The following is a 127,189-nucleotide window of genomic DNA, read 5'->3' on the forward strand; positions in this document are numbered from 1 at the left end:
AGGACATGGATTACAAGGATATTGACAAATAAGTGAGTGAACATAGATTTGTCAAATGGAGCATAAAGTTAAAAAATGTGAACTGGTCCATTGTGGCAGTAAGATTTTAAAAAGTATGTTGTATAAACAGACAGGATGGCAGTGCTCTGAGGTGCAAGTGTTTTTTTCATTCACAAACACTGGAGAAATTGTGGTGGTCCGGCTACATCTGCGTAGAAAGAAAGTTAACATTTCCAAGTCCAATGACTATTCTTCTGTAGTTCAGGTTGCTCTGCTACATGTGTTTTATCAGTGTGAATTGGCTATAACGTTATTAATGAGTTGTGGACATTGCTTGCAAAACAAACCTTTTGCTGAACAGCTACAGCAAGTTTTCCATAGCGCAATCTTTTATGGTGCGATTTCTATAGCACTTTTCCAAAGTGGGAGGTTGCAGAAGAACAACTGTCACATTATAGCTGAACGACGTGCACGAGATACTTGGCCTTGTAAAAAAGCACACCATGTACAAACAAAGAAAATCTTCCAAAGCCTTTACAAATCACTGTCTGGGATTCAGCTGCACTATTGTCATCATGAGGTTTTTCAGTTATGTGGAGAAATGAGAGAACTGGAGATTGTTCTCCACTGAGTAGAGAAAGTCAAGACTAATAATAGAGGTCATTCAAAATTATAAAGGAATTTAAATGGAGGAAACCTGAAGAATCTCCCCTTTGGCAATGATTTGGAGATGCCGGAGTTGGACTCCTTTGGCAATGAACTAGAAAACAGATTTTCAATACATTGCTAAAAGTACAGGGGCAGTGAGAAACATTTCACAAAGAATTATAGAACACATAAATAAGGACACCATTCAGCCCACTGTTGCTATGCAGGTTCGCCAATCAAAGTACCTGGATCTACTATCCTGTTCCCTTTTCCCCACATTTTTATGATTGTCTACTAGTTTAAAAGACCCAGATTGCATTGGTCTCCATCACACTTTCAGGCAGTAATTCTGATCCTATATAAGCCCTGTATTAAAAAAGGTTTGCTCCATGTTGTTGCTAGTTCTTTTGAAAATAAGTTAAATTGAGTCTCAAACTTCCAATAAGAGCAGGTGTGCAATGGAACATCATATTTCCCTCCAAGCCCCACACTCTTTAGGTTTGAACTATATTATGTTCGCTTTGGCGTTGCTGAGTTAAAATCTGGAACTCTCCTCAACATTGCCCGTGTCCTTACACCAAGACTACAGCCACCACTAACTTCTCTGCAGTAATTAGGGATCCTAGCCAGCAATGCCTAAATCCTACAAATTAACAAAAGAAAAAGCCAAAATAAAAGGTGCACGAAGACTCATGATTTCTCTCCCTGGTCCTGAATACAGCAATGTACAGTAGTCCTTGCCCCGTGATGTGCACATGGTCACAAGAAATGTTTTAACCAAATTGCGCAGGAATAAAAAGAAAGATCTATTTACAACTGCATTTTAAAAGGAGATAAAACTGAGGGCATACGCTCAAAGTCATTTAAAGCTTTATTTAAATAACAAACAGTTACAGCAAGAACCCAAGTCTTTTAAATTCAATTTTTGGATTTACAATAAGGCAACATTGTGTCCAAAACAGTTGTTAAATGTAACACTCTTCGTAGGCATTCTATAGTCACATTAAAAATTAGACTCTTCTCAAAGAGTTAATATTTACAATATACTCGCCCAACTCAAGATTACATGGCAAACTCAGCAGTACAAGATACTGTAATAAGACTAATCAAAGGGGGTCAACAGTAATACTTTCAAAGCTGAATGTCGAATGTTTAACAGCATAAAAAAAAACTTGGAAAAGGCTCCTGCTTCAAACATTCCAAAAGTTTGAATAATTGCCATAGTTCAAATCATACAATGACTTCTTTCTACCCCCACTACCCATTCACATCTCTGTAATAGTCCTGTGTATTGCAGCATGTAATCATGCATCAGGCCAAGAAGTAAAACACTAACTACCGAGTTTGAAATATATATATTACAATTAGGAAACTCAAATTGTGCCCATTCTATTTAATGTGTCCATTAAGAAAAAAAATTAAACATATAAATAGAAGAGGTAGGAATACTCAGCACAACAAAAAAACGTCTATTTAGTTCATAGAAGTGTAATTTTTCCCTGCATTTCCTTTCTTAATTAGCATGAGTGCATTATACGCATTTAGCTATATGTTTCATTTATACATCAAAACTAGGCACTGAATTTGAAGCAGAGTCTGAGATACTGTCACTAAAATTATGTCTCTAGCGATATGTACTACTTATCATTTCTGTAGCACTTTCTTTTGCATGGTCCCTTGAAAGCTCTTGGAATTCATCAGATAACCAAAACAGGCAAATAAATTATAATGTTTATTGTGAGCATTAAATTTTTCTCCAGTCTATTTATAAAATATGATCTAACCATATTTCACTGCTGTGGATCCTCTATCACTAACATACTGTGGTCACTAACAGCCCTGTTCCAGTAGATTGAAAATCTAAAAATTCCCAAAGAATTACATCTTGCTATGACCACTTAAAAGTTACAGCTAAAAGCCACATCATTCGTGGCTAGGTACCTGGTTGCAGAACTATCAACCTGTACTAGACAGTGTTAAATAGGGAACAAAAACAGAAATTGCTGGATAAGTTCAGCAGGTCTGGCAGAATCTGTGGAGATAAATCAGAGTTAACATTTCAGATCCAGTGACCCTTCTTCAGAATTGTTCTGACTGTTCTTCAGTACAGAGTCTTACTAGATTAAAGCACCTACTCTCACTTGAAAGCCAATAAAGATCATAATGAAAAATATTCCTGCACAAAGAAAATCTACTCCAATCTAAGATCACATTCAGGCCACACAGATGGAATGCTGAAAAGATCATACAAGTAGAGTTTGTGTTGACCTGATATAACTTACAAAAATATCATGCAAAAAGGGTAATTTTTTTTCCAATAACTGAATTTCATCCAAACTTTAAAACTTCATATATAACCAATGTTAATGGGAAAAAATTACAAATTGTACACCATCATTCATAATTTACTTCTGACAATAAATCATTTGTACATAAACTTTACTCATTATTACAGGCAATATTACTACAAAATAAACCTAAGTGATGTCTACAGAATTCAAATGCAAAAGATGTTTTGCTAAATTACATTGCTGACCTAAAGTTTACTGCGGAAAAAAATGTTAACTGGTCAGTGTCTTGGGAAATTTAGTCCACAAGGGCTATGCAGTAGTCCCTACCCTGGAATTGAATTTAAAAGAACTACAGCAAGTTTAAATCATTAACAGATCTGTACATAATTTACATCTCAATACAAAATTTGTTCAAATAAAACTCCTAAATACAAAACAACTAGATAATAGCCCATATTTGTTTTACACAAATTACAAAGGTAACAAATGGTGTGATACTGCACTAGAGTACGTAAAGGATGTGTGCGTAACAGTGAGGATGAAGGATTAGGATAAATTGAAAAAAAGATTTATCCAGGTCTAGTTACTTGCATCCAGTTTATTTCCTTTTTTAATGGTATTAAAAAAGGTACCTACTTTAAGCCTACCGCTGAATTTTCCAAACAGAAAGGGGCAATAGGAACATGGACAGTACATGTTAAAATACAAAAACAAAGTTTCCAAGTTGATGAAGTGCCTTATGAAGAAGTGATCTCATCTACCATAATGGCAAGTTAGAATGCTTTCATTTAATATCTTAAGGTTGCTACAATGCAAAATGTTTCAAACCAATTGTTGAAAGAATTAATCTAATAAAAATCTACATCTTTCTAAATGCTGTTCCTATGCCACCTGCTGAACTAGACTGGAACAGAAGAGTTCAGAATTTACACATTGTGGTTGAACATTATATGGATAGTAGAATCAGTGAGAATTAATATTTTATTTTTAAAAGTGCAATATCTTCAAACAAGCAAAGAAAGAAAAGTTCATACCTGTATTGTTATTTGAAATTATTTACCTATTACTCTTCCAATCAAATATCCATTTATTGATATCCATCTTTGCCACATTGTACCATTTGACACAATTTAGTTAAGTTGAATGTCGAATTTCTACCTTCTTACAATCTTATTCCTACTGGTTTAAAACAAAATGTACATACTTCTTCCAAAATAATTCCCGAATACACATTTATCTGAAATGTATATCGATTTCAGATATTCTATTCAGCCTCTAAATAAATACAATAAAATCAGCTTTAAAGTCTCAAGTCATGTAAGATTTAGGGCACGTAAAAGTGAATCTATGTGTAGCTACAGATGAATGAAGCTTCACCGGCATTTTGTTAGAAGGATAAGCAGGAGTGGATTTTCACATACCTAAGAAAATTCTCCAAATATTATTTTCAGAAAACAAAGCTCCCAATATTTGCTTCTGGCATGAAGCCTTGTCTGCTGGCAGCATATTAGAAAATTAAAGGCACAAACCCAGTGATTTAAAATTAAAGAACAGAAAATTACATGGTGTCAATGATCTTTTGATGTGTTCCCAGTAGGTGAGATAGATGCCTGCAATGTGCCTGAGTAAAATCTGTCCTAGTATGTCCCTATTAGTAAAGTATTCCAATCTGTTTCTTGTGTTATGAACTGACAAATTCTAAAAGCTCTGTTTTGAAGTAACATCTTTTACTATAATAAAGAGCAAATACTTGAACAGTAAGCATATACAACACACCTTCTGACATCTATTTACAACTTATCTCCCATAAAATTACCAGACATTGTATTTGGAACAGACAACCTTTGTAGCCTTGCTTTACTATGCACAGTACTTTGCACCGCACAGAAATTATGGCACAGCAACTTAAATAATTTCCAGAATTTAAGAAAAAGCAGTGGTTTTCAAAAAGGCTTCAACAAGGTTAGTTAATAGGTTTGTATCCATCACATACAATATGAATTTGAATTACTTTGATTGCTCTGAATGTGCTACTTTACAATTAGTTCTTATGACAAGGGGCTTTACTTAAACATTTACTTAAACTCAGTGCAAGGAAAATCCACAGACCAGAGAAACAGTTTTAATTATGGTAGTAATTTAACAAAATTTCCACCAGAGCAAGGTTTTTTCTGCCTTTCTGCAAGCTCTGCTATGGCTGTAAAAGCATTTGAGAATACAACAGACCATAAAAAAGGACCAAACTGAGAACCACAGGAAAATAATATCGTATATTTCACAAAACCCAAGATCAAACCAATTGACCAGATAGTGCATTATACTTGTTTGCTTTACTGTACAGTGATAAATATAGTCCACACAATTCTATATATGAAGTTAATCATTTCACTCATCCCAGAGAACTACATAGTAAACACTTTGCTCCTTTTCAAATCTTTCTTTACAGTGGGAGTCAATTTCTACGATCAGAGGAGAATGAGAAATGTGTTGTTTCTTTTCCTTTATCAGCCCATGATAAGTGCGAGGGGGAAAATGTGTGAAAGTAACAATTCAGATTTTTTTTAAAAAAGTGATAAAAATCATACTACAACTGCTCTCACCTTCTGTTACGTTAGTTCTATCAAAAACAAAATTAATTCAGTACAATATTTGTGATGGGTGCTATAAAAAAAAACAAAATCCAGACTTCTAAAACAATTTCTAAATATTGCAAATTTCTGCCTCAAAACAATTGACTCAACCTGCTCAATGTGGTAAAACAAACCTCAGGAAATGCCAACAACTACTCTAACATTTCAATACTTGAAACTAACACCTTTTCCATATTGGGCTCTGTTGCTATCAAATTGTATCAGCAGGGACAGGGCACCCAGTTTTCTCTAAATGCATTACACCCATCAGCTGTGCATATACAGCACATAGCATTGTGCCAAATATACAGCAAGTCATGAAGTGACAGTAGACCACCTTTAAATCAACTGGTATTTTTCAATGCAACAATGAGCAGAAGGGGAAAGAAATTAGAAGTATGACTTTTCAGTAGTTAGATTTCAAGTAGTTTGCTTCCTAGATATATTACATTGGAACTAATATGATCATCTAGCAGCAGGCACATACTTTGGTAATAACAGTAGGTAGCTACTCCATATTTTTTGCTGAAAGTGTTCTGTTAACATCATAAAATATGGCGACATGATTCTCCTGCAAGCAGACAAATAGGAACTTTCCAAATAGGCAATTTGCAGCAATGTCACCATTTTATGAATGCGTCTGAACTTCAAAAGGAACAACACGATTAAGTGCATCCTCTGCCAAAACTTTGAATGGTTCATGCAAGACCCAAACATAACACACAGCTAAATTTTTATATTAAGCTTATCAATTCTCAGGTCTGCAAGGTCTAATTACTGTGCATCTAATTATGTTGGAAAACACTAACGAACAGTGCAAATCTTCCTGATGTGGATCTAGTACCTTTCAGATTGAAATAGCAGAAATACTACTTTGAGATATTACAGATCTAAATTTGACAACTATTTGAATTAAGAAAATTTACTTCAGTAATGAGAGCAAAAATCAAGTAAAACTCAACCTTGCCATTAACTACCAATCTGATTGGCTCGGTGTAAACCATGTTTTTCTATATTATTGAACTGATGATTAGCAGTTTCTGATCACCACAAATACTTCTCCAAGTGTATGAGGAACTCTCTCCCATTCTGAATCAACAGGTCATCTTTGCCATTCCAAGCTCCAAGTTAACTAACATCGGCTCAGTTTTAGAGAAAGCAGCTTTGAGTTCTTTGCATTCATCTCCAGAAACGTTCCCATCTTCCGGTGTTCTAATGGAGTTATTTTTCATAGTTGTTTGCTGTTCTTCTTTACACATAATCTCAGATGCCTTGAGCATTTGTGACAATCGGCTAACTGGATGAAAAGGTTCCTTACTGTAGACCGCACATGGTTTTTGACCCAGTTTTATTATTTGCTGTAACAGAAAGACAAGGTTAACCACAGTTAATCCTAAATTAGCGGGTACGTATTATGACTAAATCAAAGATTAAGGTTATAGTTTACATTTTAAGATGAACTGTAATTAACATTTAGTTGAATTCTAACTTCTCAGGGACACCTTGGAATCTCAATTTAAATTTAATCTGGAGTCTGCTGCAAGAAAACTTGGAGTTAAATTTTTTTTGGAGAGCATTGAAAAAAAGCGTTCCCTGTTGTTTTAGTTTATTGCCTTTATTCATTTTCTTTAATTATATTGGAGGTGGAATGTAAAGGTTGTTTGACTGGGCAGGAGGATCATAGATATATTCAAGTTAGATATTCATCCTAACAGGAATATATCTAACTTGTTTGTAACAATGACACGTTGCCCATAATCAATACATGCTTTTGGGTTTTCACTCTAACAAACCTTATAGAATGTACTTCTAGTCCTAACTCACTGTAGTAGTATACTGGAAATTAAACTCCATTAACCCCAGAATTGTCAAAAATATAAAAGCGATTCAGTCAAAACGCCACAACTGACAAATACAGGTTAATACTTAAGAAACTGAACAAATTGTCTTCAAAACCAACAGCAATTAGGAAATTCGAATGGCTAACTATTGAATCTGAATATACTTACATAAATAACTCCAATGCTACCCCTTTAGAATTTTTGACCCTCAAACAGACATGCAAGACAGATATTAAACCGGAAGAAAACAGAAATCAAGGAAACTGTTCAATTGCACCAGTTTGGACTATGGGATTCAATTAGTTATTCCTTTCAGTTTCTTCCAATTTCTCTTAAGTTTGTGCAGTTGATGCAAGATTCTTTACACATTGATGCTTTTTTCCATTCACTTTGAGAACTCATCTTTTCACCGTCTTTTACTCCTCCTCAGAGGAGGATTATCAAAAAATAGAGTATAAGACAGCAAAAAACTATTGGAAAGTTTCCAGTACCTCCACACAAGGGAGAGACACCAAGATGATCTTTCTGCATGCCATATGGTTCCACACTGCACTATTACCACAGTAGCCACGATCACCTGGTCAGAAGCCAATCAACAACAAGTAATTTTCCCTTAGTACAGAACCTGTTGGCTTACTAGTGTCAGCTTCTGCCCGCTGTTCCAAGAAAATACAATATTGTATATACAATACACAATGTGCTCCAGTAAACATGATTTTTAAAACTTCAGTTCTCTTTGCACAATTTTGTTGATTTAAAGCAGTATCTTTTGCTCAATCCAAAAATAAAAGCAAATAAAATGTGTCTTTTGTAGTATTGTGTTTTTTGTTACATTGAATAAGTGACTACAAGATCTGTATTAATCATTCCTACATTATTGCCAATGATCAACTTCAGACCACTGGTATGAGGTCAAGATGATTCAAATTTACGATATTAGCCTCTGCTCCCCCAATGCTATGATGTGATTTAAACAGACCATGTGCAAAATCATAAAATACAGCCATTATCCCAGCATTATGATATTACACCAATGTCTGAGCCATCTTTCTGCAGCTGTTTTGAGTAAAAAGATCTTGCACTTAAAAGGTGTAATTTATAATCAATGGACATTCCAAAGTTCTTTACAGAAAATAAAGGACTTTCTGAAATGTATTAGTTATCATAGAGGAAATATGATACATAGCAAGCTTCCACAAGCAGTAGTATGATAGACGACAATTGTTTCTGACGTTGGTTGAAGGAAGAGTAACTGGCAAAGACACGAAGTCTTTTTCCTTAAACACGATAGGATCATTCCAAAGATGGCAGACAAGCCTCTGTATAATGTCTCGTCTGGAAGGTAGTACCCCTGACAGACCGGTGTTTCAAAGTTAAGCAGCAGAGAACCAGCCTGGACGATTGGGTTAAATCCTGGAAAGGGTTTTGATACTACAACCCTCTGGCACAGACAGACAATCATACTACCAACTGAACCATGACTGACTCAAAGATTGCAAACTTAGTCCAAGTTACAAAGTGAAACTAGCCTGTATTATGAAAAGCACTAAATGGAATATACTGCAAGTAAATTTCAAATCTATTTCATTTAAATTTTGTTCAACTCACCTCCTCCAGTTTTTTGACTTCCATCTCCAGTTGTTTATTCTGTTCAGTTAAAGATAAAATTCGGGTGAGTTGTGATTGCCTGGGATGTACTGTTATGTCAAACTGATGATACATACAGCGCCAAAATCTGAAGTCAAAATCAAAAGATTTGAAAATTAGAGAAGAATAAACTGCATACATGACAGGGAATTTTAAGAATAATTAAAACTTACTTGAAATTGAAAGAAACAGTATTTGGTTGAAGTACTTCACGAGCGCAAGGAAGATTACTGTCATAGAGTGGATTCAAATACTTGCGTTGATTTTCCAAAAGAAATGACCACAAGGAATGGGTTCTCTGTTGAATTCTGCGAAAAGTAGGTTTTATTAAAAATATTACATCTGCAAGAATGCTTGCATTAAAAGAGTTTCATACTAATAGATGGTCATTGACTTTCTCAAATTGAAAATTTCAGATATTTATTAAAATCAATGTGCTGTGATAGGAAACAACCTGCATGTCTCTCAAGCTTCTAAAGATGGAGAATCTCTTTTCAGAATTCATCTTTTACTTTATCAATCAAATTTACCATGCCAGTACAAAATAAATCTTACTTCATTTCCTCCCTTTCTTTTTGGCAGTTTCCAATGAAGTTTCCAAACTGGCAGGAATGGACATGTTCATGAATCTCAAGTAAGTAAGTTTCGTTGTACTCAAAAACGCGAGGAAACTGTTCAGTCAGGTGCCAAACACATTCGATGAACTGTGTAAACACAGGAGATATTTCTTTGGGGTCTCCATCAAGCTGGCCACATCTACATAACAGAAAAGGGGAGAAAAAAATAGTATTAGATTAAATTTTCTAATTCTTTTTGGATGCTCTTTATTTCTTCATCAAGAAAATAAAGCAGTACTCTTGGTGCAAGAACCTCTTGGGTTTGGTGGGAGGGGGTGGAGATAGAGAGGAGGTAAACTTTTTTTTTGGTCAAGACATTGAAACTTGTAAATACAGAAACTCCTTCCATTCTCCCTTCCTTCCCCAGGAGTACTATGCTCTTGCTATGTCCGATAGACCGAAGAGACCAAGACCGCATTGTTTCAAACACTTCAGATGCAAACCCGTAATCCATAAGTACAAGCCATCTACATTGATGGAGGAGTGGCTGAGTTAGTATGGCAGTTTAAGACAATACCTACTCTATTGTGTATATAAAAATCAAATAAAACAAAAGCTCAAATTATTCAGCAAGTAACGTACATTGCCCAAAGACATGCACGATAGGTGGATTGGCCATGCTACATTTTCCATAGTGTCCAGGGTTGTGCAGGCTAGGTAAGTCAGTTATGATAAAATGTGGGGTTATGGGATAAGGTGGATGACTGGGTCTGAGTGGGATGCTCTTTGGAGGATTGGTGCAGGCTCAATGGGCTGAATGGCTCTATCTGCGTTCTAGGGATTCTATTATTAGAAAAATATAAGGGAAACAATTAACTTAAAAAGGTTTCAAGAATATTACCAAAACTGAAGCTAACTAGGTTTTAGTAAATTGAATAAACTTTACTGTTTTGGATATTTTTAATCAATGCCTAGAGTACTGATGTATTGTAAAGAAATCAAATAATAGAAACAATGTTTTATGTAGAGAGAAACAAAGTTAATGCTAAAACAAACATGGAACTTCCTCCAAGTTGTACAATTTCAAAGTTTTAAGTTCCATTCCACTCCAGGGCTTGAGCTTCAAAGTTCCTGCTGATATCCACTGCAGTGCTGAAAGTGTTGGAGGTGCCATCTTTTGGACAAGATATTAAACCAAACTATCATCTGACTGCTTGGATAAATTTAAAACCTCCTGTGGTACTATTTCAGAAATGGTACCGGAGTTATCTCCAGTGTCTTAGTTAATAGCAATCAAATCAACATAGTAGAAAACAGATCAGTGTCACTGCATTGCACAAGTTAGTTGCCGCGTTTCCTACATCACAACAGTTCAAAATCTGCTTGGAGATATCTGGCAGTTGAAAACCAATACAAAAATGCAAGTTCATTTTAGTTAATAAAAAAATATAATTTCCTCCAAATTCTATTCACATTACCTATCCGCAAACTTGTGTCCAAATGTAATCCAGTCTTTTTCTATCAAAACCTTACAACAGGAAAAAAAAGTTAAATGCGATTTTAAAAAAATCTTAGAACATTCAACAATTTTGCATTTGAAAAAAACATTTTAGAAAAATAATTTACTCAATTAGGGCAGGATGTGTTTTGTTCTGTCATAGCATTAATGCCTGAAAATTAGAGTAGTACAGAGAAATTTCGATTTGGTAGCTTCAAACAAAAAAGTTCAGAGATGAGTTATGTTTAATTAATCAAGTTGCCCTCAAACAAGGTTTTATCAAACTTCTAAAACACAATGTTTATGAAGCCATGAGTTATGGATTCAAATTACTTAGTTATGCTATGAACACTTTGCCTTACTTCTACTTTACTGGTGTGTCTGCTGCCATTTTTGCTTAGACGTCTGTTTGACCTTTATTTGGGATCCAAATTCTACCTGTTTAAAATCACTGAGCATAATTTTATGGTCCTTCACCAGTTATTCTGCAGACATGTGGGGGTCAACAAATTCTCTATGGGGTGGGGGGTGTCTCACCTTTTGCACTATTTCAGACCCTCAAGTGGCCATTAATGACCATTTAAGGGCCATCGTCTACTTGGCCTCAGTTTTGAGGCTGGTGGGAACAGTTCAAAGGCAGGAACCTGCAAGTCAGCTTACTTAGACCTTGTGTAAGGAAAGCACAACCTTCAACTGCCTGTTCACCACATCAGGCTTGTGCACCCAAAGTTGTTATCCCATGGCCTTGCTGCCCTCAGAACACAAAAGCAAGCCATTCATGCTATCATGGAGTCAGAGATGTACAGCACGGAAACAGACCCTTTGGTCCAACTCGTCCATGCTGACCAGGTATCCCAACCCAATCTAGTCCCACCCTCCAGCACCTGGCCCAAATCTCTCCAAACCCTTCCTATTCATATACCCATCCAGATGCCTCTTAAATGTTCCAATTGAACAAGCCTCCACCACTTTCTCTAGCAGCTCATTCCATACACGTACAGCCACAACATGTCCTCCCAACTCCTGTACTCAATACTCTGACCAATAAAGGAAAGCATACCAAACGCCTTCTTCACTATCCTATCTACCTGCAACTCCACTTTCAAGGAACTATGAACATGCACTCCAAGGTCTCTGTTCAGCAACACTCCCCAATACCTTACCATTAAGCGTATAAGTCAAGTTCATGCTGTAAAATTATTACAGTTTCATTTAAAGTATTGACAATATGTATTAATAAGAATACGTCACTGCTGTACGGAGGCAATTCTGAAACATAGGAATGCAGAGAGAAACACCTACTGTTTACACTTCTGTCAACAACACACCAGAAATTAAAGGAGCCAAGCTAATTGGAGGCTCAAGATAGGAATCAGCAAAAGGTATACATAATTCAAGTGACAAAGTAAATATAGTCTTTTCACCGAGACTTGCAGAGACATAACAGCCGAAAATGTTGCCCATTTCAGCACCTGATTTTTTGCTTACAAGGAGTGGAAGAGTATCTCAGATATTACACTGTTAAAACAAATGCAGAAGTCATAATTAAAACCTATTCAGCCTCCTGTATCAGTGAAATTCTGACTAACATTGCAACATGCTATAATGAAACAAACAGGATTAATTCTCTCAAGTAATTAAACCTGCTCCACTACAGCTTCTCGCCAAAGGATGTGAACTTACTGTTAGAATATTCCTTTTCCTCCAAGTTTTCCACAGTGATAAAGACCCAAATGATTAATTTCCCATCTTTACATCTTTCACATTCTCCTCTCCTGAGGTAGAAGAGCCACTTGTGCATTGTCTTTTATAGAACATAGAACATACAGCACAGAACAGGCCCTTCGGCCCACAATGTTGTGCCGAACATTTGTCCTAGCTTAAGCACCTATCCATGTACCTATCCAATTGCCGCTTAAAGGAAATCCGTATAATCAAACAAAAACATTGGGAACATGTTCAACCAGGTTGAGGATGATTGTGGGGATTGGTTGCACCTACAGTTAAGGAAGATGTTCAGGACCTCTAAAATGTCTGGTCGGGAATACGGTTAGTGATGAGGATACTACTATTATTCTCCCTCCTCCCTCCTAGCAAGGGACTTGTTGGAGATGTGTTAGATTTAGCTTCCATGTCTTCCTGCACATATACATCTTGCTAATGCGCATTTTCTAGGCTCAAATTTGAAGTCATTGTTTGTGTGTGACATTAGAGCTGGTACTGTGTGTAAATGTACTCCATCATTTAAATCTCCATAAAGATTCACTTCTATGATTAATGGAAATGGGTTAAATTAATTAATAACTCCAGTTAAGTACAGCACTATACATGTTTACCAAATTGAACTTTATTAACAATAGTTGAAAAGAAATGCTGGAATTATGTTCAAAAAGAAAGCAAGCTTTTCTTACCATAAAGCCTTTTATTGTTCTATAGTACGGATCCAACAGCAGGGAACCCAAAGAACAGACTTGGGCCGTACGATCCCAACCATCAGAGCAATGGACTAAGACACTAGCACCTTCATGTCCTACTGCCTGTTCAAAACAGAAGACAGACAATGTTATTAAGCCATTCATGCAAATTTATTTCTTCAGCATAGTGAAATCCAGAGTTCTTAGAGTCAGATGTACAGCATGGAAACAGACCCTTCGGTCCAACCCATCCATGTCGACCAGATATCCCAACCCAATCTAGTCCCACCTGCCAGCATACAGCCCATATCCCTCCGAACCTTTCCTAATCATATACCCATCCAAATGCCTCTTAAATATTGCAATTGTACCAGCCTCCACCACATCCTCTGGCAACTCATTCCATACACGTACCACCCTCTGCGTAAAAAAGTTGCCCCTTAGGTCTCTTGTATATCCTTCTCCTCTCACCCTAAACCTATGCCCTCTAGTTCTGGACTCCCTCACCCCAGGGAAAAGACTTTGCCAATTTACCCTATCCATAATTTTGTAAACCTCGATAAGGTCACCCCTCAGTCTCCAACGCTCCAGGGAAAACAGCCCCAGCCTGTTCAGCCTCTCCCTATAGTTCAAATCCTCTAACCCTGGCAACGTCCTTGTAAATCATTTCTGAACCCTTTTAAGTTTCACAACATCTTCCCGATAGGAACGAGACCAGAATTGCACGCAATATTCCAACAAAGGCCTAACCAGCGTCCTGTACAGCCGCAACATGACCTCCCAACCCCTGTACTCAATACTCTGACCAATTAAGGAAAGCATACCAAACGCCTTCTTCACTATCCTATCTACCTGTAACTCCACTTTCAAGGAGCTATGAACCTGCACTCCAAGGTCTCTTTGTTCAGCAACACTCCCACAGACCTTACCATTAACTGTATAAGTCCTGCTAAGATTTGCTTTCCCAAAATGCAGCACCTCGCATTTATCGGAATTAAACTCCATCTGCCACTTCAGCCCATTGGTCAAGATCCTGTTGTAATCTGAGGTAACCCTCTTCGTTGTTCACTACACCTCCAATTTTGGTGTCATCAGCAAACTTACTATCTGTACCTCTTATGCCTGCATCCAAAGTTCTTAAATAAACTGTTTAAAACTTCTGATGGCTTTGGTGTCTGTAATTCAAGATCAAATACTGATAAGTATTTCTTCATTAAGTGAAGATGACTCCACATATTCTGTGGAAGCAGGTTTATTGTTTGATTTAAGCACTTATACACAAAAATTTATTCAGAGTTATGTTTTTAGCTGCAGTTGAACACATGCTTAATTCACAAAGCCTAGGAGATTAAAAAAATACAGCTCTATTTTCAAGTTCTTATCTTCAATACATGCTCATTCACTTAACTTGAATTCACACTTGTGACACTTTTGGACACTATGATTAAATGCTTTTGATGGAAGAGTTATGGTCAAAGAATCATTTTATTTCAGAAATTATAAGTATTTCATGCAAACTAGCAAGAAAACAATCTACTTCTGCATCTGCACGGAGGGTTGGCATCTATTTATAGTTAGTTAGGAAAGTGAAATCCCTTACAACTATATTAATTACTGATAAGGAATCGCCTGTCAAAGGAAAAATTTCTTTCCTTGTGGGATGGTTACTGACAGAGAGTCAGAATCAAGGCACAAAAGGTAATAAACTGAACATGCCAGAAATTTTAGAAAAGCAGCAGAAAACAAATATTCGACCTATCAAAAAGTATTTTTGAACAAAACACACAAATTAACAATGGAGGTAAAGGATTCATATCTTTTCCAAATTATGCTTACTCTGAACAAGTTCAGCATTTTCTGATTGCGCTCTATCATGCAAAATGTTTGTTTCAACACAGAATTGTTATTTATCAGATTTCAAAGTGAACAGCTGATATTATGGTTTAGGAATGTGAACGGCACGGTGGCTCACACCATTGCCTCATAGCATCAGGGACCTGGGTTTGATTCCAGCCTTGGGCAACTGTCTGTGGAGTTTGCACATTCTCCTCTAGTGTGTGGGTTTCCTCTGGGTGCTTCAGTTTCCTCCCAAAGTCCAAAGATGTGTAGATCAGGTGAATTGGCCATGCTAGATTGCCCTTAGTATTCAGGTAGGTTAGGAGCATTAGTCAGGGGAAATGTAGAGTAATAGGATAGAGATGCAGGTCTGGGTGGGATAACTCTTCAGAGGATTGGTGTGGACTTGTTGGGCCGAATGACCTGTTTCCTTACTGTAGGGATTCAATGAAATGACCATTTTTGCAAACATCTAATGCAACTATTTTACTACATTGTGGAAGTGTGCCATAAGAAATTATATTTAATCATATTAATATCTAATTTAAAATTACATCTGAACAGACTGGTATCAGTGGCTAGTTACTTTTTGTGGGACTTTTAATCTGATTTAAATACAAAGAGCTTTCATCAAGGCTAGTGGACCACAGTAGTTGTGTCTGAAAAAAAAATCATTTTGGATTTTATAATTGTTATTTTAAGATACTATTGCAGTTGATTATAATTTCCCCTCTAAGACAGATAAATAAAAGCTAATTAGTATTCCATCTGCATTATTCAATGTTTTATCTTGTTAATTTTAGTAAGATTTGGAGTCCATAAGAAATTAGCCCTTTGAGCCTGCCCTGCAATTCAATAGGATCATGGCTGATCTAAAACTCTTTGCATCCACTTCCCTGCCTTTCCCCTGTAACTATTTCCCTGATCAAGAATCTTAGCCTTAAATATACACAAAGACTGCCCCAACAGCTCTGTGGCAGTGAGTTCCAAAGACGCATGCCTCCAAGGGAAGAAATCCTTCCTCATCTCAGTCTTAAATTGGTATCCCTGCATTCAGAGTGTGCCTCTGGTTGTCCTTGACTCTCCAGCATAGAAACACCCTCAGTTTATTCTAACAAGCCCCTTAAAAATCCTATGTTTCAATTAAAATAACCTCCCATTCTTCTAAACTCCAGAGTGTTCCAACCTGTTTAACCTTGGCTCTTAGAAAATCCATCCATATCAAGGATCATCCAGTGAACCTTCTCTGAACTGCCTCCAATGAAGTGACATTTTCCTCAAATAAAAGTGGTCTTAGCAGTGCTCTGTACAGGTGTGGTAAGACTTCCCTACTCTTAATTGAATCCCCTTGAAATAAGGGCCATCATTCCATTAGCCTTGCTGAATATCAGCTGCACCGGTGTCTAACTTACTGCATTTTATGTACAAGTACCCCAAAGCTGTGTTGCAACTTTCTGCAATATTTTTTCCATTTAAAGAATATTGCATTTCTTTGGTCTCCTTACCTACATCATGCTCCATTTGCCTACATTTTGCCAACTTCACCTCTCAACATCTCTCTGTAAACTGCTTGCATCACTCATAACCTGCCTTTCCATTTATATTTGTCATTCGCAAGTGTGACTACAATATATTCACTTCCTTCCTCCAAGTCACTGATATGTGCCAAAAACAGTAGTGGTCCCACTGATCCCTGTGAAACTCCACTGATCACAGGCTGCCAAATGAAAAAAAAACCCTTAGCCCCACTTGCTTTTTCCTGCTCATTTGCGAATTTGTAATCCATGCTAATATACTACCTCCAGCCTCTCGGGCTCTCACCTTAAGACTTCAGCTTTGAGAGGTACCTTGGTGAACGCCTTCTCAAAGTCCAAACAACAACTTCTGGTTCACCTTGATCCACTGTGGTGGAGGATTCCTTAAAACACTAAAAATTTAGTCAGCCAAAATTTCCCTTTCATGAAGGGATGTGACTCTGGTCAATTAAATCAGGATTCTCCAAATGTTCGGCTATTACTTCTGTAATGATTATTGGCAAAGTATTGGAATAATAGCTGGTTGGCTAATTGAGCCATAGATACCTGCTTTTCCATTCCCCCCTTTTTCAATAGGTGGGGTGTCACAACAGCAGTTTCCCAATCCTCTGGTATTTCTCCAGAATCTATCTTTTGTTGGAAAATTATACCCAATGCATTCACTCTGTCACTACCTCTTCTAGAATCCTACGACGCATGTCATCAATCTGCCTTTACTCCTATTAGTTTATTTAATACTATGACTTTAATGACAATGGTGATTGATTCCTTAGTCCTTAGCTGCAAAAGTAATATGTTACAGTATATAAGCTCAGTATAAAAATTTTTCTTTTCCCATGTGTAAATCTTTTAATTCACATCAAATTAGCCAAAGTAAATATACATTTGCAGCATGAGCAAGGTACTACTTCAGAGTTTGAATAATTAGACTTTGTTCCATGTCTAACACATGGAGAAACAAAAAAAAATTGTACCACCTTTGGTGTCTGATCATTGAAGGATTAAATGTAACGGACAACAGTATGGTACCATGCCTTGACATAACTGACAATACAAACATGAAATCATGAAGTTTTCACAGCACTTTTTGTAGAAGATAGAAATGGTATCCTAAATCAGTTCTAAAACTTACCTTCAGCATGCTCTAAATAAAACAAAACTTTTGAAGTGGACTCTTAGTACCTCCAAAACATATGAAGTTAGATCGTAAAAGTGCTTTCTACTCAAAGGACAACCAATTAGGTAAATAAGAACCTTACAGAAGGTATAGGGATGAACCACCAGTCTGTCTGAGTCAGTTAATCTCACCCAAGGAAGAAAAAGAAAAACAAAACTAACATGTTGGCCTCATAGTTGGGATTGTGGAGGACATGATTTCTTCCTTCCGATTTGTATATTGCAGGAGGCAGGGAGACAGGCAGGGAGACAGGCAGGGAGACAGGCAGGGAGACAGGCAGGGAGACAGGCAGGGAGACAGGCAGGGAGACAGGCAGGGAGACAGGCAGGGAGACAGGCAGGGAGACAGGCAGGGAGACAGGCAGGGAGACAGGCAGGGAGACAGGCCCCCACAGCCTGGATCAAAGGAACGGCAAGACATTTACAAGCAAAACGTCAAAAAGCTTCAACTCTGTTGAAGGCTATTCCAGTTTTGTAATATACACCAAACATTGGCATTAACTGCTTACTTGTTCAGAAAGCTTTATCCATCCTCTATAAACTATTAGCTTGATATAATTTTTATATGTAAGAAGGAACTTCATACATGCTGTAAAATGAATTAATATGTACTTTAGCAAGAGATGTAGCAGCATCCAGCACAGCTTTAATGTGGCGAAGCCATCCAGAACTCTCCAAACCACTTAAGAAGTCACTCAGAGACAACTCTTTGGTTCCACACACTAAAAACAAGGAAATATATAATCAACATGAGTCAAATAATTTTAGCTTGTACACTTGGTAAGAACATATTTACTTATACAGTTTGGAACCAAGAAATATGTCTCATTCTGTGTGACAGATGAAAACGAAAAGGAATCTTTCTCAACATCTGTTTTATATCCTGTGCGAATTTTGTTATTGGATTCTCAAAAACATTCTGCCCAAAAGAAATGTAACAGATAAGGTTAACACTTCTGATTATTAACTCTGAAAAAACGGTTTAATTCCCATGTCAAATTGAAGAACTTCACTACAGTAGTTTCCTACCTCCAACACTACAGGGGAAATAACAAATGATTCTTTATATCCAAATGTTAAAAAGACTTGAAACAAAAAAAAATAAACAAGTGTTCAATGCACAAAAAAAAAAATTAGATAGCATCTGATTCTATTGACTAAACATGTGCTTCCATGATAGTGGCACCTCAGGAGAAGCCACTCAGACGGAGGGCAATTCTCAATAGGCAATAAATGCTGGCTTTACCTTGTACACTAACTGCTGATGAAAATTTAACTGAATCATTCATTTGAAACTTTAAGCAAAAAAAAACTGAAAAAGATTCACCCTGATCTTTTGCAACAAGGTGCTCAGCCTCATGGAGGATGGGCATATTTGCACTGTCCTCATCCCGTCAGTTGTTTAATTTTCTCCCACATTCATGACAGAGCAGGGCTGCAGGAATCATTTTCTTTGGTTGTGGACTTCGTTCATTGTTTGTAGAATGCTCTCCTGCATCTAATCATCCATTATATCCCAAATTGTATTTTCACAAGGGAATGCTTTTTTTGAGAATGTCATATGTTAGGCCAGACATGATCTCCTACACTCCTCATTTGAAACAGGTTTGGTGAATAGCCTGCGGTTAATGGGCAAGTGAAAGCTATGTCAGAGCATAAGGTTTCATTCTGTTTTGGCCGTCAGTACCTTTTGATGACCAACTCAGAGTTACTAGGTTTCTTCTGAATCTTTCCCATTTAGCAAAGTAGTAGTGGATGCTGGAGACTCAAGTCCAGAGTAAGTTCTGTGCTCTTATTACTCTCTGTACATCTTCCAAGTAGTGTGCAACATGGAGGAATACTAACTTATCAGTTGAAAGGAGGTGGTAGGTAGTCATGAGAAATTTCCTTTCCCATGTTTAACTCAACTGTGAAATTTCACAAGGTCAAATATTGCGAATGTGCAAGATTGCTCACTCCTGATTGCATACCATTGCACGGTCATCTCTGCTGTCCTCATAACACAGTATATGGTGTTGATGATGGAAAAAGCTGAGATAGTCGTGACCACAGCCTTTCAGCTGAATCATTGTCTTTTAGCCGTCAGGTTGTAATCCACACTGAGATGATGGCGGATTTTGTTCCCCAAAAAGATACTAGTGAACCAGATGGATTTTTAATGACAATTCAGTGACTTCAGTCACTATTACTGACTAAATCCACACCAATGTGCTCAATTTTCAATTTCCCTCTGAAATGGCCGAGGAAGCTACATGGTTGAATCAAAATGCTACAAGACAACTAAATAATCAGCACCTTGGTAAGGTGGTAAAGAACTTACTTCTAATAGAAATGTAGCTCAGTACATTTCGAAGAGAAATAAAGAGGACAGGAGGGATTATGGAGCCCTGAAAGATGTACATACCATACTTTAGGAACAGCAGATCAAAACACACCTTCATTGACTTTCTGCAAGCTCGCTCTCATGACATGTATATTTTCAATCCCAACAAACTTAAATCTAATATTGGAATAGTTGTCTTCATTCTCATATCCTTTGCCAGCAGCTCGATTTGCCATTGCATTTAGCTGAAAAATATAAAAATAAGCTTGTGATATTTCTTACAATTGCTATATTTAGTCAAAGATATCTAGTAAACTCTTAACATTTGTCTGTGTTGATTTATTGCTAAACAAGATTCACACTTACTTTTGGTCTTGTATCCATTACATACATGAAGTGGCTGTTGGGATTAGCTTTACTTATAGCTTGCAGCATATGCTCATCTTCGAGACACCTGGCACTAAAGCCAGATAATGGTTGGCTGCATCTACAAATGGCAGCCTGGTAAGAAAGAGATAGATAATGGTAAGTAAAACAACAATAAACAGCACAGCAGCAAGTAACTTCCACCTTTATTTCCTCAAATCAGAGGTACAGTCGTTATTTTACTGGGCACAGAACTGGCTTAATGATCAGCACCAGATTTAAGAAGAAATCTCAGCTGATATGCATAGCTTCTGTAACTGACTTTTTCAGTTTAAATCTTTGTTGTGCTGTCTGCCTTTGATTTTATTTTTAAATATTCTCCATAGTTCTCATTAGCATCTCTCTCCATTCTCCGCACATTCGTGTTTTTTCTAGTCTCATTTTTAATCTACTACATTCTAGCTCCCTCTACAAAGAAAAATATAACTTGAGACTGGTCAACTGGGTGCTTGTTGGTGACATGACAATAATGAACATTAATACAATACCTGCTTCTGGTAAAAAAAATAAGACAATGCAGGGAATCTTCCTTTGCTCCTGAACTTGGAACTCCCAACTATAATGGGCTTGCTGACACTTCTGGGAACATATACTTCTGTTGGGTATGTATCACAAACCTGTTGGTGGAAATGAACAAGCATATTCATAAAATTAAAAAACTCTACCAGCATAAAGAATATCCACAACTCCCAGGTGCCATTTATTATAAAAAAATTTTATAACAGTGGATACAGTCTACAGATACAATGAATGTCCAATGAGACCGAGGAGCTCAGGTCCAGAGATTTTTCAAATGTCACAAATAGGTGCAGAAATAATCAAAGTGGCCAGTGGAATGCTGGACTTGATATCGAGAAGAATAGAGTCAATATCGATAAGGACGCAGAAGTTGTGCTCCACCTAAACAAATGTAGACCCTACTTGGAGCACAGAACAGCTTTGGACACAACACCTTGCGGGGGGTTGGAATTCTCTTTCACAAAGGCAGTTGATACCACATCAGTTGTTAATTTTAAATCTGAATAAATAATTTTTCGTCAAGGTATTAATGGACATGGTGGACCAAGAGCAGGTATATAGAGTTAGTCCATATAACGGTCACGATCACACTGAATGGCAGAAAAAGGTTTAAGTGGATGAATGGCCTACTCCTGTATGTTTCCACATTACATTTGCGTTGTTTCAACAACAGAAATTTAATTTAATCAACTAATCAAGAGATAACAAAGCAAAGAAGTAGCATTATTACTTTATATTGACTTCTGCATGCAAAGTCATTTAAAATAACTCCCAGTATCAGATTTGATTAATCAGAAATGTTATTACAAAAGCAGTACAATGAATTTTTAATGATTTAGGTCTACCTCCCAAAAGGGGAAGTGACTAAGTATTTGAATTGAACAAGTATCAAATGCTTTAACAGTTTAATAGAACAGTTCAATTTTACTCTAAATTATTAGTTTAATGTCAATCTTTATTTTGATGACAAGATATTTTGGACCCAGTCTGCAAACCCGAAAGTACAACTTTGCAAAAAGACTAGGAAAAACAAAAGACAACTACACTGTCATGGTGAAGACAGGGTAGAATATAACAAAGAATAAACAGCTGCTACAACACAGTGTAAACCTCTGCTAATTTCAACCCACCACCTAGAAAAGCTCACCTTGTACCATAATCTGTTAAATTTGGTAAGGCAAAAGAATTATGCCAGAGGTCAACAAGTAAAATTAACACTTTTATTCTTTAAGTCCAACAGAGAACATTAAAACAACAGTTACTTACAACTCCTTTCTCTTAAACCCTATCTTTTACCTCCCACTGTACATTACTGGTCCGATAAATTCCCTCTTAAAATTTATGGCAAAATCAATTTCAAATCCAGGTACAATCTTCAGATGTCAAATTGTCTCCGCAGATTTCTCTTAGACAGAGTTTGATGTTCTACTGCACAAAATTTCTTATAGATAGGCACCTTTCAGAGAGCTGTTCTGCTAGCAGTCTGTTTGTTGGTGGCTTGGCAGTTCTCCCCCTAACTGTTCAAAATGTTTGGGTTTTTTAAACCCCAAAACATCAGATCATTTCATTGGTTTGATATCATCAAAAGCCTAAATTCAAATTCAATTGGAGTTTGGTACCTTGGGACATAATTTAAACTAATTGGACGAATTTGAATTTGTTGTGTACCATGGCAACTCAGCTGTACTGTTGGTTTCAGTCAAATGTTACACTTTAAATTCTTTCAGCATATTCTGTGCCTCTCTAATTCCGCGCCAGCTTCCAGTCTCTCAAAAGGTATACCTAAACCTTCATAACACAGCTCTTACAGCAAGATAATACAAAATAACTGCATGCGAGAAATAAGTTACGAGGAGCATCTTACCCAGTTATTGTGTGCATTATTGGACAGTGAGTTCAAGATCACCATTCCCAAAAAAACTGGCTATGTCTCACCAATGTGGCCTTCATCAGCAGACATGTGATGAAGAGGCTTTTGGAACCACAATTGGAACCAAAACAGAATCAAGTATGTGCACAAAACATTGTTTCAACCAAAGATTTCTTCACTTTGCTAAATACAAACATCAGTAAGACGACAGAAAACCGAGGAAAATCCAAGTAAATGTTATTCTTCATATTACCAGTTCCAAAAAAAATGACATACCCTATATTCTTGGCAACTCCGTCTTACCTTGTAACCTCGGTTTACATCAGTTAACTGCCAGATATCATTTGGAATTCTCATACGTTGATATTCATCATTTAAATTAATGACTTTCCAGCCCATTGTTCTCTCATATTCAGTCTTCTTAGGTGTATATGAAAATGCATAGAGGTCATCATACTTCACTGAAATACAGGAGTGTATTCAATTGTTCAGTAAGTCTACAAAACACTTGTGAGAAATAAAATGACAAAAATTACCCATAAATTCACACACTTGTTCCAAGCAATATCACTACTTTGTCAAACATAGAAGTACTTGTGGAGCAGTGGTAGGGTCCCCATCTCTAGACCAGAAGTTTACAGCCCAAGTCCCACATGCCTCTTACATTAAAAAAAAGAGGTTGACTGAAAATATCAAAGTAGTGATTTTGTTTAAAGACAATTACATCAAATTTGATTTGACTCCGTAGATACAATATTCAATGATAAAACTGCAATATGGCAGAAGCAAAATTCTAACTAGGAATCATGATTATAACAACACCAGGTTAGAGTCCAACAGGTTTAATTGGAAGCCCACTAGCTTTCAGAGCAACGCTCCTTCATCAGGTGGTACCTGATGGTCACACTAATGAAGTAGTGTCGCTCCGAAAGCTAGTGTGCTTCCAATTAAACCTGTTGGACTATAACCTGGTGTGTGATTTTTAGCTTTGTACACCCCAGTCCAACACCAGCATCTCCAAATCATGATTATAACAAGCATAGAATCACCCAAGAATTCCAGGAACCAGTGCCATCATCGACTACTGCTGTAAGATTTTTAAACGCATCAGATCCTTTCCTACATGGCAAGTTCAAGATAACCAGTTTTGGTATTGCACAAAGCAGAACTGAAACAGTTTTTAGTATCGAGAATTAGTAGAAAATCGGTCTAAAGCAATATTAGGCTGCTCGTGTACACCATCTAGTGGTTGGCTTCAGAGCAACATTGGTGGAAGAACAGGTGCGATTAACTCAGCTTGCTCTGAGGAAGGGTCACTCAACCCAAAATGTTACTAGATTAGTCTCCACCTGCTGAGCTTTTACAGCAATCCCTATTTTTGTTTGAGTTACAGTTCTTTCAGTTTTTAATTTGTTAACTGAGCTGACCATCCGATGAATCAGAAGAGCTGGTTATAACTTAACAGGATTGGGATGAATATCCTTGTGGGGAAAATTTGCAACTGCTGTTAATAATAGTGGCAGTGGGGAATGGGGATTCAACTGACTCGTCAAGGAATCAGGGATGCAAACAGATTTCAGATAAAAAAAACGAAAAAAAGCTTGTTATAGGAGGTGGAAAAACTGAGTGAAAATGGAAAACAAAAACAAGTTCTGGAATCAACCAGGTTAAATTTAGAGAATAATGCAAAAAAGGCAGAATTATAAACATATTCTGAAGGCACAGAGCATTCATAACAATATAGGTGAATCGAAGGCATTGAGAAGTAAAAGTGTACATAATTGCTATTATACAGGAGACATAGCTGAAGGGTGACCAAAATGGGGAACTAATATTAAAGGATATTCAAGCAAAAAAAAACAAAGGGGGGTGGGTTAGTGCTGACAATAAAAGGCAATAACAGGTTAACAAAGAAAGAGGATTGTCAATTGGAATAATAGATGTATATTTGCTTGAATGTAATTTTAAAAAGCAAGGGGCAGTAAACAGTGAAATAGTGGTGCATATAGCAAGGGAAATTCTATAATCGTGTGACTTCAACTTTAAATAGACTGGGTAAATCTATGAATAACAATATTATAGAGGAAGAACTCTCACATGTATTCAAGTCAGTTTTCCAAAGTAATATGTTGAAGACCAAAATCGAGCACATATTATTTAAGATTCACTTTTATTCAATGAGAAAAGCCTGAATAATAACTTTGTTGCAAGAAAATATTTCAGAAATAGTCACTATCTTATAAAAATGTAGAATACATCAGGAGTAGGCAATTCAGTCCTTGGAGTCTGATCCATCATTCAATATGATCATGGCCAATCATCCGACTCAGTACCCTGCTCCCACTTTTTTCACATGCCCTTTGATCCCCTTAGTTGTTAGATCTACATCTAACTCTTTCTAGAAAAGATTCAATGCTTTGGCCTCAACCACTTTCTGTGGTAAAGAATTCCACAGACTCACCACACTCAAAGACATTTCTCCTCATCTGTCTTAAATGGCTTACCTTATATCCTTAGACTGTGACCTCTGGTGCTGAACTTCTTGGTCACTGAAAACTTCCTTCCTGCATTTACCCTAACTAGTCTTGTTAGAACTTCATAGGTTTCTTTAACATCCTTTTTCTTGCAAACAACAGTAAATATAATCCTAACCAATCTAATCTCTCTTCATGCATCAGTCCTACTATCTCAGGAATGCTACTAGTAAGTTTTCATTGCACTCCCTCCATTATCAGAACATTCTTCCTTGGATAAGGAGACCAAAACTGCACACAATAGTCCAGGTCCGGTCTCACCAATGCCCTATACTATTGTAGCAAGCTATCCCTGCTCCCGTACTTGAATCCTGCCACTATGAAGGCCAATATGCCATTTGCCACCTTCACCACCTGTTGCACCAAGATTTGATAGAAGTTTTCACTAAAGTTTTGAAAATACATAGTTCAGTTGTAAAACAAGGATTTTAAATCCATCAAAAGCAATTATAAAAACTATGAAGAGGAAAATGGTTGTAATTAATTAAAAGCAAGCATTTAAAAAGGTTTGACACATAGAAAATGGCTGTCTAGTAAATAATGAATAGATTTTTCAAAAAAAAAGTGATGTTAAAGAAACCAGATAAGAGAAAATGATGGCTAGCCAATAAAGAAAATTAACAAAGAAGGCAGCTTATAAAGTTGCCAAGCAAGTTGGCTGCCTGAAGATTGGAGAAATATAACAAAGGAGGATCAAGAAATTGATGGAGAATAACATATGAACATAAAATGGCAAGAAATATAAAAATAGATGACAAAAACTTCTAGAGCCTTGTTAAAAGGAAAAGATGAGCAAATACCATTAGGCTTGAGAAACAAACTGACCATGTACATGTTTTTACAGTGGAAGACATAGCTGGTCTCCTAGAAATAATTAACATCCCAGCAAGAATGTGGAACTGAAAGAATTTCATATTGGCACAAAAGTAGTATTGGAGAAATTAACTGGACCAAAAATTGACATTTCCCCAGGACTCAGTCTTACAAAAGATGGCTACAGAAATACTGGATAGATTGTTTTTTAGAATTTTGAAGTGTGATTACCAATGAGCCTGCAGATTGGAAGGCTGCAAATGTAGCCTCCTTGTTCAAGAAAAGAGGGAGACAGCAAACAGGAAACAGGAAACTTAATCAGATATCAAGAGTAGGAAAACTACTAGATTTTAAAAAGGACATGATACCTTTAGGAAATGGTTGTTTAATTGGACATAGTCAACATGGATTTATAAAAGATAGGATCATGTTTGACAAACCCAATAGGTTTTTAAAGAAAAAAAATGTTTGTTTTAACAAACTTGAAACAGTGGATGTAGGTATTTAGATTTTCAAACTGGAGAATATGTTCTTAAAAAAGCATGAGAATGGAAGTAATATATTATCATGGATGAAGACTGGCAATAAGCAGAAAGCAGAAACTAATGAATCACTCAGGTCGGTAGGCTATGACCAATACCACAAGACCATAGATGTTTTCAATCTATATTAATGATTCAGATGCGGAGGCCAATTGTAATATGCCCGAGTTTATAGATAATATAAAAGCTAAATGGTGATGAAAGTTGAGGAGGATGCTTTGATAAGAGGAAGAAATGCAAATAATGTGAACTGAGATAAGAAAAGTACATCTTCACTCAGGTGGTGAATCTTCTGATTTTTTTTTACTGGAGTTGGCTATGAAAACTAAGTCATTAACAAGTTCAAAACAGAGACTGATAGCGTTCTAATTGCTAATGACATCAAGAAAATACAGGACAAGGCAGATATCTAGCCATGACCGAGAATGGCAAACTAGATGCAATTTGTTGAATGGCTTAATTTTAATGGACCTATGCTGTAACAACAAGATTACTCCCATTTTCTCTGGAAACTACTGGTACTGTTCAGAATTTTGAATGTTTCAGTGATATGGATGCAAAGTCTCTCCAAACTCAGTTGACACGACTCAAACTGGTATACATAGGACAATACCAACTTAAATTGGTGAGACCCGAATTAACTGACTGGTCCAAGATATGCAATGAAAATGAGTTAACCTACTTAATCACTCAACTTTAAGTGACACTTTGGTAGAGTTGTACAACACAACCAACTGCTTTTCACACCTAAAAACTACTTCACAGCATTGGCCAAAAGGTCACCTTCCTGCAATGTAAAGGTGCAGTCAAGTTGAAATTTTCATTGTACATCGAGTCATACAGCACATTAGCAGACCTTTCTTCAGTCCAACCAGTCTATGCCGAACATAATCCCAAACCAAACTAGCCCCACCTGCTTGGTCCTGGTCCATACCCCTCCAAACCTTTCCTATTCAAGTATCTATCCAAATGTCTTTTAGACGCTATAATCGTACCTACACTCACCACTTTCTCAGGAAAATCATTCCACACACGAACCATTGTGTTAAAACGTTGCCCCTCCACGTATTTTTTTTAAAAATCTTTCTCTTCTCATCTTAAAAAATGCCACCTAATCTTGAAACCCCTTACCCTAGGGAAAATACCTTGCCATTCATTTTATCTATACCCTTCAATCTTATAAGCCTCTATAAAGGTCGCCTCTCAACCTATGCTCCAGTAAAAATAAAAGACCCACCCTATCTGGCTTTTTTATAATTCAAATTTTCGATACCCAGCAATATCTTGGGAAATCTCTTCTGAACCCTCTCTAGCTCAATAATATCCTTCCTTTAACAAGGCAACCAGAACAGGACACTGTAATCTAGAAGAGGTCTCACCAAAGTCCAGTACAGCCTCAACATGACATCCCAATTCTGATACTGAAAGGACTGAGCAATAAAGGCAAGCTTGGTAAATGTCTATTTAATCACTGTCTATATATGATGCAAACTTCAAAGAATTATGTACATGCACCTCTAGGTCCCGCTGTTCTATGAAACTATATAAGGCTCTATGCCCCATTCACAAAGGACAAAGGAAAATTTTTTCAATATTTCTTGAAATAGACATTTTTGATATGGTTGTTGCAAATGTGATTCTGAATTTATTGTTGCCTACGGATTGAAACTTTTGCCTGGATCCTTTTTAAGCTTAACTACTCATTACTCACTTGATGCAAGTTGGCTATAAGACATTAAGAATAGTCACGTAAGATCGTGACTATATTTTAATTGAAATTTGTTTCAGGTCAAAGCTACGACTTTCCATAACTGTCCAGCTTAAAAGTAACAAGTAAATCTAACATTTGTAGTGCCATACTAAACAAAGTAAATTGAACAGATGAGTCAATAATTAACTTTTTTATAAGATATCTATCAACTAGCAAGAACTCAGCAAAATTAAATTCAATAACTTAATGTTTTGAGATCTTTATCAACATGCATACCTGGTCGTGAGAGCTTGAGCAGGGAGTTGAAAATGTCATGACAGTCCCTTTCTCTTGGAATGATGAAGTGAATGACACGAAAATTCTTGCACTGAATTACTAATGGACACCCAACTGCTGTCAGAGAAAGTTTTTCTACTACAGCAATGTGATGATGCATTATCTAAAAAACAACCATATAAACACATTTTAAAACATCAAATATGCAATTAATATTTGCTAAATTAAAAACTTAAGAACTTCAGATGCAGGCAAACAGATGAACAGAAATTGCTGGGAAAACTCAGCACGTCTGGCAGCATCTGTGGAGACAAGGCAGAATTAACATTTCAGGGCAAGTGATTCTTCTTCAAAACTGTCACTGCACACAACTCGGCTCTACTGCCTTACAAACAGGACTGCCTGGAGAGATCCTCTAGCCTCACAGAATACGTCCCTTCCTACCTCAACTATTTTCTCCCCTTGTCCCATCCCTTCCCACTTTATGCCAGTTTCACAAATTCCAGTTCTCTGGTTCCAGCCACCAACCATTTACAATGGATGTGCAATCTATCACACTCCAATTGGCTGAGCTTGTCCTCACTTTCAGCATCTCCTTTAATTCCTTCCACTTTCTTCAGATCAAAACGAGTGACATTCGCCCCAGTTATACCTGCCTCTGTGGTGTAAGTAGAACACTGTTTTTGTTCCAGTCCTACTCTGCCCCGCACCCACAATTCCAATACAATGACAGAGTTCTCAAGGAGGGTCACAGCACTAGAAATGTTAATTCTGCTTTCTCTCCACAGATGCAGCCAGACCTGCTGGAGTTTTCTAGCAATTTCTGTTTTTGCTAACTATCTGGGAGTGGAGAAGAAACAAAAAAATAAAAGTAGCTAAAGTGACCACTGTATAAATTAGATTTGTGTAGGAAAATATGCTAGGATGCAGATAAGTAAGATCATCATTGATGATTCCAGTTAAAGAATTAAAATATCATGGCCCTTAAACATTCTGCCATTAAATAACTTTATTGAAGTTTGTAAAAGACTAGGTCAGTAGGAAATACCCCTTGAGTGTTTGTGTTGTATTTAAATTCATGATTTCTGCAAACTAACACTAATCAATTTTCAAATATTCTCCAAAAATTTGATTCTTCCAAATTACTGCATCCTTAAGTATCTTTTTAAAGGAATTAAAAAGAAATTCCCAAACATTAAAAGGCAATGATGTACATATTTAAAGTATCTGCTAGAATTCATAAAATTTTATTCTAGAAAAATAAAAGCACCCCAAAACAACTTATACAGACACTTAACTGGCAAGCCCTCTAATATGACTATACTAACAGAACAGAAAAATCTAAATAAGACTTGGATTTTTGCGTCAAGGGAAATCTTATAATTCAAGATCTTCAGAACCTAAGCCAGTAAGGAACATAAGTACTCATAACATTGAAAACCACAAAAATTTAAAATCGAAAAATATAAATTGGAGAGGGATAGGACACTTAGAAATCTACTGACTGACAGGATATGACAAATGGTATTCCTCATGGACGTGGACATGCTTATCATTGATACATCAACTCTTCTCACCTTTATTTCAGTTGCAGAAATAGAATCTTGAGCATACAAGTTTACAAATTACATTAAGACAAAGGACAGACAGATGAAGTGAATGCACAAACTGTGGTAGAAAGAAAGAAGGTAATAAAACATAAGATCACCTACTTCAGTTCCAAGATAGAAAACAACATTTTAGCAGCAAAGACAAGAAGCTGCAAAAGGTTCAAAGCAATCTGGGTGTCCATGCACACAACTCATTAAATCAGCACACAAATGCAAAAATACATCAAAAGGGCTGAAGAAAAGTTGTCTTTTTATTTTCAAATCATTTGAAGTAAAATAGCAAAACATCAAGCACTACAAAATCTAGATGCAATCAGGGCTTAATCAGGAGAATGTGCAGCTTTAGACACCAAAAAAGAAGAAAGAATACAGTCTCAGAAACAGACCCTTCAGTCCAACTAGTCCATGCCTATTATGTTCCTAAACTAAATTAGTCCCAGCTGCCTGCATTTGGCCCACCTCCCTCCAAACTTTCCTGTTATTATGTACTTATCCAAATGGCTTCTAAACACCGTAAACCCTGTATCCACCACTTCTGCTGGCAGTTCATTCCACATACGAACCACAAATAAAAATGTCCCTCACCCTTTTTAAAATCTTTCTCCTATCACCTTAAAAATTCTTCCCTACTTTTAAGCCTCCTACCCTAGGGAAAAGGCCTTTGCTATTCACCTTATCTATACTCATGATTTTATAAGCCTTTATGAAGGTCACCCTTCAATCTTCTATGTTCAATCCCCAGTTAAAAACATCTCAGCCTAACTAATCTATTTTTATAACTCAAACCCTCTAATTTTTTCTAACTCTCTCCAGTTTAATAATACCCTTCCAAGAACACACACATTAACTTTGGAGAAGAAACAATGCAGACTCATCTTAACTTTATGCAGCTTAAAGAAGGTTGCAAAAACTTGTCAGTATTCACTTGAACCTAGATTTGGTAGAATTGTATAATTGGGGTGAGAAGATGGTGGCATTCAATTAATAAACTTGTCATATAAAAAGTTAGACACAAGGTGAGGGGGAAAAGTTTACAAAGGGACCCAAGATGCAACTTTTTCACAGAGTAACGAGAATATGGAATGAGCTGCCAGAGGAAGTGGTACAGGTTGATCCAATTACAAGATTTAAAAGGCATCTGCATGGGCACATGCATAGGAAGGGGTTGGATTGATAATGGGCCAAATGCTGGCAAATGGGACCAGATTAATTTAGGATATCTGGTCAACAGGGACAAGTTGGACTGAAGGGTCTGTTTCCATGCTGTACAACTCTCACTAAATGGTGACCGTGAAATTACCAACTGTTGGATAAACTCATTTGCTTCACTAAATTACCTCCAAAGTACGAAATCTGCCATTCATGCCTAGTCAATGTTATCCAGACCCACAGCAACATGGCTCTGAACTGTTCTGAAATCATCCTGGAAGTCACTCAGGACAAAGGCAATTAAGGATAGATAACAAATGCTGGTCTTGCCAGTAGTAGCGGATATTCTTAGATGGGATGCAGATTTTAAAAAAAAAATTGAAAAAAAGGGAATTGACTTAGTCGAGATAGAGAAGGGAATTCCTTGGCTGAAGGAACCCAAACAAAACAGAACAATGTTCAAATCAGAGCTAGAATGTAAGCGTAATCAGTAAATACTTTCTGATAGAAATGGGACGGGAAATTTGAACATTCCATTCAAGATGATAATGGCTGTGGGGGCAATTGAAATTTTTAAGACCAACAGTAAAAAAGAATTAGTAGCAATGATAGGTAAGCAGTACTCAAGTAGAAATCAATAGACACTGTAGAGGAAAATAGATTTGAAACTCTGAATAGTCTATTCTGGTTCTTAAGTTCCCAAATGAGCCAATAAATAAACCACAACCTCTGTACTTCAAAATTATATTAACAATACCTCAAATATGGGTAAAGTGCACACACAAAGGTGGAATTTTAACCTTATAGAAAGGAAGCAATGGCATACTGACAAATTTGCTAGATTAGTAATCCAGAACTTTAGTTGCATTTGAATCCCAACCATGGCAGATGGCATAATTTTAATTCCATTAAACAAATTGGAACAAAAAGCTACTGATAGTGGCCATGTAACCATTGTCTGTTTTCTTATGAAAACCCATCTGGTTCAATCATGTCCTTTATGGAAATCTCCCATCCTTACTGGTCTGACCTAAACTGACTGAACACCTCAATGTTGACTCTTAAGTGCCCTCAAGGTAAGTAGGTATAGCTTATAAAAATGCCAGAATAACGAAAGGATCTGCTGAACTCTATTTCAGTTAATCTACCCTGAGATTTGTTGAACCTTCAATATACCAGGATTTAGTTTAGAGACATGACAATTGTTACAAGTCAAGGAGGACCAGGAGGCCAAAGCATTGAATAGCAGGAGCTTTATCAAGGAAGTCACAATCAGATCAAGCATAATTTTATTTCATGTTGGAACTGGCTGAAGCAGCTGACTGGCTACTTGTAATAGTAATTCTTATATTCTCTGCTAAGACATGGTATTAATAATTATAACATTAAACACAATTAAACATGAGATTTTAAAAAGCTTTCTCTGCAAAACTGTAATCGTATTTGAGAAATTTAAAGGGGTGGGCACTAAATCAGATCTAGAAATAGATTCTTAAATATTTTGGCTTAGACTATGTTCAAACGTTGTCAGTGGAAAGGCAGCAGTGTAACTATGTATCCCGAATACACAATTTTCTGGCCTCTGCTAGCTAATCCAGCAGTTTAAAGTTAGTAGGATAGGGATATTAGGGAACTTGGTCTCTATGCCTATTACAATCCATCTGAAGTACTGTTGTAGATGATTTCTGTGCTGCCATGAAAGTCAAAAAGAATTTTTGTATTTTTAATTTTGTATCATCCCAAACCAGTCAGTTATTTAATCAATTTGATAGGCTTCTTGCCCATTGATAATTGAGTCTCACATTTTCCCAATGTTAGCTTAACGTATCATTGGGAAAAATGTTTGAACAGTTTTTCAAGGAGTGATGATACTTTAAATGTCCTGGTACAATCAGGCAAAGTCAACACAGTTTGGTGTTGGAAAAATAGGGTGAATAAAGGACAACCAGTAAACATAGCTTATTTGTATTTCCAAAGGCAGTTAATAAGGTGCCAATTTGAGATTTGAGTATGAAAGTGCTGTTTTCATCTAGAAATCACTGCATGAGCATGTATTCCAAACTTGCAGCATGCTCAGGTCATATGTTCTAGCATACACTTTTCACCCTTCTAAAATTGCAATCATTTAGCATATTTGTGAACGTACAAGTACATACCCAAATTTCTTTAGGACCACTAGTAGTTGACTCCCGATAAATTAGGTGGGTTGTAGTAAGATGCAAAGTTCCAGTAGTTGACTTGTTACTGCTAAACCGATCTAAACATTTTACCTGCTCCACCTGTAAGAATGATGTAAGAAACAATGAGAAATTGAGCAGGCAGTATGGTAACAGTGTTAAGCATCAGATGGTCACCTTAATTTAGTATAAATTGGACCACATTACTCAAATTGTTAACATGTATACTAAGTGGAATGGGTGGGAAATATGGCAGAAAGAAGAAATTATTAGTTACAAGAATCACAGAGTGGATGAGATCTAGGAAAAGGAAAGAGAACAGAAGGATGTACAAAACAACTCATGAGGGGTTTGGAGAGAGATAAATGAGATATCTTCTTCTGCACCTTCCAGATTTGAAAGTTTCCAGTGTTTTCCTTATTATGCTGAAAAGCCCCATTTTATTTCATTTCAAGACAAAACCAGTGTCATTTTAGTGAAAATGTCTTCAGTCATGTAATATTAAAATCCAATGCATGACATCCAGTTGTTTTTCCTTTCTTAAACATTTCAGACATGTCCAAGGAAAAGGTCGAGGACACTATCCTGAGGAACTCCTGTCAAGATGTACAAAATTAAACAGGCCGTATATAACAAAGTTGAGGCTTTCGTACACTGCGTAAATAGGAATGAGTACTTAAGAACAGAGCACTGCTTCCCTCACAGCTGGCAGAACTTGTGAGCAGAGATAACAGTACAAATACGTAAATGGCTATAATTAAAGAATGACACATAGGGCAAAAATATCACTAAAGAAAAAGAATCATGCTCTATTTCTGAAATGTAATTTGTTTTACAAAACTAAATTTCACTGTATATCTTAGTATGCAACAGCACAATCATAAATGAATTCTAAAATACTTTGCCAGAAAAATAGCACCATGTTAATAGGGTAACAATGAAATATCATGTATATTTTAGTAATTCTTGTGTAAAAATAGTTACATACAAATTCTCTTGCTTTAAGACTTTGAACTAAACGAGGCATTTTGCATTGCAAAAATGTGCAACTATCATACTCAAAAACTTATTCACTCATTTATTGATGTAGACACTGTTAGAACATGGAAAAGGACTGAGGAACTTATGAAATGCATTTATAGCACCCCTGGCCAGTATGTTCTCAGTCGAAGTGGACTAAGTGTCTGTGTGAACATTTGGATAAGGGTGATAGCTTATCCAGGACTTAGATTAACAATAGAGATACGCAATGAACAATTTGAAGTAGAACTTCTAAACAGAGGGGGCTCAATTAATTGTGATAAAGGGTTGAGAAAAATAAAATCCAGAAATTCTTGGAAAAACAAGTCTGACAGCATCCGTGGACTGAAGACAGTTAACATACTGGGTCCAATGACCCTTTCTCACAACCAAAAAAAAAATGAATGGTGAGTTAATGAAAGAGCCATCATAGATTTGTAAAAGGCAGACTTCGTCTAAGTAACCTGACTTGCAGAGGATTACAGCTCTTAGGACAGCTTTAAACACCGTGCTTACTCAAACGGCTAAAAGGGAAATATTATTTGCGAAACAAAGATTATATGAATATGGCGACAAACCGGGTAGATACTTAGCATTTCTTGCAAAGAAAAAGAAAGCCCCTCAAACTATTCCGACCATCAAGGAAAGTACAGGTACCCTGACTCATGATCATAAAAAGATCAATGCGACCTTTAAAGAATTTTATTCTGAACTATATAGATCGCAGGATTGTGAAGATAGGATTAGGAGGATGCAGTCATTTTTTAAAAATTTGACCTTCCCGGGCCTGACTCCAGAACAGGTGTCGGCCATAAATTCCCCTTTAACAGTCCAAGAAATACTTGAGGCAATTAGGCGACTTCAGAGCGGAAAAGCACCGGGCCCGGATGGTTTTCAAGCTGAATTCTATAAAGAATTTACAAGAATATTGGTTGACCCACTTATGGATATGTATAATTTTGCGCATAGTCAGGTCTGTCTCCCGCCCACGCTGAAAGAAGCAAATATTTCTCTTATCCTCAAAAAAGGAAAAGACCCAGAAGATTGTGCATCTTACAGACCAATATCCTTACTAAATGTAGACTTTAAAATTCTCTCAAAAATGTTAGCACTAAGACTAGAAAGGGTACTGCCATATATTATAAAGGAGGACCAGACTGGATTTATTAAGGGCCGCAGATCATCCAATAATATCAGAAGGGTCTTGAATATGATCCAAGCCTGTCATCAGGGAAAGATACCAGGAGTAGTAATTTCATTGGATGCGGAAAAGGCATTTGATAGGGTTGAATGGTCATATTTATTTTACACATTGGAAAGGTTTGGCATTGGACAGGTGTTTACCAAATGGGTTTCAACATTGTATAATGACCCCAAAGCAGCTGTTATTACTAATGGGTTAAGATCGGATAGCTTCAGTGTGGGTAGGGGCTGCCGTCAAGGATGTCCTCTCTCACCATTGTTGTTTACACTGATAATCGAACCATTAGCAGAAGCCATCCGGACTGATCCTAATATAACGGCCCCGAGGATTGGTACAGGTAAACACAAAATTACCCTCTATGCAGATGACGTTCTCTTATTCCTCAGTAATCCTTTAATGTCAGTGCCTCGTCTAATTCAAGTTATTAATACATTTAGTGCATTCTCAGGCTATAAAATTAATTTTTCAAAATCGGAAGCCATGCCAATGGGTGGTCTGGCTATGATACCCCACTTAATGGACGGATCCCCTTTTCCCTTCCGTTGGTCCCTGGAGGGCTTCTTATATTTAGGTATTTTTATCACGCCAGTATTTGATCAGCTGTATAGGGCTAATTTTGTACAATTAATGGAAAGGATAAGGCAGGACCTCCAACGATGGAGAGACCTTCCGACTTCCTGGCTAGGGAGAATAGCATTAATTAAAATGAATGTTCTGCCCCGTCTATTATATCCTATGAGAATGCTCCCGCTGATGCTGCCAAGGCTAGCCCTACATAAATTATATGGCTGGTTGGGCTCCTTTATTTGGAACCATAGACGGCCCCTTATTAAGCTGAAGAAGCTACAGCTTCCACAGGCAAGGGGAGGACTGGACTTCCCAGACTTTAGGAAATATCAGTTAAGCTCCCTACTAAGTTACATAGCTGATTGGGTTTCATCTGATCCACAATCAATTTGGCTGGATATCGAAGCCTCCCAAGTAAAATACCCACTTATTAACCTTTTATTTTCAGATAAGAGGAAAATCATTACAGACCACTGTAAAAATCCCATAATATTAAACACAATTAAGGCCTGGAATATAATGCGGCAAAATGTGGGTAACTCACATAAAACATCCCCCCATGCACCAATAGTAGGCGCATGGGGATTCCAACCGGGGATCTCCTTTAAACTCTGGAGATCCAGGGGCATCTCATGCTTAGGGGACCTATTTAAAGATGGGATCCTGATGTCCTTTGAGCAGCTGCGTCTGAAATTCGGAATACCTAATGGGGATCTCTTTCGATACTTCCAAGTTCGAGATTATATACAGAGGAAGACTACATTAATAGATAGTCTTTATAAATCAGATAGAGAACGTAATGTCTTACGACCAGCGGGGGCATCCTCCGTTAGTACTATATACCATTTGCTACATGATGGAGTCTCAGGAGACATGGATGACCTGCTTAAAACATGGGAGCAGGACTTGGGGCTAGAAATCTCTGAGGATATGTGGAATGACATTTGGGAAAATGCTAGAAGAATTGCTATCTGTAACAGAACTCAGGCTATCCAACTAAAGATACTTCATAGGGCCCATATAGCTCCGGCTCGACTGGCAAAATTTAAGGCAGGAGCATCTCCAATGTGTCCCAAATGCAAAATAGAGGTGGGTACTCTTGTACATTGTCTGTGGACTTGTCAGAAAATCCGCAGATACTGGACTAAAGTGGCAAATACCCTGACAGAAATTTTAGGAACGGAAATTAGGGTGGACCCTGTATCTCTCCTTTTGGGCTTTTCGAACCTCTCATCTCTGGGTATGCATGGGAAGAGACTATTTTCTATTCTCTCTTTCTGTGCAAGGAAAAATATTTTGGTGAACTGGGTGGCTGAGGGCCCCCCTGGACTTTCAAATTGGCACAGATTAATTGTGGAATATATCCCCCTTGACTTCCTCACAAATATGGTGCACCGAAAGACTGAATTATTTTATGAAATATGGCAGCCCTTTTTGAATTATATAAATGCAGATATTTCGGCTATCCTAACAAGGGCTTTTATTTAGTGAAGATTTCAGACCGGGCTGCTCCGGGGTCCCTTGGGAGAGGAATCCTGCGCGAATACGGGTTTTATTATATTTGATGTTTATACATTCCGAGCATGTAAGAGACTTAGGTATACACTCTGGTTAGTTATAGGTTAGATTAGTAGAAAGTTGAGTTTTTTTTTCCTTTCTTTTTTCGTTTCTTTTTTTTTCTTTTTGTTTTCTTTCTTTCTCTTTTCTTTGTTAAATTATGACTATTGTATATATGATTTAATTGTACATCAATGTTTGTATTTGAGAGTTTTGTTTATTTTTGTAAATTTGCAAAAATGTTAAATTTCAATAAAAATATCTACAAAAAAAAGTAACCTGATTTAATCTTTCAATGTAAGGACAGAATATAAAATGCCATTGACTGTATAGATTTTAAGAAAATATTTGATAGGTACCTTATAAAAGACTAACAGAATTATAGTTCATGAAATAGTTGGAGCTGCATCAACTTAGATATTAAAAAATTCAAGTACAGGAATCAGTAAATCATGACAAATGGGCTGTTTTTCAGACTAGGTGGTAGATAGTTGAGCTAACCATGGGATCAGTGATAGGACGAATAATATGTACATAAATGAGCTGAATATTGGAATAAAGAATCAAATTTCAATTTGCCCACAATACCAAATTTTGAAGTGTGGCAAACAATGGTGAAAGCCATCAACTGTATCAGAATATAAATAGGGTTAACAGAGTGAGTAGAGGAATTTAACATAAGAGTGAGATGCTGAACTTTAATAGAAGGAATGGGGGAGGCAGTTCTGACTTAATACAACCGTTCTAAAGTGTGTTCAGAAACATAGGGACATGCAAACACATATTCTTAGATCTTTGAAGTTAGCTAGGGCAAATAACCTGCAAATCATTAATATAGTTGTTGGGTGCCAAAGAAGAGTTGTTATGCTGAACCCTTACAAAACTCTGATAAGGCTACGACGAGAGTACTGCTTCTGGATGTGAAGGCTCTTGAGAAAGTGCAGAGGAAACTTCCTAGAATGGTTCCAATCTGAAGGAACTTAGCAATAAAGGTCTAGTTAGAGAAGCTGGGGTTGTTCTCCTTAGAGCAAAAGAGATTGAGGGAAACAGCATAAAAACATCCAAAATTATGATTGGTTTATTTAAAGTAGACAAAGAAACAGTTCCTATTAGCTGATTTTCTGGGATCAGGCATAAAAAAAAACACTTCTGGCAAGAGTTACAGGAAGGACGAGAGGAATGTAATGATCCCAAGTGGTGATAAAATTCTGGATAAGTCATATCCCAGAATGAAAAGTTGTGTACAGTCAGTCTCACAACATGGATAACAACCCCTCAGCCCACCATGTCTATACTGACTAACAAACACCAAACTACACCAATCCCATTTACCTGCACTTCGTTTGTAGGCTATTATGGCCCTGTTGTGAGAGAACTTGCCTCCACCAGCTTCTCAGGCAACACATTTCATATTTCTACCAAACAAAATGTTTTCTCAGTTCTCTAAAAACTTAGTCCTCACCTTACACATGTGCCCTTTGGTTTTAAGACACATCTGCTATATGGAAAAGATATATACACCCATTAAACATGTTTCTGTTACACCACATTGGTTTTCAATCACCTGCTTTCTGACAACTGGTTGAGGTCACTGTTCTGGAAGAACTCTGGCTTTTGTTTTTAAGGAAAACCATTCACAGAAGTAATCAAAGTCTATGTCTCAATTTTATACACCTCAAACAGATTCCCCTTTCAAGCTCCTCTGGTCCATGGAAAAAAAATCCAGCCTTTCCAACTTCTACTCATAACAGACATTTCACCCCAGGCAACATCCTGGTGAATCACCTTTGTACCATGTCCCCTGCAATCATGCTCTTCTGATAATGTGGCAATCAAAACTGCAAACAACCAATGTTTTATAAAGTTGCAACAAGACTTTCTTGCTTCTGTATTCTATGCCCTGAGTAAAAGGCAAGCATCTCATGTGCCTTCTTCACCACCATAACTACTTGCGTTGACACATTAAAAGCATTTACAGACTTGTGCACCAACTTCCTTTTGTTCAGAGATAGACCATTTCTATTTGTTTCATAAACGTGGTGCTAATCACTGAAACATACGTACGATGCTCCAGATTTTTATTTTATTACACAATAAAACAATAAAAAAGCTAAATGCGGAAGATAATTTAAACTATCTTAAACTGCACAGCAAAACAAAGTTTCAACTTGTTTCCTAACATTATTCCTCATAGGTACTCTGGGCCCAGAGAAATTACACTTGTATCTCAACTCTACATTTCAAATTAATTGTCTCTACAATTTCTTTGCTGTGCATTATGGAGATAATTTGACGAGTCCTTTCCAAGTTAACAATCTTTTCACAAATCGGAGATCCCATACTGGTTACCCTACAGTTCTAATAACCTGAAGATTTTTTTAACCAAAGTCTCCTGATATGGAAGTTTCATAAACTAATCCCTTCTGAGGTAAGAGTTCTCTGAACTGCTGTGAATTCTCTATCTGAGAGAAGCTAAACTTACTCCTGAACTCAACCCTGAATTCAATTTTAAAACCTTGCTCAGAGATTGTTCTGAACTGGAAACAAAGCTTATACCTTTAAAATGTTTACCTCACCTGTTATAACCCATATAAACATATTTCTGATATAACACATTGGTTTTCAATCTCCTGTTTTCTGACAACTGGCTTAGGTCACTGTTCTGGGAGGACTCTGGCTTTTATTTTTAGGAAAATCTTTCACAGAAGTAACCAAAATCCATTCACTTTTATTGTAAATTTTATAAGTTATACGCCTTCCATCACTGGAAGACATTTTCTGTTAAAATGTAGAAAGCAATAATGAACTGGAACACTCTACGATGAGGCTGATGGAAATGGAGATGATTAATAACTTCATTCTGAAATCTGATTGCACTGGAGGACCACAGGCATGGAGCGAAGAATGGGATTGACTGGATTACTTTCCAGACAGCCAGCATCTCTCAGATGGAATGGTTTCCTTCTGTGCTGTAATGTTTCCCTGATACTACATAGTTGAGACTGTGGCACTGGAAAAAGTACAGTAGGTCAGGCAGTACCCTGATAAAGGACTTATGCCCAAAACTTCAATTCTCCTGCTCCTTGGATGCTGCCTGACCTGTGCTTTCCAACACCACCCTCTGAACTCTGATTTCCAGCATCTGCAGTCCTCACCTACTGTAGTATCAGGTAGCAGCATTTTGACTGAAATAAAATGATAGGCATAAGAGCTGTATGCTGAGGGTCGAACCAAAGTAATAAGAAGTAATCCAAAACACGAAACTAATTAAGGTAGCAATCAAAATTTATCAAGGTGATAGTATCTAAGCACAGGTCAGTAAGGAAGATGTTATAGATACATAATTTGTAGCATGACATGAACAAGATCACTGTTGAGGTAGTCTTCACAGTTACGGAACTTGGCTATCAGCTTCTTCTCAGCGATTCTGCATTGTTGGGGAGAAGGCAAGGTAAATTTGACAGCAACAATGCAATTCAAGAAATATATTCAAAAATAATAAAGTAACTTTATATTAATATCCTGGAACTTTTTAAGTGCAACATGTTGCTGCTACTAGAGGGAGTAGCTTCTTTCCTATTGTTTCGCAGAGTAGACTGGTTCAACAGGTCCCTCAATTACAGAATCACAATGGTTACAATATAAAAGGCCACACCTCATCTCTCTACTGACTCCCCAAATGAGCAATTTACTTAACTCCACCCATTCACCTTCAAACCACCACGTTGCAAGTTCTTTTTCAGATAAATGTTTCAATCCCTTGTGAATGCTTCATTTAAATCTGCCTTCATACATTCAAGCAATGTATTTCAGATCCTAACCATTCACTGCATTAAGCTAATCCTCATGCCTAATTACTTTTACTGTCCCCATTTTCAAAGTGGCAACAAGTTACTACGCAACTCATGCATGTCACCTGTCCATCTTTAAAACAAAGTAGCAAAGCAACTTTTCAAAAGTGAAATACAATTTTGGAAATCTGGAATTTTAAAAAACGTACAGGAGAGAGGAAAGAAAGTGTTAACATTGAATCCAATATAACTCTTCCTCGGAAGAAGGCCATAAGAAATAGGAGTGAAAGCAAGGCCATTCAGCCCATCGAGTCCATTCTGCCATTCAATCATAGCTGATGGGCATTTCAACACCACTTACCTGCACTCTCCACGTATCCCTTAACTCTTCGCGAGATTAAAAATTTATCACTCTCTCCCTTGAAGACATTTAGATTAGATTAGATTACTTACAGTGTGGAAACAGGCCCTTCGGCCCAACAAGTCCACACCGACCCGCCGAAGCGCAACCCACCCATACCCCTACATATACCCCTTACCTAACACTACGGGCAATTTAGCACGGCCAATTCACCTGACCCGCACATCTTTGTGACTGTGGGAGGAAACCGGAGCACCCGGAGGAAACCCACGCAGACACGGGGAGAACGTGCAAACTCCACACAGTCAGTCGCCTGAGGCGGGAATTGAACCCAGGTGCCTGGCGCTGTGAGGCAGCAGTGCTAACCACTGTGCCACCGTGCCTCCCCAGCCTCCACTGCGCTCAGTGGCAGTGAATTCCACAGGCCCACCACACACTGGCTGAAGAAATGTCTCATTTCCATTCTAAATTGACCCCCTCTAATTCAAAGACTGTGCCCACGAGTCCACGTATCCCCACTGACGGAAACAGTTTCCCAGCGGCCACCCTTTCTAAGCCATGCATTATCTTGTGTGTTTCTATTAGGTCTCCCCTCAACCTTCTAAACTAATGAATACAATCCCAGGATCCTTAGCCATTCATTGTATGTTAAGCCTACTGTTCCAGGGATCAGCCATGTAAATCTCCAGTGGAGACACTCCAGTGCTAGTATCTCATTCCTGAGGTGTGGGGCCCAAAACTGGACACTATTCTAAATTGGGCCTAACCAGGGCATTATAAAGTCTCAGTAGCACCTCACTGTTTTTAATTCCAACCCTCTTGAAATAAGTGACATTACATTTGCTTTCTTAACCACAGCTCAAACTGCAAGTCAACCTTCAGAGAATCATGGACTAGCACTCCCAGAAGCCTTTGTACTTTGGCTGTATGAATTTTCTCACCAGAAAAAAAACAACTCTTGCCTGTATTCTTTTTTCCAATGTGCAAGACCTTGCATTTGTTCATTTTGAATTTCATCAGCCATTTCTTGGATCATTCTCCTAAACTGTCTACATCTTTCTGTAGCCTCCCCCCCACCTCAGAACTACCTGTCTGCCCACCTAACTTCGTATCATTGGTGACCTTCACCAGAATACCCCCAGTCTCTTCATCCAGATCAATAAGATATAAGAAGGTGAACAGCTGAGACCCCAACACCAAACCCTGCAGGACACCACTTGTCACCAGCTGCCATTCCAAAAAAGAACCTTTTATCCCAACTCTCTGCCTTCTGTCAGATAGCCAATCCTCAATCCATACCTCACCTTAATCAGCAGCCTCCCATGAGGCACCTTATCAAAGGTCTTTTGGAAGTCTAGGTAGATAACATCCACTGGGTTTTCCTGGTCTAATCTACTTGTTACCTCTTCAAAGAATACTAACAGGTTTGTCAGGCACAACCTCCCCTTACCAAATCCATATTGACTTGTTCTAATTCGACCCTGCACTTCCAAGAATTTAGAAACCTCATCCTTAATGATGGATTCTAGAATTTTACCTACAACTGAGATCAGGTAAAATCAGAGATGGAACAATGACAGATTTTACACTGTAGAAAAAAATACTGGGGGTGGCTGTATGCGCAACATGAGAGCAGAGAAAAATTGGAAGGTGCAGGAAATAAGAGATCACAGATGTCACAGATAAAAAGCAAAGAGAGCAATCACAGTTGTACAATGATTGGTTCTTAATAGAAGAATATCAGCCGACTCAGATAGGCTGGGAACAAGAGTTGAAACAAAGAGGATAGAGCTCATAGTCTGAAATTGTTGAATTGTCATATTCAGTCCTGAAAACTATAAAGTGCCTTAATTGTGCTGTTACTCCAACTGTGTTAACATTGCAGCACAGCTAAAACAAATAAGAGGATAAGAGCAAGGTGGCGTATTAAAATGCCAAGCAACTGGAGAGTTGGGATATGCTTGAAAACCCAAAGGTCTTTGCAAAGCAGTCACCAGTCTGTTAGGTCTCCACAACATAGAAAAATCACAGTGTAAACAAATTACAGTAGACTAGACTTAGACTTCCTTCAATCCCTTACTGTGTCACTTGCAAGAGTGCTTGGGGCACTGGGGACGATAAAGGAACATTTGTTACAGCTTCTGCGATGGTATGAGGGAGATGAGGAGTTGGGACAATAGAGAATCAGGGTATTGCTGTGGCCTTGCCCATTATGAAGGCAACATCACTAGAACAGATGTCCTCAAATCTTATGCAATTCACTCCTCCCATTTCTGCCTTCTCACATTCCTATTCTGCTCACAGCCACTATCGGCTTCCTCCATTCTCCCTTTTCACCCCCCCCCCCCCCAGCCTTAACATGCAAAGGATCATCTTCCATCATTTCTGCCACTGCCAACATGACACCACCATTAAACATTTTTCCCTCTTTCTTCAGCATCAGTATCTCTAGCACCGTATTCTAATCCTCCATCACTCCTTTCCTATGTAATTGTGGGAAACTTGTCCTTTCTCTTTCTTCCTCACCATCCAAGGTCATAAACTCTCCTAGGTGAAACAGCAATTTGTCTCTCTTTCAATCTGGTCTACCATTTTAGTTGATTAAATGCAGTCTCACTTGCCTCAGTCCACAAACACAACCCCAACCTTCAAGCTCTTTTTTTTTTAAAACCACCAACTTTCTTCCATGCTCACATTTTTGTCCTAAGTTTTCTACAAGTGTGGTCCAACACAAACTGAAGGAAATAGCATCTCATTTCAGTTAAAACACTTCACAGCCTTCTGGAGTCAACAAGGTCAGACTATGAATTCAAACTTCTTTGTTTCTTTCATCTTCTCCAGCGTCTGATTTTTCTCGATTTTGTTTTTAGTAAAAAAAACTTACCTATATTCCACTATTTACACCTATTTGTATCTCCCACTCCTTCACAATCATGGCAACTGTCTTTTGTTCCTTGAAACTCTAACCCCCAGTTTCCCCAGCCCTCAAACCTCACCTTTTTCTTCAATAGCACAAAATCCATACTTTTGAAGGTACTTCATTTGCAAAGAAATCACACCAAGCTTGAAGTGTTAACACACTCTCCACAGATATACCAGACTTATTAAATATTCTTCAGCATTTTTTGCAAACTTGTCAATCCTGGAGAAGCAGCCTGTCAACTCCTCAATATACAATACCCCCATCTCCCGTAATGTGTAACTATGGCTACGTTGGCTAGCAAAAACCTGGACACGATAATAGGCAACACAGAATGTGCACCCACATCATTTGAAGTAAAACTTCTCAGTATTGAATGTTTACAATACCATATGAAGCCGATATCAAAAGCAGAATCTCTTTAAATTATCTCCATGTTTCTTAATTGCCTCAAGATAGGTTTAATAACACTTCACAACGCGCACCATTACATCTCTGATTCAACAACTGCGACAGGGCCCCGAATAAACAATTTTTGAGGAGGGAAAAACAAACATTACTACAAAGCACCACATAATTTAAAAGCTACGTCAATCACCCACCTTCGGGGTCCTGATGTGCTCCATTTTAACGGAGGGTAAGGATAGACAGACAGATGCAAGTTGATATTTCCGCAGTTCCCCGAGACCCACCCCACTCACTGCGCCTGCGCAACACCGCTTGTGGGCGCGGACACGGACAAACAGCGCGCGTGCGCAACGCCATGTACAAGTGCATACACACACAAACCACACATGCGCAAAGCCATGTGCGGGCGTGTACACACACAAACCACGCCTGCGCAAAACCGCCTACCCACACGCGCTTGTTGGGCTGTAACACGTGCATTCACTTTTCGTGTTCCTTTTCAGTCGGTCTTTCTCCACTGCGCCCTCTTCAGTTGGGGCCGTGAGTAACTCGATGCTGTGTCTAAGGGCGGCAAGCTATCTGCAGGAACCTCCTGTTAGGGTAGCAGTCTCTGTAGACCTGTTTCCTCTTGAGGCTAGCAAGTTCTATGTTAGAATCTCCCCTCCGGGTTGGAAACTTGTCAGTTTTGAAGAAGAGTCACTGGACTTGAAATGTTTACTCTGTTTCTCTCTCTGTACAGATTCTGTCGGATCTGCTGAGTTTTTCCAGCACTTTTAGTTTTTGTTATATTGTCGCATCGTTCACAAAGACCTAGGAACTAATTGTTATGAGGATATGCATCTGGCATACCACATTTACTGCTGTACTGAAGTCAGGTCTATAGCAATAGCGTATCACTCCACCAGCTACATGGAAAGTTGCCAAGGTATCCTGAAATTTCAACATTCTAAATTTGAGAAGTATGAGATTTTAGGAACTGCATAATCTAACAACTATTTGAATATAACATAATGAAATTGTTGGAGAAACTCATCAGACTTAGCAGCAGTTGTGGAGAGAAAGGAGAGTTAATGTTTTGAGTGAAAAATCACACAATACCAGGTTTTGGTCCAACAGGTTTATTTTGAAGCACTGCCTTTCAAAGCGCTGCTTCATCATGTAGCATTCAGAACTTTAGACAATAGTCCAGCTGAGGTCTAACTATCCTATATACATTCATTAATACTTAATCAATGCCCATTTTATTAACTCTTAAAATTCAATATATCTTATTAACTCACTGTCTGTTCTGCCACTTTGAATGACTTCTGCATTTCACACCAAAGCCTCTCGACACACACATTTTTGAAAAGTATCATTTGCTTTATAAAGTCTCTCTATGTTCTCTGGATCAAAATGCATCACCACACTTTCCCACATTAAACACCATATGCAATTTCTATATTTCTGCGCTCAAGCGCTGGCATGCAGCTTGAACCCAAAGCCTTGAAGTCTAGAGGTAAGAACCAACTAACACATTGTGTTCTCCCATTGTGCCACAACTAGCCCTGCAATATGTTGTCTCCCAACAAGGTGGGCCAATGGGCTGAGAAGTGGCAGATGGAGTTTAATTCAGATAAATGTGAGGTGCTGCATTTTGGGAAAGCAAATCTTAGCAGGACTTATACACTTAATGGAAAGGTCCTAGGGAGTGTTGCTGAATAAAGAGACCTTGGAGTGCAGGTTCATAGCTCTTTGAAAGTGGAGTCACAGGTAGATAGGATAGTGAAGAAGGCGCTTGGTATGCTTTCCTTTATTGGTCAGAGTATTGAATGCAGGAGTTGGGAGGTCATGTTGCGGCTGTACAGGACATTGGTTAGGCCACCGTTGGAATATTGTGAGCAATTCTGGTCTTCCTATCGGAAAGATGTTATGAAACTTGAAAGGGTTCAGAAAAGATTTACAAGGATGTTGCCAGGGTTGGAGGATTTGAGCTATTGGGAGAGGCTGAACAGGCTGGGGCTGTTTTCCTGGGGCGTCAGAGGCTGAGGGATGATCTTATAGAGGTTTACAAAATCATGAGGGGCATGGATAGGATAAATAGACAAAGTCTTTTCCCTGGGGTCGGGGAGTCAGCATGGACAGGTTGGACCGAAGGGTCTGTTTCCATGCTGTACATCTCTATGACCTCGATTATGCTCTGCCACATCATTTTGAATAGAGTGCAGTAAGTGAGCGTACCCACACCACCTGGTCCTCCAGCGTCTTCACTTTCACTAGGTCATCCTCCAATTGGCCTGGTCCCACCCCCTCACAATGCCCTGTGACATGATCAACCCACCCTCAAAGTCTCTCTACACCAAGACATCCCCTCCTCCTCTCTCCCCCCCACCCCCAACACATCCCCCACCTGGATGACTGACTCCTCCCCCCCACAGTCCTCCAGTATCCCGACATGCCGTACATGGAAAGCGGGCAACTTCCTCTCATGAGCCGAGCTGCAGGAAACCCGCGGAATCGATGATTAATTTAAAAAGAGAGAGCGGAAACTTCTTTGACCTATTATTTTCTCCTTATTTAATGGCACTATCTATCTGGTAGTTAGTTTGCAGATTCTTTGTCTTTCAAACGGCCTTTTGTGTTTCCTCTGTGTGGAAGGGAGGCCTGTTGTAACCACGAGAAAGCGGCGCCTTCCGCAGCAGGGCCACGGTTCAGCTCCAGCTCGTCCAGAAATACAGGATGACAACCGGATTTGGTTTCGGTACTGCGGCCGGTAACACTGGCGGCTTCACCCTCGGAGCGTCCAGGTAACTAACTAACGGCGACGCATCTCTGGCTTTTGTTCTGTTTCATTTCAACCGGGAACTGATGGATCGAAGTCGTAAGCAAACTTGTGTCCGGGTCACTAAGTTACCTCACGCATGCATTCGACAAAATAATAGTCATCATGGAATCGTGCAGCGGCGAAGCAGACCCTTCGGTCCAACTGGTCCGTGCCTCGTCCTAACTGCATCCTAACCTAGTCCAATTTGGCTCATATCCTTCTAATTCCCCATTGGAAAGTTTAAGTTGTGTGTGATCAGTTTTAAAATCATTTCGTGAGTTCTCCAATTTAGTTTTTATCTGTAGAATTGCAAACTTTGAGAACTATTGCACCAGACTTCTTATTGTATATGTTAAACTTTATTCATGGTAATGTTTGGTGAACAGAAAAAGGTTATTCGACCCTTTGAGTCCGTACCTGTAACTGTTTAATTCATTCCCCATATTTTTTCAGATAGTTTTATTTTCCCCTTCAAATAATGTTCAGATTCCTCTTGAAAGTCACATTTGATTCTACTCCGCCATCGTCACAAAATATGCCCAGATCTGTCTGTTCTTTACCAAATCCCTTAGTTCTATGGCCCCTTCTTAATCCTTCAGCCAATGGAATTGTTTTGAAATCAAATCTGTCCACGTCCCTTCTGACAGAATCATCGAGTTGTACGGCATGGAAACAGACCCTTTTGTTCAACGTGTCTATGCTGACCAGACATCCAAATTTGACCCAGTCCCATTTTGCTAGCATTTGGCCCATATCCCTCTAAACCTTTATGTATTCATCCAGATGCCTTTTTTATTTGTTGTAATTGTGCTCATTTCCACTACTTTGCGTGGCACTCATCCCATACACTTCCACCCTCTGTATGAAAATGAGCTTTAGGTCATTTTAAATCTTTCCCCTCTTACCTTAAACTCACGCCCACTAGTTTTGGACTCCCCTGAGGAAAATGACCTTGATTGTTCATTCCATCCATGCCCTCATGATTTTATAAACCTCTATAAAGGCATCCCTCAGCCTCTGACAGTCCAAGGAATGATGCCTCTCCGTTTAACTCAAATTCTACAGTCCTGGCAACATCCTTGTAAATCTTTGCTGCACTTTCTCAAGTTTAACAACATCTTAAAAGGGTGACCAGAATTGTATGCAGTATTCTAAAAGTGGCCTCACCATGTCCTGTATAGCTGCAACATGACATTCCAACTCCTATACTCAGTGTTCTGACCAATAAGGCAAGCGTGCCAAGTGCAGCCTTCACCACTTTGTCCGACTGTGTTTCTATGTTCATCGTACAATGCACCTGCACCCCAGTCATTTTGTTTGTCTGCGCTTTCTAGGCATTAAACAATTCTGATCAAAACTCCTGTCAACCTTCACGTTTTTCAGGAAAACCCCAGCTTTACCATTCTGTCCATTAACTAAAGTCTCAGACTTGGGATCATGCTTATAAATCTTTTGTACACCCGTTGTAATGTTTCCCATCTTTCTTATATAGATTTGACCATCACATTTGATCACATGGAACTTCTGTGTATTTCCAAAGTTTTAGTTGCGTTCTGTTTTGAAACAAATGAAGCAATTAAATTTATCATGGCCTTTATCTGACTTGCTTGTTACCTCCTTTAAGAATTCTACTAATTTTATAAAACATGATGTTTCTCCTCGTGAAGCCATGCTGCCTGACTTTATGTATTTCTAAATGTTCTACCAAACATTCTTTATAACTCTGTATAACATTTCAGTTGTAGGTCAATATTCCTTGTCAAATCAAAGTCAGGAATTAAATCTGATACATTTTCAAGTTTTTTTTATTTATCATTTTTAGCTTTATTTCTCATGTTGCTTCCTTTGTTACTGAATCCTAGCCAGCTCAATCAGATTGGCTTACCTTTTCCTTTCTCAAGGTTCAAATATTGATCAAATATTATAAAATATTTTTAGAGCTTAATTTTAAACATCTTTCCAATTTTTCTACCATGAGTCTTTAAATCAACCTTTGTTAACCATTGCAAGAAACTCCCAAGAACAGTTACTTTTTTTTTTAATGAAACTTTAAGATTGAAAAGTTAAAATGGTTGCATTCAGTAACATGAATGAAAACTGGATAAATCAAAGTTTCGGACAGTTTGTGCAATGGCGTGTTTACCTTGTGATTTTGTGAGACTCTATTGTGCTCAATTATTGCTTATAAAAAATTGAGCAACCTTTTAGAAAAGGTCTTGTTCTCGCGCTGTCTCTTGATGTAAGACGATGCTTATTCTGAAAGTTGAACAGCGTGCTTACTAAAAGATCTGGCAGATTTGCCCCATAGCTGATATATTAGAGTCATAAGAGCAGAGAAAAATCATTCCACTCATTCTGCCATTGTGCATTGGACTTCTGGTACAGAAGATTTTCTTCTGTGGCAGGTTTTGAGAAGATTTGTAGCTCAGGTTGAGGTTCTGGTTGTAGATTTGCTCACTGAGCTGGCAGGTTTATTTTCAGACGTTTTGTCACCATAGAACCTTACAGCGCAGTTTAAGCCCTTTGGCCCTTGTTGTTGCGCTGACCTGTGAAATTAATCTGCCCATCTAACCTATCCCATTCCATTATTATCCCTATGTATGTCCGATACCCATTTTAAATGTCCTTAATATCAGCGAGTCAACTACTGTTGCAGGCAGGCCATTCCATGCTCTACTACTCTGAGTAAAGAAACTACCCTTGATATCTGTCCTAAATCTAAAGCTATGTCCCTTCGTGTTAGCCTTCACCATCCGAGGAAACTGACTCAACCATATTAGGTAACAGCTTCAGTGAGCCTCCGAATGATGCACTGGTGACATGGCCTGCTTTTTATTTGTGTGTTTAGGTTTCCTTGGGTAGGTCATGTCATTTCCTGTGGTCCTGTTCTTTTTATCATGGGGTGATCGATGGGATCCAAGTCAACATATTTGATAGATTTCCGGTTGGAATGCCATGCTTCTAGGAATTCTCGTGCGTGTCTCTGTTTGGCTTGTCCTAGGATGGATATGTTGTCCCAGTCGAAGTGGTGTCCTTCCTCAACCATATGTAAGGGTACTAGTGAGAGTGGGTCATGTCTTTTTGTGGCTAGTTGATGTTCATGAGATTCACTGATAATGTTACCTAGTATGGTGATGAAACATTTGAAAGCGAACCTTCCAGCTCAGCGAGCAAACCTACATTCACTTTCTTTGCTAATTTTTTTTTCACAACCTGTATAACATTGCAGAGCTGTATTTCCTACATCAATGTGTCTGTTTAGGTTCAGTCGTATCCGCTACCCTTTTCTAAGTGGACATTCAATTCCTCTAGAATTTGTCCAAAGTGATTCTTGGTTCCTGAGGTTTTATTTCTGGTCTTTAATTGCCTGTCACTTTTAAGTCAAATGGTCCTTCACTGTGAGTATTAGTAGAGTCCTTCCCTTTCCCGTAAGCTGGGTAAATCTTCCAGCATGTTTTGACTTTTAAAATTTGGTCCTTTCAATCCAAGTGCAAGATTCTAGCCACATTCTGGCATGGTGCACCATCCATGCATTTGGCCTCTAGCTGCTACTTCTCTTTCCCAAGTGCCGGCAAATTAACCTCCTATGAGAGTTTCTGGGGTATCTAACAAAGCCTAGCTCTCTCAAAGCCTGTCTTCAAGATAGCATAATTAACTTGGGCCTTGCACTCAGGTAAATTACTGAAAAACAATGCTTGATATAGCAAATTCCCAGTTTTCTTATATTGGGAGTGAATGAGCAGTTTACAGTTTGCTGCCAGTGAGACTTCAGAACAGAGCACACTATCTCCTTCATTTTAGCTTAATGACTGTTAGGTTTTGGAATTAATCCTTATAATTGTAACGTGCATAATCTGACGTCATACAATGCTTTTAGCATTATGCTAGATTAATGTAACTTGAACAAAAGTAAAACAAAGTTTTGAAACCAGGTTTGAAATAGAAATTTAAGTTATTCATGCCCAGCTCGGTTGTTGTGAAGTTGAGGGCATGTACTGTGCCTTTAGGAGATAGTGAAGGCTGTTTTGGCAGTCATGTGACTGACTAGCAGTATGAGTGTATTGGAAAATTGAAAATGTTTAACATTAAGCTGTAAACAAGATACCTCAATTGTTTTGACCACCATTTGAATTCAACCAATCAATTTAAATTATGCCCCAGGATAGTAAAACCCAATTGCATTTGAATTTTACTGTTTTGACATCAAACCAATGAGATGATCTGATGTTTGGAGTATAAATAAGCTGGCAGTTTGAGAGTTAGCCAGAGGGAGAGAGAGCACCAACTGCCAGAAAAACATCTCTATCAAAGAGTTGTTTATTTTTCACTTTTTTCATATGAAACGTCTTTGCAGTAGAAGACCAAAGATGACCCAGGGAGATCTACAAACAGAGGAAGACAGACACTAGAGAAGACAGCGGCTGTCTGGTTTTGAAAATTGAGTTGCTGTAAATTTAATAGAGGCTTTTATTAGATCAGGATGTTATTATAGAGTGGGAGGTAGATAACAAAGCTTTAAGCGAAAGGAGGTGTAGAGTTGTAAATAGTTGTGGTTTAATGTTCATTTTTAGAGTTCAAGAATAAAATTGTAACTTTTCCTTTTAAATAGTGGAATTTGAGGAGTTCTCTGTCACTCATACTCTAACAGATTATGAGGCGAGGTGAGCTTTTCTGTCTGTTTGGTTTAATTAGCAGAAGGGTTTACCACTGTGTTGTAACACGGCTTTTATAGGTTACATAAGCAGATGTCTGTGTAGAGTTAGGCCAATTTTGGATTATGGAGACAAGTTGATTTTTTTTTACAAGTTGAAATGTGACCACTGGATTAATATTAGTAATGTATACAAATGGAAATTATAGACATTGGAAGTACCAATGCTTTTTACCTAAATTTGTCGTATCCCCAATTTTAAAATTAAGAGAAATAGATCCTTTCATTTGGACTAATTTTACTAGCCAATAATGAACATGTGATCATTTTGAACTTTACCCTTCCTTCTAGCTAACAGTGGTGTGCAGTGATTTATACTGTGATGTTGGTAACATTTTTAACCTGCATTGTTGGTCAGTATGCATCATGTTGCTTTGTTTTTTTTTTAAGCAATCTCACTTGGCTCCAGATAAGAATTGAATCTGGTATGTGTTCACTGAACAGGAGTCTGGGTTAGTGCAAATAAATATAATTTGTCAGCTGTGTTTTTGTATGGTCATAATAGTTGACTTCTTAGCTTTTCATATTTTGTTTGCCTTAATTTTCTCCATTTTGTATGTTTGGTCATCTCCCAGTTTTCAAGGCTCTTGCTAATCATGTCCCGCATTTTTTGGTTCCATTTTGTCATTCCTGTTCTCTTATTCAAACTAGTCTCTGATTTGCTCTTTTGTCAATGTGTTGATCTGGCTGTTCAATGTAAGCATCTGGTCAAAGATAATCTCCAGGATAGCGTAGTGCTGGTTGAGATGGGGAAGTCTGGGGTTTAGGCCAATTTTGAAAGTCATAGCATGGTGGCTGGCTATTTGCCGTTTGAGATGGACTTCCATTTGTTGGGTGCCCGCTCTAGCTTGGATATTGACCAGGTCCTGTTTAATGGCTGCTTCATTATTGGAATTGTATGTGGAGTTGAATACTGTAGCATCATCGTCCAACACCTCAAATCTTGACCTGGTTTTGAAGGGAATGTTGCAGGTAGAGCAATTGAAGATGATTGAACTGAGGATTTTTTAAATAAAGTCCTCCAGCATGGTTTGCACTGAAGTGATTGGTCTCTTTTAGCAATGACTATTGTTCTGCTGTCTGTGACTGTGTAGAACAGGAGCCCTGATGAAGGGCTTATGCCCGAAACGTCGAATTTCCTATTCCTTGGATGCTGCCTGACCTGCTGTGCTTTAACCAGCAACACATTTTCAGCTGTGATCTCCAGCATCTGCAGACCTCATTTTTTTACCCGAACATTTCACTATTAACCCCATTTGACCTCCATTTTCTTTTGTAGGGTTCTCCAGTGCCATGCTCTGCTTAATATTAGGAGCAAGTGAGGACTGCAGATGCTAGAGATTAGAATCAAGATTGTGGGGCTGGAAAAGCAAAGTAAAAGCATCCGAGGAGCAGGGGGTGTCCAAACCGTCGATTCTCCTGCTCCTTGGATGCTGCCTGAACTGCTTTGCTTTTCCAGCACCACACTCTCGATTTTGCTAAATATTGCCTTTATGTCAAAGGTATCTACTTCCACTTCTCCTTGGACACTGTGGAATGAGCAATAAATACAGCCTTGCAAGAGTTGCCGTATCCCAAGAACACTAATATGATGGAACGTCAACACAAACCTTTGTAATTTTTGTGTATTATTGCTGAATAATATGCTGTTGCAAATACTATTTTTCTGATTTTTCATCGGGATAGACAAGATTGCTCATTTTGATGAGCCAAATATCGGAATTTAGTTATAATTTCACGAATAGTATTTCTCTCCAGATTTCTTTTCTGCCCTATTGTTTGCAAGTGTTTTTAAGTTGATGCCTATGCCTAAATTACTGATCTGCTCTACTTTGAGCATTTACTGCATACTTGGAGAAGACTGTCATGATTGCAGATTTATTTCTTTCATTAATGAAAACATCTCTGTCCATGTACAGCAAGATGTTACCAACTTCCAGGCTAGGGCTGACAAGTGGCAAGTCATAATCACACCACATGTGCCAGGCAATACCATTTGCAACAAAAAGCTAACCATCTCTGCTTGATCTTCAATTCTATTATGATTGCTGAATTACTTTCAACTGGGGATTACTATTTATCAGAAACTGAACTGAACTGATCCAGGCACATACACAGCATAACTAAAACAGTGGGGTCAGAGATTGGAAAGTCTGAGGCATGTAACACATCTTCTACTTCCCTGAAGTTTATCTACTATTTACAACGCCCACTTCCCTGGATGAGTGCAGATCCAACAGGACCTGGGAAGGTCAACAATCTGCTTTTTAATTGGCACCTCATCCACCACCTTAAATTTGCTTAATTGGATTTGTCATGCAGTATCCACTTGAATTACAGTAGCTCTTGGGATATAATTATAATTTGTTTTTCTTTTACATGATGCATCTAGAGAAAGTGTTTGAAGTTCAATCGTGCAAGATAATTGCAGGTCTTTGCTGTTAACAATTTGATTGAATAACTTATACAAATGTAGTTATTTGGAATGGATCTTGATTATAGTAACTAAACGTAGCCATTGGTAACATTTTTTTTGCCAATTCAGCAATACATTTTCATTTTAGGTTCTCTCCTTTCTAATCCATGTCCTCCCACTTCTGACTCAATTTCTTTATTCCTGCCCTTTTTTTTGTGCTTTTAATTTTCTTGGCTATTTGATGTTTTTTTGTTAATCTTCCTGTCTGTGGTGGTCTTTTTGTATAGTTGAATAACATCTATCTTTTCATGTAAGCAGTTTACTGGCCACATATGAATTCCTTCTCATTTTCTTTTAGATTTCTTTGGTTTTTCACATCTGCAGAAGTAGTGTTCTTCAAATGATAACCTATCTTAATCCCAACATATGCCTGAACATAATCCCAAACTAAACTAATCACACCTGTCTGCTCCTGGTCCATATTCCTCCACATCTATCCTACTCAACATTTGAAACTTTTTGCTACATAATGTTTTTTTTCTGTTGTCTTGCACCATCTTATATTTATAAGTTAGTCTTGAAATATAACGATGGCTGCAGAATATACGTTAATGCTTTATATAATTGTTAGCCAGAAGGTGGTATGAAACATAAAAGTGCAATATGAAATGTATGGCTAGTCGTAAGTTTGACCTTCTGATGACTAACATTTACCCCCTATCTGATTGCAGCAATCCTGGTACCACAGGGGGATTTAGTTTTGGAAATCTTGGTACCACAACTGCAACCACAACCACAACTGCAACATTTGGTGGCCTTGGGAGTGGACTGTTTGGGCAGAAACAAACTACTGGATTCTCATTTGGAGTTACCTCAACAGGTGAATTAAAATTTTTTATTGTTGCTTTAGTCCCCAGTTTGTATTCCTGTTCTTCATATGTGACCTTTTTACCACTGAAACAGGATGGAGAATGTTGTTAAGGTGGAAAATGCATGCTACAGCAGTAACAAATGTTCATGCTTATAAATGAATTTTATTCAAAAATGAATCTGGGAACCTTTGCTGACTGAATTTGTTTATCCTTTTGCTTTATCCATTATTATTTGCTTTTAAACTGTCTAATCTCATTCAATACCTAATGTCAATTTTACTTGAATTTTTCCACAGCTGGATGGTTTGTAAGGAAGACTGTTTGAAGCCAGGACATATCATTCCAAGAGGAAATAAGTAGATAGAACATCACAGATTTAAAAATTGCATATCCTGTCAAAAGTTTCACATGTAGGCAAATCTCATTTTGTGACCTGAGAACTTTCAGCCCTGTACAAGGTCCAGTCTATCCTCATTATTGAAGTGCCTCATTCCTGGAACCGCTCTTGTAAATACTGTCTGCTCTGTCTCAGATGCAAGTACTTGCTAAATAGTGGCACCCAGAATTGTACACAGTAATCTAGCTGAGGTCTAACCAATATCTTGTATAAGTTCTTGTACTTGCTCTTGTACTTTTATGCCTTTATTTATGAATCTTAGAATAATGTGTGCTTTCTTAGCAATTCTCTATGTATCCTGCCACCTTTAAATGGTTTATGGACTTTATTGCACCCTCTCCAGTGCAATCCCAACCCTCCTTTTATGTGGATTCCAGGGCTGCCTCCAATATCCTAGCTGTGGCTAAACCAACATTTTAGACGCTTCCAGCATCACCTCCCTGCTCTTGAACTCTTTACCTGAGCTATTTAAGGCAAGTAACCCATATGTTGCTTTAACCACTTTACCTGTCCTGCTACCTTCAGGGATGAGAGTGCGTGCACATCAAGGCTCCTGATCCTCAGCACTTCCCAGGCTCTGACCATTTATCACGTTTGTACATGAATAGATGAAGCACCTCTGCTTTTTGTCTAAGTTGCAAATATCCATTGAATTCTTTGTAGTCCACACATTCAGTGGTCTTCTTTGATTCTCTGAAATATTTGATTTGACCTGGCTTCAATTACTAGTCCTTGTAATGCATTTTGTATTATGGTAGCTCTGTCCACTTGACGACAAGTTCGTCTGACTGCCCCATTATGTTTTAATGCTAATCCTAGATGTATGGCCCCAAGTTGCAGTAGATTTCTGAAAAGCTACATAAGCCTGCAACTTTTTTTCCTTCAGTATTGCAACTACAATTTTTAGAATTTGCATATAACTAAATCTTTTTTCCTAATGATTTTACATTTAACCATTCCCATAACTTAAGTGTTATTACTATAATGGAGTTTAAAAATCACACAACACCAGGTTATAGTCCAACAGGCTTATTTGGAAGCATTAGCTTTCGGAGCACTGCTCCTTCATCAGGTGGTTGTGGAGTATGAGATCGTAAGACACAGAATTTATAGCAAAGGTTTACAGTGTGATATAACTGAAATTATATATTGAAAAAGACCTGGCTTGTTTGTTAAATCTCTCATCTTTTAGAATGGGCACATTGCTTTCAGTTCTTTCGTATGTAAATTCTGAAACTTTCAGAGTTACATTCTCAAGTGAACTTTAACAATGTATTCAAGTGCATTCCAACGCATAACAATGCAACAATCCAGATAATGCATTGAAGGTGCGAGGTGCCCTGTGTGAGGCTCTCTGTGCCCCAGTGTTCAGACTAGTTCTAATCTTTTTTTTAAAAAAAGGATTTACAAAATCTGACATGGATTCATGCAGTTTTTGAGCAAAATAAAATGTAATTCTGCAAGTACAAATTCACCCCACAAATGTGTCTGTGGGGATGGGTGTGGCAGGGAACGTGTGAGCGTGTGAGAGTGTAAAGGGTATAAGTGTGATAGGTTGAATGTGGGAATGTATGTGTGAGAAGGTCTGCGTGAGTGGGTGTGTGCGTACAGGGGTCACCTGGAGTGTGATATGAACCCAAGGTCCTGGTTGAGGCCATTCCCATGGGTACTGAACTTGGCTATCAGCCTCTGCTCAGCCACTTTGCATTGTTGTCTATCCTGAAGTCCACCTTGGAGAATGGTCACCTGAAAGTCCGAGATTGACTGCTGACGTGTACACCGCAGGTCAACACCAGCACCTCCAAATCATGACTAGTATAATGGAGATAACTAAATCTGAACACATGTATTTTGCTGAAGTAAAATCAATATCTTGAACAAACATTTGTTTCCACCTTGTGAATTGTTTTCATCTTGTTGAAAGATAATTCAGACTTAGAATAATTACAGAGCGATAGAAATTGAAGGACTTCATGTTCCATTCCGGGTCTGTGTTTGAATTCTGTTTTGTCTGGTTGACAGTGTGTTGACTTTAGTGTCTTATGATTATGGAGAATCAAAACTTTGCCATTTATATTGTGGCCTTTTTTTAAATTGCAGGGACGACAACAACGGCAGCAACAACAGGGCTAACTTTGGGTAAGTTTTTTTTAATCAATTAATGAAGTGTTAAGCTGGTTAACAAACTATTTTAGTAAACATCTTCCTATTCTTTCTTTTTAAACATGGTTTAGTTTGTAATCTGGTCATCCTAATAATTTGTTGCATTGTAACATTATTTGTTATATTTGAATTGGTCTTGACTCAATTCTTTTTTTTAGGAACTCCTGCAACCACAGCATTAGCTGGTTTTAGTTTAGGATTCAACAAACCAGCAGGTTCAGCAACACCTTTTGCGATGCCTATTGCACCTTCTACCACTGGAGGATTGTGCCTTTCATCTGCACTGCCAACATCTACAACAGGTAAGCTTTGGTGTTCATGCTTCCTGGTCATAGAGTCATATAGCATGACCCTTCAGTCCAACTAGATAATGCTCACCATGTTCTCAAACTAAACTAGTCTCACCTACCTGTGTTTGGCCTATATTCCTCCAAGATGGTTCTATTCATACGCTTATCCGAATGTCTTTCAAATGTTGTAACTGTACTTGCATCCACCACTTCCTCTGGCAGTTCATTCCACACACTAACCATTCTGTGTAAAAATATTGTCTTTAATGTCCTTTTTTTTAAAAAAAAAGTTTCTTCTCTCACTTTAAAGATATGCCACCTAGTTTTGACGCCCCCAAATGCATGTAAATCTTATTTTTTGGAATCGCCACCAACTATTTACCCACAACAATGTCAGACTCTCAGATCTATAGTTCCCAGGCTTTTCTTTACAGCCTTTCTCAAAATAAAGACAAAATGTTAGCCACTCTCCAGTCCTCTGGTACCTCACCTGTGGTTGTAGATGATACAGATTTCTGCTAGGGGCCCCATTATTTCCTCCCTAACTTCCCACAACATCATGGGATGCACTAGATCAGGTCCCAGAAATGTGTCCATCTTTATTTTCTGAAACCTCCAGCATTTATATTTCTGTAATGTGAACTCAGGGAAGTGTTTTGAAAACACTTCCCTGAGTTCTCTAGCTTTCATTTCTTTATCCAAGGAAAAACTGACGTGAAATATTCATTTAATACCTCTCTTACCTGCTGAGGATCAACACAAAGGCAGCCTTGTTGGTCTTTAGGGGTCATTCCACTTAAATTTCCAATTTATTTATGCTGTTTCTCTTGTTACACCCTCCTTTCCTGAGCCTGAAAGGCTGTTTTGAAAAAAATTTTTTTTTTCCCTTTAACAGTCACCATCTTGCAATTTAGTGGGATTTTCACTAAATCAAAGGCATGTTAAGATCTTCCCTATAGTACATTGGGACCCAGAGGAAGCGTCAACCCACAAGCATGCATTGCATTTACCATGGAAGTTTGAACTTCCAGTGGATAGAGTTAAGTTTCCCAGGTACCTTCTCAGAATATCTTTAAGACTGACTATCGTATCCTAAATTTGACGAGGTATTTGTCCTATCCTTCTCCCACAGTCAATCTCTGGGACAAAACAATGAGTAACAGCAGGAATTGTCTGAGAAATCCTCAAAACACTGATCCCACTTCCTATCCAGACTATCCTCATATCACTTCCTGCACCCTCTGATGGAACTTGCTCCAATTGTGTTGCTCTTTCCCCAACCATACCACCTGCACCCCAGCATTTTTTAACACCTGATCTCTCATTTGCACTCTATCACTTCCAATCTCTCACTGCTGCTCAATTGTTTCCTCTGTGTCTCTGGCATTTCTTCCCTCCCCTATACCTTATTACAATGTTTGCACCCTCTCCTAACACCGTGTGGTTCTGTCCTCACCTGATTCACATCCCCATTCCTTTGTGTACCTCTGATACTGAGGCCACAATTCAGTCAGCTATGGCTATATTGAGTCACTGAGCCAGTTAGAGGGCCCAAATGGCCTACTCTTGCTTCTTTATTTATGTTTGCATGTAATTTACCAATAACTGGTTCTGCGCAGGCACTACAGGATTTGCGTTAAATTTGGGTGGAGCACCCACATCCACTGCAACAGTGTCAACAGGCTTAACATTGGGAGGGGCTTTGACTGGTTTAAGTGGCAGCCTCTTTCAGGGTGCAAGCACTTCCGCTGCAGGTCAGTATGCTATTACAGCATTTTCAAGATTTTGTATGTGAGTGTATGCATGTTTGTTATCAAATATAAATTTTTAGAAACTTCTACAGCCATTTTCAACTTTGTTCACTTCATTGAATGGAATTTGAAGTTAATTTACATGAAGTAATTTGTTTGAAAAATGTGATAGTTGAAGCAACATTGCTGCAGTTTTGTTAATATTTCATGCTGTCTGTTAATTCTCAGATGCTTGTTCATATTTGAAATTTAGTTGGTAATATGAAATCAGTCAGGTGGTTATAGAGTCTTAGTCATAGAGATGTACAGCACTGTAACAGACCCTTCGGTCCAACTCATCCATGCTGACCAGATATCCCAACCCAATCTAGTCTCACCTGCCAGCACCTAGCCCATATCCCTCCAAACCCTTCCTATTCATATACCCATCCAGATGGCTTTTGAATGTTGCAATTGTACTAGCCTCCACCATTTCCTCTGGCAGCTCATTCCATACATGTTTGTTGGAAGAAGTGCTTCTGTAGGTCTTGAGCAGATTATAGGGTATTGAAGTCATCTCTGATTTTTAGGCTTCCATCTCAGCCAGTGTTAAAATGGAAATTATGCAAATCATACAACATCCTATGTGACTGTGGTTAACGTAAATTATTTACCCTCATCCTTGGCATATCTGAAGTTTTTGATATTGTCAACCAGCTGGGTGACCTTCGCTGGTTCCATTCCATTCTATAAGCTGTAGGCTGAGAACCATGAGCAAAAGCTTAACATCCTGTTATGACACAGTTACCTCTGGAGTCACCCCCAAGGACTTTTTTAGTTGCTTTCCTCCATCCTGTTTTATTTTCTTACATGCTATCCCTCAATGACATCACTCAAAATTGCTGCTGATTACCCCTTTGTTTTCTCTGACTCCTTAGGCTGCTGGTCCAATTCTCAGTCCAGCTATATGGATCTATGAACCCTGTTCCTTTTAAATGGCAGTCATAGAGATGTGTAACAGTGAAGCAGACCCTTCGGTCCAACTTGTTCTTGCTGATCAGATATCCCAACCCAACCTAGTCCCATTTGCCAGCACTTGGCCCATGTTCCTTTAAACCCTTCATATTCATATACCCATCCAGATGCATTTTAAATAATTGCAATTGTACCAGCCTCCACTACTTCCTTTGACAGCTCCTTTCATACACACCCCACACTCTGCGTTTTAAAAAAAAATTGCCCCTTAGGTCCCTTTTATATCTTTCCCCCCACCCCCCCTCACCCTAAACCAATGCCTTCTAATTCTGGAAAAAACCCACCCCAGGGAAAAAACCTTGTCTGTTTACCTTGTCCATGCCCCTCATTTTATAAACCTCTGAGGTCACCCCTCAGCCTTCGTCGCTCCAGGGAAAACGGCCCCAGCTTTTTCAACCTCTCCCTAAGTTCAAATCCTCCAACCCTGGCAACATCCTTGAAAATATTTTCTGCACTCTTTCAAATTTCACAACATCCTGATACTCCAGTATCACGTACAGAAAAAAGCATGAGTTTTCCACATTCGATGGAGCAGTCCGCTTGGGAAGCATCATGGAGAAACAACCTCCCCGCAGCCTTGTCCACAACTGCGAGCCGTGTTAAATTAAGTTGCAAATACGCCTGCTGTCTAGAGCCGGCAACAAGACCAGTCTGAACTGAAACTGAGACAATACCACTTGGCCCTACTTGGATCTGAGTTTGATTGTTCCATCCAAAGAACCTGTTAGTCCAGTAGTGGATGTCACCGATAATGTTGTAGAAGAGCTCATGTGGGTGGCCCACTGGACACTATAAGCATTACTATTCAAGAATGATCAGATATTGAAACCGGGAACGGAGAACTCGTCAAACGAGGACGAAATTGAGACTGATAGCATAATGTCAGAGATGAATATGTATACAGAAGGAGTTGTTATCGAACTGGTATAAGGCAAAACATCTGTTTGAGAGGTTGTGATCCATTGTCCTTTCGGTCAGTTGTTCTGCACTAAATGTGACTGTGAGCCTACTTAAGATCCATCTGACCAAAGTATGTCAAATAATCAACATTCGGACAAAATGAGTGTAGCTTTGCTCAGAGTCGGAAGGTTCTTTTTTAGACGTTTTGTCAGCATACTAGGAGACATCTTCAGTGAGTCTCCAAAGGAAACACTGGTGATATAGTCCACTTTCTATTTTTATGTTTGAGTTTCCTTGGATTGGTAATGTCATTTCCTGTGGTGAGAGGCTTTCCTATGGTGATGTAATTTCCTGTTATCTTTCTTGGGGGTGAGAAATGGGATCCAAGTCAATGTGTTTGTTGATAGAGTTCCCGTTGGAATACCATGCTTCTAGGAATTCTCGTGTGTGTCTCTTTTTGGCTTGTCCTAGGATGGATGTGTTGTCCCAATCTTCTCAAAATTTGCTAATTCGAACAAAATGTTCATTCTACAAGAAAGCAGGAGAGTACCACACAATCTCCTGCCATTATGCTAAATGCAAACTTTAAAAACAACCTCCAGCAGGAAACTTTCTGTGCAGTGCGTGTGACCAACCGTTTACAACCAAGCTGGACCTGGCCGACACTAGAGGCATCAACATCCCAGTCTACGTAATGAAAATCACATCAAAGCAGCACTCACGGTCAGAGGTGAACCAGGAAGAAGTGATCGAGTACAGTTACCAGAAAAGTATCACCCCTGAGGGAACTAGACAAGAGATTTGCAAGATGTAGATTCATTATTAAGGAGATCGCTAGCATCCTCAAAACCAAAACACCAAAGCAAATCTCTGATAAAAGCAGAAACCTTGCGAACACCCCAGCAGAGGTTAAAATTCCGAATAATGTAAATGTAGCAGAGAATTCGCATGAATCTAAGGCAGAGAGTGCTCTTAATTCCGAGAAATCAAGCCCGCACCAAAGCTCTCATCATAGACCGCCAGCTTTGAACGCAAAGCAGAGGGATGTAGATGACCGATTGAAACAAGCTGAAGATTGTTTGGGCGTGAGGAATGACCCGGACGTTCTGGCCCTAGGCATTGGACTAATGGAAAACGTAACTGACCTACCCATGAACTGTGGAGATCAACCAAAAAAAAACAGAAAGGTCTCGGAGGTCAAACAAAAAGAGACACTGACAATAATACCAGTACGAGAAAGAGATGGGAGGTAGAAGAGTCAACTGCGCAACTTTGGCCTTTGCAGGCAACATAGTCCTTCTGAGTGACTCTCATACCACTATGGGAAGGAATCTAAAACTGCTCCAATCATACTGTGATCATATGGACTTCAATATCAACATTTCAAAGACAAAAGGCTTCCACTTTATATTTTAAGAGGAAAACCTTCCTATCCAATTTCTTTGACAATTGGAAGCTTCGTGACGACCTTATATCCTGTATACCCCCAAGAGAAATCGAGAAATACCTGGGTGCCCTTGTCAACCCATGTGCAGGTGTGTCAGAAGGCCAGTGGCATGAGAAGCTTAAGACCTTGTTAGGTGGATTGTAGGCAGCATGTCTCCGACCAAAACAATGCCTCAAGATCTTAAACTCGTGTCATTTCCAGACTGTGTGTGTTTTCACTTGATCCTTTCCAAAGTCTCTCAGAACACACTCACAAGACTGGATCAGATAATATGCAATGTCACAAAAGAGTTTTTACATCTTCTGCCTCATACCAACGATGGAATCCTGTATTCCAGCAACAAGAATGGCGATGCTAATTCACTTGTTACATTTAAATCTGAGAGAAATTTTTTTTTCAAACAATGCTATCAACTGATATGGGCGCTAGGCAGGCATTTGGAATTTAGCTGCAGATCAGCCATGATCATACCAAATGGCGGAGCAGACTCAAGAGGCTGAATGACCTACTCCTAATATCCTGTCCTCTGAGCAGAAATTTCCATTTGATAGGAAAAGGGTTACTGCCACAAGCTCTGATATCAAGCCCGTATTCCTCTCCCTTCCAAGTCTGAAATCGACCTCATACTGTATTTAACTATTTCTGTACCACACAAAATGCTGCTTCTATCCACCAGCTTGACTCATTTCTGTCCTGCTTCAGCTAACCTCTTGTGATGCACATCCATTTTGTTATTAGCTCATCAATTCATTGATCGTCTGGCCATATCTCCTCTTCCACCCTTCATGAATTGAAATCAGAAAATACAGAATTCTACTGCCTGTATCTTCATTTCACACCTTCACCTTCAAGCCCACGGTCACTGACTTGCACTGGATCTTACATGGACAGCACCTTGATTTTAATTTTTTAAATTGTTATTTTCAAATATCCACCATGGCCACAATTCTTCCCTTTTTCCTACCCGACAGACCTTTAGACATCTATGCACTTCTATCTTGTGCATTGTCACTAGCTATTTCCTCACTGCTTCTCTGTACCTCCTAATGTAGATTAATGTGTTTTGTTTGATAATACTCCCTGTGAACCATGGGAAGTCTATTGCATATAAGTGCTTGAATGCTACATAAATGCATTGTAGGATCGCTAGGAATTGGACTATGTGCTGTTTTTCATATGAGCTGTTAAACTGAGATATCTTTCATAGTGGTTGTGAAAAATCACATGGCTGTATTCGAAGAAGAACAGATGGTTTCCCCTGATTTAATGGCTTGCACCTTTTCCATCAGCCAATACCATCAAAAATTGACTTTGCTGGTCATTCTCCCAGTTGCTATTTGTGGATCCATCAAGCTGCAGGAAATTTTCACGGAAATACAGTGTATTAGTATGTTAATTGGATCATTAGGCTAGGGATAGATAGGTGGAAGACATTGATTTGAGGTACCTTGAGCACATTAAGTTGGGGCTCATGTGGCATAGTGGTAGTAAGTTCAAGTGCTGTGTGATAACTCTGAACAGGCTGATTAGAAAAATAGGTGATTAGAAAATGGATGAGGGCAATTGTGTCGTGATAATTTCACTGGATTAGCGATCTAGGCTGCAATGTTCTCATGATATGGATTCAAAGCATACCAAGGGACACAGTCAAATTTGAATTGCATCTGAAATTTAAACAAAAAGAATTGTGGAATCTTGTGCAGTGGGTATCTCCGCTTCTGAACCAAGAGGTCTTGGATTCAAGTCCCACTTGCTCCAGAGGTCTGTAATGATATTTCTAAACAGATCGATTTAGAAAATATAAGGAGCACATGAAGTGGACAAAGGTTCCTATGGTGCAGTGGTAGGAAGCTCTGGTCAAGGCCTACATGCTGCAGAGTTGTTTAATAACTTCTGAGTAGGTTGATTAGAAATACCTGAGTATTATGAAGCAAGACCTCCACACCAAGGCGGCCATAGCAACTCTGGGATGTGGCCCATTAGACTCCACTGCCTTTCCTCCTCTTGTTGATGCACCTGTGATCAAATAACCTTGGGGAGGGAGCATGCATTGTCTGCCGGTTTGCTTGAGGCCTTAATCTGACAAATAAGTGCTGCAGGGGCTGAAATGCATCATGTCTCCAAAGCTAAATTCTAATTTAGTTTGCTGAATTTTCTTGTTCGGTTTCTTTTTGCATTACAAAGATTGCTCATTTATTTTTGTTTGGATCAAAGAGTATGAAGAGGGATTCCTGGGAGACTGGATTTTAGATTGGAAAGATTCAGACCTTGGTAATGTTGCATTCTGTAACTAGATCTATTATTAAGTGTAGGATTTGCATCAAGTTTCCACTTTGAACTGGCTTCAGAATGAACATCAGGAGACTGCAATTCAGAATTAAATCATTCATTTTGCAGCTCTTTGGAATAATAAGGCACTATAAAGCTTTATAAAGTGGAAAGTATTATACCTTTTAATGGTGAATGTGTGGGCTATTGTGACACTGAACAAAATTTATTGGTAGGATCATGCTAATGCTCATTACCACTACTGGCTTTACTGACAGTATGCTTAGTTAGGGATAGGTTTAACTACATGATCATCTTCGGAACATATTTGTTCAGAATCATTATGAAGATGGGTGATTTGTTGAGATAGCAGAGAGTTGGTGTCCCTTGTGAAACTGGACCAAAGGAGGAGGAGATAGAGTTAATGGATGAGCTTGGAGAAGATATGAGGAAATAAGTAAACCAGTGAAGAGTAAGAGCTCAGAGCTTCAAGGGGTTGAGATGACCTGTTGTTTAGTTGATATCAAGAAGCATGGGACATGGCCAAGGCAGCGAAGCAGACAGTTGCAGTCTTAATGGCAAGGACCATTTGAAGAGGGACGAAAGGGGCAGGTAGAGATATGGTAGTAAAACAGAGAAGCTCAGAATTATCCTGACCTTCCAAGTTCCTTGAGTAATGAGCAAATTTGGCAAAGATAAAACAGTGTGCTATATTCATTGGGATTTGAGCTTCTAGGACATATGGAGCAAAATAGGGGGCATACTAGAGCAATGATCAAAGTATAAGAGGTGTGAGGCCTTTTCCAGGGAAAGAGATATTGAAGATGGAGGTGAGAGTATGGTCAGTTTCAGAAATATATTGCAATTAGATTTATTTCCTCCTCATGATCCTATAGTAGGTAAATTGGATTGTTAGAATAATGAGCAGCACACTGATCATATCCAGGTAGCATGTTTTCATCCTGTGTTTTTGGATATAATTAAAAGTCTTCTGAAGCTTTGATAACTAAATTGAACAGCCACAAGGTTTTCACTTTTTTTTTTCAATTTTAGGACTTGGTCAATCACTGGGGTTGAATCTTGGGGTATCTACAGCTGCCCCAACAACTACAGCCAGTGAAGGTCTTGGTGGAATAGATTTCAGTGGGTCGTCTGATAAGAAGAGTGAGTAGTAACCAGGGATCATCTTCATATCTTTTTAATTATACAGCAGCTAAATTCACAACATTAAGTAATTGCATCTACTGGGCCTAAAACATTTAAATGGAGGAATCCTTTTAGAGCACTTTGATTCCGCTATAGGTTAAGATTGTAAGTTACTGTTAAGTTGATTTTGAACAAAAGAAATTGAATGTAACACCATGAAATATGAAGACCTGTTTGTTTTGTCATTAAATTGAAGTTTCTTGCTTTCTTTGTTCTTGTTGCCTTTATCCCTGTCTCATGAACTTGCAACATCAAACAATGAAGCTCCCCATATTGGACCTCTTTTTGTCTAATAGTGGGTTTGCATAGTTGTAAATTGTTAAGATCAATTAGTTTGGTTAAAGTACCATAATCTGCAATATATAGGTCCACCCTGAATCCACAATGATTCAATTCTTTCACCTTCAAACATATATATTTTTTAAAAATCCTTTCTTCTTTACCATGGCATGCATCTTTCACCCCATAAATGCATGTTTACTTACTATTAACTTAAAACTGGGCAAAAACTTGGTAGGTGGAGTATAATGTGGGGCAAATATGTGTTTTCACACTTTAACAGGAAGAATACAACAGCTGAATGTTATTCAAATTGAGAGAGACTGCAGAAAGCTGCAGCGTAGGGATTTGAGAATCTTTGTGCATAAATCATAAAAACCAGCATCCAACTTAAGAGCATAAAAGGGAAAACAAATGCAATATTGTCCTTTTACTTTGAAGGGAATGGAGCGTGACAGCAGGGCACTACTTAAACCAGACTTAGAATACTGTGAACAGTCTTGATCTCTGTATCTAAGGAAAAATATACTGGCATTGGGGGCAATCCAGAGAATGTTCGCTAGGTTAAGTGCAGGCATGGACAGATTGTGTTATGAGGAGCGTTTGAGTACGTTGGGCTTGTGCTCACTGAATTTAGAAGAATGAAAGGCAACCAAAAAGAAACTGACAAAATCCTTAGAGGACTTGACAGGTTAGGTGCTGAGTGGTTGTTTTTTCCCACTTATGGGAAAATCTAGAACCAGAGGGCATAGTATCAGAGTGACGGTTTGCCCAGTTATGTTAGAGATAAGGAGAAATTTCTTCTGAGGGGAATGAATACTTGAAATTCTTTGCTGTAGAGGCAGGGTTGTTGAATATGTTCAACACTGAAACAGACTGATTGATTTTTATCAGTAAGGGCTGTGGGATAAAGGCAGAGAAGTGGAATTGAGGATCATCAGATCAGCCATGATCTCAATGTTGGAACTGACTTGATGGACCGAATAGTCTACTTTAGCTCCTGCATCTCTTGGTCTAACTGGCACAAGGAATCAAGCAGATGATGTGAAGTATGTTGTTAAGATATGGAGGAGGCAAAGACCAGGCCCCTCTACATTGGAGGTTGGTGGCCTTCAAAATGATGGCCACTGACACTTGTGTCAGCAGTTCACTTTTATACTGCACATGTAAGTTGACCCCTGTTTATGAAAGTTGTTTTTCCAGAGTCAGAAGTCAACTCGCCAGACATCTGTATCTTCTTTTTAAACTTTGTTTCTTTACATGCTCGAGTGTAATATGAAATATAGGTGTGCAAAAAATTTAAATCAACTTTTCAGTTCGAAAGAAAGCCTCAGTCTTACAAGGAATCTGTCTAACAATGGGTACAACTAGTGGTATGTCTGAACTATAAGATAGTCTAATCCCTTCCCTAATGCTTTTTTTTGCCAATCACTAAAATTTAGAACACAGCCATTTAATCCACAGTTTGTCAAGACTTTGTGTATATATACCTCTCTCTTCCCTTCTTAATTTTCTTCCAGATCTTTTCTGATCTCTCCATCCTTCAGTAGTTGTCTCCCTTTTCTTGTCATTTGTGTTTCTCTTCCTTCTTGAAGTGTATATTTTGTCTATTTTGTGGAGAGTAAATAAGAATTATAAAAAATCTGATCAGCTTTAGATTGAGCCAACCTCATGAACTAGAAGGAGCAGATCATATTTGAGTTTACTGCTTTGATTTTGGAAATGTATTGGATCTTTGGTTGTTGCAACAAAAGTGGAAAATTAACTGTCATCAATCTTGACAAAGTTAAATCACACAAGAAGACATCAAACATTTGGGCAGAAGCACAAGTTTGAATTTTGAAGGAGCCAAGTTGCTTTGGCCCCACCATTTTAACACAGCATCCTTTATTTTATTTGATGAATGTCTCCTGTAAAATTTGCATATAAATTTATAAATAGTGAGTTTGAAAAGATTTGTAGCTCAGGTTGAGGTTTTGGATGTAGGTTTGTTCGCTGAGCTGAAAGGTTCATTTCCAGATGTTTCATTATCTTACGAGGTATCATCAGTGGACCTCATGCGAAGCAATGCTGAAATATTTATAAATAGAAAGCAGGAGTTTTCAGCATTGCTTCGCATGAGGTCCACTGAAGATGATACCTAGTAAGATAATGAGACGTCTGGAAATGAACCTTTCAGCTCAGCGAACAAACCTACATCCAAAATCTATAAATTTCAATGAAAAAATGTTGTTTGAGGGTGGGTAGTTAAGCAGGAATTAAGTGTTCTAAATCTCTTTGTCTATGCTGTTAACTGAGATTTTAAAGAGATGCTCATTAATGTAAAAGCATGAGGGGGGGAAAAACACTGCATGGGATTTTTTTTCAAAAATGCTGTTTTGATATAGCTGATTGGAGGGTGCACAGAAAAGGTAAAATTTTGCAGATGGTTAAATGAGGGGTACTTTAGATAAGAATTGAACCATACTGGGTTGCACTTGGGTAAATATAAGAAAAAGAAGATTGTGTGTTCTCTGCAGGCTAACTTCAATCTAGTACAAGTAACAGCCAACTCCCAAATTTGCATTCCATTGATTCTGCTCCTCTAGTAATTGCTTGGATGTTTTGAATCCCTTTTGAAGGGGAACTGGGCCTGTTCCATTCTCCTTGACATTTGTTCGTTTGTAAATGTTCTGCTTTGTTGTATGTAATGTTGCTTTTTAAAAAGTGCAATTAGATGCATTAATAGGGTGTATATTTATCCATTACAGATGATAAAGGTTCAACTGGAGTTAGGCCTGAGTAAGTATATTTGTATCTAAGCATAAGTATAATTTTTTTTTAAAGAAATCTTAGGCAGCTTGTGAAGGGATAACTTCTGCCACAAATGTCAGTCAGCCACTGCTCATTCCACCTGTTTGTTTGCTATTGAAGTATTTTGTGAGTAACAGCACTTCTTCCTGCAGATCTTGTGTATCACATCCACACTGTACCAAAGTTCAGTGTTTCATCCTGACAATCCCAGTTTTCTTACATCTTTACAACTTCACTCATTTGAACAGAAGGGTGAATATCCATCACACTCCATTGTTCTATTTGACTCCAAGAAGTGTTTCTGATTCCACATTTATTCATTGTATGCATGAAGTGGGTATTAACTGAGGATTAATTTATGTTTCTATCTTTGATAACCACCATGACCACTGCTGATTGTCTTTTTTTTAAACAACAACTTTGGTCCATTAAAGTCCATTTTAGGAAAGGAAATCTTAATTGGTCAGTCTTACATATGACTTCAGGTCCCCATCAATGAGGTTGATTCTCAACTGTTCTGGCATGAAAATGGCCCAGCCAGTGATTCCACAATGACGAATAAAAAATAAATTCTTATTCATACATTCTGATTTGGTTGGGGGTGGTTGTTGTACAAAGCACAACTGTTGTGTGGTTAGCACTGAAGACTCTCAATGCCAGGGACTTGGGTTCAATTCCAACTTTGGGTGACTGTGCAGATTTCACGTAGACATTCTCCCCATTTCTGTGTGAATTTCCTCCAGGTGCTCCAGTTTCCTCCTACGGTCCAAAGATGTGAAGGTTAGGTGGATTGGCCATGGGAAATTTGGGGTTCCAGGGATAGTGTGGGAAAGTAGGATGCTCTTTGGAGGATTGGTGCAGACTTGATGGGTTGAATGACCTCTCTGCCCTAGAGATTCTATGATTGAGATTCCACTTGAGTTTAGAAGAATGCGAGGTGATTTCATCGAAACTGATCAGTTTCTTAAGCAGCTTCACAGAATAAACACAGAGGATGTTTTCCCTCCTGAGAGAGGCATATTTTCAGAATAAAGAGGTACTAATTTAAGACTGAGGAGGAATTTCTTCTATCAGACGATTGAGATTCTTTGGAACACCTTCCCACAAATAGCTGTACGAACTTGTGTATGTTTAAGTCTGAGATAGGTAGATTCTTGATCAGTAGGGGAAAAGTCAAGAATGTGGATATGGTTTCAGCCACACGGCTGCAGTACTCTTGCAGAGGAAGACAACGATTCGTTGTCCTCCATAAGTTAGTTGCTGCACCTGCACACTTCCTTTCAGTGACCTGTGTAAAAGGACACCAAGGTCCCTTTTTGTACACGAACATTTCCCCAGTCTATCACTTTAAATAGTACTCTGCCATTTAATTTTTTCCTACCAAAGTGGGCAATGTCACATTATCCATGTTATACTGCATCTGGTATGCAATCAGCCCACTTGTTCATCTTGTCTGAATTACTGTGAATCCCCTTTACTTGTTGCCACTCATACCTCCACTTGGTTTTGCATTGGCTTGCATTTCAAAGGGCACCTGAGAGTCTGGAACCCACGTATAGACCAAAGAAGGTGACCGATTTCCTTCCCGAAAGAGGACAAGTTGAAGTTATTTATTGAATTGTCTTTTCAACATCGGCGATAATCTGTTTTCATACCAACTTTATATAAACAGATCCCGTAATTGAATTTAAATTTCAGCAGGTGCTATGTCGAAGCTTCTGATCTACTTTTCTGGTCTATTGACTGATAATATATCATTACCTCCCCAAATCTTGGAATTCCTTATTGAGCACTAAAGTCATAGAGATGTACAGCATGGAAACAGACCCTTTGATCCAACCGTACATGCCGACCAGATATCGCAACCCAATCTAGTCCCACCTGCCAGCACCCAGCCCATATCCCTCCAAACCCTTCCTATTCATATACCCATCCAAATGCCTCTTAAATGTTGCAATTGTACCAACCTCCACCACTTCATTCCATACACTCACCACCCTCTGCGTGAAAAAGTTGCCCCTTAGGTCTCTTTTATATCTTTCCCCTCTCACCCTAAACCGATGCCCTCCAGTTCTGGACTCCCCGACCCCAGGGAAAAGACTTTGCCTATTTATCCTATCCATGCCCCTCATAATTTTGTAAACCTCTATAAGGTCAACGCTCAGCCTCCAACGCTTCAGGGAAAACAGCTCCAGCCTGTTCAGCCTCTCCCTATAGCTCAAATCCTCCAACCCTGGCAACATCCTTGTAAATCTTTTCTGAACCCTTTCAAGTTTCACAACATCTTCCCGATAGGAAGGAGAACAGAATTGCACACACTATTCCAAGAGTGGCCGAACCAATGTCCTGTACAGCTGCAACATGACCTCCCAACTCCTGTACTCAGTACTCTGACCATTATAGGAAAGCATACCAAACGCCGCCTTCACTATCCCATCTACCTGTGACTCCACTTTCAAGGAGCTTTGCACCTGCACTCAAGGTCTCTTTGTTCAACAACACGCCCGAGCACTTTACCACTAAGTGTATAAGCCCTGCTAAGATTTGCTTTCACAAAATGCACCACCTCGCATTTATCTGAATTAAACTCCATCTGCCACTTCTCAGCACGTTGGCCTATCTGGTCCAGATCCTGTTGTAATCTGAAGTAACCCTCTTAGCTGTCCACTACACCTCCAATTTTGGTGTCATCTGCAACCTCTTATGCTTGCATTCAAATCATTTATGTAAATGACAAAAAAGTAGAGGACCCAGCACTCCTTGTGGCAGTCCACTGGTCACAGGCCTCCAGTCTGAAAAACAACCCTCCACCACCACCACCACCTTCTGTCTTCTACCTTTGAGCCAGTTCTGTGTCCAAATGGCTAGTTCTCCCTGTATTCCATGACCTCTAACCTTGCTAATCAGTCTCCCATGGGGAACCTTGTCGAATGCCTTACTGAAGTCCATATAGATCACATTTACTGCTCTGCCCCCCTCAATCCTATTTGTCCCTTTTTCAAAAATCTCAATCAAGTTTGTGAGACATGATTTCCTATGCACAAAGCCAAGTTGACTATCCCTAATCAGTCCTTGCCTTTCCAACTACATGTACATCCTGTCCCTCAGGATTCCCTCCAACAACTTGCCCACCACCGAGGTCAGGCTCGCTGGTGTATAGTTCCCTTGCTTGTCTTTACTGCCCTTCCTAAACAGTGGCACCACGTTTGCCAACCTCCAGTCTTCCGGCACCTCACCTGTGACTATCGATGATACAAATATCTCAGCAAGAGGCCCAGCAATCACTTCTCTAGCTTCCCACAGAGTTCTTGGATACACCTGATTAGGTCCTGGGGATTTATCCACCTTTACCCGTTTCAAGACAACCAGCACTTCCTCCTCAGTAATCTGGACATTTTGCAAGATGTCACCCTCATACTGGCTTGAGGACTGCATGCTTCAAGAAAGAGCCTCACTACCATCTTCTCAAAATTTAGTATTGACTTGTATTCATGTAGCACTTCAGATGCAATACGAAGTATCAAAGCATAAAATCAAAATCTTGATACCGGACCACAAGCAGGTGTTAGAGCAGGTAGCTAAAAGTAAATCAAAGAAATAGATTTTAATGAGCATCTTTTAAAAGAAGAAAAAGAGGTAGAAAAGTTAAAGGGCAATGAATGAAGAGCTGGAAGGTGGCATTAGACTGTGATGATACTTTTTTTTGTTTGACTTGAAGGTGATTGATCGAATGGCTGCTTTTTGCACCATTAAGTTTCTATCCTTTTGTACCTTGAAGATGGAAATAAAGGCTTGGTGGTTTGGGGAAAGAATTTCAGAGATTACTGTCACCTGAAGGCCTAATTAAATGGTGAGCTAACTAAAATAGGGGATGCTAAAGAGACCAGATTTAGATTAGCACAGATAGCTAGGAATGTTTACCTGTTCAAACTTGTTCTGCTGTCCTTATGCTCCAAATGCCATTTCCCTTATCCCTTTTCCAAACATGTAGAAATCAAAAGCTGTTATCAGTCTTTAGATTCAAAATTAGTAAGTGACCCAGCATTAATTGGCATTTTGAGGAAGAGATGTAAACTCTTACCCTGGAGAGTTGTGGGCTGAAGGAGATTAGAGATGAGAATCAAGAATCATCTGGAGAGATCTGAAAACCGGGATAAGAATGTACTATCATGATTTTTTTTTCAAACCAGGAGACAATATAATCTTATTATGTTCAGGGATGATAGGTAAACAGTGCATAGATAGCAGAGTTTTGGAATGTCAATTTTATGAAATGTAAAAATATTGGAGACCAAGCAAGAGTCGGTTAAAATAATCCAGTCTCGAGAAAGCCAAAGATTTGAATGAGGGTAAAGGCAGGGGTGGAGTCTGACGATGTTACAAAAGTGTAAATTGGCAGTGATCGTGCAGATATGTGAAGTAAAATTCAACTTGGAAACATATCCAACACCAAGATTGCAAAGAATTTGATTTAGCTTTTAGTTTGCCAGAAAGGAAGATGGTGTTTACAACAGACAGAATAAAATGACTTGTGTTTTCCCTTTATAACTGGAGAAAATTTGTAATCATCTGAACGTGTTGGATGTCAGAGAAGCAATTTGATGATATAGAGTAGTGGGTGAGGTAGAGAGAATCTTGTGACGCAGCTGGATTTCAGCAGTAATTCTGAGTGAACTGAACACTTTTTTCAGCTATGCAGTGGTAGATGTTAATAATGATTTGATTGTAGCTTTATTGTGATTCAGCAGTCATATTGCTGCATTATATAAAAATTATAAAGCCTTTTATAAGAAGTATATCGTACATACCATTTCACCATGGTGTCTAAAATTTGTAATACATAACAATTGAAGAAATTTTAAACAGGTTTCACACCAAGTTAACTTGGTGTTTCTTTAAGTGATTCATCTAACCAAACAATATTAATTCACTGTATAATGGAACTTGGAGTTCTTAATAAAAATGTTAAAATATTCTCTTTCTTTAAACTTTCTAGTGTTGATGTAAGGATGGAATGTAGATTATTATAATATCCTCCTACCTTGAATTTATCTACAATGTTTGTCTGTTAAAAATTTTGCAAAGGGACATTTCTCACTATTGACATTTTTAGTCCTTTTTCTGTTTGTTTTCCAGTGATAGCAAAGCCCTGAAAGATGAAAATCTGCCGCCTGTTATCTGTCAAGATGTGGAGCACTTTCAGTGAGTTTTACAAGTTTGATATCCAATCATTAACACTCTCTATTTTCCAATATCTGCATTTAAAGTCATGTGTTCTTTTTACACATTTGTAGGAAGTTTGTGAAAGAACAGAAGCAGGTGCAAGAAGAAATTAGCCGAATGTCCTTTAAAGCTATGTTGAAAGTACAAGAGGATATCAAAGCCCTGAAACAATTATTAACAGTAGTTGCCAGCGGACTTCAGAGAGATTCACTTGCCATTGACAAGCTAAAGATAGAATCTGCACAGGTAAATAAAAATTGCCAGAGATTTTTCATAAGCATGTAATTAAAACTAGTTTTGAAAAATAAATGGTATAATTCTAGCTACCTAAAAGTTAAAATCTGATGCATTTGGGACTTCAAGGGTAGAGATTAAAGTCAGTAATATTTTACAATAACCATTGAGCTATATTCAATTTTTTCCCCCATTGTTTTAATAAAAAGACTGTTTTAAACATAAAATACTCATTAAAATCGAGAAAAGAATTTTGATTTGCTGGCATTGAGACCAGTCCATTTTATTCTCAAAGTAAGATCAGTTGTGTTTTTATGTGTTCACAGAAATGCAGGAGATCGCACAGAATTACAGCGTAGAATAGTACAGCACAGAAGGTGGTCATTGATCCCTTTTTAACCATATATAGAAATGGGTTTTAAGTCTTAGATTTTCCTCTTGAATTGTGTCACTTACTTATTGTGACTTTAGCTGGAAGCAAAAATGTGTTCCGTCATCAAATAATGTGATTGTGCTCAAGTTAAATCTTTACCATGTTTTCAATCCTAACAACACATGGTATAAAATAACTATGCAACAGGTTTCCTGTATTGACCTACTAACCAGAGGCCTTTGGAAAATTTACAACAAAAAAGCTCTGTAGAAGAGGGGGGTTACTAATGGAATGAAAGACCTGCAGGCACCAGTGACCACTTTATGGAATCTTGCAGAAGTCAGATGCTTTATGCTGTAGCTGGTGTACATGTTTAAGCTGCTGTCTGGAGGTGATAAACTTTCCAGAAATCTATTAAGGAAGACTACTCTAAACCTTAAAATAATTTGTTAGGCTTAGCAATACGCCTTTTGGATGCATCAAGCATCTTTCCAAATTAGGCATAGCCACCAAACAGAAAAGTGATCTCCTGTAAATCTGAAAGTACCAAATGGTGAAAGAAAACCTTTTGAAGTTAGCCTGAATTGCAAGTAGAGATAAGATTGAAGAAAAGCCACTTTAAATAAAAATATTGAATTTATTCATAGGAGCTTAAAAATGCTGAAATAGCACTCAGGACACAGAAGATACCACCAGGACTTCAACATGAAAATACAGCACCAGCAGAGTAAGTTAATGGATGAGTCAGCAAATGAGAGGTCTAGGATACAATTTAAGTTTTTAAATTGAACTAATGCTGCAGTAGAAGGTCTTTAATGTTGATAATATGAATTTTGCACAATGTTTTTTTTAAAGCGTGAATTATAAACACTTCTGTCAAATTCAAGTTGCTGCTTTGCAGATGAATTGGCTGGTTGGCGGCAACTTTATATTTTTATCTGCATAGTCCAGTTTCACTCTCCGTGCGAAGCCAAATGACCATAGTATTCAGCTGACTGTTGATTCAACTGAATATTGAGTAAGAAATTGTGCATTTCGAAAATAACATTAAGAAATCGCACCCTAAACTTGCTGATTGATGTTCACCTCTGATGGGGTGAAGATTTTCCTCTTCAACAAAGATGGCTTCGTGATCCCAGGTTGATTTCCTATCTTTTCGTTATTTGCATGCAGTATCCCTTCAACTCTACAGTTATAGACATGCTGTGCAAAGATATTGCTAAGAGATACCCGTTGGAGGTACAAACTACAGTACCATTTCTTCTGACATTTGAACTCTGACCTGAATGCTTGCAGGATTCAGTGATGTCCTATAAGCAAATGTGTCAAATTGCAGGAAACACTTCATACACACAAATTTAGGCTGAGATGGGAGAACATTTGCACCATACATCCCAAAGTTGTTCTCTGATCTTGTCTACTCAAAGTCATTGTAAAAATAATGGGCGAAGTGAAACATATAAATATACTAGATAGGAGTAGACCATTTGGCCATTTGAGCTTGCTGTGCCATTCGGTATTATCATGGCTGATCATCCAACACAGTATCCTGTTTCCACTACCTTCTAACACTCTTTAATCTCTCTTGTCCATAGAATTATATCTAAATCCTTGAAAACATTAAATGTTTTGGTCTCAGCTACTTACTGTGGCAGAGAATTCTGCAGGCCAAATTCCTTCATGACAAAGCCTAGGCCTGCTGGTTTTGCTTTTTAATTTTAGGTTGTGCTGCTTAATAGAAACTGTGTTTTAAAAAAAAAATGACATGTAAACTTGTCTGCTGTTTACATTTGAAACACCTAAATTATTTTAACTCTGATGTTATAGGTTTTTGACTAGTCTCTCAGGATACACAGTTTCTAAATGTGTCCATGGCAAGATCATCCACATGTTCCAAATACATCACCATTGAAGTTTCATCAGTTGTTTCCTGAAAACTGCCTCCTTCATCTTATTTCTTTAACCACATTCTCTCTACACTTAACGAGCTCTGTCTTTTTATTAAGAAATATTATGGATTTCATCAGTGAGACATCATGATTGTCCATTCGCTAACTGATTGCATTTAAGTTTAGCTAGTCAAGTAACTTTGTAAATTTTGTCTATTCAAGTAGTTAATGCACATGAAAATAATCATATGCTACATTGAATTTCAACAGGCCTGCTAATTTTGAGTCATATTTTAACAGCTATTTCAGACAGCTGGTTGAACAGTTTGAGGTTCAGTTACAGCAGTACCGACAGCAAATAGAGGAACTGGAAAATCACCTTGCTGCTCAGGCTAACAGTTCACATATGACTCCACAAGGTTTGGCTTATTTAAAAAGAAAAGTTTATTTTGTCACTTAAAGAAGCATGGTGGTGAATTATCATGAATTATGTTTTTACCATTTTTGAGTCGAATATCTGACTACTATAAAAGATTTGTTCATTTGTAGTGAAATCTTTTTGCACTAGTGCAGTGCGGTATTGCTCTCCACCATCAAGCATAAACTTGAAATGTAAGCTTGGCATCACCAGTAATTTGTAATTTCAATTTAAAAAAGAGCAAAGGGTTAAGTGAAAAAGGAAATCCTATGCATTGAGACCACCCAACACCCACACCACTTAAATGATAAACTTCGTTGCCACATATTGTAGTGCTGGAAGTATAAAATATGGGCTTGACACTATCTGGGACAAAGTAGCTTGCTTGATTGGCACTTTAACCCCTCAGCTAACCCTAACCTGTCTTCTCCAAGGCAATTAGGGATAGGTATACATGCTGTCCTAGCCAGCAACACTCTCATCCCATGAGCAAGTGAAAAAACACTTGTAGTCTTGATTTCCATTTCTAGCATAAAGTAAATACAACCAGTACTAGAAGAAAAGAAAAACTGTATATAACAGTTGTCCCTTTTTTATATTTGCCCTTTTACTTTTCAGTCACCGTTTTTAAACAGAAACATCAATTTACATTGCTTGTGTCTGTCACTTTTTTTTATTGCTTAATAGTAAAATTTTGAAAATATTTTATTCCCATCCTTCTCTAAAGCATCTTTGCTGTTTCAAAACTATTAATGCTTAATCACAGTAGAGGCCAGTGGTAGAGAGCAGAATACAAAGTTTTATTTTTATAGTAAATCATTGTTGGATGTGAGCATAAGGGATCTAGTTAGTAAGTTTGCTGATGACACCAAAATTGGAAGTGTAATGGACAGCAAAGAAGGTTACCTTAGATTACAATGGGATCCTAATCAGCTGGGCCAGTGGGCTGAGAAGTGGCAGATGGAGTTTAATCTGGATAAATGTGAAGTGCTGCATTTTGGAAACATGGGTAGATAGGATAGTGAAGAAGATGTTTGGTATGCTTTCTTTTATTGGTCAGAGTATTGAGTACAGAGGTTAGGCGGTCATGTTGCAGTTGTACAGGACATTGGTTAGGTCACTATTGGAATGTTTTAGGCAATTCTGGTCTCCTTCCTATCGGAAAGATGTTGTGAAATTTGAAAGGGTTCAGAAAAGATTTACAAGGATGTTGCCAAGGTTGGAGGATTTGAGCTATAGGGAGAGGTTGAATAGGCTAGGACTGTTTTCTCTAGAGCGACAGAGGCTGAGGAGTGATCTGTATAGAGTCTTATAATATCATCAGGGGCAGGGATAGGATAAATAGACAGTCTTTTCCCTGGGGTGGATGAGTCCAGAACTAGAGGACATAGGTTTAGGATGAGAGGGGAAAGATATAAAAGAGACCTAAGGGGCAAATTTTTCATGCAGAGGGTGGTACGCGTATGGAATGAGCTGCCAGAGGAAGTGGTGGAGGCTGGTACAATTGCAACCTTTAAAAGGCATCTGGATGGGTATATGGATAGAAAGGGTTTGGAGGGATATGGGCCAGGTGCAAGCAGATTAGGGTTGGGATATCTGGTCGGCATGGACGAGTTGGACTGAAGGGTCTGTTTCCATGCTGTACATCTGTATGACTCTATTATACGCCTTATGTGACCTCGATTTTTGGAACTGAAGGGAGCTATTCAGCTCATCTTTAGCCAACAATTTATGGCAAGCGATTTGCACTGATGTCAGAGTGTCTTCTAAAACCCATAGCCATTCATTCAATAAGTTGGTTGGGAACAGGAAGGAACATTGTTGGCTTTGTACCCTTACTCCTTGCTTTTCCACAACTAGATATTTAAAAAGATGAGACAAATTACTTTGATAGGGATTGTAAGCAAATAAATTTCAGCATTCAGTGCACAAATCATTGAAAACTACTACTACTCTGAAAGACTAAGAGAATGTTGCCCTTTATCTCAAGAGCATAACATTTAAAGTTGATGTTTCGATTATACAGAACCTTGATCATACCCTTATTGATGTATTGAATTTTAAATATCAAACATCAAGATTGGTATACTTCTTGCAATAGATACAATGCTGATTCACCAGATTGATACCTTGTGATCCTTTGAATTTAGAAGGTTAAGCGGTGAACTAGTTGTCATACTAAAAAGTTTTTCAGAATTCCATCGAATTCTGATCACTCTATTTCAGGCAGTGTTGTCAAAATGCAAGAAGTTTAACTATGAGGAAAAATATAGATAGATTTGGGTCCTCCTCTTTGGAATAGAGACTGTGTGAAATATAATTGAAGTGTATAAAATTATGAAAAGCCTAAATCAGCCTATTTCCCATCAAAGAAAAGTCAGTAACAAGGGGGGCATAGATGGAATATAATTGATTTAAGGTGGAGTTGAGAACTTTATTTTTCACCTACCAGATGTGGGGTCTGGAACACTGTCTGAAATGGCATTGAAGGCAGAAAATCACATTTATGAAGTATTTAATATGCACTTGAATGGACTTTACCCACAAATGGTACAGATTGAGAGTTGGCAAGTGGGATTAGATTGGCCAATCTTTGTGGTGGCACGGACATGCTGGGCTAAGTGGCTTTCTTCTGTGTAAAGTCCTGGAAATATTCTTAAGCAAAACTTAACTGTATTAGCTGAATAGAGAATGTAATTAGCAGAGAATGTTTAAACAGCAATCTGTGTATTTTTACTGTCATAAACATATTCTGCAGTTTAAAAGTATTTTTGTTTCCTGAATTTAAGGTATATCAAAGCTAATATGAAAGAATTTTCCTTTTTTTTTGCTTCCCACTAACAACATTTAAGCTCAGCCAGATCATAAGTGATGACAAACTGTGAAGTTTCCATTTTCTCAACACTGCCTTTTGTCAATATTTTTTGGGAGTTGAAAACTAATAAAAACTTAATTGCGGCAGTTGCAGAGAAACTGGCAATAGAGACCAAACTCCTTGGAGAAGTGAATCCTGCTAAAACAGCTTAGAAAAAGGAACTATTTCAGCAAATTTTAAATTATTTATGCTTGTGTATCTTTGAGGCAAAAGGAACCCTAGTTTAGTTGCTGCTCAAATAATAACTACCCACCCCCCTGCCCCAACAGTCCCCCAGACCTTGACTAGGACAAAAAAAAAACAGGATGCTAATCAGTGACATTCTTGTGAAATGAATAGGTGGTCATGATAGAATTGTACTTAACAGTTATTTCCTTCACAATAAAGTAGCAAGCCATTGCTTGCATTTGGATATTAACAACTTGGATGGGTTTTTAAAACATACATATGGAACCACACCAAAGGAGTTGAGAACATATGATAATAAACATTGAGTTAATAAAGGATGTTTTGATTGTTTAACCATTTTTGTCATTCCTGCAGATTTGTCTCTTGCAATGCAGAAAGTATACCAGACTTTTGTGGCTTTGGCTGCCCAACTCCAGTCAATTCATGAAAGTGCAAAGGTAGGGCTTGAATTTGAATATTATAATCTTCAGAATTCTTCTAATAGTTAATATTCTTGAAGAATGGATATTGGTTGCCATAATCTTAGGGGGTGCTTTGTTCAGTTGGCTAGATGGCTTACATTCAGAATCATGCCTGTAACTTGGGTTCAGTTCAGATTCCATCTTGTTTTGCACCTGAGAGTTGAAGGCAGTGGCAAACCAAGAGTTACAAAATAAAATTGCCAAGGGCACAGGCTGAAACCTCAGTCTGAATAATATGCTCATTTATGTTTCAGCATATTTTCATGAACACAACTGATAATTTTTGCAATAACTATGGCAGGGCATTAGTTCAGATAAATCCAACCTCAGCAATATTTTCTTTAATTGTCTATTAAAATCCATGGGTTTCTCATAAAATTCGATTTCAAAATACATTTTAAAAACCCATCAACAACCAAGTTGGTACCTGAAGGTGTTTCTGTGGTAGCAATTCACATGACATGAAATTGAAAACTAATAGTAGCTGCAGTATCTGACTGGCCACACTTTGTCAACATGTTCACATTCTTGCTACTGAAGAGCTCTACAGAAAGATTTGTTCAACCCCCAGGCTTTGAGTATCAGTTCACATGTAAGTTACATCAGAATTTTTTTTTTAGTGTTAAACAGTTAGCTGATTTCAAACACTTACAATGGTAAATATATAAAATATCACAGCCACTTTAAAAGTGGAGACTTTTTACAGGAACCCAGTGTTTCCATACATTTTGAAAAGTGCAGAATCATAAGCACTAACTGTGCAGGGCCTCCAAGTTCTAATGCGATGGATTAGTGGTTAGCACTGCTGTCTCACAGCACCAGGGTCCCAGGTTCAATTCCAGCCTCAGGCAGCTGTCTGTGTGGAGATGGCACATTCTCCCCGTGTCTGCGTGGGTTTCGTCTGGGTACTCAGGTTTCCTCCCACAGTCCAAACCTGTGTAGGTAAGGTGAATTCTAAATTGTCCATAGTTATTAGGTGCATTAGTCAGAGGGAAATGGGTCTGGGTGGGTTACTCTTCGGAGGGTCGGTGTGGACTTATTGGGCCGAAGGGCTTGTTTCCACACTGTAGGAATCTAATCTGATTGCTATTATTTCTAAAAAGCTGAGAGAACCATTCAAAGAACTGAGGATTACTTCATCTTGGGAACATAGGAAATGGTCTTCCTTTTCTCCTGGAGTCTAAGTTATTTAAACCACTTCAACTTATTTTTTCTGTCAACCCTACGAACCATTTCTTCAGATATAATTCAGTGGTCAGCTCTTTATGAACAAACACCAATGATTTAAATAGCATTTGATAACAGTACATGAGGAGAAACTGTTTTCAGTACCAGAGAGATCAGTAAATAAATGACAGATTTGAGGTAAATGTGCAAACCTGCAAAGCTAAAATATTTTATGATTTTAAAAAATTTTTTTGAAAGCTACTGGAAGCAAATTTAGTAATAATTTTGAGAAGGGAATCTGACAAATACTTTGTGGCAGCTTGCAAAGCGAGGAAAGAATGGGGCAGTGAAGCTAATTGGATTGCCCTTTCTAAGCACCAACATAGGCATGATGAGAATCTCCTTCTTTTGTGTCAAATCATTGTATCATTTCTTGCGTTTTGGCTATATTTATTTTTGGGAAGGAAGAAACTGATTTTGCATACAATTAATCCACACAGTGCAATCATTCGAAATCCTGATTAATTTATTTTCTGTGCTATTACACAAGGCTAGCAAGACCCAGTGCTAGTTTATTTTCTAAATGGGGAGAAAATTCAGAAGTCTGAAGTGTAAAGAGACTTGGGCGTTCTAGCCCAGGATCCCCTCAAGGTAAATTTACAAGTTGAGTCAGTAGTTAGGAAGGCAAATTCAGTGATGGCATTAATGTTGACAGGATTTGAATATAAAAGCAGGGATGTGCTTCTGAGGCTCTATTAAGGTCTGGTCAAGCCACATTTGGAATATTGTGCACATATCTCCAGAAGGATGAGCTGGCCCTAGACCATGTTCAGAGGAGATTCATGAGAATGGTCCCAGGAATGAACATTTTAACATGAGGAACGTTTGAGGACTCTAGATCTATACTCAATGGAGTTTAGAAGGTTGAGGGTGGATCTAATTGAAACATACAGAAGATTGAATGGCCTGGACAGAGTAGATGATGGAAAAATGTTTCCATTGATTGGAGAGACTAGGACCCAAGGGCACAGCCTTAGAGTGAAGGGAAGACCTTTTAGAACAGAAATGAGAAATGTCTTCAGCCAGAGAGTGGTGAATCTGTAGAGTTCACTCCTCCAGAAGGCTGTGGAGGCTAGGTCATTTAATATATTAAAGACTGAGATAGGTTCTTGATTGTCAAGGGGATCAAGCGTCATGGGAAAAAAAAGGTGAATGGGGTTGACAAATGTGTGAGCCATGATTGAATGGTAGAGCAGACTCAGTGGGCTGAATGGCCTAATTTCTGGTCCTAAGTCTAATGTTCTTATTCTATTCTAAATCGAGATGAGCTGGGGGGTGGAATGCATTAAATGGTGCAAAAGCATGGCATGAAGTTGTGAAGAACCAACAGAAAATGGGAGTTAAAGATCAAATACTTACTTTTTCGTGGAGAAACTCCCCAAAATGAAACCTCACCCAATCAGGGTTAATATGTCCTTTTTTAAATTAAAATTTTAGTGAAGATTATCCCTAGGTGGATTCTTCATAGCAGTGCTCAACCACTCACCACCTTGTTTTCCTCATACATGTGTGGAGATGGTGCAATAGGGATAATGAGCTGGACTCATAATTCAGAGGCCTAAGATAACGCTTTGTAGACATGGATTGAAACTTCACCATGGTAACTGGGGAGTTTGAATTCAGTTAATAAACATTCCAACCTTAAGGGGTGGGGGTGTAGGTTTGCTTGCTTAGATGTAGGTTTGATATCCAGACGTTTCATTACCTGGCGAGGTAACATCATCAATGGCCACCTCCAAGTGAAGCAAAGCTGTGGTCTCCTGCTTTCTATTTATGTTTGTCCTGGATGAGATTCCTGGGATTTGTGGTGATGTCATTTCCTGTTTGTTTTCTGAGGAATTGAAAGATGGTATCTAGATCTATGTGTTTGTTTATGGCGTTGTGTTGGAGTGCCAGACCTCTAGGAATTTTTTGGCACGTCTTTGCTTAGCCTGTCCCAGGATAGATGTATTGTCCCAGTTGAATTGGTGGTTCCTTTCATCCATGTGTAGGGCTACGAGGGAAAGGGGGTCATGTCTTTTTGTGGCCAGCCAGTGTTCGTGTATCCTGGTGGCTAACTTTCTTCCTGTTTGTCCTCAAACAAAAACTAACAAACTTAAAAGTTCCAGTACAACCCATGGACAAAACCAATGTCATCTACAAAATTCCATGCAAGGACTGCCACAAGCACTACGTAGGTCAAACAGGAAGAAAGGTAATGAAATGTCTAGATATCAAACCTACAGCTCAGTGAACAAACCTACACCTCAACCTGAGCTACAAACCTTGCTAAAATTCCAACCTTAAGCCTAGTCTCAGTGATGATGGCCAGGGAGCCTCAAGTGGAAAAATCTATCTGATTCACTCATGTATTTTTAGAAAAGGAAATCTTCAGTTCTTAATTGGTCTGGTTAAAGTGACTCAGTTTAAGTGCAATTAGAGATCTGCTACAATTGCTGACCTTGTTAGTAATGCCCGCAGCTCATAAGAGTTAAGGAAATAGTGAAATGTTGGCCTCTTTAAAATTTGATACCTTTCCAGTGCTGATGAATCTGAGACAAACATTTTCTGCAGCATGTTACTTTTACTTCAGTAAAACATAAGACTATGAAATAATAATCCCTAGTTTGAATTAGAATTTGAGACCAGGCAGTTTTCAGTAAAATAGGAACTCTTTACTTAGGAGTAGGCCATTCAGTCCCTCAAAGCTGTGGAATTTCCCCAGTCCCTCCCACTGATGTATGGCTCTAACAGTCCCATTTATCTAATGACACCGTGACCTTTTGGTATATCTCTCTAACTGCATCTGCTGTAATATGCTGTTCCTATTGAACTTGCTTGCCACATACCCCTCCTCCTCTTCTTTTTTTTTAATCTCCCCCTTTTTCCTTTAACCTATCTTTGCTTCTTTTACCAATCTCTTTCTCTCCTTTTTTTTCTCTAATTCTTCAACTGTCATCACCAGCTCTCCCACCCTCATATTTCCTGTTGTGTTCCTCTCCCTCATACTCCGATTGACCAATTGGTGGGTTTTGGTCTTACTCGCCATGTGAAATAAGACCATAAGACATAGGAGTGGAAGTAAGGCCATTCGGCCCATCGAGTCCACTCCGCCATTCAATCATGGCTGATTGGCATTTCAACTCCACTTACCAGCGTTCTCCCCGTAGCCCTTTTTTTTAAAGATATTTTTATTAGAAATTTAATATTTTGACAGATTTACAAAAATAAACAGAACTTTCAAGCACAAACATTAATATAAAAATAGATCTTAAATATATAATCATCAAAATTCAAAGGAATGATACTAAAGAAGAAAGAAAAACAATGAAACTCAGTTAACTACTAATCTAATCCACAATTATCCAGAGTGTATAGTTGAGTCACTTACATCCTTCAAACAAGAGAAAATGTTCTCTAATACACTCATAACAGTATAATAAAAAGGAAACTATTTCCAAACAATAAGAACAAAAAAAATAAAACATGTTTGAATGGAGATCCTCCCCCTTGTTCTCAGGGGGCCTTACTTCCTTTTTAAAGGTCCACCATATCCTCTCCCAAACAGTGTCCCACCCTTGACCCAGGCGCTCCTTAATAGGATTTAGATATAATACCGAGCTAGAGTTAACAGTGAGCGCCCCACCCCCACCCCTCCCCACCCATACCTGAGTATATCTGATAGCATCAATGCCACGTACAAACACACATAACTATAAAATTACAACTCCAACAAATTACAGTTAAGTATAATAACATAAAATAGCAAGGGAAGACAACCCTGCTCCCAGAAGCAAAAGTAAAGTAGAGTAAAGTATCCATTTCTCCCCACGGAGTGTGGAAGAGGCAAGCCAACATAAATTGTCTCTTACGATTTATTTAAACGAGTCTAAAAGTTCCTTAGTCTCTTCTGGTGATCTAAAATTATACTCTGATCCTTCGTGGTTAAAGCATAACGTCGCTGGGTAGCGTAAGGTGTATTGAATATTTAAGTTCCTTAGACATTTCTTCACCTCATCAAACGCCTTCCTCCTTCGTGCCAAAGCCGGGGAGAAGTCCTGAAATAACATAATCTTGGATCCTTCATGAATCATGGCTTTAGGATCCTTTCCAAGCTTTCTGGAGGCGTCCAGAAGTATCTGCCTCTCCCTATAACTCTGCAGCCGGAACAGGACCGGGCGTGGGCGCTGGTTTGGGCCAGATCCGCGTGCTGCGACCCGGTAGGCCCACTCCACCCTTACCCGGTCAGTTTCAGCCCCCAGGTTTAAAAGCTGGGGCAGCCATCGCTCCAGAAATACTACTAACTGTCCCTTCTCTTCTTGTTCAGGGAGGCCCAAAAGACGGATATTCTTTCTCCGATTTCTATTATCCAGGTCATCCATGTAGATTTCAAAGGCCCTGACTCTCTGCTCCAGAGCTCGCACCTGTTCTGCAGCTGTTTGTGCTGCAGCCTCGGAGGTCGTGGCCTTTAGCTCCGCCCCCTTCACTCGGCCCTGTAATTCCTCGAGAGCCTCGCTGTGCTTTTGTAACTTTTCTTCGAATGCATTCCATCTCTGTCTGGATTCTACAATGAAATTGACGAGTGTCGTTTCCAGCCTGGCAATCATCTCTTCAAGGCCTGTTTTTACATCAGCTGCAGCCGGAGGAGGAGAGGAGGGTGGGGGAGGGGTCTTTGTTTTCTGAGAGCTGCGGGATCCCTTTGGTTTACTCATTATCCACTTAATATTAAACTGCTTAAATATAATAGTAAGCAGCTAATTAAGGTTAGAAATTTTTTTTGGGTGGTTTGGTAAGTGTGGTGCGGGTGAGTAACTCACTTTACCCAGGTTTTGGGAAGAGCACTGTAAACTCAGACTTGCTGAGTCGCCGCCATCTTGGATCTCCCTCCCCGTAGCCCTTAATTCCTCTAAATGTTGCACAGAATTAGCTAGTCTTAATATGAACAGCAAAATAGTGCGGATTGGCTGCATCTTTCTTCATGTGTTAAATTCCCAATCTGTACGACTTTAAGGAAATACTATTCAAAACACTGATACCTAAACAAAAATGTGGAAAGTAGTTGCTTGCTCCTTAAAACTATAAGGTGTAGGGGCAGAAATAGATCATGCGGCCCATCAAGTCTGCTCCACTATTCAGATGAGATCATGGCTGATCTGATGAACCTCCATTCCAATTTCCTGCCTTATCACCATAACGCAGATTCCTGTACTAACTTTTTAAAAAAATCTCAATTGTGAATATGCTTAATGTCCTGGCGTAGACAGCCCTCTGTGATAAAGAATTACACGATGACTTCGGCTCAGAAAATATTTCTCCTCGTATCTGTCTTAAATGGGCAACCCCTTATTCTGAAGGTATGCCTCTGGTCCCGAGATTCTCACAGTAGGAGAAACAACCTCCTGCGTCTACTCTGTCAAGCCTCCTAAGAATCTTGTATATCTCCCATACAAAATCTCATTCTTCCAAACTCTAATGAAAAGAGAAAAGTGAAAGGTGGAAAAGATTAGTGGCAAACCAAAGGACTGTGAAAGCTTCAAAACCAAAAGTTGAACAGAAGGAAGAAAATAAACTGAGGGCAAATTAGCAAATAATACAAGAACAGATAGCAAGAGCTTCTTTGAATACATAAAAGGAAGGAGGCCAAAGTGAATATAGCTATCTTGGACAACGAGGATGGGGAAATAAAAATGAAGCAGGAATAATGGATTTAATGAATATTAAATATCCACTTACAACCTTCTGTACCTCTCCTGAAAAGAGAGTCTCTCCATTTGAAGAATCAAGCTCATGAACCTTTTCTAATACCAGTATACCTTTCCTTAGATAAGGGGAGCACAACTGCTCATAATATTCAAGCTGTGGCCTTTTATAATTTCAGCAGGTGTTCACTATTTGTATAAAGTGAAACAAAGAAGAACAAATTGCTGGAGAAACTAAGCAAATCTGGCAGCATCTGTGCAGAGAGAAGTTAATGTTTTAAGTCCAGTTACCCTTGTTGTGGTTCTGTTTGCCGAGCTGGGAATTTGTGTTGCAGACGTTTCGTCCCCTGTCTAGGTGATATCCTCAGTGCTTGGGAGCCTCCTGTGAAGCGCTTCTGTGATCTTTCCTCCGGCATTTATAGTGGTTTGAATCTGCCGCTTCCGGTTGTCAGTTCCGGCTTCTTCTCCAGTTACCTTTCTTCAGAACTGATAGCAGCTGGTAGGCAAAGATGATAATTATGCTGCTGTCAGGTAGGAGTGAGAAAGAGAGAGAAATTAGCAGATGCGAATGACGGAGCCAGAGGGAGAAAATTAGGCAAGCAAAGGGAATGTTGATAGTAAGGCAGGGAGGAAGAAAAGCTGGCTTGGTGGTGATAGGGTGGTAATCAGGAGATAAATGTGGGCTGACTGTGTTGAAAGCAACCCAAGTCATGACAGGACCTAGGGTGAAGAGATGGCTAATTGACAAGGCAGGAGATGTTGATGCTTTAAAGTTGTTAAACTTGATGTTGAGACCTGACAGCTGTAAAGTTCTCAAGCAGAAGATAAGGTGTTGTCCTGGCAGCTTCTGTTGAGCCTCACCAGAGCACTGTAGCAGGCCTGAGACACAAATGTTGGCATGTTGAAATGACAAGCTACTGGAAGCGCCAGGTCATTTTCACAGACAGAACCTGGGTCTACTGCAAAGTGATCATTCCCTCTGCAGACTCATAGTGACATCCTCACAACTTGCCTTTCTAATTATTTTAGTCATCTGCAAACATGGCAGTGATACATTCATGTCCCTCTTCTAAGTTGTTAATATGCATTGTAAATAATTGTGTCCCCAGCACTTATCGCTGTGGCACTTCACTAGCTACAGGTTTAACATCATGGGTACTTATGGTTCTTTTACGTTTTCAGAATCCAAATATATTACATCTTCTGATTTCATTTTCTTTCTTTATTCCTTGTTACTTCTTAACAATCTTGAGTAAATTTGTTAGGCATGTTTTTCCTTTGAAGCCCATGCTGAATCTGCTTGATTTTATTATCTATTTCAAAATGTTTTGCTATTATATTCTTTATGATAGATAAACATTTTCCTGATGATAGATGTTAAGCTAGCTGGCCTGGACTTATCTGTTTTCTGTGTGCCCCTTTTGAATAAGGGTTTAACATTGGCAATTTTCCAAATGTCTGGAACTTCTCTCGAATCTAAGAGCTCTTGGCGATTACTGCCAGTGCACCCACTATCTCTGTGTAGCTCCTTTTAATTTTCAGATGCAACCCAAAAGGGTTAAGGGCACTTAACTGTCTTTTAGCCCTGTTGGTTTCCTGAGAACATTTTTTCTCTAGCGATTAGTTAGTGTGTATATTTCCTCCCACCCACTTGACCCCCCCCCCCCCCCCCCCCATTTATTCAGTACTTTTGGAATGCTCTTAATATCCTCAACAGTGAAGAACAATGCTAAATATTCATTAAATCCATTATTCCTGCTTCATTTTTATTTCCCCACCCCTCGTTGTCCAAGATAGCTGTATTTGGCCTCCTTCCTTTTTATGTATTCAAAGAAGCTCTTGCTATCTGTTCTTGTATTATTTGCTAATTTGCCCTCATAGTTTATTTTCTTCCTTCTGTTCAACTTCTTGGTTTTGAAGCTTTCACAGTCCTATGGTTTGCCACTAATCTTTTCCACCTTTCGCTTTTCTCTTTCAATTTGATAATATCCTTAACTTGATTAACTAGTTTATTCCCCTCCTAGAATCCATTGTCCTTACTGGGATATATCTTTGCTGTGACTGCTAAAGTATTTTCTGGCATTCCCTTTCCCATCCTGCTCTTGCCAACTCAACTTTTATTCCTTTGTAATCACACTTATTTGAGTTTTTTTTAACACCTGAGTTTTTCAGTCTCCAAACTGAATGCTAAAATCTGTCAAGTTTATGATCAGTGTTCCCTCGGGGATTTCTCACGCTGAGATAATTATCAAACCTGCCTCATTGTACATTGCCAGATCCAAAACAGCCTGATCCCTGGTTGGATCCACAAAAGATTGTTCAGAAACTATCACTCTAAGAATTCCTCCATGTGGCTACCTTTGCCAATTCGATTTTCCCAATCTACATGAAGGTTAAAGTCACCTATGATGTGTATTCTACCTTTTTTATATGCCCTCATTATCGGACAGTTACTGTTAGGGGTCTGTGGACTACTCTCAACTGTGCCTTCTTGCCTTGTTATTTATTTCTTAACTCCATCCATATGGATTCTAAACCATCCATCTCAAAAGCTTTTCTTGCTCTTGTACTTATTCCATCACATACTAACAAAGCTTTCCCATCACCCTTCCTTTCTTGTCCCATTTGAAAAGTCACATATTCCTGAATACTTAATTCCCAATGTTGATTTCCTTGAAACCATGTCTCTGTAGTGCCTATAAGATCATACCTAATAACCTGTACTTGTGCTGTTAATTCATTTAATTTGTTCCAAATACCTCTCACACGGAATTAAAGAATCATTAATTTTTCTTTTTTGCCATTTTGTCAACCCCTGAGACTATTTGTTGCTGTTTTCTTATTGTAGCCTGCAAGCCCTTTTTGCTTTGTAAGCCACACTTGCAGAGCACAGTATCTAGTTCCCTACTTTAACACTCTACTACCACCACTAGTTTCTATTTCATTCTCTCACTTAAATGGCTTCCTTTGCCACAATATCGTTGTCATTGTCCCTACTGTACTCCTTGCCCACAAAACTTGCAAGAAACTCGTAACTAAGACAATTGCAGGACAGAGACACTTTAAGAGCTGCCCCTTGAATTCCCATCTCTGTTTCACCTACATTCATATCCTCCTATCCTTGATTATAGTCTGAGTTTGAATTGCCTAATCTAAGGGCTATGTGCACCTCCTGGAGCAAACTCACAACTTGCCCTCACCTGGCGCAGTTAGAAGTTAGTTTATTTAATGTTTAACCAAATAACATAGAACTTTAATGTAAATGTAATAACAGAAGATTCGTCACAGGTATGATTTGATGTGTTAGTTCTGCAAATGCTTATGACATTGGTGATGTTGCACAGTTGTCTTTGTGGCATAGATACATTTATGAATGATCAAATATTGTAATATCCTTTTTCTTAGCTCTGCAATAAGTAATATTTCTTTAATTCTACGAGTTTCAACAACAAAGCCTTTGTTTTACTCTGTAATATCATTGGAATTTGAGCAGTGGTGAAACATGAAATTTTTTTTCTTCAGATTTTAAGAGAGCAGTATCTTGGCTATCGGAAAACATTCCTTGGAGATGCTACTGATGTCTTTGAAGCAAGGCGTGCTGAAACTAAGAAATGGCAGAATGCTCCACGAGTTACAACTGGGCCAACTCCCTTCAGCATACCAAATGCAGCGGCAGTTGCCATGGCTGCAACATTATCACAGCAGCAACAGCCTGCTACAGGTCTGAATGTCTTCAAGTTATAGATGAATAGTGTTGAGACAAATATCTGGTTAAAATGGGTCATACCATATAGTGAACAAATATATTACTCTTTATTGTCTTCCTGGATACATCTCCATGGTCTTACTGCTGTATTAGAAAGCAACTAAGACTTTGTACTTTTTTTTGTATTTAAATAAAATGATCAAGATTAATTATTGATACCTGCATATATAACTACTAGATCATTATTATGCAGGGTATGCAAAGCAATAATCCTAAACTGCAAAGTACTTAATCTCTTAAATTGATGTTTCAAAGATCATTACTGCTACAGTAATTTAGAAAATGTGAAGTGACTTTTTATACTGTAACCATGACTAAGAATTTAGTTTGATGTGACCAGTGAGGTTTTTTTCAGTGTTGAATTGTTGAGTCACCAACTTCTGATGATAAATTTCAGCAAATATGAAATATTTATTAGAATTAATGTTTTTGTTCAAAAAAACTTGGTTAATATTTAAACTCCAGAGATGGCTAATGGGTGAATTTCAGCCATATATAGCCCTGAGTGTGTTTGATTGGATTTTGCTTTGATTAACCTATAGGCTTGATACTACTGAAGGATGACATTTCATACCATATCCACTATATTTATACAATGACATATGTTTTCACTACGTTAATTCATGAGAAAGTGTTGTATAATATATTGGTATACCAATGTACTCTCCAAAATGTAATTTATGCTTGGGTTCCCCAAGTGGTGCATTCCTAATCTGAGGTAAAATGTGCCGAGCAGAAGTTAGACACTTTTCCACAAGGATTTCGTTGGGAATGTGACTCATTCTAAATTGATTGATCCTGCATCACTCCTATCAGCTTGAAAACTTGTCATAGGCCATGACAGATCAGATGCCATTTTTCTTTGGCACACTGGGTTGGTGGGAATTTTAAAATAGCCTTGATTATTTTTGAATGAAATGTTCCTTAGTAAAAATTGCAGATTCCCATTGCAGGTGCTATATCCAAGTAGAAACAGGTGTCAGAAATACAAAATTAAACTGGCTTTTATTTTAGAATCGAAATGTCAGGGATATAATTTTGAGAAAATAGTGAAAAAAGATACATTGAGTATAACTTTTGGGAAGGTGTAACAAAAAAAAGTTCTACAATAGTATTAATACATGTTGGTCTTTTTTAATAAGTAATGAGGCTCAACAAAAAGTAAATTATGTTTACAGAAGAAATGAAGGAGTACTTAACCAGTATTAATGTGCTGCATTTTCTTATACTTGCACCATAATTAATACGGTTCTGCCTTGTTTAGCATATTCCAGAGCAGCATTTAAAATGCAAATAACTGAATTTGCCAATCTCAGCTAAGTAATGTTTGTTTTGTACAGTTTTTAAATATTTATTAACTTGATAACTCTCCCTTTTTGCCCCCACCAGTAAAACTGGCTGGTTAGTATGTGATATAAATGAAAATGAAGGATCTTTTAAATAAATGTAAAAGAATACAAATATTTGTTATTAACCAGTGTTAACAACAATATAAACATTTAAATTAATTTAAGATGGTAAAGTATTTAGAAAATGAGGCTGCTAGAATAATATGCAGGTAAGTTGGTGCACTTATCATGTGCTATATTTTGATCAGAAAATACAATTTTATATAACTTTTGCTTTCTGATGAAGCAGTAATAAAATTGTCGTTCTAATGAAAACTGAAATGTCTTAAACGCCAAAAAAAACACTTCTGCCCAGTATTGTAATGTTGCATTGTGTTTGCAACACCATTTCTTTTTATATACCAACACAGTGCCACAGTTGCCTTCCAAATAACACTAGATTATGACACTGGTTTGATTATGAAATCAGTCTTTGTAAACTATATATTATATAATACTACCATATCTGTAAACTTGTGTTAAAAATCATTTGTGCGTTTGACTCTTATCGTTGTTCTTCGAAATCTATATGATGCAAAGAGACAGTGTCCGTTTACTATGACTTAAAGATGGCTGAATTTTTGAATACTAGGAAAGATCAAATTTGCCTAAAATTCTACTTGAATCATCTTTTAATTTTCCAACAAATGTTTTAAAAAGATAGATACTAGGATTCTGTATAAAAATTGCAGTTGTGTAAGAATTATTGAAAGTTTTAAAATGAAGCCCAAGTCGGTGCACATGATACTGTCTCTTTACTTAAGAATTTGACCCATAATTTGCTTATATGTTTTCTGGCTTAATTTACATTTTTCTATTTCTCTACACTAAATTCTCTCTCTGAAACTTGAAGGTCTTCTAGAATATCAGAATACAAAAGCAATATTATGTTCTACCTTTTTAAGAAGAGAAAAATAAATAGTGTATTTGAACTGTGAAAAGTATGGATGTGTTAAATCTACATTTGGAGTGTAAATTCAGTGGTGCCTTTTCAAATTGCGCACGCAAAGAAATTCACTTCTCATTTGTAACTGCCTTGAACTTGAATGATTTATTCCCTTGGTTTATAAAAGGTTGCCTAATTTCAATCTGTAGTGCACTAAAATGAAGATAATAGCAGTAATGGTTTTAAAAAATGAAATTGCATTGTTATGTTGCCATGTAATTGAGATGTTTCAAAACTAAACAATAAATTGAGCCATGAAAGATTTTATTGTCTTGCTTCTTTATGTATTTTGTTCATTTTAAAAAGTACTACTAAATTGATTTACAATTAAGTGTAATGCATGTGTCAAATCTGCCAATTGGGGTTTGTCACTGGATATGAGTTGTTGATTTAAAAAGTAACACTTGGAACATCATTAACTTGGGCTGATCATGCATACAATGCTACCACTACATTTTATAAAAATATACAGAGAAATTGGTAGACAGAAAGCTTTATTAGGTTTTTATAAAATTCAGCTTACACATTACTAAAGTGGGTAAATTTGCTCAAATACAGTTGGACTTAAAATTTGAAATAAATTGAATGTGTCTATATTTTAACATTTGATTGCTTAATAGTTTTCAATCTAGTTCTAAACCAATTATTTATAACTTTAAGTCTGGTTATTTCCAGTTGATGCTCTTGTCCATTATCTCAACATTAGCAAATATAAAAAATGTTCACATTGGTGAATTTTATATATACTTATTCAATAAAACTACGTCGAAGAGTAAGGCAAATTTTCTGGTTTTTCTGTACTAGGACCGCAACAACCTCTGGGAGTTAATTTTGGAACACCATTCGCCACATGTATTGGTGCAGGCTTGCAGTCAAGTGGCTTAGGTTCTACAAATCTTGGAGGTACAATTTTAAAATCTTCCTAATATACGTTTCCATTTTAATACTTAAAAATGTTGGTTTTCAGATGCACTGAATCAATTACTGATGAGAAAATAAACCTGAAATGCAAAGTTTCCTTCCAAGAGACACTATAGTTTTTTTTGAGGAAGTAAATTATAATTATTTAAAGGAGATGTTTGTTACATTTGACCTGAGTCATGCATGAAGTTGTTTGATATGTCATGCATCTAGAATTTAGGTGAGGAGCTGCCCTATTTCAGTATTGATTTTCAAAATAATAGACCTTATGTTAATTGTTCTACTATCTTTCCTCACCCCTCTCATTTTCTGCAGCCCCCAACCCCCCCCCACTCCAAATTAAATCTATGTGAGTTAAAATTTATCACTTGAACTTATTATTAGGCTAAAACCTCAATTAGGACTGGTTTTAAATATTTCATAGGAACATAGTTACATTATCAGTTACAGATTGATCTCAAGTAAATGTCCTCCCCTGCCACCAGGAATTTGCAGAATCTCAAATTTACTTTAGTATAAAATATATCTGCAAAGGTGTATTCTAGAGAATTCAGTTAATGTTTTGGGTTTAGTGACCCTTTGTCAGGACTGATTTCTCTCTACAAATGCTGCCAGACCTGCTGAGCTTTTCCAGCAATTTCTGTTTTTGTTTCTGACTTCCATCATTCTTTCATCTTTTTTTTAAACCATCTGTAGGATTCTGACATAAAGAAGTCCAGAATATTCGCATCAATATGTTTTGTTGGTCAGATCTTTGAGATATTAAATTGGAGTCTACAATTTTTTAAAAATGGTTTCTTAATCTATTATAAGAATCAATCCTCCTCTACATCGTAGGTATGGTTACAGTATTACATATTATAGGATAGTTAACATAAGTCAAGCCATCTCAACATAACTGCTATACTTAATCCAGTTAGAGATGATGTTGGTTGTTTTTATTTAATTGGAAAGAAATGTAATGGAACAATTTGATTGGATATAAGACCCAGCTTTCAAATTCACCTAGGAGTAAATGTTCGGTATATTCAAATCTACCTGGAAATAAATTTAAGAAATGAAAATATTTTATGAAAATTTATGCATACAATCCCAGTATACTGTTGCAGGTTTTTTTATTGTCTCTGCTTTTGAGAAGAAACCTTGTTGAGACTTTAACTCTCTTTATACCAGAGATGGATACTGGGCTGTAACTCAGCCATGGAGGCTAATTTTTTAAGGAATTTCTTTTGTTACGGTTGTCTGAGTCAAAAGATAGCTCTTTTTTGTTAATTATCTTATGACATGCAGAAATCTTGATGGCTCAATGTTTTTATTCTAAGTATACTTGTAGTGCAAGGGTGTTATGAGGTTTTTCTATTTTTTTTCCTGTGCTTGCTTGTTTCAGTCTTGGTCTTTGCAAAGATTCAGATTCTATTTAGGCATTTGATAATTTGTACTCCCTATACTAATTTTCTTTTAAAACTATTGCAATATTCATCTGATGATTTTTTTTTTGAATACTTTGTAGCTTTGTTGAAAATCTGTCCTCACTATTTTGAAATACTATTTCTTTTATTGCAGTTTCATATTCCTATATAACTATTTGTGCTGATAGCTTACCAACCTAACATATGTTCTCTCATGTACATTGCAAATCTGTTTTTGTGTTTCTTGTAGTCCTCCTTAGTCTGCTTCTATCGGAATGGACAAGCTTCCTCTTCTAGTATTACCAAATGCATGTTCTCCTTCATGCACCTTTTATTGCTTTGCTTGCTTATGTATACCATTGCCAATGTATTTTGAAACCCTCCCCAACCAAAGTTAAAAATCACACAACACCAGGTTATAGTCCAACAGGTTTTAATTGGAAGCACACTAGCTTTCGGAGCGGCGCTCCTTCATCAGTTGATCACCTGATGAAGGAGCGGCGCTCCGAAAGGTAGTGTGCTTCCAATTAAACCTGTTGGACTATAAACTGGTGTTGTGATTTTTGTTTTAACTTTGCACACTCCAGTCCAACATCGGCATCTCCAAATCACTCCCCAACCACAATACTGAAACTTCCTGCAATGACTTTGGTCCCTATCCTGTTGAGGTGCATACTCATCCCTTATTGAATAAGAGCCTCCTGCCACAGAACTAGTCCCAATGCCTGAAGAATCTGAAGCTTTTCCTCCCGCACCATGCCTCAAACCAGATTTATTCTCCTAATTTTCCTCTTGCTACTCCGGTGAGGCACGGCATGACCCCAGCTGACTGTCGAGTTCAAAAGTAACGACTTTGACTTTGAGCAGCTGGAGCCATAGTTCAGTCCATATTTGGGAAGATGGGTTGAGATGGATGTGGGCCAGCCGCATCCAGAGGCAGCCATGGAAGCAGGCATGTTCTTTGCTCAAGTGGTCAATCTGTTGTAATAAATTATTCATTTAATAACAGTACTCAGGAACTTTTAATGATGAAGCAAATTAAAACTGCTGGTAGAGCTAGCTAATGGCTTTTGCTCGTGTACATCAGATGGTCTGTGGTTCAGTGCACTCCAGAAGTGGGTATCTGCTTTGTTTCCAATGGTAATGTAGAGTTGAGGCCACAGTCAGATCAGCCATGATCGTAATGAATGGCAAAGCAGGCTAGAGTGGCCAAATTTTCAGTCATCCTATTTTGCATGTTTGTTTTATTCAAATGAAAGATGAAGTGACTGAAGCTTTCATTCAAAAGCTGGGAATTCAAATTACTTAAAGGTTTATTTTAAGTGTTGTGATCTTGAGTCTTCCTTTTGGCATTTCCAACTCCTTGGTAAAATTGCAGTTCCCACACAAGTGGGAACTTTGAAGCAACAAAGTGATCAATTTAAACTCAACATTTGTTTCAAATGGCCTGGCCAAATTTAGAACTTCTGCCTGTACAATTCATAGACTGTCCCCTTTCCCTCTGTTGGCAAAAATGGTATCTTCCAGAAATGGGAATAGGGCTTTTGCATCTTACTCCTGACATGTACTCATTTTTAAACATTTCTTGAGTTATTCCAACTCAGCAAATGGCCGTCTGCTCTGAGTGACTGACTGGGTAATGAAGAAGTTATACACTACATTTATCAACTTTGATTCCAACACATTTGAAGTATCCTTACATATTTGTGTGCAGCTAGCTGATTTGTTTTAACAGTGAGGGAAAACCATTGATTTTAAATGGATTAATACAAGTTGATGATAAACCTAGGGCACTCCCTGCTTCAGTTCGTGTTCTAACTCTAAGATGTTTGCTTGTTGCTTTTCTCAAAGCATGAGTTTTCTTTCCATGACCAAAATTATTAAATAAACATTTGAATCACCTAAAAGCATTTGTTGATTTATTTATAGAATTCTCTGGAAAATTCTCAGATCATCATCGCTCAGCTTTTGTTTAATGGTGCAGTTTCCTCAACTGTCTCAACATATAAATGATTGTCATTGTAATGATTTGTGTGTTATTTGGAGTACAGATCGATTAGATGATCATTGAAAGTGTCTGGCAAAGAACATGTTTTCCTGATTCTAACTGAAGCAGATGAAAGGTAAAAAAGATGGAAGGGAGAGAAAATCTAAAACTGAAATTCAGAGAAAAGGAAATACGAAAATGTAAATCATTTTGTAGTACATTGAATGTTACACTTTAAAACAACAGCTGTTAGGTGACCCAGTGCTAATTTACATTGAGGATTTAGTGGAAGCACTCAGAATGCCCACCCAAATCGAAAATACAGAAAATAGTTTACGAGGGGAAGCAAACAGGGAAAAAAAATTGATTCCATTCTTTGTTTCATTTCTTCACACTTCTTTCTCTTTTGGAGAGTATTGGTGAGATGCTGAAAGGGTCACCAGGCTGAATGTCCAAAATCTATTTGAACTGCTTATTGAGTGTTCTTTTATGAAATGGAGTGGGGCATGTGCCTATTACTCCTGACATGCAGGTCTCAGAGGCAGGCTTCTTAACTTATTGTGTCTCAAGACGTCATTGCCTCCTGATAAGTGGAAAGTGAAATCCTGAAAGAGGATGGAGCTTTTTTAAGTGTGTTACTTGTATAGGTTTATAAAGTTCTCGTACAATTTTAAACATTTAGGTTTGGATAATAGTAAACTGTGAACGGCACATGAAAGCATTAATTCATCAAGTTTTTAAATGCCATTTAAAATTCTCACACTTTGAAATAATTGTCATGTTTTATGATCTATCAGTTTTCAAATATTTCACTTTTTTTCTACTATCTCCATTTTCAATCAATTCCAAATTGTTAACAGAGCATTAAAATCAATATGATCTGTGAATGATTGATTGTAAAACAGAAAAAAAATACTGCAAATGGCAATAGTCGAAGGAAGGTGGACTATTGGAAAATCAAACTCCCTGAGGAATCACCAAAAATTGTTATGTTGAAGCCTAAAACATTAAACTTGGTTGTCTTAAAATTTTAAGTTTACAAAATAGCAACAGTTATACAAAGATTATAAACAACTTGTGACTATAATGTTGGGGTCTTAGCTCAGTTGGACAGATAGCTAGTTTGCATTGCAGAGTGACATCAACAGGATTCAGTTTCATACCAACCGAAGTTTCCATGAAAGACCGTCCTTCTTGACCTCTTCCCCTTGTCGGTGGCATTGTTAAACCACCACCAGTCATCACTCTGTCTCAGAGAGCAGTTCTATGGCCCTATGGGACTAAGATGGTTTTATTTTGGCCCAAAAATGCACTTAGTGTTTTTTTCTTTTAAAAAAAAAGAAAAAAACACTATCACTGTATTCTAACAGATGAAAGGCTTAACAGACAATCAGTTTTTCAATGTATAATTTCAGTTACATCACACTGCAAATTTTTGCTATAAATTCTGTGTTACGATCGAGCCCTCCACTATCACCTGATGAAGGAGCGTCGCTCTGAAAGCTAGTGTGCTTCCAATTAAACCTGTTGGACTATAACCTGGTGTGTGATTTTTAACTTTGTACACCCCAGTCCAATACCAGCATCTCCAAATCATGAAAAAAACATCAGTTGTGATCGACATGCAAATTCACCCAGTCTAGAATCATTGCTTTGTAAAATTATAATCATTTAAGGCATGCATTTTCTATAAAAAAACACATGACAGAAAGTCAATATTCTCGTTATCTCCACTTTTCTTTCACTTCCTTGCTTTTTTTCCCTTGGTAATTTTTTCCTTGTTTTACACAAACATGTTCCCCAATGTCATCATGGTACTTTGGTACAAATGCTTTAAAGACTATTTGTTTTCACTTATGTTTTTGTCTACTTTTCAGTGTATGTTATGTAGCATATTTTCTATTTAGTTTATCAACCTAGGAAAGCATTTTTAACCCTGTTCTCAGAATTTTGATTTTTGCTGAGAAATACTCCACATGAAATACTGGGTTGTTTATTTCAGCTGCCATTTTAATGGAGTTTTGTAAACATAATCTTGGTCCATTCCCATTTGGTTACATGTTGGGTTTGCTGTATAACTTCTTCAACAGCATAAATTATATTAAGTGTACAGTACTTATTCTTGTAGGATTTGGAGGTACTTCTGGCTTTGGAAGTAATACTTCAGGCACCACCTCATTTGGATTTGGATCAACCAATAAGCCCTCAGGAAGCCTCAGTGCAGGTTTGTTTGTAATTTTGTATCTGTCAATGTTCATCCGTGGGTATGATGGTCAGGAATTCTAGTAACTCATTTCTGCGTGATATAGCAGAAAGCATTTGAATTTTCAAATGTTTTGATGAAAGAATTGAACATTCAAATCCTAATCCAATGTGGATCTGTTGCACTTGTACTGGATAATTTTTATGATGCCAAAATTGTATTGCAGTGACACTAAATGTCTAGATTTTATCACCTTTATGAACAATGCCATCAAAATACTTTGACAGTACCTTTTTTTTTCTTAAACGGCTTGCCATTTGAGATAAGTTGTCTCAAAGAAGATATTTCAATATCTCCGAATCTGTCAATTGAGGAAAATGCTATTTCATGGACAGACTATTAGACTAGAATTCATCTCCCTTGCTTTCAAGTGGCCCTACAAGTCTCTGCTCTAATTTACATGGTGATCATGCTTGGATAAGCAATGATAATTTAGCCGATGCTTTTCTGGTAAGATATTACGTTGAATTCCTCCACCATCCAATTGCACTTTTGAAGGTCTCTAATTTTACAGTACAGAAAGAAGCTATTCAACCCATTATGTCTGCACCAGGGCCCAGAAAGAGCTCTGCAGCTAATCCCATTCCCAAGCTCTACCTCTGAATTCATTCCTTTCAAATATATATCCAGCTCTCTTTTGAAACCTCCTACGAAATCTGCCTCCACCACTCTCCCAGATGGTGCATTTCAAAACCTAAAAACTCAAAGTAAAGAAGTTTCTCCTTTATCTCTATCCTAGCCCTCTTCCTAACAGTCTTGAAATTGTAGCCCCTTGTTACTGACATATCAACTAGTGATTCTGTTAATATGCATCTAAATTTGGGTTTAAGTAATATAATTCTGGGATGGGAGCTTATACGTTTTGGAAAAGCAAAGCCTTGTGTGGATATTTTGGTTCAATTTGGAGATTCTTGAAGAAAAATAATGAAACATGGTTTGCAAATGGGATTAAGACACACACTGATGTGACAGAGAAATACCAACAATGACTGTATGTACCAAAGAACATGTATGTGCTGTAATTGCCATTTAATTTCACAAAAATAAGCATGAAGATGTGTTTACATGGGTCCCAGACCACAAAATTCCTAAATAGTAAAGAATATATTTTCCTCTGCTCATTGTTATTGAAATGTTGGTATTTTAGTTGGAGTAACGAAGTTTCAAAAATAATCTACTATCTATCCAGCATTGTACACTTGTCTGTTGTGGTTTGTAATATTTTTAGTGCTGGGTCATGGATTCTTGGGTGAGTTTGGATGCTACTATTCATTGCATTTAATGGAGTTTGTGGAAAATACTTTGAGAATATCAATCTAACTGCTTCTAAGCAGCACTGTGGCTTGGTCATCTTTCATTGAGGATTTGAAGTCCTTGATTTTCTTCTTTATGCTCATTTTGCACCTAATTAGGATTCAATGCATATTGACCCTCCTGGTCAGGGATGTTATTTTGTTGTTTTCAAAATAATTACAGCACGGTAGACCATTTGGTCCATCATGTCTGCCTAAATGAGCAGTGTTTTTGCCATTTACCTCGCCTTCTCCATGTAAACGTGCATATTCATCCTTTTCGGATAATCTAATTCCTTTAATGCCTTGAGCGCACATTCCAAACCTTAACCACTTCATCTGTGAAAGCATTTCTCTTTGTCTCCATTGCTTCTGCCAATTACCTTTTTTTTTAATCGGTGTCCCTAATGGGAACAGATTTCTTCCCTATCTACTCTGTGCAGACCTCCCATGATCTTGAATACCTTCAGCAAATCGTCTCTCAACCTTTTTCTTCTTCTTCAAGAAAGTCCCAACTTCAAAATCCGTCCACATAACTGAAGTTTTTCATCCATGGAACTATTCTTCTGATTTTGTTTTCTGCATTCTATCAGTTGTCTTCACATTTGAAGTAAATATGTGTAACATAACCTCCTTTTACAAATGTATGATGATATTTGGTTTCCCAGCATTTGCTGTTTCGTGCTTACAGTGGAGAATTTGAGAGCCTTCTTGCTGAAACAAAGAACAAACAGTGCACAAGTTTTTGTGACTTTTTAAAGCACATTCCCCTGAATGTTGGGAGAGGGGATGCAGTTTTAAGGCCTGTCTTTTGTGTAGTTTACACACAAACACGTTCTAAGTCACATGCTGCTGTTCTCTAAAAATTCAAAACTTTGGGAAGTCACAGGGTGGATAATCTGTGGAACTTGTTGCCTTAAGGTTGTGAAAGCCAAGTCATTGTATTTAAGACAAAAATAGATTCTCGATTGGTATGGGGGATCAAGAGTTACAGGGCAAAGACAGGAGAATGGAGTTGAGAAACATATCAATCATGATCAAATGGAGGAGCAGACTTGATGGGCCAAATGGCCTAATTTTGCTCCTATGACTGAGGAAAGGCAGTGATTTAGTGGTAATATTATGCAACTAAGACTTCAGAATCCCAAGGTAATTTGAGGACACTGGTATGAATTCCACATGGTAGTAATGATGAAATTTTAATTCTATCAAAGTCTGAATTAAATATGATTGTCATTCAAAACACCTGGATCATTGGCTTTCTTTTAAGAAGGAAAGTCTGCCATTCTTATCTGGTCTGTCCTGCATGCGACTCCAAATCTACAGCAATGTGGTTGGCTCTTCATAATGACATCTGGGCCATGGGTTGGACAGTATATGCTGGCCTAGTCAGTGATGTGTTATCCTCCCATTGGTTTGGAGCTTCTAATCAAATACCTTTTCTTGTTGTGCTCCTTTTCTCCTGCAATGGTGTGCTGTCATTTTTTTTTCCCCTTGATGGTTATCTTCTATCATCTTCAACATTATCCTCTATTCAATCTTCATACTATCAATACTAGTAAATATTGTCTTTTATTTGTAGCAGTATTTTCTTAGTTAGGTTTAAACCTATGTTAATGAATTGCACACATTGTCTGAATTTATATGAAACTCTGAATAATGGCCATTGCTGAAGATTGTTTTCTCCAAAAACATTATATTTGTGCCATGCTGTTAAATGTCTCAATTACCATAAATTACTGGATTTTTAAATTCTAAAGATTTTTTCATAATATTTCAGCTCCCGTCTCCAGTGTACGTGTGTTGTAATCTTTATTTTGTTCCATATAAAACTTCTTTTAAAAAATGATTTGGGTTTGGTGCTTTTCACCTCCTGGCTGCATTTGACACTTCATTAATATGATTGGCCTCTTGGATAGTCGGATTACATAACTCAATGTGCCAATCATTTGTGTGGCAAGAGAAGTGAATGAAAAATCAGGGCCATTATCTTGAGTATTCAAAACTTGAAATAAAACCAGATCCATGGAATACTGGCATTAGATCTGTGTGCTTTTTACACTATATTAGCAATGTGTTTCCTTTTTTGAAATCAAAATCACCTTTCTGTATTGCTGAGGCAAATTTATTAAGTGCAATGATTGCATTTGTAGTTATTTAACACTTGCAGTTTAGCAAAAGCCAGGATGGAGACAAGGAACCTACTTTTAAACCTGTTAATATTTGCATGCATGTTGTCAATTACTTCATGAGTAGTTTTTGTTTTTGTTTTCCTTGTGCAAGGCTTTGGCAGCTCAACCACATCTGGATTTAACTTCAATAATCCTGGGATCACAGCATCTGCTGGCCTGACTTTTGGCGTGTCCAATCCTTCCACATCAGCCTTCCCCAATAATCTAGGGACACAGCTTCTGCAACTGAAGAAACCTCCAGCTGGAAACAAACGAGGCAAAAGATAGGGAATTGTCAGTGTCGGAAAGGGAATATATTTTCTTAAATTAGGCATGATTCATGTGGTTCTGTGTCCTAAAAATGTTTTTTTAATAGTTGTAGATATAAAAATACCAACAAATAGAACGTTTATATTTCAGCTGGGGAGCTTTAACCAGAAATTCCTTTGTTTCTAAAAGGATTCTGATAATGATCAGTTTTAACAATTGAAGATTATATTTTTGAAAGTAAAGCAAGATGGATTGTGTACCTGGATAATTTCATATGCATAGTTGTATCTGTTTTCTACTTCAGGAATTATCACAAATGTAACTAAGAACAGCTGCTATGTAAGTGAATTTGAACCATGGGTGCTGCAGATGTCTGCATAACTGCAAAATTCATTTGTGTAAAGTCAGCAATGTATATGTTTTAATATGGAAATTTACAGCTATTATTTCCTTTAATCATTGCACTTTTTTTATACAGTAGGTACTGCCCAATATTTGTCTTTGCAGTAAAAAGAATTGAATGTCTTACTTTTGATGATGAGTTGTTAAGGTACTTTGAAGAAAGCTTTAGTAGTGGTGACTTTCCTTTAACATAGTCAATGTCTATTTTTGTAAGATAAGGGATACTGCTATTGAATGCCTTTTGTTAGAGAGAAGGGAAATTGAGATTTGCTGATTTGGATGAGATGGTTGAGGAATGCCACGGGATGTCCTGAATTTTGTTATGTGTGTATGTATTTGCATGAGGTCCTGCATTCATTTTTCAGTGACTTTTGAAGGCCAGATCTAATGAAAATTGTTTTCATTGTGACTACATGTTTATTTATAACATTTGTTTCAAAACTGCAGTGAAATAGTCACTAAAATTCCAATGTATTTGAAGATTAAGTTTTGGATCGGAAGAAAATTGAATTGTATTTCAAGAAATATGATAATTTGGATTAAAATAAAACAACTTTCACATGGTTTGTCTTGCTGTATTTTAATGAGTTCTACCCCAAAAGTTGAGAATAATTACTTTACTGACCAGACACTCATTATGCAAATTTATCTGCACTTTATTCATTCATTGAGGGAAAAGAAAATTGCCACTTGGGTTGTGTATTGTGCTTTTATGGTGTGGACAGTCATAAGAGAAGCAGCTATAATCCAATCAGCATCAAATGATGGAGCAGGTAACAAGCAGCTTACTGCTGCTCATAATTTCCACATGCACGTAAATTAATTTGCATGTCAAAATTGCAGTTTTACAAGTTTTTTTACTTCAAAAGGCTTTTGGCACATCTTTCTTCACTTGACCAGTCTGAAATGTCTTTCCAAGGAAACCTCTTACTTCAATTCTGCAGCATCACTCTCTGAACTCATTTAAATCAATTAATTAATCTTCACTGGATTCCCATAAAGGAATAACTTGATGCAGGTACATAGTGCTAACATTTTTAGCTTGTAGTTAGACTTTATAATTATTTAGAGTGCCTATTGTCAGGTTAGTCTTATCTTTTTACTGCAGCTTGATGGAGGGCAAAAGTGTAAGAGGTTGGACAGGATTGGGAAATAACACCTTTTAAAGTTGAAAATGGTATTTCATTAGGCTTGTACATTGTAGCAATAGTGTCACAACAATTGAAAAATATTCAATATTGTAGTTGTCCAAAAAAAGAGTAGAAGCATTATGCCTTTTATGGACCTAAGAAACCTGACAATGCTGTTGGAGAAGAAACCAATTGGACAGACCACTTAGGACTTTGCGCAGATGGTTGGCTGAAAGCCAAGTTCTAAAATGTCAGTTCCAGCCTATCAAGTAGAACCCCACGATGTTACAGTATATCTTAGATGATTGGATTTGCTATCAATAGAAGGGGTTTGAACTCAGTCCACTGAATTTAAATATTGCTATTGTTTTAAAAATACTGTCACTGCTGCATGTAAGAATTTTCTACAGCCAAAAAATTTTCTTCTGAAATAGTTCTTGATGTGCTAGTTGAGCAACTCCCATTGGAATTGCTACAATTTGCTATAGGACAGTATTATTAAATTGGAGAGGCTTCAGAAATGATTTACAAGCATGTTACTGGAATGGGAGGGTTTGAGTTATAAGGAGAGGCTGCGACTTTATTTTCACGAGCATGGGAGGTTGATGGGTTTAAAAGTTTTTATAAAATCATGAGGGGCATAGATCAGGTGAATAGCAAAGATCTTTTCCTTAGGATAGGAGAGTTCAAAACTAGAGGGCATACATTTAAAGTGAAAGGAGAAAGATTTAAACGGGACTTGAGGGGTGACTTTTTAAACAGAGGGTAGTTCTTGTGTGGAATGAACTGTCTTGAGGAAGTGGTAGATGCAGATACATTTAGAACATTTGAAAGATGTCTGGACAAGTTCATGAACAAGGAGGGTTTGAAAGGGTATGGGCCAGGAGAAAGTGAGGACTGCAGATGCTGGAGATCAGAGCTGAAAATGTGTTGCTGGAAAAGCGCAGCAGGTCAGGCAGCATCCAAAGAGCAGGAGAATTGACGTTTCGGGCATGAGCCCTTCTTCAGGATATGGGCCAGACCTAGTTTAGTTTGGGAAACTTAAGTAGCATGAGCGAGTTGGACTGATGGGACCATTTCTGTGTGGCTATTTATTTACTGTCTCATAAATCAAGCACAATCATGTTTGTTCATTTGGCAAGCTCAGTGTTGAAGTCGAGCACATTGAAGTTTCCAATAGGCTAATGTCTACATCAGGCAGTATACCGGCTCAGTGGTTAGTTTTGCTGCCTCACAGCCCCAGGGACCCGGGTTCGATTCCACTCTCTGTCAACTGTCTATGTGGAGTTTGCACGTTTTCCCTGTGTCTGTGGGTTTCCACCAGTTTCCTCCCCCAGTCCAATGATGTGTAGGTTAGGTGGGTTAGCCATGAGAAATAGGGAGTCTGGGTGGGATGTTTTTTGGAGGGTCGGTATGGACTCGCTGGGCCGAATGGCCTGCTTCCATGCTGTAGGGATTCTGAAAAAACAAAAAAAACGTTATTACTTTCTCTGAGCCAGACTCATGAATCTGCGTAGGGCTGCTACTTCTGCATGTGCAAAATGCCCAAGAGGATAAGGTGTATCTCAGAAATCTGAATAATAAGTGAAGCTATATGTTTTATGTTACTGTTCACTAGCACAAGTAGAATTTTCCATTAACCAGATACTACCATTTCCAAAAAGAGATTCTGCCACCACCCAGTAATGTGATCTATTGAGTGAATTGCAGCACCGCTACAATGACTGGTATGTGAACCATATGTTCCAATGATTTATGGATCCTATTAGACAAGGTATGGCTTCAATCTGTTTAGTATTGGTACAGTACTGACTACACTTGACTAATTCATGCTTACAAACCTGAATGTCAGGTGTAATGTTAAATGTGGTTCTGCAATTGGCATTATTTGTTTATAATACTGTACTTTGTGTGAAGGATTGCACAACATAGCAATTTAAGGTTCTCAGTTGTGCTCAGAACGTTCCTCACTTTTGCTAGAATCTATTTATACATGATAAAGGAAGAAGGAACATACATATTCAGTTTAATTTAACATGTGGGTGATAATCTTGGTGCATTTTTCAATAATATCTGAACAAATCAGCGTCAACTTGTCAACCATTTTTCACTGTTTACTGTTGTGGTAATGGTTATTCCTCCCTTCGAAATTTGATTCTTCCATCTGTCTCTGAGTACAAGATGAAAAGCTTTGAAAGCATCTCTTTTTTTTTCTCTCAACTGAACTCAAATTGTCTTCAGGATTTATGAAGTTTATAAAGCCATTATTTTATCAATAAATTAGAGTCTTCTCATTCTCAGATAACATTGTTAATCAGATATTAACTTTTTTATTTAGAATCACCATTTACTAAATTAAGAGCATTTGTTGGATATTCAAAAGTAACTGTGATTATTTAGTGTTTAAAGATAAGTATTTGAAGGGACTAAAGAGATACATGGGAGAAACCCAATAAGTACTCTTAACCTAATGGATCACATCCTACTATTTCAAAGAAACTATTTACAGAGTTAATGGAGATCTACTAGAGATCTTAGCTTTGGGAAGACTCACAGAAGATTGGAAAACTGCCAAAATAATACTTGTATTGGAAAAAGACCAAAAACAGGCAATGTAGGCCAGTTAGGTTAGCATTTGTTATTAGAAAATATTAAAGACTTGCATAAAAGAGGTGATAGAGCATTTTGAAATACAGCATGCAGAGTCAGCTTAGCTTCCTGAAGGAGAAGTCATGCCTGATGTGTTTAATATTGTGTTCTTTGAGGTGGTAATAAGCAGGATAGGTCAAGGGGATCAAGGTGTAACATATTTTGATTTCAATAAGGCATTCAATAAGCACCCCATATAATAATGATTTATGAGATGAGTCTTGGGAGTTGGATTAGCATATTAGCATGGATAAAGGATTGACTAACTAATAGATGACAGTTGGCATAAATGGGAAATTCACAGGTTGGCAAGCTAATTAGTGGCGTGTCACAGTGGTCCGAGCTGTGGCCACAATTATTTATATTTATAATAATTATTTTCATGATTTAGATGGCAGAAGTAAATGTAATATTCCCAAGTTTACAGGTGACACAAGAACAGGTGGAAAGGCAAATTGTGAGGATGACACTATAAGTCTGTGGAGGAATAAAAATAAGTGAGGGGTAAATAGATTGAGGTGGAATGCAATGTTGGAAATGATGCACTTTGGCAGGGAGAATGTAACAGTAGAAAATTATTAGAGAAAGCTACAGTAGAAAGATTTTAATGTCCTCGTGCATAAATCGCAAAACAGCATCCAAATTCAGTGACTAAACGAGAAGACAATGGGCTTTTGGCCTTCATTTCAAAGGGATCTAACTATATGAATACTGAAGTCTTGCTAAAACTATTCAAAGTACTAGTTAGACCACACCTGAAATACTGTGAAGAGTTTTGGTCCCCTTATCTGAGGAAAGATGTAAAGACCCTGGAGGCAGTCCAGAGAAGGTTGTTTTGTTGATTCTGGGTGCGGGGAGATTTTCTTATGATTTGGGCTTGTTCTCAATGCCATTTAGAACAATGAGGTGAGATCTTATTGAAACATACAATTTTTTTTTAGGATGTTTGGCAGACTAGATGCATATAGGTTGTTTCCCCTTGTAGACGAATTTAGGCCTAGAGAGGATAGTCTTAGAATAAGCGATTACCCTTTTAAGACAGATGAGGAATTTCTTCTCTCTGAGGGTGATGAATTTATGGAGTTCTTTATCGCAGAGGGTCATTGAGACTGGGCTATTAAGTATATTCAGGAATGAAATAGACATTTTATAATCAAAGATAATCGATTGGTATGAAGGAAAGGCTGAGAGGTGGAGTTGAAGATTATCAGATAGATCATGATCTCATTGAATGGTTGAGCAGACTTGATCGCTGAATGGCTTACTTACACTCCCATGTCTTATTGTCGATAATACGTATATTTCTGGCCATACTACAAAGTCATAGTTACTGTAAATATCTGAATGTTAGGGTTTATAGAAACAACATTTCTTTAGTCTTCAGGTTGAGCACTGTCTCCGATCACAGGGCCTTCCAAGATCATAGTGATGTTTTCCTTTCAATTCTCTCAAAGGAAATTGAAAAAACTACTTCTGGCACTTCACAGTTGGAGTGAACAGGTTGCACCCCACAAGCCCCATACTCCATTTTTTTATATAGATATTTTTATTGAAAATTTAACATAGTTTTCTTTTGTAAACTTGTAAAAACAAAAAAACCCCAACTATAAACATTGATATACAGTTAAATCTTAAATATATAATAACCAAAATCTATCAAACAAGAAAAAAGAAATACCAAGGGAAAGAAAATTAAAACTGAACTACTTGTCTAACTTACAATTAACCAGAGTGTATCATTAAAATTCTTACATTATTCAAGAGAGAAAAAAACAACGAATAATGCATAAGTTGAGCAGTGATATACATGCTCGGAATGTGTTAACATCAGATCACAACAAAGCCCGTATTCATGCGGGGTTCTTTTCCCAGGGGGCCCCAGACCAGCCAGGTTCACCCTCTCAATTAAATAAAGGCCCTTGTAGGAAGACTGAGATATCTGTATTTGTGTAATTCAAGAAGGGCTGCCATATTTTATGGAATAATTTGGTTTTTCTCTTGGTGCACCATATTTGTAAGGAAGTCAGGGGAGCATATTCCATAATTATTCTATGCCATCTTGAAAGTCCAGGAGGGCCCTCAGCCACCCAGTTTACTAAAATGTTTTTCCCTGCAGAGAAAGAGAGAACGGGAAATAATCTCTTCCCTATTGTAATTTCAGGTGTTCTTTATCCAATAAATGTGTCTCCTAAAGGAGAACTATATCGATCCTCTTTCTTGAGGTTTGATAATATTCTCCTCCTTTTGATTGATGAATTACTTCTCGTGACATTCCAGACGCGCCATGTAATCGACCGATCATCCATAATCACCGGCAAGTCCGAGACCTCCCCCGAGAAGAAACCCTATCCAAAACATCCCAAGCATAGAGCATATACAATTCACAAAAACAAGAGCTCTTTAATACATTCAGATCAATATAATAAAAAAACTATTTCTAAATAATAAAAAAAAGTATAAAACTTATTTAAACGGAGATCTTCCCCCTTATTCCCAGGGGGCATCACTTCCTTTCCAAAAAACCCATCATAACCTCTCCCAACCAGTGGCCCACCTTTGACCCAGGAACCCCACGATAGGATAAAGAAAATTCAAGTATACTACAGAACTAGAACTAACTGTGAGTACCCTACCCCCCATCCCCCCACCCACACCAACACCTGGATATATTTGGTAATGTTAATACCATATCTGAACATATATGACTATAAAATTACAGTTGAAAATGTGTTGCTGGTTAAAGCACAACAGGTTAGGCAGCATCCAAGGAACAGGAAATTCGACGTTTCGGGCCAGAGCCTCATGAAAGGCTCTGGCCCGAAACATCGAATTTCCTGTTCCTTGGATGCTGCCTAACCTGCTGTGCTTTAACCAGCAACACATTTTCAGCTCTGATCTCCAGCATCTGCAGACCTCACTTTTTACTTTAAAATTACAGTCTCAGCAAACAATAATTAAATATAGTAATACAAAATAACAGGAAAAACAACCCCACTCCCAAGGTCAAAGATAAAATAGGATAAGGTAGCCACCTTCCTGCGCCCCCCCCGCAATCTACATTGACCAGACCCCCTGGCCGATATATATATATAAAAAAAAGGAAAGAAAATCGCCAAGTAAAGAACGAATAAATAAACCATTCTTCCCATCCCCCGGAGATAATGTTAAACAGTAAGGTAATGAAAGGAAAAAAAAGGGGGGTAAACCGGTGTGGGGGTAGGGCAAAACAACATCAATTAACTCTTATCATTTATCTAAGAGAGTCCAAAAGTTCCTTGGCCTTCTCTGGTGAGCTGAAGTTATACAAGGACCCTTCAGGCTGAAGCATAGTATAGCTGGATAGCGCAAGGAGTATTGAATGTTTAAATCGCTTAAACACTTCTTCGCTTCATCAAACACCTTCCCCTTTCTGACCAGAGCTGGGGAAAAGTCCTGAAATAACATAACCTTGGATCCTTTATAAGTCATGGCTTGGGGATCTTTCCCAAGATTTCTGGAGGCTTCCAAGAGCATCTGCCTCACCTTATAGCTCTGCAGCCAGAACAGGACCGGGCAGGGGTGCTGGTTTGAGCCGGGGCCCACATATTGCATGATTCTCAAGGTCGTCAATGTGATTCTCTAAGGTCCGGACTTGCTGCTCAAGAGTCCAGACCCGATCCTGCAATGGCCTCGGAGGTCACGGCCTTTAGCTCCGCCCCTCTGACTCAGCACTCAATTTCTTCGCTGTCTCGGCTGCGCTTTTGTAGCGCAGCCGAGAATGAATTCCATCGACTTAGGGACTCTTCAATGAAAGCATCGATCTTCGCATCGAGTTTAGAGATTATTTCCACGAGGCTCGCCACCATAGGTAAGTCCCCTGGGGCAGCTGTGGATGCCTCTGCTGCAGCTGGAGAGGGTGGGGGAGGGGTTCCTGCCTGCTGAGAACTGCAGGCTCCTTTCCCCCTAGTCATTTTTACAGGAGACTGAACTGTTTAAATTTAGTACTGAACCATTAATTACATTAAGTAAAAAGTATTTTAAATGATTTGGTGAGTGTGGTGGAGGAGGGTGGCCCACTTTGCCTAGGTCTTGGGAGGAGCACTATAGACTCAGACTTGCTGAGTCGCCGCCATCTCAGATCTCCACTCCATCTCTTTTAATAACTGGAAAACCAAATAGAACACTAATGTTCATGTAATTGATATATTGTAAAAAGGAACTAAAATCTTCAACTTTGAATCACAGCATTGCAACAACTAATAAGAGGGCTCTATAGATATCAGTGACAATTGCAAAATAAAGATTACTTATCTTCAGTAATTTTTGATAACTATCATCTTTGAAGTCACTGTTGCCTTTAAATATGATAGTTTTGCCTTCAAGCTCCACCCCTAGATTTGTCCATTTAGTATAGGCTGATACTTAAGTGCAGTTCTAAGGGACAGTTGTATTGTTTGGAGGGTCTGCCTTTTGGATTGGATATTAAACCAAAGCCTTTCTACTTGCTCAGGCTTGAAAGATATCATCATATTGTATGCTTAACGTGTGGCTCTGATTTGATTTGACAATATTTTGTTGTGCTAATAAAGTCAGAGTCCATAAACCGAGAGATTGCGAAAATACTCGCACTAGTTTAAAAAGATGGAAATTAAATCTCAATCGGTTTACGGACAGGTGGTGAGCATACGGAGAAAGAGTACTTTTTAACATGCAATTTGTATGTATTAGTTAAAATCATGAGGTTTATGAGATTAGGTTTTGCGACTGTCTTTAGTTTAAGGTATGAAAGATCATATGACCTGAAGTCTGCCCGGCAGCAAGCCTGAATGATTTGATGGTTCGAGATTAAAAGGGATACAGGTAGTTCGCCTATAATGCCGTAGTTGCCATCCCGTGCGATACTGTGTTATAGAAAATCGTGCAATAGAAATAATGGGGCCTATGGGAAAATCAGGGTTGGGGGAAACCACCAAAAATACCAGTAAAAATTGAAACAAAAATAATAGTTAGCCTAACACAAACGATAGCACAGTCTAAGTAAATTTTGATCTGTTGTAACTGACCTGTTGTATGGTATTGTATAGTGCAATTCATCAGAATCTTTAACTGATTATCCTGGATTGGCATCTGCTGACTGCACTACATTCTAGTCTTCTGATCCCATCCAATGGTAACACTGCACAGGTCAGATCCCAGAATGAAAGCTTCCTTGATAGATCAAGGGCTGAATCTCAGTTTATTTTGCTAAAGTGTCAGTTTTGTCAAGTTCTTCAGAGGGTTTCACATCATGATGCGTCTATCAACTTATTTTATAAAACTCGCCTGATCTATTGCCTACTCCTCTCTTGGTGTCTCTCTCACACATTCTGGAATCATCATACCATGTACCATTTACGAAAACAACTCACCACTTCCTGGATATCCCAGAATTGACCAATTTCCGTGGCGCAGAACCACCTTTAAAAAGATATTGTGCATCCCGCCAAGAGCTGTCAGTCGAGAGCTGCCCTGCATGATTTCTGACATTGGTCCTGGATGTGGCAGACAACGGAAAATTGGTGTCTCTCTTTGTGGGCAGGGAAATGGAGATGAGGGGATGGGGTGATGCAGAGGCAGGACATCATTTCCTCCTTGGCCAATGGAGGATGCTATTCTACTGGAGGCATGCCAATCTCGACCAGGGTTGCCATCCAGTCAATGCGTCTGAATCATCTGAATGAATTCACAGAATGTAGGAAGATCAATGACCATCATTCTGCCAGGGAAAGTGCCACCATCTTCTCATTGGTATCTCGCACTCACTCCATCTCTGCGACTGTACCCACCATTTCCTGCAACATTTCCCCACTCACTCTCATCTTCATTAACACCTGACCCTGATGAACCCTAAATCTCTTCTGCAACAGCCTACTGATCCCTTCAGCACATCTCCACACGTGCACCAATAAGAAGTGTGCCACCCACCTTTCTCTCCCTCACTCACTTTGTGCAGAGTTTCCTGACTGACCCCCTGAGCAGATGACTGACCATGTCCAAGCCCCTGTACTGGTAGTTTTTTGCAGTTGGTTACCAATGATTAGTCACTGAAACAGATGTTTTGTTGTATTCAAAGTCTGAAAACTGTGGTATTTATGTACATTCAAGAGTTCTGTAGACTGCTTCCACAGAGATCATAACATATATGTCAGAAGCACAGTATCTTCAGATACAAAGTACTGGAAATAACTTAAATGCTTGAGCTAAATATGGGCAACAATCATGATTTGTAACTGTGCAATATTGTGTTATAGGTTATCTTTATTAACTCACTCACTAACTCGCTATATTAATTAATACCGGCTACCTATTTATTCATTCATAACCTTTACTAACTCGTTATTTACTGTAATATAATTTCATTCGTGCATTCATAAAACCATAGTTCTGTCCTATATTATACTATCACAGGATAGACCAAATGAAAACACTTTCTAATTAGAACAATCCTTTCAACCATTACCGCCTTTTCACACCTTCAATTCTTACCAGCCTTTAGGCCTGTTTACCTCTTATAAAGTGTAGCATATCAAAAGCAATGCTATCCGCATCAAATCTCCACAAAACATTATAATATTAATCAGCCCTTATCAACTGTGTCTCGGACTTGGAACACCAACATTTTCCACAATTAACATATACTTGTTAAATTCTGTTTAACTGGGCTGTTATCCCTTTCAGAAACTGTCAAAACAGCTTCCATGAAACTGAATGAATTAAACGAACACTGGGAAATAGTAAACAAATCTCGCTGCGGTAATCAGTTTAATATCCTTTATTCCTTATTAAGTACAGGTACTATTTCTAGCTTATTTAAAGCATAAAGGCCTACATTTTTTTCCCATTAAAGACAAAAGGACTAGCACCTCTTAATTATGCAAGCAGACTGGACTGAAGGCTTAATCCTATCAGGAGTAGCAGCCCGCATTTAGCACGTGTTTCAACCCACTTCCTATCTCCCAGGACTGAAGCCCCTCCAACCTTTGTGTTCGATGGATGAAAGCTTTAACACCATAGTAATGGAATTTTAATATATGAATGAACTGTGTATGAAAAGGGACAGTGTAAGAATTTGTAATGCTGTCTCGAACTGTACTACTTGCAGTTGCTGAATAAAGCAGGCTATTTCCACTGATTTTGGTTGTTATTTGAACATGATCCCACATAACCAAATTATTATAATTACGTAATAATGTTGCAATGTTTACAAATGCATTAACTAACGTTGTCAGTTGCGTTTCCCAATGCAATATTGAAATATGAATATTTTATTGAATTTTTAGCACAATTGAATTTTGACATATACTGTTGTCATTAAGTTAAAAATCACAGAACACCAGGTTATAGTCCAACAGGTTTAATTGGTAGCACACTAGCTTTCGGAGCGACGCTCCTTCATCAGGTGATTGTGGTCATTCATCAGGTCATTAAATAAACCTACTTTGCAAAACAATATTCAAATATTAAATGCAAGAAACAAACATAAGTCTTGGGCAAAAAAGTAGTGTCTTTTAATGTGGGAAAGTGTGTTCTAATAAACTTAGATGAGAAGACTGGAGATGCGGGATTTTTTTAAAAAAGGTGAGAGAACAGCAAATGTTGGGATTCGGGTGTCTTTTCCTTGTCCACCCGTCACAGCAAGTTAACACGTAATTATAGCAATAACAGATCGAGTAGAAATGGGTAATAAATGCTGGCCCAGCTAGCGAAACCCATATCCTGCGAGTGACTAAAAACAAGAATGTTTTTCTTTATTCCATGGGGGTTACAGCGCAATGAAAAGGCAGTCAATGTGCTGCATCAGCAATCCCATGAACGACCGATTCTAAATCCAGCTTTTACTTGCTGCATCTTCCACTGGGGGGCGAGCTTGACTTCTAAAATTGAGTACGGAATAAACATTCACAATGCCCATTCCTGAATTGCTTAAGCATAACAGGATTCACAGTGATAACAGGCTAGTAGTACAGGAATCAAGGCTAATTTTTGTTTGGAGTTGACGAGAAAAAAAACTGTAAAAGTGTAAAATAAATTCTAAGAACAGTATTCTATCTGAACTTATCTCACTGTGAAAGAAAAATTCTTGCAACACTCAAATTACATTTTCTTTTTTAAACAAACATAAATGTGCTGATTTACAGGGATGGGGTGGCTTTTGTCCACACACAGTTTCAATGCCACAGAGGAAGCTTTGGTAAGGGAACGATACAGCGTGTCAGAAGAATACAGATGTTTAGAAACACAGGTGTTAATCTGTTCCTTCAAGAACTTGGCAAACATTGGATATCTTGTTGGCTGCATGGAAATTTTGTCCAGGATAGCTATCTGCAAGAGGAATTGGGCCAGATCATAAATACAATGTCTATCATATTAAAAAAAAACTGGGAGCTGATGAGGAAAAAGATTGAAAGCATAACAGAATCTAATAAGCTAATATTACCAAGCATTTCTCTAGAGGGTAGGATATGTATCCCTCACAGAGGGCCAGGTTTTATGCTTTCCAGCAGTGTAAGGGAGGCACAACAGGAAGTGTGTTCTCTGCTCACTCCCATCCTTGCTGTTGAATCATGTGTCAGCTACTCAATTAGCAGCTGGTCATTGGGAATGCTGTCCAATTAGCATTATGAAAGGGGCTTGATGCCCATTCAGGTGTACAGCTGCAGGTTAGGCTATGAGCCAGAAGGCAATTTCAGCCACCAATTGAAAGGCCTGTCCTCCCCGTGTCTCTCTCTCTCTCCTAAATTGTTGTATTAGCCTGTAAAAATTGAACAAATTAAGCCTGCAATCAGTGAAACATTGTTGCCTTCAGCAGCATATTCTGCCCTTCATTAAGTCATGATCCTGTTTGCCAGGCCTTTCCAAATCCTAGCTGTTGCACTGCCCCCTAGCACATGGGATAGGAGATAATGTACTGTGATGGATTAAGAATTGACTAGCAAGCAGAAAACAGAAAGTGGAAATAGATGTTTCGACCTCATGTCATACTGACAGGATCAATATTTAGGCTGTAGCTATTCAAATATATATCAATGATTTGGATATGTGGACCAAATGTAATGTTTGCAAACACAAGTGATATAAAGCTAGGTGGGAATGTGTGCTGCGAGGAAGATATATGCAACTTCAAGAGGATTTGGACAGAATTAATGAATGGCAGATAGATCATAATGTGGAAAATATGGAGGTTATCTACTTTGGTAGGAAGAACAGGTTTCTTAAATGGTAAGAGGTTATAAAATGTAGATGTACATTTACATTTGGAGTAAATATGAGTGGAGCTTGAATTCTCAACTTTGTGACTTGAATGTAAGAGTGCTACCATGAGCTATGGCTAACAATATTGACTTTACCTACTGAAACAAGACAATTGGTCCAAAAGATAGACTCTCATACAATCCAGCATTCCCTCAGTTCATGTAGTCATTTGTTGGCCTGGGTTATGAGCACAAACATTGAAATGGTGCTCAAAATAGCAGCCTACTAACCCAAAGGCAAAAGAAATACTCATTGAATCTTACTTTCAAATACGTCCCCACAAAACAGAAGTTTTCAAACTTACGTCTTGGGAATTCCATGCAAAAAAAATCATCAACATAGTATAAGGCAATGTAAATCATATGAAGCCAACCCTCAAGATCACATCCAAGAAATAATGTTCATCTAGTGGTCCTTGTTCTTCTTGAAGATGATGCTTGTTAGACAAAAAAATGTTCGAGTAAAAAATGAGGTCTGCAGATGCTGGAGATCACAGCCGAAAATGTGTTGCTGGTCAAAGCACAGCAGGCCAGGCAGCATCTCAGGAATAGAGAATTCGATGTTTCGAGCATAAGCCCTTCATCAGGAATGTCGCTAGTACACAGTATCAAAATAATGTGCGAATAATGTTAAATAGTTATGAGTTTAATCATTCACAGTCAAAACACTAAAGTCACAAAAAAGTTAATTTAATTAAAGCATTAATACTTCAAATAAAATTAAGTATATCAAACAAATCAAGCTTGGACTGAAAAAGAGAAAAATGTAATTTGAGTTACCATTTCTCAATCTTTCCTTGTCAAATCAAAATACATTGATTTAAATATGTTAGTTTTGTACAAGTTTCTTATCAAACTACCCTTCTATGGCACAACCAGCCTAGCAATGTATCATAACCATGCCTGGTCTGCGTGTAACCGCATATTTCTGAGCTACACTGTACATGGTACACAATATTTTTGATGTGAGTGAAGCTTTAGTCAACTTTCAATAATCCTGTTATCTGCCCTTCTACAAACCAAAGTAAACAAACATTTCTTATTTTGTTTCTTCTTAGATCTCCAGATATTCCTTTAATGAGTATTAGTGCAATGACCATACATGGACACTTGACATAGTTCACAGAATGCAATTGGAATCTGCTTTTTTAAAATGCTGATAAGTCAGAGAATTTATTGTTCTGAATACAGTTACATGTCGCTGCTTTAGAATACTGAAGTCAGCATTCTGCATTTTAACTTTTTCTCACATATCTCTAAACTGCAAGTTAACAAGTACAGGAAAAACATTATTTTAAGTTTTTGAAAAACTGTTTCAAAATTGGACTGGTCCAATTTTAAAATGGACCTCAAAAGATTCCTTTGTTGATTTGCAAAATAGTGGTAGTATGCCTCCATCTGATACCGTAATTGAGATACCTTCTGAAATATTTTACAGTACTATTAAATCCTTTCACTTTACGTCACAATCCATAGTGAGGTGCGTTTCTATCAGGTTGTCAAAATTTTATTTTGAAGAGTTAAAGAATGTTGCAAAATAATTTTCTAAAGTAGACACAAATTAATAAATAGTACATATCTCACTTCCAAGTTAAAGGAAGTTAGGTGTAGGAATCTGAATCATAACATGAAAAGATATATTCAATATTCTTACATAATTTTAATCCCTACATGTACATCCATGGAGTTTTTCTTCAGCATCAATTGTAATCTGTACAGGTTTAACTGCAATTTGACTACAGGTGTTTACCTGCAATACCAATCTAATTCATGGTTTCTATTTTATTTTTAATCACAAAACTCAATCCAAAACCAAAAATGTAGTAATATTTCTCATGTCAATTTCTCCTGCTTCATGAGATAACCTGCAAGTGATCCAAGGAAACTCCATATGCTCTGAGCAATCTTACCCTGCTACACATAAATTGAAAGATGATAGTTTTACTTTAAATGACTCAACATTAGTAACAGATATAAGTAGCTAAATCTAATGTAGAAGTAATTACCCCATAAATTTTCAATTTGCATATGGAACAGTCCAAATTTCTAATATAAAATTATTTTTTTATATGTTTGCATGTATGTAAGTTCTTGCTTTTGGGTCTTAATTCTTGAACATTCAAAAATCGAATTTTTGGAACCTCATGTTTTGCCTGCATGGAATGGCTGCTTACACTTTTGTAAGAGGATTAGTGTTCTTGCACAATTAGATCCTGCCTGTTTAGCAGATACAACTTCTTCATGCTGGGCTTAAGAAAGTGGCAAAGTGGTAATGTTACTTGAGTAGTAATCCACAGTCCAGGCTAATGCTCTGGGTACATGGGTTCAAATCCTAACAGAGCTATTCAAATTAATTCAATGAATGAATCTGGAATAGTCACAGTAATGATGAGCATGACAGCTATCATTGATTGTTGTAAAAAACCATCCAGTGCATTAATTTCCTTTAGGGAAGGAAATCTGTCATCGTTATTTGGGCTGGCCTACATGCGACTCCAGACCCACTTAACTGCTCTCTGGAATTGAAAAAAAGGGTTAAAGAAAAAATAGTGCCAGGGAAAACAAATGCTAAAGATGTACATGGGCTATTGCCAAATTTTAAGTCATGGGAATGTGGAAATGATGTTCAAAACATTTAATAACCAATGAGCTCCTGAACTCTTGAGTTGCTTCAGGAGTTAGATCAAGCATGAGGACACTCTAAGTAAATCCAGAGCATGGGCACACTGGAAGAGTTTAATGATTTACTGTTCCAAAATATTGATCATATTGATATGCACATTTGTTGTTATTTTGGAGAGCAATATACAATTTTCCCAGTAAAATGTCACTGCTAGTTTTCACCAAAATGTCTGCTTCAAAAAATTGTTTCATCACTTTCTTCCAGTCAAAATTCACTTTTCTGTACCCATCAATGGATTAATTAGTAACAAAGGGATGGTAGCTTCATTTTTGTAGTAGTGACTTAGTTGATGTATTAATCACTTAGATGAAATTTATTTCCTGTGCTCAAATTGAATACTCATATAAAGCAAAACACTCTGGGAGCCTGGCAGGACATGGCGTCTACAGGGAGTGCATATTAGAAAAATCACAAGTAGTAGGAAGGCAATGGACTGAAATCCATTAGTAGTCAAACTATTTCTGCATTGAACATGCCAAAGAAAAAGATTTTGTTATTATCTGTGAAATTACAATGTTAATTTTATCTTATATTCATTACAAGTTACTGTAATATTCTACAATCATGCCCAAGAATGATTCCCTTACAAAATACCATAAGCCAAAGCAACTTTACTGATGGTGTTAAGTTGTTAATATTAGGAGAAAGGAAGAAAGATCAAATAACTAGGGAATATATGTTTTTAGTACTTCAGCAATGAGGCATTCAATTAGCAAAGTGTTTGGCAGAGCTCAGTCCATGGCTAGATAAAACTTGTTTGACAGACACTTTGTGTGTTTTTCCAGATGAAATCTGTGAGCCATTGATCTCTGTCACATTGGTCTGTCTAGTGTCCTCAGTGGAGAAAAGATTAATAAACTTATGATTATGACTGGTTGATTTAGCTTTCGAACCTTGACTACTCTTACATTATTATTCAATCTGAACAAGCTATCAAATACTATAACTGTCAAGCATGGCAAACGACAAATTATTATAAATCAGATTGTGATTGACTGGTGCAAAGGCAAAGCTAGCTCCATTAAATTGGAGACCTGCCATGGTAGAGGGAGTAACCTAAAAATACCAAAACTGTTCTTATTTGAGAGAAAGGTTTCAGTATGAACCATCATTAAGATTCAGAATACAAACTGTGTTTGCAGGGCTAAAGACATGAATGACGAAACAACTCAATATAATGGTACAGTTGCAATAATACGGTAGTTCCATTCTCGTGTAGCTCATGTTATAAGAAAGTCACATAATAGCAGCACTATTGAAAGTAATGGGGAGGAATAGCATTATAACCAACATACGCTTTAAAAGTTTGTGCTTTAGAAACAATGTCCCCAATTCATCAACCGTGTTTTAGCGAATTCATATTAACAAAACACATGTTATAGCAGAATGACCTTATATCCACAGATATAAATTTGTATCTGGTAGTTCCTATCCAAGATTTAAAAGACAAATGATACACAAGTAACAAGGAAAATGTTGGTAATAATTCCATAACAGTTTAAGAAAGGTATGTATGAGTGGATAATGCTAAAGTGATTTGGAAGCGATTGTCAGAAAGATGAAATTGATAGAAAACTCAGAGTTCAAAAAAATGTTGAATTTGAAAACAGATGCATTATTAATATCTAAAGTGCATATTTACTGAAGGTAATCATCAAGAGGATTACAGTAATTTTCTATCCAGTTTGAGGAATTTGAAGAAAGTGTGGGTGGTATTTGATGAGTAAAAGGGACTCGAGAGGAACAACTCATGTGTCAGTTAATTCTTTGAAGACATTTCAGTACGTGGCATGAAATTGTTTATTTAGACTCACATAAAACCTTTTGGTAAAATCTATGTGAAAGTCTTTCAACTAAATTAAAAGCCACAAGAATCCAAGTTAGAATGATACAAAGGACAAAAGCTGATTAGCAAGTAAGATATAAGGTACCAGTAAGCAATATAGCTCAGGCATGATTGTAGACTGTTACAATAACTTGTAATGAATGTAAGATAAAATTAACATTGTAATTTCACAATTTCAATTTGATCTGGGTATCACATATAATAACAAAATCTTTTTCTTTGGCATGTTCAATGCAAAAGTAGTTTGGCTGATAATAGATTTCATTCCATTGCCTTCCCACTACTTGTGATTTTCCAATACCACTCCCTGTAGATGCCATGCATTGCCGGCCTTCCAGAGTGTTTTGCTATATATCAGTATTTACTGCATTGTCTGTTGTATTTCACTCTGGTCACCATATAATGAAATATATACAGGCATTGAGAAAGGTGCAAGGCTGTGTGCTTAAACAGATTTAAACGGAAAGAGAATAAAGTATGATATGTGACATAAGCTCAATATGAAAGGAAGCCAGTCAAGCAAGAAACACTAATTAAATATAAACAGTATGCATAAGGCAAATGCTAAATATTAAATTAACCCTTGCGAGTGGTAACAAATGCAAAAATTTAAATTTGTGTAAATCGACTTCATATCAGAACCTTTACTTGAGGAATTATTATTTTAAAAAATAACCTGCCAGACAAAAGTACAAGCAATTAGAAGAAATGCTGTCCTCACTTGCTATAATCACAGCACAGGTTGGTAATATTTTTAATTAGAGAAATGCAAAAACCTAGTTACTTACTGAAAGAATGAAACCACATGATACCATAATTTGCAACAGAAGAATTTTTATTATTCAAGAGTTAAACAAGCAAATGCTAATAACTAACTTAGTTGTTCATGTCTACTCTAAAACCTGAAGTCAAAATTACTCGAAACCTGAAGTTGAATATGTATGAACAAGAAAATAATGGTCATTATCAACTATGAATTACGCATTAACTGGTAAATATGACTAGGACAGAGATTTTGAATTTGTTTAGCGCAGAGTCCTGCACACTCAGTTATACAGTACTTCAAAACTCAGCCTTCCTTATGAAGAATTTCAGCTTCTCTTCTAGAGATCTCACTGCAAAACCAACCCAGGTTCCAGGAGTAAAGTCTTCACCAAAAGTAGTACAAGTCTGCAGAAGTTCCTTAATTCAGTCTGGCTGATGCAGATCCACCAATGTTATCTTCAAATAATCAAAACAGCTGCAACAGCTGCATATTTTCTTACTCTCAGCTTGTGGGTCTATCCTCTGTCTTCTTCAGGGCTGCATCACTGGCCTTATCACATTCCACCACTAAGCTCTAATGGTTCTGTCTCATTTTACATAGTTAGAATTAGAAGTTTTATTTTCCAATCTATTTTAGTCTGAGTTTCATTTGCAACAAGTAGAGTCAGTTTCCATTCTTAGCTCAGATCTATCTGAAAATAATGCAAGGTTTGAAACCACCTGTCACCCACTTCCCACACCCATTACACACATTTAAAAGTATAAAGTACACTCCCATCAAATGTAGGTGATGGTATACTAATTAACTCCTTTGAAATTTTCCTGCACATCAAAAACCATAGAATCTCTACAATGTGGAAGCAGGTCATTTGGCCCATTGAGTCCACACCAAACCTCCAAACAGCATCCCATCCAGACATATCTCCCTACTGTATTCCTGTAACCCTGCATTTCCTATGGTTAAACCACCTAGCAATTTAGCATGGCCATTCCACCTAACCTGTCCATCTTTGGACTGTCAGAGAAACTAGAGCACCAGGAGGAAACCCACACAGACACGGGGTGAATGTGCAAACTCCACACAGACAGTTGCCCAAAGGTGGAATCGAACCTGGGTCCCTGGCGCTGTGAGGCTGCAGTGCTAACCATTATGGAGGGTAAATCATATTTATATGATTTTAAACATTGATGTCTTAAACTGTGTGTTATTTGTAGTAAGTTAGCTTCTGTAATATGTAAAGGAAAGGCAATGGAATAGTAGTATTATTGCTAGACTGTTAATCCAGAGACCCAAGTAATGTTCTGGGGACCTGGGTTCGAATCCCACCATGGCTGATGGTGTAATTTGAACTCAGTAAAATCTGGAATTAAGAGTTTAATGTTGATTGTTGGAAAATCCCATCTGGTTCACTAATGTCCTTTAGGGAAGGAAACTGCCATCCTTACCCTGTCTGGCCTACATGTGACTCCAAGTCACACAGTAGAATGGTTGACATTTAACTGCCCTCTGGGCAATAAATGCTGGCATGGCCAGTGCTGCCCTCATCCCGTGAATGAATTTAAAAAAAGAAATTCAGCATGAATATGTTCATCATACTGTAAAAGGTACTTCCAGAAGAAATGTAAATATTATAATAAACAAATACTTCATAAACAACTGTAATCAGAATAATTTAAAAATGCCATCTACTGGATGTTGCAAGGTAAGATAACATAGAATGTGATATTCTGTGCCTGTTTAGCTACATTAGCTCCCAATTAAGCAATATCATGATTTTAAAAAAATCATCTTTGTTTTCAAATCTTGCCAAGACCTTGCTCCTGCCTAGATCTATTATCTCTTCTAATCTAACAACAAACAGAGCTATTTGTGGTCCACCAATTCTGGCCTCTTGAGTATTCAATACTTTATTCACAACACTATTATGTCTGTACCTTCTGTTGTGAAGGCCTTAAGCTCTGGAATTCCTTGTCAAAAACTCTCTATCAACTACCTCCATTTCTTTTTCTAAACTCACCTAAAAACTTATTAAGGTTTTGGTCATTTGAACTAATGTCTCATTATGTAGTTCTTGCCAAATGTTAGTTTGATAATGTTTATTAAATGTTTTGGGAAATTCTGATGTTTTTAAAAGCACCATATATGTTGTTGCCATGGTATCCTAGAGCTTTTCACCACTTTACTTTGGTATCTGTGGATTTTCTTTTCATTTTTCAGCATTACCAATCATTAGTCACATCCTCAGGAAATGAAGTAAATGAGAAAGAGTCTTGGGCATAGAAATGTTGTTTTGTTGGAATTTG

At 37.9% G+C, this 127,189-nt stretch overlaps 2 protein-coding genes across 3 annotated transcripts; one reads left to right on the forward strand and one right to left on the reverse strand.

Moving 5' to 3' along the window:
* Window positions 1–1,547: 1,547 nt before the first annotated feature.
* On the reverse strand, window positions 1,548–46,132 carry mtmr6 (myotubularin related protein 6). The gene is made up of 14 exons (XM_060826102.1): window positions 46,046–46,132; window positions 34,003–34,125; window positions 29,088–29,250; window positions 23,515–23,672; window positions 21,311–21,439; window positions 20,763–20,897; window positions 20,509–20,641; window positions 18,686–18,795; window positions 13,524–13,649; window positions 11,093–11,142; window positions 9,613–9,813; window positions 9,231–9,365; window positions 9,019–9,145; window positions 1,548–6,927 (listed from the first exon to the last, which is right to left on the reverse strand). The coding sequence occupies exons 1-14, from the start codon at window positions 46,067–46,069 to the stop codon at window positions 6,664–6,666; spliced, it is 1,878 nt and encodes a 625-aa protein (XP_060682085.1). The 5' UTR covers window positions 46,070–46,132; the 3' UTR covers window positions 1,548–6,663.
* Window positions 46,133–48,293: 2,161 nt separating this feature from the next.
* nup58 (nucleoporin 58) lies at window positions 48,294–107,035 on the forward strand. 2 transcript variants are annotated; one of them, XM_060826739.1, is made up of 16 exons: window positions 48,294–48,637; window positions 56,513–56,661; window positions 59,151–59,189; window positions 59,372–59,515; window positions 61,123–61,257; window positions 67,937–68,047; window positions 71,119–71,149; window positions 76,298–76,363; window positions 76,456–76,630; window positions 77,639–77,718; window positions 79,181–79,299; window positions 82,717–82,799; window positions 93,251–93,449; window positions 96,633–96,731; window positions 102,274–102,369; window positions 105,984–107,035. In XM_060826739.1, exons 1-16 carry the CDS (start codon window positions 48,570–48,572, stop codon window positions 106,157–106,159), a joined length of 1,770 nt encoding a protein of 589 aa, XP_060682722.1. In that variant the 5' UTR covers window positions 48,294–48,569; the 3' UTR covers window positions 106,160–107,035. The 2 variants fall into 2 exon arrangements, with proteins under 2 accessions (XP_060682722.1, XP_060682723.1); XM_060826740.1 differs by lacking the exon at window positions 102,274–102,369.
* The last annotated feature ends 20,154 nt before the right edge of the window (window positions 107,036–127,189 follow it).

This window comes from Hemiscyllium ocellatum, chromosome 6 (assembly GCF_020745735.1).
Source record: "Hemiscyllium ocellatum isolate sHemOce1 chromosome 6, sHemOce1.pat.X.cur, whole genome shotgun sequence".
NCBI classification, from domain to species: domain Eukaryota; kingdom Metazoa; phylum Chordata; class Chondrichthyes; order Orectolobiformes; family Hemiscylliidae; genus Hemiscyllium; species Hemiscyllium ocellatum.

Coding starts and splice junctions, on each gene's coding strand:
- mtmr6 (XM_060826102.1), bottom strand. CDS start 46,069: ATGGAGCACATCAGGACCCCGAAG. Junction 20,898..21,310: donor ATTTTTTTTACCAGAAGCAG/GTATTGTATTAA, acceptor CTTTCTTACCAG/GCTGCCATTTGTAGATGCAG. Junction 11,143..13,523: donor GAACAATAAAAGGCTTTATG/GTAAGAAAAGCT, acceptor TCCTGTTGTAAG/GTTTTGATAGAAAAAGACTG.
- nup58 (XM_060826739.1), top strand. CDS start 48,570: ATGACAACCGGATTTGGTTTCGGTACTGCGGCCGGTAACACTGGCGGC. Junction 59,516..61,122: donor ACTGCCAACATCTACAACAG/GTAAGCTTTGGT, acceptor GGTTCTGCGCAG/GCACTACAGGATTTGCGTTA. Junction 61,258..67,936: donor TGCAAGCACTTCCGCTGCAG/GTCAGTATGCTA, acceptor TTTCAATTTTAG/GACTTGGTCAATCACTGGGG.